The sequence below is a fragment of the Dendropsophus ebraccatus genome, chromosome 1, assembly GCF_027789765.1.
Source record: "Dendropsophus ebraccatus isolate aDenEbr1 chromosome 1, aDenEbr1.pat, whole genome shotgun sequence".
Classification (NCBI taxonomy): Eukaryota; Metazoa; Chordata; class Amphibia; order Anura; family Hylidae; genus Dendropsophus; species Dendropsophus ebraccatus.
In genome coordinates, this window is record NC_091454.1 from 160,186,148 (window position 1) to 160,330,326 (window position 144,179).

A 144,179-nucleotide genomic window follows, 5' to 3' on the forward strand; every position below is an offset into this window, starting at 1 on the left:
TAATCGGATGCAGCTGTCATGTTTGACAGCTGCATCTGACTACTGTATTAGCGGGCACAGCGATTGGACCGTGCCCGCTAATACCCGCGGTCCCGGGGCTACAAGCGCCACCCGGGACTGCGGCGGTTCAGAGCGGGGTCGCCGCCCGGCCCCGCCCTGAACACCTCTTATGGGCGCATGACGTACCGGTACGTCATGTGTCCTTAAGAGGTTAAGGGAGTTAAACAAGATTAGAAAATGTTTTTTTTTCCCAAATGAATGGGTCTGGGCTGCAATCAGGGCCGCTTTAATGAGAGGGCACATGGTGCACGTGCACCGGGCCCACTGGTTAAAGGGGCCCACCCTGAGCAGGCCGGCCATTGCTATGTGCGACCAATGCGGTCGCACAGGGCTCCGGCCACCAGCCTGTCAGGGTGGAGCGCCATGGATGGGTAATCTACTTACCCATCCATGGCGCCCCCTGCAGGCCCCCCCAGTCCGCCGCTGCCCCCGCTGCTGCGCTTCAGCAGGAGCAGCGGTACTGACAGAGAGAGAGCCATTGGCTCCCTCCCTGTCAGTCACTCTTGTGGCCGCACTTCCTGTGGTCACAAGAGGCCGCACTCTCCCTCTGGTGCCCAACGTCACTGGAGCATCGGCGCGAGGATAAGGGGAGTGCAGCCTCTTGTGACTGCTGCAAGTGCGGCCACAAGAGGGAAGAGAAGAGGAACGCGTGGACCCGGGTGAGTATAACTGATTTTTTTTTGTTATATGGGAGGGGGAGCAGGAGCAAACGGAGGGGGGGGGAGGGGGAGCAGGAGCAAACGGAGGGGGAGGGGGAGCAGGAGCAAACGGAGGGGGGGGGAGCAGGAGCAAACGGAGGGGCGGGGGAGGGGGAGCAGGAGCAAATGGAGGGGGGGAGGGGAAGCAGGAGCAAACGGAGGGGGGAGGGGGAGCAGGAGCAAATGGAGGGGGGGGAGCAGGAGCAAACGGGGGGGGTTTGCACACAGCAAGGGGGCTATATACTATTGGGGAGGGCACAGGGGGGCTATATAATGTTGGGGAGAGCCCTTGGGGGTATATACTGTTGGGGAGAGCACAGGGGGGGGGCTATATACTATTGGGGAGAGCACAGGGGGGCTATATACTGTTAAGAAGAGAGCACATGGGGGCTATATACTATTGGGGAGAGCACAGGGGGGCCATATACTGTTGGGGAGAGCACATGGGGGCTATATACTGTTGGTGAGAGCACAGGGGGGGCTATATACTATTAAGGAGAGCACGGGGGGGCTATATACTATTGGGGAGAGCACAGTGGGGCTATATAATGTTGGGGAGAGCACATGGGGGCTATATACTGTTGGGGAGAGCACCGGGGGGGGTTATATACTGTTGGGGAGAGCACATGGGGGCTATATACTATTGGGGAGAGCACAGGGGGGCTATATACTGTTGGGGAGAGCACATGGGGGCTATATACTATTGGGGAGAGCACAGGGGGGGTTATATACTGTTGGGGAGAGCACATGGGGGCTATGTACTGTTGGGGAGAGCACAGGGGGGCTATTTACTACTGGGGAGCGCACAGGGGGGCTTTATACTACTGGGGAGTGCACGGGGGGCTATATACTACTGGGGATAGCACACAGGGGGGCTATATACTACTGGGGCGAGCGCACAGGGGGGCTATATACTACTGGGGAGAGCGGACAGGGGGGCTGTATACTACTGGGGAGAGCACACAGGGGGCTGTATACTTCTTGGGGAGTGCATAGAGGGGCTATAGACTACTGGGGAGCGCACAGGGGGCTATATACTACTGGGGAGTGCACGGGGGGCTATATACTACTGGGGAGCGCACAGGGGGCTATATACTACTGGGGAGTGCACGGGGGGCTATATACTACTGGGGAGAGCACACAGGGGGCTATAATCTACTGGGGCGAGCACACGGGGGTCTATATACTAATGGGGGGGCAGACAGGAGGGCTGTATATAACTGGAGGAGCACACAAGGGTCTATATACTACAGGGAAACCTTAAAACTATGGAGGCCAGAGGGGTGTAACTATGTAGGGGCACGGAGGGGTGTAACTACTATATAGGGGTACAGGGGACCTAACTACTGTATGTGTTGGAGCCTAAAATATTTCTCTGGCAGATTCTGGAGAGAAGATTCACAGCCAGGAGAAGACTTCAAGGTGGCCCAGGCTGGATGGAGAGAAAAAGAAAAGGTGACAGACTCTGATAGGAGAAGACGCCCCCGGTGAGTCACTGGATGTAACTGCACTCTGTTATAGGGTCTGTAGTGATAGGGGTCATGGTGTGACGGTATTATGTAATGGTATCATTGGCGATATCTTTGTTTTGTTCAGTGCAGTTTTCATGTAATATGTAATCACTGTATGGTGGAAATAGTGTTATAAGGTAACTACTGTATGTATTGGGGCTCTTAATACAGTGTGGGGGCAAATTCAGTACATTATACCATGTGCCGAAAGGGAAGAGGGGGGCCTACTCTTGAGGGCTGTGCACCGGGCCCACCAATGTATTAAAACGGCCCTGGCTGCAATACTAGACACCGCTCACTAACATAAGCAGCACTATTTCTTGAAAAAAGCACACATGGTCCCTTTAATTATAAGAAGAAAAAAAAAACACAATCTAGTCAGTGAGGTGGTTTTGCTAGACACACATTTCTTACTTAGCCTTAACATTTATACTTCTGACTTCTTTGACATAATTCAGTTTGGGAATGACAGCTGAGCAATAGATATATTTTAGCACCATCTGGCCAACCCGTCTCGAAGTTCTACCCTGACTGTGTACCTAGCTACCAATTTAAGAAAGCAGTCAGATAGTCTCAAGAGCAAACAAGCTTTATTGGTGAGAAACAGCAGCAAACACGTTTAGCAGACTTGACGTCCATGTCCTCTCTATAATTCTTGTATTCTGGGCCAACTCAAATCCAGGTCATCTTTCACCTAGCAACAAGATCTATTGAATTCTGCTTCTTTAGTGTCAGAACAAACACAGGGAGAGCAATCACAAAGTCAACGAGATACTTTACTTCTATATCAGGTTTAAATAGAACTAACAGAGGGGATGGAAAGTTGAGGCTGTTCAGAAGTATTATTAAAAGAATTCTCAATGTAATTATTATTTTTTTTTTTTACAAAACAGGTTTTGTTTCTTCTTATATTAACAAATCCCGGTTGCCCCTTTAATAATTGATATAATAATTTAGACAATGTAAATGGAGATGAAAGCATTAGAAATAATTTGGAAAAAGATTTGTTTCTTTTTTTTTTACAGAAGCCAACATGTACAAGTCTCATATTTGCATGATATATTTAAAAGGTTAGTCTACAAACAACAATTATCATAAGAACGGGGATTATTATGGTCACTCATTGAACGGAGAGGCTGTTAATCAGTGGAGTCTCCAGAGATCATATATTTATTACCCATCCTGCTGTTAAAAATCCACTTTAGGGTACGTTCACACGTAACGGATCCGCAGTGGATCCCTGCCCTCTACACTCTATGGGCAGGCAAACTCACAGAGTGATGCACAACCAGCTGTATGTCAGCAGCCCGCCCTGCTAACCCCCCCCCCCCCCCGGCCACCGGTGCGTATACATCACCTTCTCCATGCTCCGACTTGCTTCAGGGGTTCCTGGCACGTCCTGCTCGGCTGAGCAGGACATGAAAGACGTCGGAAGCCCTGAAGCAAGCTGGAGCGGTGGAGCAGGCGAAGTATACGCTCTGGTGGTGGGGGTGCGGGTAACGGGGCGGACTGCTGACATACTCACAGCGGGATGTGCATCCCACTGCGAATTTGTCTGCCCATAGAGTGTACAGGGCAGGGATACGCAGTGGATCACGCAGCAAGATATTATATTGACAAGGGGAGCTTGTTTCTCTATTTGAAAGATCTACTTCTTGGCATGCTACACATTTACATATCCCATTTGGAGAGCGATATATATGGCTTATATGGGTCAAATAATAAAAAATTAGTTTTCATTAAGACAGATATACGGCAGCAATGATCAACCATAACATTACTTGCAAAAAAAAAAGCAAGGGTTGCTATGGTATCTTGAACACAAGATACATTATGAAGCAAATATAAGATGACTGTCCACGTATCGTATATTTCAAGATCTGAAGAGGGCAAGGTAATTCATAGTTCTTGAATGGATCTTTATTATTGCATCTGTCTGGTAGTTGTACAAGACCAGGCAGATGTGTGCACAGATGTGTAATGTAAATGTATTATTCCACCAGCAGCTGGGATGATGCTTTGTTATTCTGTACAAGAAATGAAATAATGGTAGATTGTTCTCTGAATCACTCTTTAAGGCGTCTTTTCTGCTGTAGAGGATGGTGTAGGGGTAGACAGTGAAAATGTCAAAATACTTGAATAGTGAAACAATAACTGGCACTGTCATTCTAAGCGAGAGGTGTATTTTTCACTGTCACTGTGACGACAATTGGATCTGTATCAGTGGATTCAGGGAAGACATGACTGAGCATTTACAATAATAACATCTGATGTGAATACTGAGCAGCTCTGTTGTGAATATCATTTCTGAGGAATGTCATTACTTGTTATGCGTCACATATATTAAAGGAGGCGGACAATTACCGCCCAAGAGATGCTTTTTTTATAAAATATGTAAAATTGTACATTAAATATGAAAAATGTATAAGATCATACCTGGCACAATAGTTTACTGTAAATGTAATAAGACTCTCTCAGTACTGCAGTACCTTTAAGACAAAGGGTAGTATTACATGGGCTGATGAAGGCCCAAAAATAACTAAACGAGCGCCGATCGCTGCTTGTTTACTGGGCCCATTACACAGCCCAATTATCATTTAACAAGGGCTGCAGGGACATCGTTGCCGATGTCCTTGCAGCCCTTGCTTTTACTTAATACATTACCTGTCCAGGCTGCAGGGCTCCTCTTGCGGTCTTCCCCCTGGGTCTCGTGGGCTCCAGCTTCAGAGCGGCCTGTCTATGGCAGTCCCGGCCAGTGATTGGCTGAGCGGCCTGTCAGCTCAGACAGGCCACTCTGAAGCTGGAGCGCATGGGACCCGGGGAGAAGACGACCGCAAGAGAAGCCCTGCAGCCTGGATAGGTAATGTAAATCGTCAGTCGCTGGCTGCGCACCGCTATTACATGTAGCGATGTGCGGTCGGCGCCCAACAATTATAGGTTCAAACCTATATCAATGATCAGCCGATGATCATTGTCATCGTCTGATCGTTATTTATTACACGGAGCGATAATCGTTTTGTGTGATGGAACCCTAAGGCCTCAAAACACTTTCATCCATTGCCCCCCATGAAGCACTCCTTTACCTCTGTATAACTGTATTTTACACAGTAATATGGAAGTTTTGGATTCCACATGAATCTAACAGAAAAATAAATAAATTAACAAATATTATACTACAAATAATAATGTAATCCGATGCTGTAAAGAACTCCATACAGTAAAACAACATGTGCTTTTATACAGCTGCAAGCATGGGACTTATGACTTTATTTTAAGATTATCTATTGTAATAGTCATTTGATGATACATAAACATTTCCATTTCGTCCCATCGGCAGCGCACAAATGGTTATCAGTTTCCTCTTTTCCTACTAGGACAGAAGAAAAAAAAAAAAACACCTGATTGAATAATCAGCAAAAACCAATCCACCACAAGCACCTCCCCTAGAGGTCCACTATAATACAGAGGAGAGACCACATAACACTGTGTTTTACATCAACAAGCAGGGAGGGACGAGGTCCCCACACTTGGAGGAAGAGTGTCGCCTCTTGATGACCTGGGTGGAAGATCATCTGCAAGAGTTACGTGCAGTTCACATCAGAGGCAGTCTGAACTCCAGAGCAGATTGGTTGAGCAGGAATCAGGTGAATCCAGCGGAATGGAGTTTGAATCCAGAAGTCTTCATGCAGATTACATCTTTTCTGGGACACTCAGATATAGATGTCATGGCGACCAGGCAGAACAGACAAGTAGAGAGGTTTTGCTCAATCTACAGGCAGGATCAGGCGGATAGGCTGGACGGCCTCTCAATCTCTTAAAAGGAGATGCTAATATATATCTTTCCCCCGTTTCCCCTGATTCCGAGAGTCCTCAGCAAGATCCTGGAGGATCAGGCTACTGTCATCGCGATTCTTCCCTTTTGGCCGAGAAGGGCCTGGTTTCCGCTCGCGTGCAAGCTCTCGAGCGGTCGCTGTTGGGAAATCCCTCTACGCCCGGATCTCCTCCTGCAGAACGGTCTGTGCCATCCGGCTCCAGGCAGTCTCCAGCTTGCGGTCTGGAGTCTGAAAGGGACAATCTGAAGAGTCTTGGTTTAGCGGATGAAGTTGTGGAAGTATTGATGGCATCTAGGAAACCTTCGACCATCAAGGTGTATAATAGAATACTGCGAAAATTCCATGCCTGGTGTTCAGTCAAAGATGTTTCTTCATCCTCCATCTCGAGTGTGTTGAAGTTTCTTCAGGAAGGATTTCAGAAAGGGCTTAAAACAAATACACTGAAAGTGCATTTTTCGGCCATTAATGCCTCGCTTCAGGGTGCCTTCTCTAACAATGCACTAGTGAAGAGATTTTTCAAGGCCACCAGATTGTTGCGTCCTCAAATTCGAGAACCAGTTCCTTCGTGGGATCTTCCCTTAGTACTGGACTCTATGACTAAACCCCCTTTTGAGCCATTGGCGGAAGTGGCAAAAAAATTTTTGTCATGGAAAACCTTGTTCCTGGTGGCTATCACCACTGCGAAAAGGGTGGGAGAGATTCAATCCTTTTCGGCCAAAGAACCTTACCTCTGTGTCTCCCAAGATCACCTCATTCTAAGAACTCGCACGGGTTTTCTGCCCAAGATTCCTTCTACGGAGAATGTTAATCAGGAAGTATACCTACCTTCTTTCTTCCCTGATCCAGTTCCCTAAAACGTGCAGTATTGGTGTACCTGGACAGAAGCAGTGCCTTTAGAAGCTCGGATGCATTGTTTGTTCAATTTCAGGGCCCAAATAAGGGTAAACCTGCTACAAAAGCTTTATTGGCAAGATGGATACGCAGTGCAGTAGCTTCAAGTTACTCCTCAGCTGGCCTTCTTCCTCCAGGTTTCAGGCCTCATTCTACCAGATCCACCTCAACATCGTGGGCGGAATTGGCTCAGATATCCTTGGATGAGATAGGTCGTGCGGCGACGTGGTCAAGCCCATGCACCTTTATGAAACACTACTGTGTGGATGCGCTAGCTTCCCAGGCGGCGACCTTCAGCAGAAGGGTGCTTGAATTGGCGACTGGGTGATGTCTTCCCGAGGCAGCACAATATACCCTCCCATTAAATATCTTATTGCTGCATACAAACACAGTGTTATGTGGTCTCTCTCTCTGTATGATAGTGGACCTCTAGGGGAGGTGCTTGTGGTGGATTGGTCTCTGCTGATTATTCAATCAGGTGTTTGTTTTTTCTTCTTCTGTCCTAGTAGGAAAAGAGGAAACTGATAACCCTTTGTGTGCTGCCTCGGGACTCATTGAAAGAAGAAATTTCGGTGAGAAAATTTGAACTATTTCAGTGATGGTCACTTTCCTTTAAACAGAAAGCACTAACTACGGGTACCTGTCATACAATGAAATTGCTAATCCTATTTCAGTTAAAGCTATCATTTTTTTTTTTACACCAATGAACATTTTTTAGGTTTTAATAATTATATACATCTTTTTATTTATATAGTGCCAACATATTCCGCAGCACTCTACAGAGACTGGTCCCTGTCACCGCTGGAGTTCAGAATCTAAAATTAACCCCTCAGTATGCTTTAGTAAAGGCCCTATTACATGGAGCGTTTTTCTGCTGAATCAGTACAATTCAGGCAGATATACTCCATGTAATAGACAAAGATCAGCCAAGAAACTGATTATTAGCCAATCATTGTCTTTCAACGCGTTTAAAAATCATCGTCCACCGACTGTGCATCGCTCTATGTAATAGCTCATGTGCTGAAAACGGATGATGAGCGAGATAAGAAAATAATAAAGACATGTACCTCCCTGCCCACGTTCCCCCTTTGTTCTCCTGTCCTGTTTCTATGATTCCCCACTCACCACAGCCGCCTCCAGCACTTCCACACCAGTCTCTGAAGTGACAGGCCGCTCAGCCAATCACTAGCTGTGGTGCTGTCCTGCCTTAGTCAGTGATTGGCTGAGTTTGTCTTGGAAGTGAAAGCTCTGCAGAGACAACACAACAGCACACTGGGGTAAGGATAAGCTCTTTTTTTTTTTTTTTAATTCTACCAGCAGCAATATATTAAAAGATACCCAACACTGGAAAAACCCTTTAACCTGTTCTATTGACATAATTTCCAAGATAGGGTTGAACTGTCACCATTATATTTTGTACCAGGGCTGTGGGGATTTGTGTCCTCTCTCTACTTAGTCAGTTGTACATTTTATGCTATGAAAGTAATTTTTTTTAAAAGGAAACAGTTAACGAAAAAGTCCCTAATTACGACTCCTCCTTAAAGGGGTTATCCAGTGCTACAAAAACATGGTCACTTTCTTCCAGAGACAGCACCACTCTTGTTGTGTTGTCTCTGAAAGAAAGTGGCAATGTTTTTGTAGCGTGGATAACCCCTTCAACTAAGCTTTAATACATTCTGCATGTAGAAGAAAGTGTCTGTTGCAAATGGAGCACATGTCCACTATTCTGGGGGGTTAGAGCAAGATGCTTTACAGTAACACAACAAACAGTTTGTAAACTTATAACAGAGACTTTATTAAGACTTCACAGCTACAAAAGCTAAATCAAAATAAACACTTATTTTGTTCACATTGACTCCAGGTACTGCAACCAAAGTCAGAAAATAGAACTTCAACACTACGCAGCGGTGTTCTCTCAGCTTAAGGCTGGGTTCACACTACATAAATTTCAGTCAGTATTGTGGTCCTCATATTGCAACCAAAACCAGGAGTGGATTTAAAAAACACAGAAAGGATCTGTTCACACAATGGTGAAATTGAGTGGATGGCCGCCATATAACAGTAAATAACTGCCATTATTTCAATACAACAGCCGTTGTTTTAAAATACCAGCAAATATTTGCCATTAAATGACGGCCATCCACTCAATTTCAACATTGTGTGAACATAGCCTTTCTGTGTATTCAATACACTCCTGGTTTTGGTTGCAATATCAGGACCACAATACTGACTGAAATTGTTAACCCAGCCTTAAGGGTATTTATTAAAGACTCATTGGATGTATTATACGTATGCATTTCCTTTGAGAAGTTTCAATAAAACCCATGGCTAAAATGCATAAATCCACAAATTCCTGCACATATTTTTGATCAAGTATTGTATCTATATCTGCATACTGGACTAAGGATATCAATTTTAATACAATATCTGTAAGTGTAATGTATTAAGTTCCTACACTGAAGTTGTTCTGTCCAAATAGAGTCACAAGTAGGAGTATGGCACCCAAGAATTAACCACTTTAAAGAATTTGTGACAGGCGAGACTGTGTCAGTCTGTAGATGAGTAGATGAAATTCCACCTCCATCTTATCAGAAATGGAAGCATTCAATTTGTGAAGAATGAAAACCGTTTTCTTGGCTGCTCCCCCTAAATATTCAAAGTGCAAAATGTCAACCTTTTCCCAGGCTAGCATTTCCCTCAACACAAACATAAAAATGTCTGTGGCTGAGCAGAATAATGTTGGTGTTATTGTCTGGTGAATGTACTTGCTCATCTGAAATACATTATTCTAATCATCAAGAAGCTGGACAAGACCTCCTTTCACTTGTGCCCTTGGTAGCAGCAAGAAAGGGGTTAATTATTGAGAACACCCTTGCTTTAATAACATTAGACTTGTGCCAAAAGCTTGATGTGTGGGAAATCTCTGCAAATCAAATACGGTCAGAAGACGCCTGAGCTGTTGTATACCAGCCTCTTTATGCAAAGAATTTTTTGGAACTTTATATAATACAACGACAATAGTTTTCATTGTTGGTCACTTGAAAAATGTAATCTGAAAAATGTTTAACGCCCAAGTAGCAGCTTAGTAAATCAACAAAGTTCTTCTTTATCCCCAGAAATCAAATAATTCATGGCTGACGTACATGAATACTTTGAGTGATGGATATCTCTTTGCATTTACAAATGAAAATTTCTGCCGGTAATTCAGCACATCACAACCACATACTATTGTGTACTGGGTATGTGATACTAATACATGGAAAATATGGCCATACTATTATTTCACAATGGCTTAAAAGGGAAGGAGTTTTCTAATTTCTAAATCTTTTGATTGTTGAGCTCCACTTTTCCCTTCATTTTGAAGTTGTCAGCCTATTATTTCCCGAGGTAAGAAAAACTTTTAAACAGAACTATGGAGGGATGTAAGATGTTGAAGGATACAAACTAAATAGTAAGATTGGTCAGCTTCTACTTTATCTATTGTGCTCTGGGGTTTTACTTTTCCGAATAAAGTGGAGGTCTGCTTTTATTCTACAATAATATCTTATTTGGTAAACTGGTTCTGTTTATAATATCAATGGCGGAAGCCACTACCTATTTTTTTTGCATTAAATACATATTTGCTGGAATTTTCATATTATATCATGACAGATAAACTTTAAGGCTATGTTCACTCAGCGTAAAAGTACGGCCGTTGTTGCCGTCGGCAGTGGTGTGGAACACTGCCTATTCTTCTATGGGATCCCGGCCAGAGCGTATACACATCTTACACGCTCCGGCCGGGATGCCATGCGGCGCCGTAAAGAACTGACATGTCAGTTTTCTGCAGCTGCAATTCAGGGAATTGCGGCCGCAGACAGACCTGTCAGTTCACACAATGAAGTGAGCGGCTCCGGCCGCTTGCTTCATTGTGTGCTATGAGAGTTCTGATGTGGGCACGCGCTGATCCGCCACGATCTGGCAAAGACTACCCACTCAGTCAGTCAATGACTGCAGAGGTGTCCCATCTCAGGCACTGACTGGCTAAGCAGGCATTTATGAGCCGCGTTGAGACTTTACAGCACTCAGCAGACTGGCGGGAGTCCATGAGGGGTGGCGATGCAGGGGCATAAGAATGGGTAAGTATCCATTGAAGGTTGGGTTCCCACCAAACCCTGCCCTTCGTGATTTTTTTACATTTGCCCAAAGTTTTCCTTAACTGCAAATATTGAATACAAAGTCAGGAACAGATCATAAATGGAGGACACATATAAAGGAAAGACCAAGAATTCTCTTTTTTTAAATCCATTCCTGGCTTTGTATTTATAAAGCCTGAACATGTTAAAAATAGGATTATTAGTAGATCACAGAATATGAATGTCAATGAAAAGTGACTTGTGTTACAGTGTCCATGAAATTGTGTTCCTGTTCACCAAGCATGCAAAAGTAGATTTGCCTCTACAGCTTTAGGTTTAGCCTGGCTTGTTGCAGGACATGAAACTGCAACTACAACAATTTTTTTTTAATATTGCACACTGACATTAGTGCAGACACACTAGAGGCCAAACAGCTAGATATAGATGAGATTGCAGCAATGAAGCAACTGGTCTATATTTATTATTTGTTCCCCAACTTTATTGATTGCAATAAATCACTGACCAAGTTTCCATGAAATAAAAGGGGTTTATTTAACTTACAAAGGTAGACTTACAATGACTCTTTCCTTTCTATACATACTTTATACCTTTAAGATTTCTTCAAGGAAGGCAAAGTTATAAGAGAAAGGTGCATGAAATGCCATTATATTTTAAAGTACAACACACACAAAACTGCATTAAAAATAATAGGACAACCTGGAGGATGACAGGTAAATACACAGACAGTTAGTAGTCCTGGGGTAGCTTATTAACAATGTGTTTACAACAGATAAAGAACATCAAAATAAGACAACACTGCTTAGTATTTTACAAGCCAACAATATTCAACTCTGCATAGTTAAACATATGCTGTGTAATAATTTAGTTTATATCGCTTTCCACTATTCACTATCTGGCCACAGGAAGCCTGACATTCATTTTAAAATGTGTTGCTGTGAAATCTATCAGAGCAGCACTCACAAGATCCAACAGGGTCCTGCTCGCTGTCAGATAGATGAGCATCCAGCAGAGTCTAATCATTTATGTGCATAAAAAAATAATAAAGACTAAGCATGAATGCAGAGAACTATGATCACGTTCACTACAACCAACATATAGGTTTCCATGAATGAAAATGACTTAAAGCCAACGTTTTATATGGACAAGTGGTAATGTGAAAAGTAACATATATGGTAAAAACAGCAGTTAAATTATGTGCAAATTACAATGTTTCATAACAAAAAAAATAAATAAAACAATACAAAATAATAAAAAGATCTCCAACCAAGGACAATAATGATCCCCTGCTCATAAATAGGGAAGGGTCTCTCTGGCCCTAGACTGCTACAAATGAGTTTTAGTTAAAGTGTCATTACTACTGCTCTTGGTTGCCGTATCTGAAAGTGACTGTAAACACATACATTACCTTCATTCAAAATGGAAATCTGAGGAAAACATAGACATGCTTTCTGAAAAGTACAAGTGTCTGGAAGCAAATATCTAAAATATGTGTAAACAGTTTAAAAAGTTAAAATAAAAAAGGAAAAAAAAAAAAAATTTTTTACTTCCTAAAGTGACCATAGGTGACTTCCTTTTTGGTGGACATTGTTCCATCTACTGACTGAGTGTACCTGGCTCTAGTAATTCTCCTGCAGTGTAGGAGTAGCTTTATGCCTGCAGACATTTATGACTAAAACCATGTAAACAATAAAGAGCACTGCATCCCTTTTGGTCCATCCCTCTTACAGTTAATCTAAAACCCATAAAGATTAGAGCAATTTATGGTGTCCTGATCTATCTCAAAATGAAATGATAGCATCTCAACGAGAAGTGTGAATGATGCTAAAATGTTCAGCGATACTTGCACGCGTGCTCTAGGCTTACCAGGAAAACCTTCATGTACTCAAGTGTTACAGATCTATATGGCAGACATGCATATCCTTTTTGTTCAGCAGCAAAAACCTGGCTATAGTATGAATAACCTTTTATGTCTCTTTCCTAAGCAGCTTCTAACTCCTCAGTTTCTAAATCTTCCTACGAGTTTTGCATCAGTGGATCAGCATCTGGAGGTGGAGACAGGTCTAAAAGTTAAAGTGTCTAGAGAATATCAAAAATGCAAGACTGGGTCCTCAAGGCAGTAGGCAGCATCCTCATCTTCAGAGTGCCATCTGCTCCACAGGAGAAGATTCGCTTCTTCTCTCCCACTTCAATCTGCATCACACCTGCACCAATATTCCGGAATATGGACTGCTTTGCATGCTCATTCTTAAAAGAATGAAGAAGACCATGGCCTGTTAACTTCCATACCTAAATAAGACAAGAACAGCCATGTTTTCAGTTATGAAATGATATGACATAATGTGACATGTAATTGGGGGGAGGAGGGGGGCAATGATATGCTTTACCTTCATATTTCCTTCTGCTGAGCCAGTGACAAAGCATTCTTCAGAACAATCCAGGGCGAGAGCTTTCACGGCAGAGTCATGGGCCTGGAAAGTATGAAGAAGTTGCCTTTGTCTAATGTCAAAGATACAGATGTATCCTTTCCTGCCACCAGTGATCAAGAGCTGTTGTTTCGGTGCATACTGAAGGACGGTGGCACCATTATCATGGCAATTGAAAGCTAAGAAGAAAAGCAAAAACGAAAAAAAAAAAAAAAAAAAAAAGGATTCAGGATTAGACAGATACCACACCTACACACATCTTTTTACAATAATAATGATAATAATAATAATTATTTGTATAGCGCCAACAGGTTCTGCAGCGCTTTACTACCTTATAACTATACTTTAGAGATGAATGCAACTTGCTCAAGTCTGATTATGCAGCATTTAATTACTAATCGCTAGAATAGCCACTGGTATGATGAACCATACAGCAGGCTAATAAAACTAGGTCTATACATTATGTAAAATTAAAGGGGTAGTGCGGCGCTAATAAATTATTCACAGAATAACACACATTACAAAGTTATACAACTTTGTAATGTATGTTATGTCTGTGAATCGCCCCCTTCCCGTGTCCCACCACCCCCGCCTGTGTACCCGGAAGGGTGATGTGCATTATACATTACCTGATCCATGTCGAGGGCCGTCCGCCATTTTGTGCCAAACGTCATCTTCGGACGCACGGCCGAATCCCTGCCGCCGCGTCACAACTGTGCTCAGCCGGGATTGGCTAAGCCCAGTTATGCTCAGCCAATCGCGGCTGAGCAGCTGATGACGCGGCAGAAGGGGGACGGCGGCAGGGATTCGGCCGTCCGTCCGAAGATGACATTTGGCACAAAATGGCGGACGGCCCTCGACACTGATCAGGTAATGTATAATGCACATCACACTTCCGGGTACACGGGTGGGGGGACACTGGAAGGGGGGGGATTCACAGACATAACATACATTACAAAGTTGTATAACTTTGTAATGTGTGTTATTCTGTGAATAATTTTTAAGCGCCGCACTACCCCTTTAAACAAGTTTCAAATGTACAAGCATTTCTGAAAATGTACTGTTTCAGAGATATAGACTTCATAATCACCCATATGTCTTCTATGTTTTAATAACCTATGGCCCTTGGTTTCCACCCACTAAGGTCGGCCGGGCATGCTTAGTTCAACCAACCCTGTACTACCTCTATGCCCTAGCTGGCAGCAACTTTAGCAACTAACAAATCTGAAATAATATACACATTACAGACTTGAAACTGGCATATAGAAACTCTGTAGTATGGTTATAGCTTACCATGTACAAGACTGTTACTTGGCGATATTAATGTGTCCCACAGACATACATTTCTAAAATTAAAAAAATATATATTAAAGAGTTAAATCTAAGTATCCATTATTTAAATAGCAAAAACATACAGGAAAGATATAGGAGCTTATGTAAAAAACAAAGAAACTTTTTAAAAATAATTTTCCTATTTTCCATGGTAGAAAAAACAAAAGGTTTGCAAGCTTAACTTTACCTACTGTACAATACTCAATAAATGAGCAGGTACATCCATTGTGGCAGAAAATGTGAATATTGATAAAATCAAACCAAACAAAAAAAATCAAACAAAACAATATTCTATCTTTTTGTATGGTGCCATGCTATAGACCAGTGATTTTCAACCTTTTTTGAGCCGCGGCACACTTTTTATACTTAAAAAATCCCAGGACACACCACCAACCAAAATGGCACAAAATGACCATAAAACAGTACATATTATACATATAGTTAATAATATACATTCTAAATGTATTTATACTCACTCAGTGTGAAACCTGGCCTGTTTTCTTCTCCCCCTGTGCTTCTCTCCTGTGCTTCTCTCCCCTGCTTCTCTCCTGTGCTTCTCTCCACCATACTTCTCCCCCCTGCTTCTCTCCTGTGCTTCTCCCCCCTGCTTCTCTTCACCAAACTTCTCTCCCCCCTGCTTCTCTCCGCTGTTTCTCTCCCCCCTGCTTCTCTCCCCTGTTTCTCCCCCATCCCCAGGTTTCTCTCCCCCATTGTTTTCTCCTGTTTCACAGGGGCACCATAGTTTGGGGAACTTTCCCCGCGGCACACTAGTGTGCCACGGAACACTGGTTGAAAATCACTGCTATAGACAATATATAGCTGTTTAAGCTCTAGCTAGCTCTACAGTCTAAAAAGTGTCTCTATGGACATTCAGTGAGAACTTCTATACACAGATATCAAAAAAGCACAGCTGTAGGTCTGTCTCTAACCTCCTGTGCATGACCTGCAGATATAGATAGATATATACAAGATACATCTATATCTGTATAAGTTCTCACTGAATGCTTTACTTTATCATCATAATATGTCCATAGAGACATTTACAGACAGTGGAGGTAGCTAGAGATATAAAAGCTATATATTGCTTATGCCATGGCCCCATACAAAGAGAAGAATTATGAAGCTGCAAAGGGAGAACTCTAATCTTGACTGTCTTTTGAATTTACCCATGAACTCAATTTAACATTTTTCAAGTATTAAGAACATGGCCTAAGTACAGTACATTAGGAAAATTGTTAATTACCTTTTTGAGAACTTATAAAAAGTGTAAATGCATCTAATACACAAGTGTACAATATGGAGACCGCATTCAAAAAGACTTATTGTTTAAATAATGTTTTTATGTTTATATTTAAAAAAAATTTTGGGTGACATTTTTTCTAATTTTCCACTTTTCTCTAAATATTATGAAATAATCCTGAGATATTGCAGTTTTCATTCTCACCACTGGGGCTAAAACTAAGCTAAAACTACCTGTTGCGTCTTCGGTCATAAAAAGGAGACTATTGTTGTCTATGAGGCTTGCTGTAAAGCATGTCACTAAATGCTGTTAAGAACAGCCATAGGCAATATGGCAGCCCCCATAAAAATGTACAAAAAGTAAAATAAAATAAAAATTTAAGTCAGAAAAAGATTAGAATAAAAGAACAAGTTTTAGTATCTGACTGTAATCAGTGAAAGAAAATTTAGGTGACATTCCCTTTACTTTGTAAACAGTAAGGCTTTTTATGGGTGATACAAGCAACATGAGCACAACATACCTATTATCATTGGATTGTCCTGATGTAGCAACCAAGCTTGATGAGGTAATAAATGCAAAGTCACTTGTGGTTTTAGAATGACACTGCCAACTCTGGGGGGGGAAAAAGTTAAAAAAGATAAATGAAAGGAGATGTCTGAATAAATTCTAACATTCTAGGTTACATAGATAACTCAATTATCAAATAGTATGTAACCTAAATGTAAAAGTATTTAATAAGAGCTCAGAATGGAGAAGGAAGCTAGATATGAGGATTACTGCTGACATAGGATCATATGTTTCTTAAAGGGGCGCTCCTATTTATATAAAAACTAAACTGCAACCTGATAGATGACGCACTTCCCCTTCCCCTGATGAACATGTCAAACATGCTACAGTCTCAGTAACTAACTGGCTCCAGTGTTTTCTATCAGTAAGTCCACTTATTTTTCATTTACCAACCTTTTATGGAGCACAGTATCAAATGCTTTGAAATGATTTATTCCAGTCCAGTCTAAAATTCACCTCCTTTTTTTTTTTGGAGATACTACAGGTCAGTATCTCTTAGAACACCCCCTCCAATATTTTACCCACAGCAGATGTTTAACTCTCACTTTCTTAACTACTAGGTTACACAGCTTCCTTACAGCACAGAGCTGTATGGATCCTGTGATTTGTCTATCGTAATCTTTTTAAGGTAGCACTGCACATCTTCCTGGACATGGAGGATTTTATGGAGAATTTATTTTACACCTTGCAAATATTAGCAGACGCTTCCTCTACACATACAATGGAGAAATAAATGTAAAAATATACAACTTTTTTTTAATATATATTAGAACATTAATACTGTTTCCTAGGATTAGGATGTGTTCATTTCTGTTCTTACTCCTTTTTTGTAGGCTTCATCACTGATATAATGGATCTTTTTTTTTACCTGATCCAAACAGATCTATATGATATAGAATAGGTCTATCAGGTTTAAATTTTTTAATAAATATGAAGCATCATGCCGTTATTGCAGAAGAGCTCACAATGGTACTGTATTTTCTATACATGCCACCTAATCCACAATGTAAAAGCAAGGCCCATGATGCATATCCCTCCAGAGGTTTCTTTGCACACTCTGGATAAATCAAGTCCGTTAACAAGATGTAACAGTCTGCAATCAAGAAGCTTTAAAAAAAACATAATTCCATAGAATATAGAGATGCAGACACAAAAATAGCAACAGAATAATTTTAAGGTTTGCTGGAAGCACATGATTATGACTGAATATTACATCTTCTGCATGAATACATATTCCAACCCATTATAATGAAAAAGTTTAATCCAGTTATCATCCAGCTAGCAGCTGTAAACATGGAGATTACCTACAAGGGAAAAACCTTTCTTTTCTGACTATACCTAAGCAATTTCTAGCTACAAGGCTATGGATGTAAACAGCATTAGCTTCTGGATTCTGCCTGAGATGAAAGTTCACATTGGTGCTGAAAGCCATGAAGAGAATAAGAGACACGTGTTTCTTACATCATATTATTTATATCAGCATAAAGAAAAAAAAAAAAAGCAGATTTGGCAAGTAGTGTTTTCATCGTCAAGTGTAGCCTTGACGTTGTCTTGATGACAGACAGACTGATAAAATAGATAGAAATAATTATTATAAAATACAAGTATGTCCCATTTGTCATACATTTGTAGACTACACAGACTCAGTCATAAGCGCAATCACAATCATGGTGCTTTAGTTCATAAAGTGCACCGGTCTGTTAGAAACCTTCTGACATGTCAGAGGTTTAGATTATTGGGGTCCAGATGCTTAAAGACCCCCGATTACTACAATGAGTACAGTTTCTATTGACTCTCTCTAAATATTTATACACTGCTGCTATACACTAATGCTCATACTGTCTGTAGTACAGGCGAGTTTAAGAAAACTTTGTAATTGGGTTTATTAGTAGAGATGAGCGAGCCGGGTTCAGGTTCGAGTGGATCCGAACCCAAACGTTCGGTATTTGATTAGCAGGGGCTGCAGAACTTGGATAAAGCTGTAAGGTTGTCTGGAAAACATGGATACAGCCAATGACTATATCCATGTTTTCCACATAGCCTTAGGGCTTTATCCAAGTTCAGCAGCCACCGCTAATCAAATGCCGAAAGTTCGGGTTCGGATCGACTCGAGCATGCTCCAGGTTCGCTCATCTCTAGCTGTAACATTTTGAGGGTTTGAAGCTCTCTGAAGGAGAGGGGAGGGGTGGGGGGAGATGAGGCACCAAAACAGGACAACAAAAAGTTAATTTACAGCTACATAACTGGGCTCTCTCCTCTGAAGTCAGCACTGACCTCTCTGACCTCCGAATAGCAACTTTCACACAGGTCCCACTGTGTAATCCTTTGTTCTCTGCTGGCGACTAATCTCCCTCCTCCCTTCTCCATAGATTACACAGGGCTCGACTGATGTAAAAGAGTCGAGATTTCCTGATAATGAGCAGTGAATGAAAGAGAGGAGAGGGGGGGAACTGAGGAAAGTCTTTTTAAGTGCAGATAATGGTATATTTGCCTAATAAACCCAATTACAAAGTACAGTTGTTGCCTGTACGATTGATTTCTGCAAAAAATAAAAATAAATACGACAGTGACATTTTAAATTCTAGTTTTCAGGGTGATAAGCTGCCACCAGAGGTGTCATTCTCTTTCTCCCCTCTACCAGTTTGAAATACACACACGCTTATGTAGAAGAGATAGCTTTTACCAATTAAGTGTTAAGGCAATGACTATGTAAAAGGTGTGGTTAGCTTAAACCGAAGCCTCTAAAGAAATACATTAATACCCAATAGACCTTCATACAGTGATATAAAATAGCTGTTTTATTTCAGATAATATATTGATACATTAAACAATTATTTCCTTTCTCAGAAACTTACCAAATAAGGTTTTGGATTGGAGACTGTTTGATTAACTTGCCAAATGCTCAGGTATCCTTCTCCATCAGCAACACCACACTGCAAATTACAAAGTGGCATTATATTAAAGGTCACAGAATTGGGGGCTTTTAAAATATAGTACGTAGCTGATCTACATAACTGTGGCCCCACCAGTTCAACTGGATCAATAACTGAAGCAAAATTACGACATACCTTATTGCCTTGGGAATTAAAGTACAATCTTGTAACCCGGGCATTTCCTGCTTGACGAAAACAAATAAGCTGCTGGGGCCGACTCCACTCAAACATGCGGACACTACCATCTTGAGCTCCAGTAAGATCTAGTGTGAAACAATGAAAAAGAAAGGATTACACTTGTGTAATAATGTAATTTCTTGGTGCACTCGATTTTTACTCTGGATACTTACAGTACTGGTGGACTGGGTGTGATGCCATTCTTTTAACATTGTTTAGATTCCTTTTTATCAGCTTTCAAAAGAGTGACAAAAAAAAAAAGAGTGCACATTAAATATAATGACAAAATATGAACATCCCTTTATGAATCACTCTATGTATACTGTAGCTGTCATTTGTTTTGACATTAAAGAACATAAAAAAACATATTAAAGGATATATGTACAGTGGAAGACAAATATAAACAAATATTTAACCCCTTACCATCCTCCATAAATTTTCTTTGCTCACCTTTTACTCCTCACCATATAGGGGCATATCTTTTACTCTTTTTGTGCCCCCCCATCCCATATATTATGTTATGTTATGAAACAAGGAGAATTAGATGTTGGGTAAAATACAAAAAAAAATTTAATCAAATTTGTGTAAGCGCGTTTTGGTTTCAAACTTTGTGTGTGTGTGGGGGGGGGGGGGGCTGGTGTGTTTTGATTTTTACTATGAAGATTATTTTTTTTTTTTTTCTCAAGCTGGCACTCTTCTAGTACAGCCTTCCATAAGACATGTTACAACTGTCACAGAGGCCTCTGGCTGGCATGGCAACTAGTCAGCACCCTGCAATTGCATTGAAGAGGTGCGAGTCAGACCCTTTGAATCACCAATGGTGCACTATAATACTATGCACCTAAATTGTAAAATGGGCAGCATGGCCAGTCATGAAGAATGGGTGTCAGCTGATAGCAGCAGGCACCCTCCATGTTTAGTGTGGACACGGCTTCCAAGCCTGCTTCATTCTTCCCAACATGACACATGATGTAACTGTATATAGTGTGTTGGGAAGGGGGTTATGGACCTGCCTATTCTGGCATAAAACCAAGCAATTTTTAGACTAACTTATCGCATTGTGAATGCAATAATTTTTTTCTGATGTAAGTAACTGTATGACAGCTTGTTTTTTTTCTAAATAGTTACTTCTTTCTTTGTTTAAATTTATCAGTTCGGTTTTACAATTTATTTTTAAAGAAATTGCAAAAAATTTATAAAAAAAAAGGTTAAACTTATTTTAAAAGCGTGCAAGATTTTAACAATATGAAGGGCAGTTTTGGCATAGGACCACACTATCTTTTTTTATTACATATTCACATCATTCTGTAACGTATTTGAATGAAGGCTTGCTTTTTTTCTTTGGAGAATTTAATTGATCAGCATTTAGCTTTTATTAAATTTGACACTCTTTTAGGGTGGCTGTGAAAAAAAGTTTCTTTCTTGGGATGGGGAGACTTTTAAAAAATTTACTACTCCAAAGCATTACTGTCAAATACTAAAAACACAACAATCTATTGGGGCAGAACAGCAAGTTGTGTATGGCCTGGGAGCCTCTGTAGGGGTCACTGGCTACCATAGTGACAGGATCAAGACTGAGGGTTCTGGTGGGCAGCTCTTCAGATGATATGCTTCTTTTGGGTATGTGCACACTGAGGAAAAGGCGAGGAATTCAGCTTGAAATTCCTCCCGTAAAAAATGTACAGAGCAAAGTCCCATTGTGTTTAATGGGTTTTCTGCTCTGTTGTTCACACTGCAGAATTTCCTGCTGTAGATCTGCTAGAGGAATCCTATAGTAGTCAATGGGGGGCTTAAATTCTGCCTGAAAACTTTCTGCTTCAATTCCTCGAGAATTGCTCAGTGTGCACATAGCCTTTGACTGGCTGTCACTTGCAGGATTCTGCTGCAGACTTCATTAGTACAGCATACATTTAAGGTATAGAGCCAAAATTCTAAATACAAGACAATCTATGATGTCAGAGGGGTAACTTTTTTATATTATTAGCAGCCCTTGAAGAAAGCAATTTAACAACTATAGGTACCCATCAGTGGGAGACTGCAGTATTATATAACATTTTACGATAAAATACAAAAAATGTACATACAATGCCAGCTCCAGTGCTTGTCTGGCCACTCCCCAGCCAGGGCATGGATGAAGAGGATTGCATCTGTCCCATGTGGAAGGGAGCCACACCTGCCTGATGAATGGTTGTAGTGGAGCCTCTGAAGTCTGGGTCATCAGAACTAGGAACAAAACAATGCAAAAACTTAAATTTCTCCCTCACTCTAAAATGGTGAATTACTTACCAGAGATGAGTGAACCTCGAGCATGCTTGGGTTAATCTGAACCTGAACATGCAGCATTTGAATACTGGTGGCTGAATTAGTTGGTCGCTTTGCTGGAAGCCCTGGGGCTGCATCCAACTTCTTCAGCCACCAGTAATCAAATGCAGAGTGTTCAGGTTCTGCCGAAACCAAGGGTGCTTGAGGTTTGCTCACCTCTAATGCTTACCTTTTAGATTCTCTGTCATATTCCTCTCCAATCCATATATAAGGTTGAGCAGCCAAAAGAATTGATACATCAAGCTCTTGCACATCATGTGTGGAAGCCAGAACAATTTCATTGTTGTTAGCCTGCAAAAATAAAATTCTTTATTCTTCCATACCATAGTAAATATATTGATCTATTTTCACTATTTTTGTTTCTCATACAACAGGACAAATATTTATTAAATATGAAGCATAAGTAAACTAAGAAAATGGTATGGTCAAACATCGGTGACCATAACCCAGAATTCTATAATACAGCAACGCATCTAATAACTGCAGTCCAGTACTTTACATTGCTCTGAGTTTTCTATACTTGACTATATGGCCCATTTTAGAGCTGCTTTCTCACAAGGGTGAGTTTTGCCTCTTTCCACTGATACTCAGATAAAGCCACCTAAAAATTGTTAAAGGGGTCCAGGGAGTGGTTATAAACGGCGCAGGTGACTTACCTCCTCGGTTCCAGCGCTGGGCCCTGGATCGCGGCACCCTTACCCCAGTCCCGCGGCCGCTTCCTGTTGTGAGCTGCCGCATGAGACGTGTCGTTTCAAGGCAGCTCAGCCATTCAGCCATGCCTAAACATGGTTGAATGTTTATCATCCATTCTAGCACAGTTTGAAGATATAGAACGTAGTTTAGTAACAATAGGCAGTACACTTCTGTCCAGAATGCATTCATTGTGTTCTGTGTATAATTTAGACATTAGGCAGCAGAGCAGCCCCAAGAAATTGGTGAGCCACCTCCTGGTCTGACAGCAGAGTGCTTCTTCTAAAAATGAAAATGTCTTTCCTAAAAGAGGTTCTCACTAAAGTACTGTTTTCAAACAAGCAGTAAAACTTTTCTATGTTTCTCAGAACTTCCTTTATCTTCTACCATGCAGCCTGTATTTACTGCCAGCAACCAGTCTTGTGACTTGAAACTTCCGCATCTTCTAAGCTTCTCATGGTGAAGTCTTTGGCTCTTTGGCATTAATCTTGAGGCAATTTTCTTCTTAGTTTAGAAGATGTGGAAGCTTGTCTCTTTGTTGATGACATAAAAGTGTGCAATAGGGTTGATATTCCTGGATGTGTCAGTAATATGGTAAATGATTTAGCTTTGCTGGATAAGTGGTCCGGACAATGTAAACTGCAGTTCCATGTTTCCAATTGTAAAAATCAGAAACAATGTGAGAAAATAATATTTTACTGAAAGAGTAGTAGATGCTTGGAACAAATTTCCAGGAAATGTGGTAGATAAATCCAAAATAACAGAATTTAAACCTGCCTGGGATAAACATATATCTATCCTAAGATAATAGGAAGGTAAATACTAAAAGGGCAGACTAGATGGACCCAGTGGTTTTTTTCTGCCAACAATTTTTTCTGTTTCTTGCAACCATAATTAAAGACACTGGCTTTAACTGCAAGCGCTTTACATTTAATGGAGACAGTGGTCAAGGAGACACTACACCTCTTACGATATGGTGTTTTAATGTACACAGTTGGCAACCAGTTGATTTAATCCCTCAACCCGCCCACACCTACCCTACCCACCCTCAGCTACAAGTTGCTGGAACACTGACCAACCACCCCACTGCTCAAACAACACTTGCACCCATTTGTATGGCATTCTTCGTGTTTGTGTATACACACACACACACACACACATATTTATTATAATTTTTTTTTGCACTGGAAAATTTCCAGTATTATTCACAGATGAATCTGCAGCGGCAAATTCACATCAAATGATTTGGGTGTGGATTTGGCACTGTGCTTTTTGAAACTTAAACTGAGGATTTTAATTTAAGTTTCAGATTGCAGATCAATTTCTGTGTATTTTCTACAGTGGACACCACTACAAAATAAACTGCACATGTTGTGGACTATGCAGCTGTCCCGAACAGTTGATTGGTGATGGGTGCCAGCTGTTGTCGCCCTGCTGTTCATCAGTTGATAGCCTATCCTAAGTGTAAGCCTTCAATCATTTAAGCCCGGAAAACGCTTAACAGCGTTCTCCTTTAAATTTTCTGAAGTGACTCAGTTTTAAAGAATTAATTCAATAGTTTTCTTGAATAATCAAGAAATATATATCAATATATACTTGATTAAAGTGATTCATATACATTCATTTTGCATTTAAAAGTTTCCTATCCTTACCTTATTAATTGCAAAAGCCATTATTATATCAGACTCTTTGTGAATTATTTTTGCTTTTCCACCTGGGTAGCCAAGATCTGCTTCAACCTGGCAAAAAAAAAGAAAAAAAATCTGAGCATCACAGTGACTCTTGGAACAAACTTTGTTACAGACACAGATATATATAACAATATTAAAGTAAGTGCAGCTGAAGTTCACTTTTTTCAGCATTTTAGGGATATTAAAGTTTTGTCAAAGTCTCTACTTGCAAGCCAAACGTAGAACTACTCCCAAAACCATTTTGAAAGAAGGCACCAAAAAGTTATTAGTATGAAACATAGAAAGTTAAAAAGAAGACCACGGTTAGTCAGGTGCTGTAAGGTTTTGCTGAGGGTAGGCACACTGCTGTTGTTCACAATGAGCACATACTATTACTATGCCAATGTACAGACGATGCTATATAATTTAATAAAAATCTGCAAGTACCTTTCAACTAAAGCCCTGCATACCATCAGCAAGTAATGTGAATAAAGCAACAGACTAGGAGAAGCCAGGAGAAAATAAACATAAAATGCTGGTACCAGTGAACATGTAGGTAAGTGTGAGAGGAGTAGGAGCCTTTGTAGGACATACTACCTGGTTTTTCTGAAGATCTGCTATGGAGGCTACTCTGAAACGCTCCGTACTGGATTCTACAGACTACATGACACCACACAGTCACAAACACAAAAAACACATGCACAAAGAAACACACATAAAAAAGAAAATGTATGAGACATTCCAAATCACTATTAAGGAACAATCATATTAGCATGACAAATACTTTGTGTGATGCTTTGTCATGCACAGTAAATGCATGTCTACAGCAACCACACAATGATCAGACAACACATGAAATAACAAATAATAATAATAAATAATATATTTAATTGGTAAAATTAGAAGAGACAGGAATGCTAAATAACACAGAGAACAGCAGTTTGGAAAAGTCATACTTACATGGACATTTCTGTAACTGTGTTCTGCTAGCAGTATTTGCCATTCACATTATTTGTCTCTTACAGGTAGCCATGCCTAGGAACGCCAGCTACTTTTTAAGATGCTTTTTAGTGATATCAGTTTTTTAGTGTCCAAGTAATAGCTACATAATATAAACTGTTCAATTCAACAATATGATATATAAATCGAAAAAAATGGAGGACAACACAACAATACCAAGGACTGAAGACATACTTCATAGTATGGTGTCAAAATACCTCACTCTGCTTCCTTTTCTTGGTAAAGATATATCTAATAAAAGTTTCCTGGAGAAGTTCTTGCTTCACTAGGTAATGCCAGAGACGCTTAACAGGAAGCGCAGTGTAATCCTTTGATCTGAATTAAAATAACACAGATGCTTAAAACATTTTTATACAGCCAAAAATTAAAAAAAATAAATTAAAATAAAATAATATGATAAATATATAAAATATAAATTAAATAGTCCCATTTGCTGGCGACATATTTCTTTTAAGTACTTTTATCCTACATGGAACAACAATAAAGAATTACCTTATAACTAGTGTTGAGAGAACTTGTCCTGGAAAACATGGATACAGCCATAGGGAGCCAGGACTCCCTATGGCACTGGGAGTCAAACGCCAGGAGTTTGGGTTTGGAGAACATTTCCAAACCTGAACAGTTAATTTAACACTACTTATAACATTGTGCTCTCTCTGTTTAATCTAGTAATATAGGAATAACTTGACAACTGGGTGTTACAATTCTCCTCTACTTGAGAGAAGGAAATGCCATGGACACAAATATCCTTAGAGTACATAAAGATATAGGCTTTACATGGAACATCCACTTGTTTACATTAGGAAAATCAGAAGACCACCACCAGAAAAAAAAAAAACACTACAGGATTGCTATATGTATAATTGAGTTATCTAGTAATTCATACATTCCAATAATAAGAGCCAATAATTTGTGCCAAGGAATTTAAGACACAGGACATCATGTAATTACAGTAAATTATCAGTAACAGGTCATGTTTTGAGCCTTGCATAAATAGTTTATAAGCAACTGTTCCATACCTGAAAGGTGTATTTTCAGGATCCAGCATTGCCTTGTGACGTAGAATGGCAGGTCCAGTCCCTACGGTCAGTTCACTAGGAATAGTGTTAATATAATTTGGTGGTGGGCCTCCAAACTGGTCCATTTTGTCATGGAGAATTTGCTCCCAGTTTTCTAGGTTTTTGACCACCCCAATGCCAAGTGGGGATGTTACTGGAAGATCTAGTAAAACATTAAAAAAGGTCATCAATGTTATGGTACTAATCCAGATGTAAAAGATTGTTGCTTTAATCTAACTGCTTCTAGATTCTGATTGTTCTCCCAGTAAGCTGGATGTGAGGTCCGTGTTTTTCTTAGTCTAGAGTGTTCTGTGGGTGCTCTGCTTTTTCTCTAAAATTGTACAAAACCCATGATATCCTTCCCACAGCAAGCTGCCTTGGGTGTGACTTCCTCCCTTCCCACAGACTATGCACTTTCTAAGCTCCCCCACCAATCTAAACTCTGGGTTGCTGTGTACAATTCCCTGCCGCTACCTCTACAGAGCCTTGAATAGGCTGCTTACTGCCTCATGTGAATTCAGGTTACAAACTGCTAATACTCTTACACAGTTGTTGGGTCTGGGTGACATGTTACATATGATATATCTATCTGTGCTTCCATAATGTAGAAAATGCTTTTATTTTCCTGTGTAAAGTGTTACAGCGGCTTTCCCAAGCTTCTGAAATGCAGCAAGCTGGAACACCTGCTCACTCCACCCCCTTCCTTATTTCTACTTGACAGTAAGCTGGAAGCCAAGCCTCAAGCCGGGTCAGGGATGCAGGGGAGAGACCTTCAACCTGGCAGGACTTCAGGGGCTTGGGAAAGTTTCTCTGACATTTTGCACTGGAGAATAAAAGCATTTTTCAACATAATGGATGCACAGCTGGATATATGAAAGATATCACGTGTCTCCTTGAGCTAACAGCAATAGCATAGTGTCGGCAGCTTGGAGAAATTCACTGCTTCAATAGTGCTTCATAACGTTAATTGATAACTCAAAGTATAAAAAAGTTTTTATTCTGGTCAAGACTTTAACAAACCTGTGAGTTCTAGTCCAGCAATCGGGAAGAAATTCTTAAGATTCTGTATTGCAAGTTTCACCAGTGCCAAACGGATAAGTGTCCAGCTGAAAACAGATAGAATCATAGATTGATGCTGCATTCTGGAATCAGTTTAGAAAACATTAAAGTAAAAACAAATATTCGAAGGAATTGCATTAAGATTAAATTGCACTGATTAATAGACGGAGAACGAGTTTGAGGCTAACAAAATTTTATCGCTGTATGATGAATGTTATGCAGATTTTCTATATACTGTACATTTTATTTTCTTCAACTGAATACGGAAAATAGCACAACCGTACTGTATGCCTTAGGCAATACTACTCACTACAGGATCTACTCACTACAGGATCTCCACAAATCCTATAAGTCCAATGTAATATACAAAGCAGTGAGAAAAAAACGTGTTAAATACACTTGTACCTGAGTACTTCAAGGCGGTAGTCCTCTGTATCTGGATCACCAAAAAGAAAGGATTCCACGAACTTGACTGTTAGTCCATATGGATTTTATTTCTTAGTACTTGGAACAACAACTTTGCTCACAGGCTGTTCCATACACTCAAGCGTCCACCTGGCGTCAAGCCTTTGTACCAAGTACTAAGAAATAAAACCCATATGGACTAATGGTGCGTTTACACAGGCAGATTTATCTGACAGATCTTTGAAGCCAAAACCAGGAACAGACTATAAACAGGGAACAGGTCATAAAGCAAAGACTGAGATTTCTCCTCTTTTCAAATCCATTCCTGGCTTTGGCTTCCAAAATCTGTCCGATAAATCTGCTTGTGTAAACGCACCATAACAGTCAAGTTTGTGGAATCTTTTCTTTTTGGTGATCCAAATACAGAGGACTACCACCTTGAAGTACTCAGGTACAGGTGTATTTAACAAGTTTTTTTCTCTCACTACTTTGTATTTTACATTTTATTTTCATTCCACATCATTTTCAATTTCTCTCAGTATGAACTGGGACATTCTTATTTGCAGCCAGACTCCAACTTTAACAGATAGCTCTCTTTAAAAGAACAGTCAGGTGTATTTCTCCATGCATACAATACATTTAGAAATAAAAACATGATGTGAAAAGCCCTTGAAGGGATTATCCAGTAATATAAAAAAACAGCTACTTTCCTGCAAAACTGCACCACTAGAAATGAGTGATAAGCGAGCATGCTTGAGTCCATCCGAACCCGAGCATTCGACATGTGATTAGCGGTGGCTGCTGAGGTTGGATAATGCCCTAAGGCTATGTGGAAAACATGGATATAGTCATTGGCTGTATCCATGTTTCCCAGACAACCTTAGAGCTTTATCCAACTTCAGCAGCCCCAGCTAATCAAATGCCGAACGATTGGGTTCGGATGGACTCAAGCATGCTCGAGGTTCGCTTATCTCTATGCACCACCCCTGCCCTCTGGTTACAATTCAGCTCCATTCAACTTCACTAAAACTGCAAAAACACACCCAAAGTGAGGACAGGAGAGGTGCAGGTTTGGAAGGAAAGCAGTCATATTTTTCTAAGCCTGAATAACCACTTCAAATATGGTAAACAAATACCAGGGCATGAAATGAAAAGCAAAAGATTTTCAAGTTACATACTGTACCATTAAACTGATGCTTGAAATGGGAGCAATACTGTGTCACAGCTCTTCTCCTATTTATTATACTATACATTGTATTAGTAAGTTTATAGAAATCAAACACATGATCATTTTACGCATTAATCCTTGTCTGTTTATCTATCTCTTCAATAACGTTATCATGTCAGGTAACAATGTGTTCAGGGGACTACATTTTGTTTTTACCTGTAAGAACTAGAATTAGTATGCTCTTGTATTTGTGTATCAGAAAGGAATGCATCATCCTCGTCATCATCATCATCACTTGGAATACTTTCATCCGAGTCATAAATTACACCGCTGTCCGATAGCGGAAGAAAAGGCTGCAATACACAGTAGACAGACAACTTAGAAAATGCCTCCACTATAGAAGTACTTTGTGTAAAGCTTCTGCAAGCTTATCAAGTTATTAGACCTTATGCCTCTCTCCCTTCCCAATGCAGGCTCAGTTAACTAACCCCTTGTGGTAAGGCCCTTTTATCAATTGTTGCTTACGAGGGTCCCTAGGAACATTAATTCACCCCATAATCTGCCCATTCAGCAAATGCTACTTGACGGCTGATTAGATTTTTTGTACTACTGGTAAAAACTGCTTCTATGCTTCCATCAGAGAAGTGAGCAATGCTTCTATTCTTTATTATATTTGCTACACATTTCTAGTAAACACAACTGAAATGTGCATATTTTGTACTTTTCATAAGAGGAAACTCAGAAACATTTCTTAAATCTGCTTCAAGACTGTAAAGAAAAAAAAACTCTGATGTAAAGAATAAGACTCCAATATTGTGTCTGGTGGCAAAATTAAACGGTGGCAAAGGGATCACAGAAGATTCATGACCTTTAAATATTTTGTCTGCTGAATAGGAGGAGGATGAGGCACAATGCAGCTCCGTCATTAACAATTAGCAGTCATGCCTACTCAATTGCCTTATCATAATATTACCAATGTACAAGTAGGAAAACCTCTCAAGCCCCCATTGCTGTGTAAGAATTCTGACATCAAAGATTTGCTGAAACCAGATGCTAAACTATAAATATTTTACCAACACAAGTTCATCTTTTTTTTATACCACAACTCTTTTAGTTATATTTCCCACACACCGTACTCTATGTGCAATTCTCTTTACCAGCCACAAGCTTAAATGCTGCACAATCCATACATACATTGATCAAACTTTTCCTTGTCTTCTTTATGCTCTAAAATAGCCTAAGTTCATTGGAGTTCATTGAGGAGTGGCTGGACCAATAACGAAAATAGAGATAGAAGCTGAGCGCTGTGCCCCTGCTTTTCTGCTCATCACTCCTCCAAAGGGCAGAGCAAGGGGTGAACAGATTCCCAGAAAGTCTATAAAGCGACAGGATACCCAATAGGCATCTTTAATATTATCTATCATTATCACTGTAACTGGCCCACTTAGAAGAACCACCGCAACAAAACAGACTAACAATCCAACATACCTTGGCCACAAAATAGTCCCACATGCTTAGTTCTGGGGGAATAAACTTTTCTTTGTAGGTGGGTCTCTCAGCAGGGACTGGGGGTGGGGTAGCAACATCCTTTATTGGTCTTCCAGGCACCAGCATTCTCATATTAAAGCGGCGGCGATGCTTGTCTATTTCTTCAGTCAGGGCAGGGATTGCTGGAAGGAAAGAACAAGATAAACCTCTTCAAAGATGCAATACACAGCATCCAATTATGACCGACTCACTGAGCATGTAGAAAGAGGAAACCATTGCAATAGTGAGGTAGGAAAGATTTTAGCAGTGAGACTGTACTACTACACAAGTCACTGGGCTCATTTTGTTACATGCAATAATTACAAGGTGCGGAGATGGAAGAAAGGCGCTCAGAGCACAGCAGTAGTCACACTGGTTTCTCACCACATACTGGAGGCCCCTGTCCATTATCAGTAAGAGAAGCAATGTTTTTAGTGTTTAAAAAAACACTTTCTGATTCTGGTTGCTCCTCATTTGGCAATAGCAGAGCACATTGTGGATTTTGCACATCCAAGCTGTTGCTTCTACCTGGATGAGATACACCAGCATTGGACATATCAAGTCTTTCAGTTATAAACCTCATATATGCATTTGTTAAATTCAGTGAAACCTAGGAAGGTTAGTTGGCATAAACTGTTTCAGGATAGAAAATGCCCATCAGTACCATGAAGTGTTAACTGTACCTGGAATACTCTCTGGTGGTTTTCTTGGCTTCACTACAAGCTTAACGCCACCTCCAAAAACCGCTGCCCACATCCGATTGTTCAGAGGATGAGCAGCAAGACGAAACATTTCAGTGCTGGAGTCAGTAGCAAGGGCGTGAATCAGAAGGCTGACGTAGACAGCTACAACCGCTTCACATAACAGCACATTGAGTTTAGGCTGGTCCTCATCTTGAGCTGTACTTAGTAGATTTATTAGAGAGCTAACACCTGAGAAATTAAGTGCAAATTGAAACTAAACACCACAAAAAACAAAAAAACAAAACAGCATTAAAGCAACTCTGTACCCACAATCTGACCCCCCAAAACCCCACTTGTACCCTCAGATAGCTGCTTTTAATTGAAGATCTGTCCTGCGGTTCATTTGGCAGGTGATGCAGTTATTGTCCTAAAAAACAACTTTTAAACTGGCAGCCCCGTGCCCAACAGCCGTGGCCTAGATTGTGTGTGCATTAGGCTGGCACAACCTCTCTGTCCCTCCTCCCCACCCTCCTCATTATTAGGAATGCTCCAGGCAGATTTTCTACTATTCATCACCTGTGTCAGCACGGTACATGGGCTGGATCGTTAAGGGACCTGAGCAATGTTCAGACAGGAGAAAATGTTCTAGGAGCATTCCTAATGATGAAGAGGGTGGCGAGGAGGGACGGAGGGGTGGTGCAAAGTTAGTGCACGGATACTCCAAGCCATGGCAGTTGGGCACGGGGCTGCAAGTTTAAAAGTTGTTTTTTAGGACAATAACTGCATCACCTGCTGAACGGACCCCAGGACAGATCTTGGATTAAAAGCAGCTATCTGAAGGTACAAGTAGTTTGGGGTGGGCAGATTGTGGGTACAGAGTCGCTTTAAAACCCAAATAACAGACAGCATGACACAGAGAGAGGCCCACTTACGACAACAAACTAGGATTTACTCTAAAACGAAGTTAAAAGAAAAAAAAAACAAAACATATGGACGACAAGATTTCCTTGATTTCCTTTAGTTAGTGTCCCCAATGCCAGTTACTGTTCTTACCTGGCCACGAGGCAGGCGCTGAATTGGGAGTAGCATGTTCTTCAATACTCTCTGTCCGCAGTCTCCTACGTTCACTTAGGAGGAGGCCTTGGTAAACCATTCCTGTAAACTGATTTGCATCTGTCTGACTGCTGCATAAAATAAGTGTGAAAAGAACATGACAGATAAGTAAGCTGCAGGTCCTCCCTTCATGTGACTGCGTAGAGCTGTCAGTCCTGTGCAGTCGGTTTTGTGTCAGACACTGCATTTCATTACGGACTTAGAACACAGTTGTGTGCATGCAGCCTGTTTGTTAGGGCCTGTTCACACAAAGTGTGAACTCAATGTGAACATACCCTAATCCATGATCTGTGAGATGGTCACATTTCATAGATTGAACACATCTCTGCAAATGGGATTCACAGCATCATGCTGAATGACCAGAGCACTATCCTATCATAATTCACTATGATGCAGAGTCTGAGTGACAAGGTGTTCAAGTCCGTGGAATGTGGCCAGCATACGGATCATGGTTCATGGACGGAATATGGCCTTAACATTTTGGCAGATTTTTTGTAATCTACAAGTTGACAGGAGAGAAGTAATGGTGGTTTTACACAGAACGATTTATCGTTCGAATTTGCACGATAACAGTCGAATTCGAACGATAATCGTACGTGTAAACGCAGTGAGCGATCAAGCGACGAGCGAGAAATCGTTCATTTTGATCTTTCAACAACTTCTCAAATCGTCGATCGTTCGCAAAAAATTTGCAGATCGTTCAATGTAAATAGTCTTTCAACGATTTTACCTATGTATGAGATAGGCTTAAGAGATCGCAAAATGATTTTTCCGTACGATGTATCGTTCCGTCTAAACGCTGATCGTTATTAAAAAAATTCGTTCATTCAAAATCGTTAATCGTGCAATCGGGCGAATTATCGCTCCGTGTAAAACCACCATAAGCCGCAGTGTCACTTAGAGCATGAACGTACTGAAAAATGTTGAATAAAACATTTCCGGCTAATCTTACAAATTAAAAACTACGAGTAATTGGCTATTCCCATAGCTGTATGTTTGTTCTATTTTGATTTTTCTTTTGCAAAAAAAATCGGAATAAATTCCACTGCTAGGGGGCAGCACAGAGGCTTAGTGGTTGGAGTTTGTGTATTCTCCCTGCGTACTGTACAGGACCCTGGAAAAGCTCCAGCCCGCAACATAGAAAGTGATTTCTAGCCTACAGAAATTCGTTTCTTACGACACGTAAATACTTGCTTCATCTGTATTGGCTGTCTGGTCATTTTTAAGTCACAATAGACTAGCTTACAGTGAGCATTGTAGAACCAAACTATATTATATACAAGATAAAGCTGTACACAAAAGATGTTTTATACATTTAGGAGGCTTCAGAACCAAATAGCACTTTCCCATAGAGTTATATCCTGAAGTTACAACAGATTCAGCTTAGAACAGTCATCCTGAAACAAGAATTATATTATACATTATATGCACAAAAGATGTTTTATACTGCAAAATAAGCTGGTTAGATAACATTTCAGTCAACTTAGCAAAAATGCAAATGCACACAGGAAAAAGATGAAAGCCAGAGCATCCCATGTAAATCCTTTTATCAAGGCCAACCCTTCATAGGCCGGAAAGTAGTTTGAATTCTGCTCTTTGTCTTTTAATCTTATAGATTGCTTCATGCAGGTAAACAAATTATCTGGAAAGTAAGATAAATATAGGTGATGTTCCTGCAGTGGTAGTAGAGGATGTCAGTCCGGAGATGTCAGCACCTCTTAATCATCAGCTACCAGAAGAGAATGGTGAGAAAAGTCCTTTATATTTACAGATCACTTGTGTGCAGGTGTCTACTTTCCCCAGCGCAGCTGTACAGTGTAGAGATAAAGGGAATATTATGCTGACTGCAAGAATTTGTCAGAGATATTGAGACACCACCACAGGTGATCAGGACTGGGCTCCCACATAGTGCAGGTTTTCCTGATATGTACAAGGAAATACAGCTGTGTGTGACTAAATGAGATTTTCACACACAGTCCCTGTGAAAGACGTGTATCTGGGAATGTTATGCTGGGTTTACATAGAGCGATAATGCACCCGATCGTACGATTACGAAGTAACAATTTTTTTTTTTTTTTTTTAACGATCAGTGTTTAGACGGAACGATATATCGTACGGAAAAATCATTTTGCGATTGTTTTGCGATCGCTTAAGCCTATCTCGCACATAGGTTAAATCGGTGAACGACTGTTTACACGGAACAAATTTTTTGCGAACGACCTACGACCATTTGAGAACATGTTCAAAAATCAAAATGAACGATTTCTCGCTCGTCGCTTGATCGTTCGCTGCGTTTACACATGCGATTATTGTTCGTGCAAATTTTTTTAAAGTTTCCCTGTCATCAGGGCCACTGCCGGATCAGTGGTAAACTCCACTCTACAGGCGGAAGCCCGGCTACGACCAGGCACAAGACCACAACGCATGTGAACCCCTATTGGATCAGAATTCCGTCCTCAGAGTTGAACCAACCGCTGATCCAGGTATACTTTAGAATAACAAATTTATACATTTTTCCTGTAAAGTCTTTCCTTTGTAAATAAAACTAGATTTAAAATGTAAAACCAGTGTGAAAGGAAACCATATAAAATCACCCCGGGGACCTTGGGTTACCTGTAGCTGTGACTGTCACAAAGTGCTTGGTAAATTGATGCCGAAAGTGACGCTGCCAGCAAATGAAGTGTGTATACCTTGGGGGGAAAAATAATGAGAGAACTATAGTGAGTATTATACACCATGAGTAGTGACTTATCAAAAAAAAGAAGAGGATCTGACAGCTCTCCCGACATCTTTCTCCATAAATATCTCTATTTTCTAGAGAAGAATGCTGGAGCTTCTTCTCTTAGAGTTCAGCATTGTCTCATTCCTCTGTTGTTCCTCCTGGAAATGTGACACTAAACTGACAGCAGGGCATTCATCTTGTCAAATACTTTCAAGAGGAATAAAAAGGGAAGTGTAGAATCTATATTAAATACAAGTTTCTGATAATACAGACATGTCAGGAGCGGTGACAGGCTCTCTTTCTGTAAGTTTACATATTTACAGCAGTAACATCATTGTCTAGACTGCTGTACAAGGAGTGAAACCTACAACAATCAGCAGAATAGAGTCTTGCCCATATCTACATTTCTTAACTTTCTTTTGGTTTGTGCAGGTTTGTGAAAAAACAAAACAAACTGAAAATTCACCAAAATTCATGCTGAGGTAAGTGCTAAGTAATATTTCTTGAAGAGAACTGTGTGCTATACTTATATAGTTTCCTGGGTGGTCCATAACAATTGCTGTCTGGGACCTGTTGATAAAATTTGGGAGCAGCTACCTTATACTACTAAACACAATACATAATACACAAATAACTGGCACTGCACAATGAAAACTGCAATGGTGTCACGTCAGGGAGGTACAGTGAGCCCTATCTGAGCCCAGCTCTGTCTACTAGACAAACTACCCAAAGGCGGCAGACCCCAACTGGGTGACGGTTCCCACATTGCCAAGTGCTGGAGCCATCAGGGACAGAATAGTCCACAGTCCAAATCAGTAACCACTACGCCAGGCTACAAATCAGAACCAATGAGAGTAAACCGTAAATATGACAAAGGGTCAGAAGAGACAGCAAAAACAAAGTCGAACAAGAACCAAAGGGACTGATTTGACCCACTCCCAGCTGCTGGTTTGCTGCACAACCTCTGCGTAAGCAGGCTGGGGGGGTCCAGGACTGCTACCCTGTTCCCGAAGTTACGGCAAGTACGACATGGCCTTTGCAGGAACATGGACAGGTAAGTCTCTGACAAATGGTTAGAATTGGTGTCACTTACGGTCCCCTTAAACTTTAGACTTACATCGGTAGTTAAGTCTGTCACTATAAAAGTGTAAGGGGGTCTCCTTAGACTCCACCAATGGGGTAGGGCTTGATGGAACTTCACTGCCCAACCCCTTTTGTTCTTAAGGAAATAAGCCGATGCGGCTTGCCCCTTAGCTCTTCTTAAATAATATAAGACGGTTAGGCCCTGCCGAACGTTCACATATAAATATCAAATCTCAACCATTTCCGGGGTTTTCTTACCTTAGGATCCTGGTTTTCTGGGTGTGGAGGATTCTTCATTTGAACAATGGTATAGAGAATGTCATGGATATGGTTATTAAGGTAAAGCACGGGGTTGGCAATCACAGTCTTTGTTACAGCAATGCTTGCTGACAGTAAGGGAAGTGTTGTCGGCAGGGGAAGCGGAGACTGAAGCTGCTTTACTGTTGTTTCCTAAGGGTGAAATTAAAAGAAATATTGAGTTATACTTGTGTCTAATAGCCTCACCCTGAATATATTTCATGGTACAAACTTAAAAATAGCATCTGGAAAAAGTTTCTCTCTCTAGTGGACAGCAACACCACTGCCTAGCTTTATCACTTGTTTATTGTGCATTTACAAGTCATATCACAAGAGTTCCATTATGGTTATTCTTTTGCCCTCTCTGTATATTTAATGGTAAAATTAAGGGGTCATTAAAAATTGGTCCCTAAATTGGTACTTTTAGTCCCTAAAAAAGCCAAAAACAAATCACCCATAACTGCTCTTTGAAAAAGATGAGAAAAAATACAAACACAAAAACCTACACTAGACTGATCATAAGGCGATGCAAATATAAATCAGAATGTGATAAAATATAAATGTATGAATATTGTTTTCTGGCTTCAGACCATTATCCTAGATGATACCCATACAAAATATATTGTATTTGGTTGACCTAATTTTATTTTTTCCACTACTGTAAAGGACAGAAGATATCTAGGTCAGTCATGGATTAGATAGGGTTGTACACAGCCCGGCAGGTGAGGTAATAGAATGTTCTAGGACATTACAACTTATTTTGTCAGTATGATCTGATCATCAAAATACAGGGAAACCTGAGGGAACTATAGGAGCAGGTATAATACTCAAAAAACCAATACATGTCCTCCGTGACCCTGCAAAACATTGCTAAAATGTGTCACTTAATAGAAAGAATAGAATTTGCCATGCTAAGTTCTCCACATACCCAGAAGATAAATATGTTTAACATAAAGACATGATTCAAATAATAGTTCTGCAGGGGTGACCCCCTCTGTACATGGTTATAGGTAATGCAGGAAGCACTTGGCAACATGAAAATTAAAGTACAAGCACAAAAATAAATAAAAAATTGAAATTAATGTGCCAGAAATAAAATTTCTGATTGGATCTGACTTAAAGATGATGTCTGGAGAAAACTTTTATTAAAGTTACCCTTTTTTTTCCCAAAAGTTACAAAAATCCCCAATATACACTTATTACGGGAAATGCTTATAAAGTGGGGTTTTTTTTCCCTGCACTTACTACTGCTTTAAGGCTTCACTTCCTGGATAATATGGTGATGTCACGACCCGACTCCCAGAGCTTTGCGGACTGTGGCTGCTGGAGAGAATGATGGCAAGGGGACACGGAGCATCCCTCTGCCATCATCCTCTCCAGCAGCCACAGTCCGCAAAGCTCTGGGAGTCGGGTCGTAACATCACCATGTTATCCAGGAAGTGACATCACCATTTTATCCAGGAAGTGAAGCCTTGATGCAGTAGTAAGTGTGGGGAAAAAAAGGACTACCTGTAATAAGTGTATATTGGTGATTTGTATAACTTTTGAGGGGCAATACAATACTTAAATAAAAATTTTCGCCAGACTTCTCCTTTACTATGCAATCACACATGTTTTTTTTAATACTTCAATGCATACACATAAACCCAGAGGTATGTTATTACCTGCTGAGACTCTTGTAATAAGAACTTCAGCTCCATCCTTACAGAGGCCAGGCCACCGCCCTGTGCACCATGTAAACTGCAGTAGCTCAGGAAGACTCGAAGTAGTGCCTGGTTCTTTTGCAGCCACCATTTCCGTTTTTCAGCATGCTCCCGCTTAGCTTGTAACCTGCGACGTTCAATTTGATGTCGTTCATAGGATCCTATATCAGTTTTATCTGGAAATTCCTGACTCTCCAACATATCCATGGGTGGAGGAGTTTCAATTGTGAAGTCTTTGCTATCGGTTTCATGGTTGAATATTTTGTGCATGGCAGCTATCTCTTTTTCCAGCCAGTTGTACAACTGGAACCTCAGTTTTCCGCCATCTACTTCATGTCCTGTAGCCAACGTCCTAAGTTCTGTCATAAGGATCTTTAAGCAAGCTCTAAATTTAAGCTGTTCTGCAATGACATCAACTTCACTTCCAGTTGGTATGGAGTTGTCTAAGGTTGGTGTTTCAGAACTGATATCTTTTGGGCTTTGATCCAGATTTAAGCTTTTTAACACCAAACCCTCATCCTCCTCCTTGTCACTCTCTTTATCCTCTCCCCAGTCCAGCTGAAGTGGCTCATCCTCAATTTTAATAAGTGGAGAACCCCAGTCAAAATCATTGACCGGTTCGTCAAAATTCGACTGCTTTGCGGATGCTGCTGCTGGGGTTGACCAGACTGAATCACTCCCATCCTCAAAGAGATTTTTTCCTATAAATGGCATAATATCTGGCCCAACAGACCCCACACTTAAGAGATCTTCATTATTAACCATTGATTTACTTAGCTTTGGAATCTTTGACAAAACTTCCAAAGCAAGAACTGGACATCCCACTTTGAAATGGGCATTTGCTGTAGTAAAAAATAATTTCCTTTCTATAAGATTTATTTCATCCACATGGTTTTTGTCTGTTTTTAAGCCAACAGTAGCAAGAGTGGCTTCTGGGGTAGCAAAACGACGGCGGAGTAGAAGAGGGTGAGTACGAAGGTAGTTGTAAAAACTGAACACCACAGGATTGCATGACTTGACTAGAACTAAAAATAAATAAATAAAATTTAATCACACCAATATCTTTCACTCTATATACACATACATAGGAAAATACACACAATAAAGACATATAAAGTTATGTTCCTAGTTAGTCACGTTGTCTACATATAAAGATGATATTTTGTCCCCCAAAATACAAAAAAAATTCAGGAAGGCAGAAGGGTGCGGGAACATAATAAAGAAAGTTTCCTTACCCATCCCCGTGCCCCATAGTCCTGGGTCCCCTTGACAGCCGACAGCCACCTGTTTGCATAGCCAATCAGTGACTGAGTCACTGATTGCCCGCTCAGCCAATCACTCAACTGGGCCGTGCCGTTGCAGCTGGAGGAGGGGGTATGCAACGTCAGTGGAACCCGAAAACTGCGCAACAGAGGCACGGGGACCGGTAACTATACATTGTTTATTCAATATCCCGCACCCCCCTGCCTGTCTTTTTATTTCATAGGACTTTCAATGTGTTACCATTGTAGTCCACAAAATAAAACTGGTATATACTTACCAGGGATTTCATCATCTTCCTTTGGGGTTTGCTCTAATAAAGTATCTAGTGCCTTAGTGTAGTCTTTCATTATCCAGTAAGCGATACTCCGAAGAAAAGGGTCAGGATGCAGCTTTGTACAGCAGAACCCTGTGCCATCTTTCTGACATCCCAGTACTCTTTCATAGAGGAGAGACTCGTATGTAGAAGAAGTGTCAAATTCTGACTCATACAACCGAGCTATAACCAATGCCAGCTGAATGTCCTCCATTTTTTCCAGACAGACCTACAAAACAAAAAAGTAGTTTGCTTAGGATAATGAGCCACAAATGTAACCGCTGGATAAATGAAAACAATAAAGATCACCCATAACAATGAAAAAACAATAATAGCTCTGTATACCTCAATAGCATCCTTTAGTGAACCAGCTAGTAAAAAGAAAGCTGCAGACTGCTCAAAGCGCTGCTTTCCAAGCAAGGAAAATGCATTCTTTAGGGCTGCTTTTCGCCATCGATCCTCCTTAAAATTATGGCTAAAGAATTGTGTCATTTTCTCATCGTGTTGTGACCTGTAAGAAGAGTTTCAGAATGAAATTTGTAACTATATGCTCTGACCATTACAGTATTTAACAAAAAATGGGAACAAAAATATATTTTTACACATCAGTAGTTATCCTGAATTAGTGACGTTGCACTAAATTTTAGTCCACAATCTTCACTTCTACATTTATTTTCACATCTCCAGTTTGCAACCTGATCCTAGTTTATGTGGCCATGTCCCTCCTAGTAATACATATAGGAGTGGAAAGACTTAATTTCAGTATTAAATTCCATTACTACATGAGGGATCTACTCTTCCCTAAGCTAACAGACACTGATATTTAGGAGCATGATTTCTCATTCTCTCCCTGGCTACTGCTAATCTACCTAAACCTCTCAATCTACAGTAATACAGTTGACCCTGTAATCAGCCATCTCTGATGGTTTAGATGCTTTCCTTGCACACCACAGTCTGAATAGGAGGGGAGAGCTGACACAGCTAGGATTAGTGCGCTATTCGATCTAAGTCACAAGTAACAGGACAGACAGCTTTGTGAAGGAAACTGCTCAGACTATTAAAAAGTACTTGTCACTAGGGTAAAAAAAATAAATTAGACACGTCAAAGACATGTTAATTTTTTTTTATCGATTAGGGTCTGAGTGTTCAGGCCCTGACAGATTAGTAGAACGAGCTTCCACTCACTTCTTTCACTGCTCTGAGACAAATTCCATAGACTTTCTATGGTAGGTATGATCTCACTGCTTACATAGCTATGTAGACATGTAAGCAGTTTGAGATGTCTTTTGTAGCCGACAGTTCCTTTAATAATTTACTGACATGAACTGCTAAGTCTGTAAGGAGATACGTCTGAAGTTTTTCTAACATGTCAATGAGCTTCAAGTGCCAACTGGGCAGATCTGACTGCCGGAAGTGCCACAAACACTACCCCAGCTCTGCACCACCCCCTAGACTTGATTGACAGCTATACTGAAGGTGATAGCAAACAGCACAAGAGATGATAATCAAGTCTCTTACAAGTAATATTTCACTTATAAATGCCTTGAACCAAATAAATATCAAATAGAAGATGGCGATGTTCTGGACAAAAAACAAAACAATGATTTTAGATTTTATGTACTACTTGCCTGAATAAACCCCAGAGAACAGCCTTCTTCTTCATTGCTAGGTAGAAAACAGCAGCATCTAATGGATCATTGTTTCTCTGGAATGATGCTTTAGCAACCTGTTAAAAAAGGTACATTCAGATACAAATACATGTGAATATCAAGCGAAGCATAAGTGAACCCACAATTCCCCTATTATGATTGTTGTGCACTGATGTATCAGCAAGAATTTTCAATCCCTTAAAACTTTTACATGTAATAATGACCTCTTAAAATATTCAGTATGGAAAAAAAGTATCAAAAAGGTAACCTCAAGGTGCCCAGGGGTTTCCTACAAAATCAATGCATTTAAAATAACTTTCACAGAATCTCTGCTTACAGTGCTTAGCACCAGCTTTATCTGCAAGGTTTACAACACATACCACCAGCCCTTCACTTATTTAGCAATTGACACCCCTGATCCCCATATAAAGGTGTCGAGACACATTGGGCTCACCCACATTCAGCAGTGTCTGTTATTATGTAACACCACAAACCTTCAGAGTGTGCAAAGCAAATCGTGGGAGTGAATCCACAATGTACAATAGGAAACGCCAGCTTTTGTCACAGGTTTCCCTTAAGACCATACAATTAGAGGAAATATAGCAAATTGCTGCTACGTTTAATTTTAAAAGGGCCAATTTTCCTGGGTTAAGTGCATAACTTCAGGGCATAGACTGGGAGCGGCTGCTGTCACATACGGATACAGCTAATAAATGGGAAATCTTCAAATCCACATTAAATAACTGTACTGCCAAATATATTCCTATGGGTAACAAATATAAACGGTTAAAATCAAATCCCACATGGCTTACAACCGAGGTTAGAAGGGCTATAAATGAGAAAAAAGGGGCATTCAAAAAATACAAATCAGAGGGATCAGCTGTAGCCTTTAAACATTACAAAGAAGTCAACAAAACCTGCAAAAATGTAATAAAAGCAGCAAAAATTCACAATGAAAGACAGGTAGCTATAGAAAGCAAAAGAAACCCCCAAAAATTATTCAAATATATTAATGCAAAAAAACCAAGGTCAGAGCATGTAGGACCCCTAAATAATGGTGACGGGGAGTAAATAACTGGGGATCAGGAGAAAGCTGAGTTACTTAATGGGTTCTTCAGCTCTGTATATACAAAAGAAGAGGATGGAGCTGTGGTGGGTGGGGCCAGTACTGAGGTGGGTGGGGCCAGTACTGCTAACACATGTAATGTACTGAACTGGTTTACTATAGATATGGTCCAAGATAAATTAAATAAACTCAATGTAACCAAAGCTCCAGGGCCTGATGGATTACACCCCAGAGTTCTTACGGAACTCAGTTCTGTAATTTCTCTACCCTTGTATGAAATATTCAGTGATTCTTTGCTTACTGGTATTGTGCCGAGGGACTGGCGTAAGGCAAATGTAGTGCTGATCTTCAAAAAGGGCTCTCGAGCTTCCCCAGGTAACTATAGACCTGTAAGCTTAACGTCCAATGTGGGGAAACTATTTGAGGAGCTTATAAGGGACTACATCCAGGAATATGTAGTGGCTAATAGTATTATAAGTGATAACCAGCCTGGTTTTACTAAGGACAGAAGCTATGGGTATAGGTATGTGCAACTTCTACGCACAAAGAACACACAAGACAAGCGTTTATTGTTATTAAAACACTTTCTATTTAGTTAATAGGCACCTACCTTTTCTATGCATCTGCGGAGCGTGTTTATATTCCTCACCCACCAACCAATTCCCATTGCTCTGAGTTCAGACCACTGGGGATCACCCCTCTGAATTGCTGGGATCATGTTGATTAATTCTTCCTCAGCCTCTGAGTGAAAGGCCCATGCAAAATGACATGTGGATAATCCTATAGAACAAGAGAATCACTGAAAGGTCACTGTAAAACCCACACAGAAGGCAATAAGACATTAATGTGTAAAAGAGGCATAATCACTGGGTTTCAAATTATAATGTGAAACTGAGGGTTCTAGCACTGTGAATTCTGCAGCTAGTACAGATACATCTGTCTTTGGTTTTCATCTAAAGCATGCACTAGTTGTAGGTAGAGATAAGGATAAGCATAACCCAAGCATACTAAGGTCCTTCCGAACCAGAGTGTGCAACTTTTAGGTAACTGTGGCTAAAGAAGTCGGATGCAGCCCTAGGGAGTCCTGGAAAACATGGCTACAGCCTATGGCTATGTTCCCACACAGTATCTTTGCTCAGTATTTTTCAACCATAACCAGGAGTGGATAGAAAACACAGAAAGGCTATGTTAACACTCTGTTTAAATTGAGTGGATGGCCATCATTTAATGGCAAATAATTGCAGTTATTTTAAAACGATGGCCGTTATCTGCCATCAAATGACGGCCATCCACTAAATTTTAACAGTGTGTCAACATAGCCTTTCTGTGTTTTCTGTCTATGCTCACGTTGTGCTCACCCCCAGCTGTAGGAAGACTGAAATAAATGGTTCTAGCCTATCTGTGCTATACAACAGTGGTTCTGGATGTATACTTTTCTATATGGGCATATACCATACTCTTGAAAAAGAAGAATAAAAGCTTTACCTTGGTGGAGCAGCTGAAGACGATACAAAGGGGGAAGAGACGTTAATAGACATGTGTGCAACCTCATAGCCAACAAGTACCGCAAGCCACATTCATCAAGGTTGTCTCCTCCTAGAAACACAAGATGTATAAAGGGTAACTACAACATCCTATACTGTGAGACTGGAATGGTATGTTTTGGTGCGGATTTATTTTTCTGTGCAGTATTTTTTTTTTTGTTAAAGGGGTATTCCCTTCTGGACATTCATGGCATAAACCATAATTTAATAGATCCATATTTAACCAAAAAGTGAGGTCTCGTGGGGGATGAGGGGCCCTTGATCTCGAAACAGGTCCAGGTCCCAGAGGTGGAACACACATCTTTCAGGCATTAATGGCACATCCATTACCTATTGGGAATATCCCTTAATTATTGTGCAAGTTACTTTTGGAAGCACTGTACAAAAACACCAAGTAACTACTATTTTTTCATGCCCAATACTAGGCTATATATGTGAAATATCCTTCTGTTATACTTCTGTTGATCGGCCATCAATGTAAAATGCAGAGAAAGCCATATTAAGAAGGCATTACTTATCTCGATTTTGGTAAATTTCTAAATAGATTTTGTAACACTAAAGCTTATCTGACAGATTATCTGCCAAAGATTTGAAGCCAAAGCCCGGAATGGATTTGAAAAGAGGAGAAAACTCAGGCTTTCCTTTATGACCTGATCTCTGTTCATAGTCTGTTACTGGCTTTGGCTTTAAATTTTTGGCAGATACTCTTTCTGTGTAAATGGACCCTTACTAAGGATGCTGTTGAGGGATATTACCTGTGTAGCTGTTATCTCTGCTCTCCCCGAGCTCTGTGCTGGTTGTTGCCACTGTGTCTGCTAGAGCCACCAGAAACATTTGTTCTAACCGGGTCAGGCCAGGCAAACTGGAATGCATGAGATGGCTTGAAAGTACACTGGCATGTTCACGGCCAAAGTAAGTGGGCCCATACTGGGACAAGTTGATGACTTTTGATCTGCTTTCTCTTTTTTCAGTGTCAAAGCCTATAAAGTCATCAGTAGTCACATTCTGTACCTGAAATAAATCGGAATACTGGTCATCTGTTTTACTGTCAAAGCTAAGCTTGGAAGTTTGGGATTTTTTTGTCGATTCCTCAGGAGCAGTGTAAGCTGCATCTTGATCAGCAGATAGCAGCGCATAAAGTGGTAGAGGAGGAATAGAGTCAATCTCTGTGTATTCTCGAGTCCCATCCTTTCCGGTGATGATCATGTCCTTGGCTGTGCTGCCACTTACACTGATAGTCCGTGAAAGGTGACGTTTTGGAGCGGCTTCATCCCCAGTATCTAAGTCCTTTACAATTGCCACCTCACCTGCAATGCACTTAACTAGGTGTGAAAGGATGGCTTTTGCACGTCTAACTTTTCCCAAGTCCATGAGTTCAAGCAGCTGAGTTGGGTGATACTGAGGAAGAGTTGGAGAAAGTACATGAGCAGCTTCAAAAAGACCTCCATCTTGAATAACAGTTGGGCTGCCAAAGACATCATCGACAATAGCGGCTCCATCTATTACACTAGTTTTCTTAGAAATCACATGAGTTTGTTCTGACTGTCCTGTATTACCTTCAGAGGATGAGTAGTCAGCATCACCTAACTTTAAATTGTGTTTCCATTGAGCATAGACATGCATTTCACAATCCATCCCAACTACTAATATGCCATCTCTTACCCAAGACAAAGACACAGGTAATGAGGGTGTCCCATCCACTGAAGACACTAAATCTATAGACCTCAGCAGGACCCATTTAGATTTTATGCCCTGTTTTATACTACCACCTAGTGGTAAAGTGATGACAGCAATCCCATCCTTGCTATTGGTCTGATCAGTAACAATGCCCGACAGTCGTCCATACATGAAAATATTGGATCCAACCCCAACAGTAAGTATATGTGAGCCATCTTCTTTGGATACCCAGTCCAAGTGTACCAGATGTTTAATGTTCGGCATGAGGTGCTTGTCTCTATTTAGAAACACGTCCTGTTTAGAGTATACAAATAAATTACTATCTACGCTCACGTGAGCGTCAAGCATGGTGCCCACTCTTATTAAGTCATCAAGATGTATAGTTTGTTCTAAAACCCATTCAGATCCGCCAGTGGATTCACATTCAAAGAGACAAACATGCATAGAAAATTCTTTGGAGACAAAGCCATTATGTTGAATGGGCTGCTTATATGCCACAGCAAGTCTTCCAGTGTAAGAGCAACTCACTGCAACTGGTTTTCCTGCTACACACACTGAACTGCTGCTCTCATCACGTCCTTCATTCATTAAAGACCATTCCTTCCAGCAGTAGCTATACTGTTCTTCACTTTCATCAAAGTCTTGGAGTTTCTGCACACTGCATCTCCAGAATCGCACTTTGTTGTCTGAGCATGTAGTAACCACTAGGTATGGTGCAAGGCACACTGGGTAAATTGATGAAGAACTAAGATGGCCTGTTAAAAGAAAACATAAGACCAAAGTTATCGCATAGAATTATATATAAACTATTAGTTGGTTGATGCTCCAATACTGTAACATGCTTCACTCTATTGGCCTTAAAATGACATTCTGGAGAGTGATAGTAGATACCTCTGATCTTCCTAACTGGTACCAGTGCAACTGCTTTTGGCTTCCAGTTGGTATTTTCTATGTGTTGGAATGGAAAATAGGAAGCCTGTAGGAGTAGGACTGGCAGTGTTAGAAGGGAATCAGTTATCAGGAAGTGAGAATTTTTTTTTTTTTACATGTTTAAAAGGGAACCAATCACGTAAAAAATGGATATTCAGCTCAGAGAGTGTGCTGATAAATCATTCAGCACACTTCCCATACATGTCCTTATATCCCCGTCCCTGCAAATGAAAACGTATAATCTTACATTTAAACATTGGGGCGCTGTATGGTAAACCGCCCTAAGTAGTCATCTGGGTGGTGGGCTGTGAGAAGGTAGTCAGGGTACCCTGTGCGGGAGGGGCGTGATTCAAATTCCAGTAAAGCTCTGACGTCCTCCGGAGGCGTGCTGTAGCATCCGGCAGCGCGCCGACATTCTCATTACGTCGCACATGCGCAGAACAGCAAGTCCCATTCTGTGCTGTAAGCGGCGTGATGAGAACGTCGGTGCACCGCCGGACCCTACAGCACGCCTCCGGAGGACATCACAACTTCACTGGAGTTTGAATCACGCCCCTCCCGTCCAGAGGGGCGTGATTACATCACCGAACCACCCAGGGGACCGTGACTACCTGCCCACAGCCCACCACCCAGATGACTACTTGGGGCGGATTACCATACAGCATGCCAATGTTTAAAAGTAAGATTATACGTTTTCGTTTGCAGGGATGGGGGATAGAAGAATATGTATGGGAAGTGTGCTAAAAGATTTATCAGCACACTTCCTGAGCTGAATAGCCATTTTTTACGTGATTGGTTCCCTTTAAAGGGGTTGTCCGGCGATAAAAAATTATTCACAGAATAACACACATTACAAAGTTATACAACTTTGTAATGTATGTTATGTCTGTGAATGGCCCCCTTTCCCGTGTTTCCCCCCACCCACGCTAGACCCGGAAGTGTGGTGCATTATACTCATCGCATCTCGTGTCGTCCAAGGTCTCCGATCGTCAGCAGTGACGTCTTCTTCGGGAGGCCGGCGGATCTTCCCGAGTGCCGGCCGCCCTCTGCAGCGTCATCCGAAGCTCAGCCGCGATTGGCTGAGCATAACTGTGCTCAGCCAATCGCGGCTGAGCAGCTGATGACGTGGCCGCGTCATCAGCCGCTCAGCCGCGATTGGCTGAGCACAGTTATGCTCAGCCAATCGCGGCTGAGCTTCGGATGACGCTGCAGAGGGCGGCCGGCACTCGGGAAGATCCGCTGGCCTCCCGAAGAAGACGTCACTGCTGACAATCGGAGACCGTGGTCGGCACGTGACAGTTAATGTATAGCGCACCACACTTCCGGGTATACAGGTGGGGGTGGTGGGACACGGGGAAGGGGGCCATTCACAGACATAACATACATTACAAAGTTGTATAACTTTGTAATGTGTGTTATTCTGTGAATAATTTTTTATCGCCGGACAACCCCTTTAAGTAAAATGTATTCCCGGAAATACCTGTTAATGGCTACTACTCTCTAGGTTTTCTTCCTACCTCACCAAACACTCATTCGATGTATATTTTGCTGACTCTACTTATTTTCCCTCCATAGCAACTATCAGACAAAAAAAAAAACCCACACCAGTGGTTATCCGTCCACTGTCTACCATCATGTCCTCTCAATATTCGAAATCCAACTTGCGTTTCCACCATCTAAAACCCTACCAAAATGATACATTTCCATCTCAGTGTGTGGCTCTACCATTAAAGTGTCACTGTCATGAAAAGTTTTTTTGCAGAAATCGATAGTCCAGGCGATTTTAAGAAACTTTGTAATTGGGTTTATTAGCCGAAAAATGCATTTTTATTATGAAAAAGCAGTTTGAAGCTCTCCACCCTGTCTTCATGGTTCTCCTATGGAGAGAGCTAAATAAAACACCAAAACAGGACAACAAAGAGTTAATCTACAACTACCTCACCCTGTATCTCCTCTGACAGTCACCACTGACCTCTCTAAGTTCTGATTACAGCTGTCACCCAGCTTTGTGCCTCTAATCCTCTGTTATCTGCTTTCTACTGTCGGCTAACTCCCTCCTTCCTCCTCCCTCCCCTCTCTATAGAACAGACTGGGTACGGCTGATGCAACAAGTCACAATTTCCTGAGAAAAGGCTTTTTAAACGTTTGCGTGGGTTTCCTCCGGGTACTCCGGTTTCCTCCCACACCCAAAAACAAACATTATTTATATAATTATATATATATATATATATATATATATATATATATATATATATATATATATACATACACATATATATATATATATATATATATATATATATATATATATATATATATATACACATATACACTCACCGGCCACTTTATTAGGTACACCTGTCCAACTGCACGTTACCACTTAATTTCTAATCAGCCAATCACATGGCGGCAACTTAGTGCATTTAGGCATGTAGACATGGTCAAGACAATCTCCTGCAGTTCAAACCGAGCATCAGTATGGGGAAGAAAGGTGATTTGAGTGCCTTTGAACGTGGCATGGTTGTTGGTGCCAGAAGGGCTGGTCTGAGTATTTCAGAAACTGCTGATCTACTGGGATTTTCACGCACAACCATCTCTAGGGTTTACAGAGAATGGTCCGAAAAAGAAAAAACATCCAGTGAGCGGCAGTTCTGTGGGCGGAAATGCCTTGTTGATGCCAGAGGTCAGAGGAGAATGGGCAGACTGGTTCGAGCTGATAGAAAGGCAACAGTGACTCAAATAGCCAACCGTTGCAACCAAGGTAGGCAGAAGAGCATCTCTGAACGCACAGTACGTTGAACTTTGAGGCAGATGGGCTACAGCAGCAGAAAACCACCCGTTACTAGCATGGTGTACCAAATAAAGTGGCCGGTGAGTGAGTGTATATATATATCTCCCATTAAATGCAGATATAGTTTCTTAAAATCGCCTGGACTATTGATTTCTGAAAAAAAAAATAAAAAAAAAATACTACAGTGACTCTTTAACTCCTAGGCAGCAGGCACATTATCTAGGGGGTCATGCTTCTCAGATCTGTCCTTCACTCCCTATATTCAGTTGTGTACCCTTATGTCTCCAGCACCTCAAAAACTTCTTCAGAACCCATCTTTATATGCGAATGGCTGAATCATTACAGATCAAGCACTTTTTACCTTGTGTCACCCCTATATCCCACAGACAGTATGTTCTAGAAAGCAGAGCCACCAACCCTTTTGTTTGGATTGTTCATTAGTATGTTCATCTGTAATCTCTGGTTTCATCAGTACAATTTTTTGTTGCTATATAAATAAAGATTTTAAAAAGTTCTTATTATCCAACAGACTACTATAGTCTTTACTGGCCTTAAAGAGACACTGTCAGAAATCAATAGTACAGACGATTTTAAGAAACCTAATGTAATTGTGTTTATTAGGCAAATATGCCATTATCTGCATTCAAAAAGACTTTCCTCAGGTCCCCCCTCTCTTCTCTCTCTCATTCAATGATCATTATTAGAAAATATCGAATCTTTTACATCAGTAGAGCCCTGTTTTGTCTTAAAATCCACTGAACTATTGATTTCTGCAAAAACATAAATAAATAAAATTAAATTAAACGACAGTGACACTTTATATAAGAAACAAACTATGTCAAAAAGTTTTGAATAGAAGCTAGATTATTTTTTCTTACATACTAAAAAAAGGCCACGTAGACTTACCTGCTGAAGGCGTTGCTCTTATTACTTCCACACCATCAGGGATCTCCAGTGGATGGCTATATACTAGCTTGGAGCTCAGAATCAATTTACTGGCTGTCTGAAGGTTAGCAATTGATGCAGAGCGGGTCATGGGGCTTGTGCCAGGAGACGCTTCTGGAGAAGACTCAACAGTGACTTGCCCCGGAATTGTAAGAAAGTTTTCTGATGGAGTAGGGTCTGCAGGCTTTGCTGTAAAATAAGAATAAATGTGTGATGTTACAAGGCAGCATATTCTACTTGACAGTATATAAGAAAACAAAGTGTGAAACTTGATCAGTCTTTGGAGAATACTAGGATTAATAATGCTTGGAGTGGCTGTCCTTATACACTTTCACCGCGTGTTGGACGTGTCAAAAGTTTCTTTTTGTGACTAAATGGTACTCTTTAACCATTTCGATGCCTGTGTCAAAATTTACAGTGTCATTTAAATGGCCTAAATATTAATATTAAATAGATTGATGTTCAGGGGGATCAAACTACCCCTAGTGAGATTGTGGGAAGCCGATCTGTTGTCAGTGCAGTCCGAGGCCTCCCAGGTTGCCTAACACAGGTGATTGCTACAGGCTGCTTTCCGCAGCCTGTACTAATCAAGCGCAGAACAATGGATCAATGCAGAACATTTGTACATACAATGTATTGTTCATAGAAGTCCCACAAAAATGTGTAAAAAATAAAATGTTTAAAAAAAAAATAATATTTATATATATATATATATATATATATATATATATATATATATATACCCATCCCACAATGAAAGTTTAACTCACATCCCCTTTTACTATTTTTTTTAAATAGGAAAAGGAAAAAAAAAAAAACATATTTGGTATTCTCCCATGCTGAATTGCTAGAACTATCAAAATATCACATTCCTGATCTGGCATGGGAAATGGCGTTAAGTGCAAAATTGTTAATTTAAAAAAAATGTTTTTCCAAATTTCAGCACCCAATTTATTTGTTTTGCGGCATATTTTATGGAAAAATTAAGTGTGTCATTTCAAATTACAATCTGCATAAAAAAAAAAAAAACACCTCTTGGGGGTGGGGAATAAAGAGGAAAAAAATCAAGACCTTTCATGGTTCTGTAGGTGGAAAAATGAAAGTGCTAAGGACTTTTTAACACGATGAGAAAACAAGACTGCAAAAACGAAAATGTATGTGGTCCTTGTGCGTGGGGTAAACAGTTCTACCTAAGAATTAGACAAACTTAGTAAACCTTCTCCATGGTAACTTACTAACACACGCTTGCACAGACTTCAAATGAAGATGCCACATATTTAGGATTGAACGGTTTTTGCCATCTTTTTCTATCACAACTAGGAAAAATTTTTCTGAGAAGGGAGGAGGTCGGTAACCTGAAAACAATAAAACACACTGGATTAACACAAAACAAACAATCTGATGGCTGAAAACAGCATCAAACCATTTTTATTCTAAACATCAACTGCGCTTTATAACCCCTTAGCCTAAATTAATTTACAAGTATGTGACTGTGCTGTTAAGGATGTATGGGGGTAAGCTTGGGACTTTGTACACCTTGCAAGTTACAGCTAAATTGCTGTTTTCTTTATCCCACTTTCACCCCACATATATTTTGTCCTCAGATATCTCTGTATATAGAAAAATAAAAACGTTAAATGTTTTAAAAGATGAGGATGAAAAAATGGAAAAAGGCAAAACTCAAAACTGAAAGTAAACCCAGGCACGATGTTTAATAACAAAGAAAAATGCTGGTAAATTATTACTTTATTTCAAGCTCATACCTTGGGATGGTTGAAAGAAAACCTCGGGTTCCTTTTCTTTTACTTCTTCTTTGTGCAGCTTGTATCCCAAAATGAAGTCTTCTTGGAACACATGAAGCAGCTGAGTTCGTGATCCACACTGAAAATTTTATTAAGATGAACAAGTGCTTCATTTTTATTAGAGGACTATACATTGGTAACTTTACAGCCAATGAATCAGTCATTGCAAGAAGTACCCAAGCAAGAAGAGCATGCAAATAGTTATTTCCGATTCGGAGCGGCTTAAACTACCATAAATATATTTTAACACAATACAACTCAATACAATAGTAAAAAAAAAAAAAAAAATACAGAGCATGTTTTCTGTCTATACTGGGCACATATTCATGCTAAGGCTGTGTTTTGTGTTTCCATTTCATTCCTTTTCTCTGTATACATAATAGTAGACTATGCTATATTGTAAAAAGCACAAAAAAAAAAAATTAAGTCAACTTATCCTAATACATTACACTGTACGGAATATACAGTATACTCCAGTTTGAAACTATTTAAAAGAAAGTCAAACTGCAGAGGAAAAGAAATGCTGGAGATATAGGTTTGCAGGCTATGTCCACATACAGTAAAATAATGCCAAAATCTGGCCAGTAATTCTAAGTGAAAATAAAAATAAAATAAAATGTGTGAATGGGAAAAAAACAGCAGTTTCTTCAAAAACAGAAGGTAAATAATGACCATGTTCATTATTATGACAGTCATAATCAATTACGGCAGTTATCTAATACTGTGTGTGCACTGATGGTTAATTTCCCATTGACTTTAATGGAGCACATTATTATATTGAAAATATGGACAGATTTTTACCTCAAAGTTAATGCCATTGTGCAGTTATTTTTACTGTGTGAACAAAGCCTCAAGGTTTTATTCTCACTTTCCTTTGATTAATTTTTAACTAAGAACCCCCCCCCCCCCCAAAAAAAAAAAAAAAAAAAAAGTCTAACACTGCCATGGACCACATTCAAACCATGCGTAGTGAAAGAATAAATGTACAGGGTGACATACCTTACTAGTGATTGCATCAAGCTCAAAGATGCAACCAGGGCGGGCTGTAGACTGCTGGCTGACAATGTTAAACACTTCACCGATTAGTTTCTAAAATAAACAATACAAAATAAAGAGCCTGTAATATTTCAATTATACCAGGAAAATAACACAACATGTCCCTGACTACTGCTGAAATCACGACCTCTGTACCCCCCTCCGATCTCCGTATCAGGCACTGCCATCTCTGTTATGAATAGAGCCGCTGGTACGGCATGCGACCTGCTGCTCTATTTATTCCTATGAAGCGACGGAAAGAGCCAAGTACACCGGAAGAGCGCTGTACTCTGTTCTTTCCATCAGCTCCATAGGAATAAATAAATCTGCGGGTCGCGTGACATACCAGTGGCTCTATTTATAACAGAGATGGCGGTGCCTGATACGGCATCCCGCCGCCCACAGCCCCGGCCTGCCTGCAGCATACGTTACCTGCTCAGCGCTGCGGCTGTGTAAGGCTCCCCTCACTCCCAGTGCTGCCGTGCACGGATTGGCTGATGGGGGCCGATGGGAGCCAGGAGCCTCACACACAAAGTAGAGCAGTGATTTTTTTTTTTTTTTTTTAAATATCACGTCTGACCCCTTCACATACACGAGCAGCAGGTATAGCTGACAAAAGCATAAAGTGTAGACGGACCTTAAGATTTAACATTTCACCAAACAACTGTACTATTTCTTTTCACAGTAACATTGACAGAATGTACCATTGTAGACAAAGTTCAGAATATTCAATATAAAACTTACAGAGGACTCAGGGTCTGAGAGTTCATCAAGTAACTTTCGGGCGTCCACCACTGCCTGATACAGCCTCAGGTTTGTCCCATCAGAGGCTACAAAGCAGGCACTGGCGGAATTACAATATGTGCCTGAAAGCAAAAAAAGCAATGGTGTTATAAAACAATGGGTGCAGACACACTATTATGCCATTATAAACCACTGAGGTTTGATAGAAAGACTTCTCATAAAAGCAATTCTCAATAAAGATGCTTTACCACCACACACTGCAGAAGAAAATGCAATCTTAACGTTAGCATTTGTTTATTTATTTTTTCTTATCGCCTTAAAAGGAATGTATTATCATTGCTGTGCCCCCTCCTAAAGGCCAGGTTTGATTGAAAACTTGAGTGCAAGACTTCTCCCTGTACTGGGGGAAGGGGGGTAAAACAAGCATGACTGGAAGCCGAAGCGATTGCAAAACAGTCACAGCCAGCAGCGATTAAGGTTACTTTTCAGATCAGATCATATAGGGTTGAGGAGAACAGTGTCGGAACGCTGCTCTCCTGACCTGTCAGGTCCCGGGGCTGGTATGTGAGGACCATGACTAGAAGCTGTAGCGTTGTGACTGGCGAACTGGGTCTACTCCCCTGTGACTGGCAAACACAGCCAGCAGCGATTAAAGTTACATTTCAGCTCTGTTCAGGATTACAAAGAGCTGAGGAGAACAAAGTCAGAACACGGTTCTCCTGACTGGTCAGGTACTAAGGCCGGTATGTGAGGAGCTTTGTACAACAGGATACTATGAACAGTACATTTCTTCTGACAGATTCATATTCATTGATATACATACAAAAGTCATTGTATTTAGCTATTGAGCCACATGGATTTAAAGAAGTCCCCTGAAAGTTAAAAAAAAAAAAGGATGGAAGAGGGGTTAGGGAACATAATAAAGTTTACTTACCTTGAGCCCCTTAGCGCCGCTCCTGGGTCAAGCCGACAGCAGGCAGCCAGTCACTGACTGCCTAAGCGGGCAATAGCTCAGCCAAGCTGTGGCGTTGCAGCTGAAGAAGCCGGGTATGCGGCGTACCCGGTTTCTAGTCGAGAATGACAGGCAGCGTCCGTCAGTGGGATCTAGGAACGGCGATCTGGAGGCACAGGGACTGGTAAAGCGATCACTCTGGCAGCTCCCCATGCACCCCCCCCCCCCCGCACTCACTGCCGCCACGTAGAATAGCAACGCCGCTAATAGCGCTATGTTTGTTTTTGTTTTACTTTCGTGGGACTTCTCCTTTAATAGCACAGAGTAAATCTCAAAATATATTACAAGACACTCACCTAAACAGTAACTTGGTATAAGTGTTGGAAGCCATGCCACATTACAAAAGGCAGCAGTACGAAGAGAGTTAATGCGGGCTAGTTCAGATACTCCTCCACTGTATGATAAAGGTCCAATTGGATCAACCCGCCATAATATAAGTTCACTGTAAATTGCATTTGGGTCGTGAAAAGTTTGAGTAGCTGCATTTCTAAAATGTTGCTTTGGGAAACCTTTTAAATTCTTTACAGGATCCCCTACTTTACCACCACTATAGTCTATATCCCATGGATTAACATCAGAGTCTGGAGTCACCAGCACATTATGGTGAGATGAAGTCAACAGCAAGGGAAGTACAGAATGACACGCCAAATCATTCAAGTGGAATCTGTGGCCACAATACCGAAATTTGTGTGACACCGTGAGCACTGAGGAAAAGGCAGACTTATTTGCAAAGGTCACAGCCCATTGATTCAAGGACCCATCAATATGCTTGGAAACCATCATGACAGTCGGCGCCATACTGGCTGCATTTGGAAGCGCATTCAAAGTACTTGCAGGTACATCACTTGCCATCATCGTTTTCTGCAGAAGAGCAGAAGCAGCTTCCTTGGCAGAGGTAGTACAAGCATACATCATTATGTTTTTGCTTAATGAGCTGGCATCTCCTGATGGAAAAGCAACAGGTATCCGAGAAGAGAAGGAAACCTGGAAACAAAACACATAAATGATCAGCTAGGCATAAACTCATACTGTAGGCTCCAGCTATACAAATATTACATTTTATTTTCAAACAAACCTGTCACTACTCCTGACCTGCCTGATTTACGAATATAATTCTCTATAAAATAATATGGTAGAACATCTTTCCTAGTAAAGCTAGGTTTCCACTGTGTTTTTTTTTCTGTCCATTTAGCATATCCTTTTTATGGGAAAAAATGGATGCAAATGCAGATGCAGTTGTATGCCATCTGTCAGGACCTGTTTTCCACTGTCTTACATTGAAGCGAATCAGTTTTTTTAAAACATTTTTTAATTTACACAAAAACGTGGTTGGTCTGGCGAAATTTAATATTAAAGTATTGTAGTGCCCCCAAAAGTTATACAAATCACCAATATAAACTTATTATGGGAAATACTTATAAAGTGCTTTTTTTCCCTGCATCAAGGCTTCACTTCCTGGATAAAATGGTGATGTCACGCCCCGACTCCCAGAGCTGTGCAGGCTGTGGCTGCTGGAGAGGATGATGGCAGAGGGATGCTCAGTGTCCCTCCAGTGCCCTGTGTCCCTCAGTGTCCCCTGCCATCATCCTCTCCAGCAGCCACAGCACGCACAGCTCTGGGAGTCGGGTCGTGACATCACCATTTTATCCAGGAAGTGAAGCCTTGATGCAGTAGTAAGAGGAAAAAGCAATTTATGTGCATTTTCCATAATAAGTGTATATTGGTGATTTGTAAAACTTTTCAGGGGTTATACAATACTTTAATAAATATTTTCACCAGACTTCTCCTTTAAGCGTCCAAAAACAAAATAGGTGAACCTAACCTATATGCAAGCCCGAAGAAACGCACAGGCTTGAAACCGCTATTGCTCTTACTTGTGGAACCCACCTGCTATGCCATCTTAAGCCCTGGAATAAATCTTAAGCCCTGGTTAAATAAAGCCTGGTTAACTAACTGTGCTCTTAAAGGGAATCTATTGTCAAAAAATTACCTACTGTTTAAACAACATTTTTTGTTAATAAGGTAAACATGTTTTAAGAATTTTTAGAGATTTTTTAAAATATTTTTTAATGTCTATGTTTAAAAATAATCCTGAAGTCTTGGAGTTTTCGTTTTAACCACTAAGCCTAAAACTAAAAATGAACTGTTCTGTGTTGGGTTCTGGAAAGTGATCTATACAGAATTATGAAGTGTCATACAGTAAATATAATATATACTATGTAATATATGCTGTTCACAGCTAAGGGCCATATTACATGGCAGATCAGCCCTCGCTTCCTCCTCGTCCCCTGCTTGCTGCCTGTGCTATTACATGCACAGACAGCAAGTGGGAGCAGAGTGAGAAGCAGCAGACTGTCACAGTCATCATTTGTCAACCTAAAATACCACAATTAGCCAACATTATGGTGCATTTACAGAGGCAAATTAATCTGACCAATTTTGGAAGCCAAAGTCAGGAATGGACTTGAAAAGACAGGAAATCTCATTCTTTCCTTTATGACCTGCACCCTGTTTATAGTCTGTTCCTGGCTTTGGCTTAAAAAATTTGTCGGATAAATCTCTCTGTGTAAACGCATGCATGTTGGTTGATTGTGGTCTTTTAACAGGTGCTATCATACCAAACGATTATAGGCTGGAACGGCCGGTAATTGGCCAAATACGGCTGGTAATCATTTGGTGTAATAGGGTTCTAAGACTCACCTTTCCTGTGGAATGACCTCTTCAAAGGTCATAGAGCGTGCCCAGAGCACTATCCCATTCATGTCAATGGAAGAGCTCTGCATTATTGTTGCTTTGTCCACAGGGCTTGCTGTAGAGCATTTCTCTAAATACTGTTTAAAGCAGTGCAGGCCCCCCCATAATTACGTGCAAAAAAAAAAAAAAATTACACAAAAATTTCAAAATCAGAAAATAGAAGTAGATTAGAAAAAATAGAATGTTACAGTATCTGGCTGTAATCAGAGATGAGTGAATTTACCGCATTAATAAAACGATGCACTTGGTAAGTTCAGCATTCGGCTTAATGCTTTGTTAGGGTACAAACACACACACCGTATACGCAGCAGATTTGGTGGTTCAGATTTGATGCTGTGTTCAGTTATTTAGATCTAATCTGCTGCGTATCGCAGCAGTAAATAAGCTGCGTATACGGTGTGTGTTTGTACCCTTAGGGTGCGTTCACACGTACAGGATCTGTAGCCGATTTGATGGCGCAGATTTGAAGCTGCAGATTCAAAGCAAATGAAGTCGCTCATCTCTAGCTGTAAGCTCCTTTTACAAAGAGCAAATAGTAGCCAAACAGGTTAATTATTGCTCCATGTAAAAGACCTATTGATCAGCCAATGATTGGGCAATCACTTATATATTTGCTAATTGTTGAGACTGCACAGCCCTAAAAATCAAGTAAGTGAAGGGCCCATGAACGATTCATCAGTAATTTGTCTGGCCCTGGCCATAAAGTTATTGGGCCATGTAAAATGCTCATTAAATGAACCCAGAATTGCTACATCAGCTCTGGTATTGGGAAATGGGTCTCACCCTATAAATGGATAGGAATAAAGTGATAACAAGGATATCATTCCCCTTGGCACAGGAGTGTATCCCTACATATGGGTAATACAATTAGTTACTAAAACAGACATGTCAGGACAGATGATGGTCTAAAGGACAGATCGAATGGTCACAAATAGGTACATTTTACAAAAATAAAGTTATTTGCCTTTAGTGCTTTACCACTGAAGTATGTAAGTGTAAGGGGGGGCCCTCAAGAAAGTTATGTTTCACTTTTTTTTTACTCTGAAGCCATTACTCAACCCCTGATAGAGCCTAAAACATTGAAAAATGCTCTGGAGGTAGTGCCGGCGGTTATTTTGTTTAGATGAGTTAGAGATACAAAATGGAAAAAGAAAGACACATTATATACTGGCAGAAAAGCCTCAGGATAGAAGAATGGGAGAACTGCAAGCATACAATGTGTCCACTTATTACAGGGAGATTCAAAGGCACTGATGGTTGGGGAAATCATCAGAGCTTCCAAAAAAGCTAAAGAAAATAAAGTATGTGACTATCTGATCCTATAAATCTGCTACTAAATGAAAAGAAAACTATATAGGCAACAAACATAAATGAAAGGACAATCAAAAATACATTTCACAATAAAACAAACCAATTAACATCACTATACACTGCTCCTTAAATTGCTCTTGATGAATGTTCCTAGCAGGAAACGCGTTGAGTGATGGAGAGCTGACAGATGGAGAGTGGTAAAACAACCAGGAAACGTCTGAACCACGGTAACCCCTCTGCTTTAGCCTTGCACAGTACATATCCTGGCATCAGAGGCACTGTGATCCTCACTGAGGGGCCGTAAGTTTTTCATTATGGACATGGGTTTACCACTTATGTATCTGGACTGAGTGTTGCACTACTAGATTGGTACATCATCGCACCATACAGTGAATATAATTGTTACACTGTAAATAGAAAAGGCATGATTTTTGCATTTACATTTTCATTTACCACAGTCCTTTTTTGCTATGAAATATATGAAAACCAATGATTGGTACAAAGTTAACTACTGATTAACTATAGATACACCTTTGGTGCCAGCTTGTCTCCCCATAAACAAATGAATAGATAGATTAATAGACAGAGACTGAGAGACAGCATATCTATAATACAACAGACGATGTTGGGGCGGGGGGGATGAATTTTTAGCTATTCCTCTAGGCTGTGCAGTTGCCATAGTGGTCTATAAATAGGCCTACAGGTCTAATATTAACCCACACAGACAAGCCATTAACAAGTATATACCTAAGTAGCTTCCAGATCTGTGGTCAAAACAATGCATACGGTATGTAAGCACAATCCCTGTAGCTATGTTGCTAAAGGCTTGGGGAGATAAACTAGCTCAATGCCTTTTTATCCAAGAGGGGGTGGCAAGGGTCAGCATGTCCTGGTCAGTAATCCACAGTTCTTCTATTACATATTTCTATAGGATAGATATTTCTAAAGGAGAGACAGACATTAGTAAATGTGCATCTACCTTCCCATAATGTATTCTCTGCGGACCATATATTAAACATCATATCCTGTGAATATACCATAAATGTCCAAGATGGGAAAGCCCCTTAAAGGGTGTGTTCATGTACTTTTCCGCTGTGGACTTGATACTACTGATTTTAGCTAATTAGTTAGACTGATTAAATCTGCAGTGGCAAATCCATATCAGCTTAAGTACGTAACAAGTAGTACATCAGAAAATAATACCTGAACTTGTCTGAAGATTCCATGATTATATTCATCCAAATAGTTAACATGCCATAGTAAAAAAGTACCATCCACAGGGTGAATAGTGAAGAGCATGTCTGCATTCTTGTTCCACTCTGTGAGGAGAGATTCAATTTTCCGGTCTAATAAAACGGTGGGTAGAGGAAGAGTAGCACCAGGTGAAGATGCTTTCGTACTTGTATCTTTGTCTGATTCTTCATGCTCAGGAGATCCAGTCAAAGACCTTTCCCCCTCTGGCTCACCTACAACAGAGATTGAGAAGTCTGTAGATATGAAGTGATGAACACTGAGCCTCTCTACATGATGAGAACAGAAAATATAACCATAACTCACAGATGAATAAAGACAGAATATAAAAAGGGCACTAAAGGTAATGGAGGTAATGTATGTAACTTCTGCAAAGAATGCAGATCCCATAGACTTCTATTGGTGTGTCTGTGCCGCAATTACAGTCTGTGCTAGGACAGGTCCTTTTTTTTTTTACCTGGCAAAAATTGTGGACGTGTTAAAAAGGCACCAACCCCCCCCCCCCCCCCCAAATGGGATATACATTTGTCTCCGATTACAGACAAATATTGCAGACGTGTGAATGCAGCCTAAGGTTATTTTACACAGGCCGACTGGGGCAGGATAAAAAGCACATATATAAGTAAATCAGGGGGGAATAAAAAGATGTTTCCCATGATTTAAAAGCAGGACTGTATCTGTAAGAAGGGGACATCCTCTATGCCTAGATGAATAACATCATCTACACCATCAGAAGGAGATTCTTTATTGTGTAAATGCCCTTTGACACAGGCTGATTATCATCAACAAGGGTTCCTAGAAATGCTCATTTGGCCGATTATTGGCGCAAGTAAACGCGACACCTATCACCGAGAAAACTATCGCTCATTGGCTGATCACATCTTTTAAGTGGTGCTAAAAGTGTATTGCCATTTTTTGCACATCACCCTGTTTAAACTGGGAATATAAGCAATAAAGTTTATATATAAATTTGGGATACATATTAAATGCCTACAGGTTGTCAATAGGGAAACTGGAGGAAAGAAAAAAAACCCATCAACATGTGGGGACAAAAAATCCTCAGCATATCGGCCTTCAGCACAAAAATGTAAGCTGAAAACTACTGTTATGGCTCTCCTCTAAGGCCAAATTATACTAACCATTATCAAGGTTCATTAATAAGCCACTTTCCTCCTCCTCCTCATCTTCAGCGGTGTCTGACTGCTGCTCCACAATGGTTTTCAGATGCTGTATGAATATTTCAATGGAAGATGTAAAGTGCAATTCCTTGTTGTTAAGCCAGTGGACTACGAAACCTCCTGAACCTTCTTCCAGATTAAAAGCTGGTCCAGCCAAGACAGAAGGAATATCTGAAAAAATTACAATGATCATTAACTTTAGGCAAAAAGAGATCATTATTTTTAACAATACTATTATTTATTTTTACACACAAAGTACAGAACATTTTCATAACTATATAACACAAAGAGAGAGAAATAGAGACACACAGACACGAATCTAAAGCTATGTTCACATGTAGAAAAATGGACTTGTTCTCTGTTCTTCGGTCAAACAACTGGACCTATCGGCACCAAGTTTGGAACATAGGTAAATCAGGTGCTGGAAAAGGTTTCAGTCCAGGTTACAGCTGAGTGGTGCCACGGGCGAGATGTCAAATTTCTGGACACAACAACACGGGGAATGTGGCGGTGATTTAAACTGGATGTCCTGCTCAGCCAATCTGTGTGCTGCCCCACTGACTGGCCGGGAGCCCCCAAAGCAAACCGGATCCCTGCAGCAAACCGGATCCCTGCACACAGGCGATCTAGTCCATCCTACCGCGTCTGTTTACTTCCCTGTGTAAAGCGCTCTCTCTGCTCTCCTGACAATGTTCTGAATAGTTCTGAATTATTACACACTACTAGTCAGCTGTCATCTATTTTTTATTCAATTCTGACATTTTTTATTGACTATTTTCCCGCTAACTGGGGGTCATATTTTGTTGGAAATGTGTCAATATAAATTTTTATTAAAAATAAGTAAATAAATCCAAATCATCATAAAACCCTCTTACACAAACCAATCCGCAGCTTCTATCTTAGTAATAAGGAGACAATTTTGAAAAATAAAAAAATAAAATGCTTACTTTCAATACTAAAATAACTAATATACAAATGACATCAAAATAAAGCCCTATGCATCATATAAATTATTTTAATAACTGAACAAGGAAACAAACAAAGTTCTACAGCTTTTGAACATGTTTGGGGGAAAAAAAAGAAAATGTGTATGGTCTTGAACTGGTTAAAATACTACACACAGACAAGAGGCATATATAACATAAAACTACAGAAAGATGAATGACATAAATAAGCTTCCACTTTACCAGTGTTTGGATTTATGCTTGCTGCTATGTGAAAATGACACAAAGAATTAGCATGATGCGAGATGTGCCTGTGGGCTTCCTGCTGGCTTGGCTGACTTGGTAGCAATTCTGTGTGAGCAGCCAGAACAGAAGACCGTCTTCTGCCCCTTCTCAAGTGTTTCAAGTGATGAATTGTCTGAATAAGATAGAAAACAATAAACATTTTAACATTTTATAAGTGGTAAAGATATCTGCCTTAGAAAATACACAGAACAATTCAAGTTCAATCATCACATAAGATGTGCTACCATCTGGGTTAAGCTTCCTATGAAGAACAAACAATAGATGGGAAAAAAATCTTTCATCCTCTGTAAAATTGGATTGAATTTTTTGTCCTAGACCCACTTAAGTTTGCGTTTATGTCAGAAGTAATATACCTGGAGCAGCAAGAGCATCTATGCCGAACTATCACACAAGCCACACTGCATGTTTCTGCTGTGTAGCTAAGAAACTAAGTCAAGCTTTGCATATCAGAAAAAGACACCACTACCATCAATGGAGGAAATGGAGCCCAGCAATCCGCAAGTGTGCAGGAAATCTAGATACTTAACCATGTGACTATGACATTTTTGTGTTTAAAGAAGCACTCCACCCGATTTGTTTTATTGGCTCTCCCGCTGGAGGCTGACAAGTATACCTACCCATGATGATCGCTTTCCTGTGGCCCAGTGTTATTCCGGTGCTCCGAACTCGTACAGATTCCACTGGTGTTGACATCACATCTCTTCAGACCCTCTTCATTCTCCTGTGCTTTTGAAGACTGGAAATCAATGTCTTCAATGCGTCTCTATAAAAGCTCTGTTTTCCGGATTGTCAACATGCAGGACAGCCGGAGAAAACGTTTGAACAGCACTGGAGCACCAAAATAACACGTGGAAAAGCAATCATCATGGGTCAGTATACTTGTCAGTCAGTCTTCAGCTAATAAAAGAAATTGGAGGGAGTGCTTCTTTAAGGGACATAGCCTCACATTTCCCACTCCAGGGCTATGCCACATGTGATATATTACTTATCTAATCGATAGGGTAACCTGCTGGAATCATTTAATTTACATTTTCATGTTTCACCAGGAGAGATAAGCCGCAGTCAAGGATTTCTGGCTTACCCCTTCCCTTTCCATAGAGAACACAAGAGCACTAGGTTGTGCTGAACATTCCTGTGCATGGGGAGGACGTTGAGAGGATGAGAGAGATAAATAACGGCCATCAGTTATTGAAGGTGTATGGCTAACTTAAAGGGAATCTGTCACGTTTTTAGTGCCTTAAATGAGGGCAGCAAAAACTAGTGACAGAAATGCTGTGTATTTCTTATATTATTCTGTTCACCCATTCTCCTAATATGCAGGAGAATAGGATTCTTGCCACACCCCTCCCCCCACCCCCCAGCTGCTCATTGACACCCCCCAGCTGCTGACTGCCTATACACAGCATGGATAGATAACTGCTAATTAGCTGGTGGGTGGGGTTTTCTGCTTCTCATGAATATCCAGGACTATTGTGATCATGCACATAATGGAGAGGACTACTTATTGTCCAAGAGGATCTCTCTGAATAAGCTGCAAAGAACAAGTGATACATCATCTTCTCTGTCAATAGTTTATGTTACCGTCAGATAGCACAGCAAAAACCTACTGACAGTCTCTCTTTAACTAAATGTGCTGTCAGAATGCAATTAACTTCCAGATGTGGTAAACAATAAAACATTGGTCAACAGTAGCTTGCTTAAAGTTTACAAACAGCTGCAGAATTTTAGCTGAAAGCTCATGAACGCATATCATAAACATAAAAATGAAACTTACCTCAAGAGCATGTTCAATCTTGTCCTTCTGCTTCCCTACATTTGACAAACTGCTGCTGGAGCTGCCATAATCAACTATTTGGCCTCCAAGAAGACTATCCTCTGGCAGAAGGGTCTCCGCCCACAGGCGACAAATGCCATCCTGACAGGATGTAAGTAGCACATTGCACACAGATCCCCTGGAATAGAATTAAATGCTCAATTAAAGAAGTCTAGCAAATGTGATGAAGGTTATATGGTAGTTAACTGAAGTATAAGCAGATTCTAGGAAAAGCAGATTATGTGCCTTCAAATCTGGGCCATTACTGAAAGTAGAGAGACGTGCCTAATAATATTCTTGTTCAGTTCCCTTCAAGTCACTATGGCTCAGCCACTATGAACACTATGTAGCAGAGTATTGCTAGCAGTGAAGGGGACCTGTAAACTGGGTTCACACAAAGTGTACTGTGGCAGTATTTCAGTTCTTTTAGCCATAATCAGAAGTGGGTTCATAAGGAAAAAGAAACATGAAGGAAAGGCGTATACTTCAGCTGTATCTACTTCTGGCTTTAGCTCACAACTGTTTTACCTTGGCATAAACCTGCTTGTGTTCCTCCATGAGAAACCGATCACTGATCGAGGGTGGGCCAGGTACACAAACGAAAAGTTGACATCAACTGAGCTTCCCTTTTTCTCTTGAACTTCTTGAGGTAAAAAAGAAGATTTCCATCCAGTCAGAGGGTACCAGACCTTCAGAAGACAGTCGTCCTGTGTGGAAAATTGTGTTTATTGTGTGGCCAACAGTCCAACTTCAGCAATGTATATACAGATCAGCTAGGAGCTCTTTACATAGATCCCTTTCCTCAACAGTTTACTTGTAGATAGATGTTCTAAAAAACATACACATCCTTTTTTCACTAAACGGTCTTACACTGCAACCCTATGGGAGCATCCAGAATTCCAGACAGCTTCAGATTGACATCCAGAAGCTGTCTGAAATTCCGGATTGTATGGCCACCAGGGCGAGTGTCAGCACCCAGGCAAGTGCCACTGGGTGCTGGCACTGGCCCTTTAACTGTGTGCGCTCCTAATCAGGAGTGTATACAGTTAAATGTAGCGCTGTGATTGACCAGGCCACTGGTTAGCCCTGTCAACCACTCTTGTGGCTGGAGACAGCATTATACCTCCAGCCACTACCTCCCTCCCAGCGTTGCGGCGCATAAATGATATCACTTACAGAGCCAGAAGAATGAAGAAAAGGCTGGTGTAAGACACCAGTTCCATTCACCTGAATAAGGATGTCTCAGAAGGACAGAAGTGTAGAAACTTTGAAACAACCCTAAGGGGCCAATCACGAGAACAGGATCTGCAGCAGATCCGATGATGTAGATATCAATGTAACCAAATGGAGGAACACAGCATAAAATCTGCTGCAGATCCTGCACGTGTGAATGGACCCGGAGGACAACCTATGCAACAAAGCTGTTTTGAAAACTTAAAAAAAAATTGCTAGATGCAAAAATAAGCCTCTGAATACCAGTTTAAGGGTGCCTTCACACCTACCGTATCGCAGCAGAAAATCCTCTGCGGATCCGCAGCAGATTTAACTAAATGAATGAACACAGCATCAAATACGCACTGTCAAATCCGCTGCGGATCCGCAGCGGATTTGACAGTGCGGATTTGACAGTGCGTATTTGATGCTGTGTACATTCATTTAGTTAAATCTGCTGCGGATCCGCAGCGGATTTTCTGCTGCGATACGGTAGGTGTGAAGGCACCCTAAACATATCTTGGGCAGAACAAAATGACAGTTTCTGCTAGAACCATTGACAAGTTCTAGGCTTCTTTTGCACAATTAGGAGGATTGCTGCAAAGGGGTGATCCCTTAGGTCAGGATATTTAAGGGCGCAAGGCCCGCATAGATGAGTCACACCCATGATGGAACTGGAAACAATCTGCCATCTGAAGCGGAGGCAGTAAACGCCTTCTAGCTGGAAGTGTAACGTTGCCATCTGTCACAGAATCATATGCCTGGATAATCATGGATACTGCAGCATGACTTTAGAGGATAGAAGACAACAACCAAATCTGGCATCGCTAAAGCTGCTAAGATATATATGACAGAAAATCTAACTCCTTATCATTATGTGGTTTTATTTATATTTTCTCCCCGTTTTCCCTGCCCAATATAGAAAAAAACAATAATGTGAGTATTACATTCAAATAAGGTCAATATCACTTCAAGATACAGCCAAGCAAAAACACTTGTAAAAGAAGGTTCCCTATTGAAGCTGTACAACAAATCAGCAATAGCCAAGGGTTTCTACTATAAAATGGAGGGTCACTCTTTCGTTATTGATTTTAACTATTACTATTACCACATGCTGCACATATAGTCACCTACTTTCTGACCAGTGACCTTTAACAAACAGCAGACATATCTTACCTTCCCTGCAGTTGCAAAGTATTCACCGTCTGGGGACCATTTCATCAAAAGCACAGGCACTGCAGTTCTGTGAGCAGAGAGACATGAAATATTCATTGCCATGGTCTGCCGTTTTGCAACATATGTAAATTAGATCAATAAATAAAGAGAACTTGCCTGTAATAGTAGGTTATTAATCATTTATGCTACAGCCTAAATGATAGATGGCAAATTATTTTAGCCTGGTGCATACCAGCAATAAAATATAGTGGATTATATACAGGCTTGTAATTATTTGCCCCAATAAACAGCTGTAACAAAACTGGCCCCATTTTTCACAATGCACAATATTCATCCTACGCGTTGGGTAGGTTTTTTTCTGAGTTACACTAGTTTAAAGTATTCATGAAGGAAAGCTCAACAGGATGTCACATGACGCAAGCATCAGTTCTTCATGAAGCACATATATGTTCCATATTCACAGCACTTAGATTCATGACTTATGTTAATGTGAATAGAGCCTAAACTGCCAGCTGGGTGACATATAACACACTTGAGGCAGTAACACTAGAAAGAAAATGCATATAAAGCTCAGTAGAGATTGAATGATTCACTAAAACAAAGAAAAAAGCCATACATTTTTTTAAGGGGTAGTTTGGCCAGAACCCTTTTTCTCAGATTGACGGGGGAACGAGGTGGGTGAAAAAAAAAAAAAAGTAATATTCACTTACCTCCTTGACTCCTGTCCACATTCCGGCACTCTGGCTATTTGAGATGTGACATGATGGGCTCTCTCAGCCATTCGTAACACCACTACTGCCGCTAAATGGCTAAGTGGGCCAGCCACATCACGTCTCTAATCCTGTCTCAATACCAGGAAGTGGCCACAATACAGACACCAGAAGAGTGGAATGCGGATGGCAGTGCAGGAGCCAGGGAGGTAAGTGGATGTTAATTTTTTTTCACCAACTCTTTGCCCAGGCTTTCTGAAAAAAAGGGGTCCTGGCTGGACTACCCCTTTGAAAACAGAGATTCTTGGATTGAATATTTACCATTTTTTACATTTACCAGAAATTGCCAACAGTGTTTAAAATATTCGTATGCTTTATTTTTCTATAAACTTTTTTTAATCCTGTAAAAATGAGTTCTCAATTTAAAATATGCATAAGTATTACTGTCATTTATATAAACTATTGGACATGCTGCCCAGACATCCCAAAAGTTTGGATTGCACCAGGTCTCAATCTGGACCTCTGTTGTGATCATTAAGCATGCTCCACTTCCCATTTGGCTGGCCAATCCGACAGATTACAGGAGTGAGGCTACACAGACTAAAGGGCCTTTTACACGGGCCAATTAACATGTAACAAACTGTTAAATTGTTTGAATTTAAGAGAATCTTCTGGGGTAAATGCAGCAAGAATCAAAAAATTTGTTCATACGTCATTGGTCGCATCTTTTGAGCTGACCTCAAAAGCCTTGTTAACTGTTCGTAAATCTTCCAGCATCAACAGTCGTTGTTCACAGTATATAGATACGAACGCAATTATGTGCTCCTGGCGCTCAGCTAATCAAATCAGTGCACTGCCCCGCCGCAGCGCACTGATTGGCTGAGTGCTGGAAGACACCGGGAGCACCCAAAGCAATGCGGAATAGTATCTTCCCAGGCTGCAGGGGTTAAGGGCGCTGACTTCTACATACTCGCAGCGGGATGTCAATCCCGCTGCGAGTATGTCATCCCATTAAAGTGAATGGACAGGTAAACAGCGGATTTTGCTGAGAACTTGCAGCATATAATCCGCTGTGGGTACAGTACCTGTGAACGTACCCTAAAGGGAACTATTTTACTACTACTTAATGTTTAAGAAAAAAGCTCAGTTTCTCTCCTGCAAGTATATCTGTACTTTTAAAAGGTTTCCAAAAACTATCATGATTTATTTATTACACTAACTCTTGTTAATTGAGTGGTGACAAAGCACTTTCATTGCTCCTATTGCTGTTGAGAGCCCCTGAGAGTGTCTCTATATTGCATTTCTCATTCTGTACATTGAGGAGGTGGGACCAGAGCTGGGCTGTTTGCCAGCAGTACTCATACTGTGACTATTTTTTCCCTTAAGGTTCATTCGCATTATGATTCTGCCCTTCACTGTGGCAATTTATCTAAATCGTCTGCTGACGTATATGTGCATTGAGATCCACGCCCCTATGTTTACTTCAATGGCTCAAACGTTTAGTCAGATAGGAATAGATAGTAGAAGCAACAGTGACTCTGTGCACTCTCCCCATTGAGAACTTACACACACTGCACCCATTACCATGCACACTCCATTTCTGAGTAAACTCATGATGGAGATCTACAGCTGTGCTCAAAAGTGTACATACCCCAGCAGAATTTTTGATTTCTAGTCCTTTTTTCCCAGATATTATGAATGATAACACAAAAACATTTCATTGATAGTGACTGGGTGAAGCCATTTATTGTCAAACTACTGAGTTTTCTCTTTCTAAATCATAATGACAACTAAATACATCCAAATGACCCTAATCAAAAGTTTACATACCCCAGTTCCTAAAGCTTGATGTATTTTGTGATAATTGTGGATGAGGCTCTTTATTTCCTTAGATGGTAAAGCGGATTATTCTTCTTGGTGAAAAGCCTCCAGTTCCTGTAAATTCCTGGGCTGTCTTGCATTAACCGTGCTTGTGATTTCCCCAGAGTGGCTCAATGATATTGAGGTCAGGAGACTGAGATGGCCACACCAGAACCTTCACTTTGTTCTGCTCTAGCCAATGACAGGTCAACTTGGCCTTGCGTTTTCGATCGTTGTAAGCTGGAACGTCCAAGTACATCCCATGTGCAGCTTCCGGGCTGATGAGCGCAAATTTACCTGCAGTATTTGCTGATAAATGTGCTGCATTCATCTTTCCTTCAACTTTGACCAAGTTTCCTATGCCTTTGTAGCTCACACATCCCCAAAACATCAATGATCCACCCCTGTGCTTTACAGTAGGAATGGTGTTCATTTCATCATAATCCTTGTTGACACCTCTCCAAATGTAACGTTTATGGTTGTGGCCAAACAGTTCGATTTTGGTCTCATTACTTCAAATCACCTTGTTCCAGAAGTTTTGAGGCTTATTTCTGTGCTGTTTGGTGTATTGTAGGTGAGATACTTTGTGGCATTTGCACAGTAATGGCTTTCTTCTGCGGACTTGACCATACAGCCCATTTTACTACAAATGCCTCCTTATTGTGCATCTTCAAAAAGCCACACCATTTTTCCTGTATTTCAGCTGATGTTACAGCATTTGTGGGTTTTCCTTCGCACCCGAAACAATATATGGCCGAAAATTTTGTCAATTTGTGTCAACTTCTGTGCATGTTATCAGGCCAAAACCACCAGGGTATGTGAACTTTTGATCAGGTTCATTTGGATGTCTTTGGTTGTCATTCGATTTAAAAAGAGAAACCATAAATGTTACATTTGCAGAGGTTTCAACAAGGCCTATGCTGAAAGGAACAACCATAAATGTTACATTTGCAGAGGTTTCAACAAGGCCTATGATGAAAGGAACACCATTCCTACTGTAAAGAGGTTGAACGCTAATGTTTTGGGGGATAAGTGAGCTACAAAGGCACAGGAAACTTGTTTTGAAGATCAAGGAGAAATGAATGCAACATGTTATCAACAAATACTCGAGGTAAGTTTGCACTCATTAGCCCGAAAGCTGCACATGGAACGTACTTCGACGTTCCAGCACGACAACGAACTAAAATGCAAGGCCAAGTTGACCTGTCACCGGCTATAGCAGAACAAAGTGAAGGTTCTGGAGTGGCCATCTCAGTCCCCTGACAATATATCAATATTATTCAGCCACTCTGGAGAAATCTCAAACGTGCAGTTCATGCAAGACAGCCAAGGAATTTACAGGAATGGGAGACTTTTTGCCAAAAAGAATGGGCAGCTTTACCATCAGAAAAAATAAAGAGCCTCATCCACAACTACCACAAAAGACTTCAAGACTTCACCCAACCACTAACCATGAGTGGGGAAAAAATGTTTGTGTGTTCTCATTCATATTCTCTGAAAAAAGGACAGGAAAGCAAAAATTCTGCCAGGGTATGTAAACATTTGAGCACAACTGTATATTGATTACTTTATGTGCCTACAGATGCTAATAAACACCTTATTTCTAAAGGACTTATAGAATAAGGACAAGAATATTATGATATGTAACACAACAAATGACATTTGTAATTTTAGAACATGTTCACGACTACTGCAGCATGACCAAACCCTCATCTCAACTTACTTGCATTGCCAGATACAGTTCCAGTCGTTCAGGGCAGGTTGAACTTTATCCTCTATGACGTCTCCGTCAAGATCATCCTCATCCTCTTCTAGAATATCACTGGAAGGTGGTGCCCATAATTGCAAGTAATCAGTGGCTGTCAGCAGTCGGTTACCTACAGATTATGTAACAAAATACATCTTTATAAGTCTTGGTTTTGCTAAATAACAAATACAAAAAAGCTATGTAACTGAATTAAATCTGTAAAACATTGGGGTTTATTATGACTCCTTTATTATTTGTGCCAATATTGGTATGTACCTCTCTTCAATAAGGAATGCATCACATAGATTTTATTTTACCAATAATAGCAATGCATTTAAACTTTTTTTTTTTTAAATTGGTTTTCTGACGGCATTTTTCCCTTTTATCTGTTTTTGTACATTAGGCAGACACATGGGTCATATGAACATGCAGACACAGTAAAATAAAAGCTAAGTGCTGTAGTTTTAAGGGAAAATAAAACAATGTGTCAACAGATTAGGAAAGTGGCCATAAATTACAAAAGCAGGTGGTAAATAATAAACATGTTCATTCTTGGACAATCGTAATCCATTACACTATATGGTGTGTGCACTGCTGGCAAAACTTCGGATTATTTTAGTATACAGATAACGAATTAGACAAAAAAAAAAAAATCTTAAAAAGGGAACCAATCAGCCCAATCAGGCTGATATGGTTCCCTGAACTGCTGTATATAGCTCCTGCAGCAGCCATTGTACGTACCGGCCGCAGCTGCAGTAAGAGCTGTATACCTAGAAAAACAGAGGTTTTACTACCAGGGTGCGTGGCAGAGAGGTAGTCATCTGGGCGGCAACCTGCCCGTGTCTAGTCACCGCTCTCTGCCTGTCAGCGCACTCAGAAGGGATGAATGACAGGCAGAGAGGACCATTACTGGCGCCTCTGCCTGTCAATCATCCCTCTGAGCGCGCTGAGAGACAGAGCGCGGTGACTAGATATGGGCGGGGAGCCGCCCAGATGACTAACTGCCCGTCTCTGCCTGTCACACGCCCGGGTGATTAAACTGTTTTTTTTTAAGGGTATACAGTTCCTGCTGCAGCCATGGCCAGTAAGTGCCGCGGCTGCTGCAGGAGCTGTATACAGCGGTTCAGGGAACCATATCAGCCCGATTGGTTTCCTTTAAGGGTGTGTTTACACGTACAGGATCCGCAGCAGATTTGAGGGTGCAGATTTGATGCTGTGTTCAGTTATTTAGATCAAATTTGCTTCGGATCTGCACCATCAAATCTGCTGCGATACGGTGATTCGGTACATGTGAAGCTATCCTAAAGTAGGAAAACAACCAATACTGCTGTTTTGCATCAAAAAGTTATAATACAATATATACACCCCAGTGACATTTTCAGGAAGGTTATTCCAATGTAACTGTTTGGGGGCTAAACAATAAGTACTTCAATGATCCCATGTTTCCTTTACCACTGTGCATCTGCCAAACTATGTGCTCCTGTAGATCACATACGTAGCAAGCTATATCACAGCATCAATAATAGAGTGCAATATGATAGTCTACAATGCAAAGCTTGGCTACCTAGAACATGTTTTCTAAATGAATAAGTAAAGACATAAACAAATGGTAAAGAAAATCCCTGGATAAGGATAATCTTACTAAAAATCGATGACCATCTCCCCATATTCTCAATGAACTGCACGCAGAAAAACAGCAGTGAGCTTCCATCAGTTTGTACTGACAATACAGGCAATGTCACGGACGTGTCCACTAGGTCACAGTGCAACACAAACTGACATCCAAAGCTGCACTCCACTTTGGACTATACCAGGTCACTGAAGTCTAATAACCATTAAACTGGGTTTGTTCCTCAAAGTAAACAAGAGGGGAAGGGGTAGGAGGTACAAGAGAAATGAACAGCAATAAATGCAATGCTGAAAAACAGCTACTAAACTAGATAAACATGATGACTCACTTACCTTGAGGGTCCCAAGACAAATTGTAGGTCACTGAATTGAGGAAAAACTGTCCCATCCTAATCCACTGATATTTGAGTTGCTAAACAAAAAATAAGATTCTGCATTAAAATTCCTAGTAATGTTTTCATTTATGTTCTCGTCAAAATAGGATAAGTAGCCGTGCTGGGCAATGTATAGATGTCCCATTGATAATGCATAGTCCATGGAAGGACAATTACCCTGCAGGAATCCATGGCATGCTAGTGGTCAGACCTAACCTGATCAGCTATGTATATGCCCTATCCTATAGATTGGGTACAACTTTGGGTTTTGGCATGAGCCTTAAAGGGAATCAGCTGCTGACACTGTTAGATAGCTGTTTTGACGCTACATTTTAGAAGCACAGACATTTATATGAAAGGTACCATGTGTCTTATTGAATTAACATCAATCCAAGCTCTGCTTTCCCTATGGCTCAGAAAAATTAAGAGGTCTCTCCCTATACATAAGCCTTAGCAGAGTGGTAGGGAAGGCTAGGAGAACTGTTCCTGGACACTACCTCTGTGCAATATCTGTTTTTAAAGAGGTACTCTGGGCTGGGGTAATTTTCAGTGTACGGCCAGGGTGGGGGTGGATTTAGCAGCAGCCAGTCACTTACCTCACCGGTTCCAGCGCCGGGTACTGGATCGCGCCACCCCGTTCTCCCGTCCGGCTGCCGCTTCCTGGTCTGAGCTGCGGCTTGAGATGTGACGTCTCAAGGCAGCTCAGTCATTCTGCGGTCAGGCGGGACTCCACTATGACCGCTGAATGGCTGAGCTGCCTTGAGATATCACATCTCAAGCCGCAGCTCAGACCAGGAAGCGGCAGCCGTATGAGAGAACTGGGTGGCACGATCCAGGATCCGGGGCTGGAACCGGTGAGGTAAATGACCGGCGGCTTCTATATCCACCCCCTCCCCGGCCATACACTGAAAATGACCCCAGCCCGGAGTACCGCTTTAAACCTGTGCAAACACAAAGTAAAGAGAAAAAAAAAAAAAGAAAATGGGGAATAAGTACAGCCGTTTTACTTACAATAATGTTCTACATTAAAGACTATAGCAAAATGTCCATCTGTGCGCACATGGTGTTAAAAAAAATATACTATTTTGATTACAATGTGGGCACAGATGGTTTTTCTTCTATAGACTTTAATGCAGATTACAAATGTAACAGTAGTTAAATATAGTTAAAATATAGTTGTCTGTGATGGAGGAAGCTTGTCGATACTTGATGCTATTCGTGGTTTAGACTGTAACAACCTATAGGTAGACCCCTCCCCCTTCCCCCCCCCTCTTAAAGGGTTGCTTCAGGATGAGCACTAGGGGATATGGACAGAGCAGACCAAGGGCAGTAAAAGCATCATCCTTTCAGTCTGACTAGGCCCATCTGTACATGATGAAATTAATCAGCAACGAAAATTTTAATTTTATTAAAAGGTGGACATTTATTTTAAAGCCTTTCCCTGGCATACAGGATATTCTGAGCTTTAAAGAGGCACTACCTCAAATAGTTTTTTTTTTAAAAAAATGCAAGAGGGGCTGTGACCTCAACATCTGAAGAATCGTTTTTCACAGGAAAACGTAATTGGTACTAATAAAGGAACACGTGACTTTTTGATTAATTTCTTTTTCAACTTCTAGTTGGCGAAGCAGCAATAACAAAACAGCAATCTTTGCTTTTTTTCTGTACTAGTCTCATAAGGGGATTTTAACAGCAATCTGCAGACTGCTGCTATGATACACTGCACTAGTACTCTAAAGCAGAGTATACTGCCTGTCAGCATGAAGCAGAGAGCCAGCTACTCAGACACCTATGGCAGGCCTGGGACCTTCACACGGCCGCTGGAGGTTAGGGAAACTGATAATGTCACCCAAAAGCAAATGGGTTGAACTGCGGCCAAAGATTGCCTTATGTTGCATTCATGATCTAACTACAGCATGTGGGAGGTTAATCCACTAGCACTAGAGGTTTCTCCACTCTTGCCAAACTGCTCCAATTGCTGCACAGGACACCCATGCTGCCTTATACCCGCCATAAAAACATGTCATGCTGGAATAAGTACCCTCAAGGACCACAGTAAACGGTGAATTGACAGCAATTAAGAAGTTAAACCTATTTTTATCCTTGTCCCCTGCTTGATTGACAGTGAGCTTCCAGCATTGAGGCCTACGTCCAAATATCCTTACAGTGCTGTGCATACAAACTGTGCGCAAGTACAAGATGTGAAAGCAGTGTTCAGCTTCCAGATGACTGACAAGCAAGCAGGGATAGAGATGGGAGGGGGAGTGAGGAGGCCACACAGCCCTCAGGAGCTTGATAAAGGCCTCAGAAACTTTGCACCAGAAAATAAAACCATTTGTGTGTTATGGAAGCAGAGACATATATATGAATGGTACCATGTGTCTCCTTGACCTAACAGCCATCTAACAATGTCAGCAGTTTGGAACGTGAATTGAAGAAGACTGATTCAAATTAAACTTATTTTAGGTGGTATTTTTATGTGAATTATGACAAAACTCTGTTACTTGAGCAAATCTGTCAGCCAAAGTGTCTAACGTATGATTAATAATAAACAGTCAATAAATACTTTAAGTCAGGTAAACTTCGTGGGGAAGATTTATGAAAGGGTGTAAATATACGCCTGGTGTAAACTGACCACAGCAGCCAATCACAGCTCCTCTTGTATTCTTCCAGAGCTGAAAGCTAAGCTGTGATTGGTTGCTGTGGGCAATTTACACCAGGTGTATATTCACACCCTTTTTCATAAATCTCCCCCAGTGTCTCTACACAAACCAATAATCCCAAATAAATAATTAATGCAAAAAGCCAGAAGATGCTATTGATAACTATAGATCTGGCATAGGTCCTACTGCATAACGGACTAAGAATGTATTTAAGAAAAACATATAAAATAAAGTATTATTCAGATAGAAATCATTATCAGTAGCTTTAGGGTGCGTTCACATGTACAGGATCTGCAGCAGATTTCATGGCCCAGATTAGATTCAAAGCAAATCAGCAACTTCAAATCTGCTGCGGATCCCGTACGTATGAATGCACCCTTAGGCTGGGTTCACACACAGTATATTTCAGGCAGTATTTGGTCCTTATGTCAGGTCCTCATAACAACCAAAACCAGGAGTGGATTGAAAACACAGAAAGGCTCTGTCCACACAATGATGTAATTGAGTGGATGGCCGCCATTTAATGGCAAATATTTGCTGTTATCTTAAAACAACGGCTGTTATATTGAAATAATAGCCGTTATTTACCGTTATATGGCGGCCATCCACTCAATTTCAACGTTGTGTGATCATAGCCTTTCTGTGTTTTCAATCCACTCCTGGTTTTGGTTGCTATGAGGACCTGACACGAGGACCAAATACTGCCTGAAATATACTGTGTGTGAACCCAGCCTTAGGCTGGGTTCACACTACGTATATTTCAGTCAGTATTGTGGTCCTCATATTGCAACCAAAACCAGGAGTAGATTAAAAACACAGAAAGGATCTGTTCACACAATGTTGAAATTGAGTACATGGCTGCCATATAACTGTAAATAACGGCCATTATTTCAATATAACAGCCGTTGTTTTAAAATACCAGCAAATATTTGCCATTATATGGCGGCCATCCACTCAATTTCAACATTGTGTGAACAGATCCTTTCTGTGTATTCAATCCACTCCTGGTTTTGGTTGCAATATGAGGACCACAATACTGACTGAAATATACGTAGTGTGAACCCGGCCTCAAAGGGAATCTTGCACCAGGTTAAGTGATCCTAACAGATTCTAAAAGGGCAGGAAGGCTGCACATACCTTTATTATGTTGTAAAAGTAAATTAGAGTGCATGGTGCACTCTAATTTACTCTTTAGCCCCCAAAGCACTGATCATTTTTAGTATATGCATTTTTACAGGAAATCTCATTATGTACTGCACATTTAATGGATCACTAAACATGTAAATGAATGACAATTCTAAGGCCTGTTTCCATCTGAACTTACACCTCTGATTACTCTGAAATGACTCAGCCTCTCATGATTTATTATGTGTCACTGTAATATCAGCCTTTCATGCTGCCTGAGATTCAGGCAGCATGAAAGTAGTGACAGGTTCTTTTTAAAAATGTACATGCTATCTAGAACACAAAAAAGATATTACTACTTACACTGTTTCTTTTGTAGGAGTTAGTTGTAGCAAAAGGTTCAAAAATGCAAACAGTGTTTCCATAAGAGGCAGCGATCTGAGAGAGGAGAACAGATTTATCATAAATCATGTTTATTATATGTATACATTTTATACTTCCTAAGGTTATTCTTTTACTGTTATTGACATCCGAGGAATGCATCTTTTAAAGTATACCTATCATATCGCTGGCATGGCAGGATATGTTATCAAAATGCTGGCAGGTACACTGTCCTCTTTAGAGTCAAGCGGTCACTAGAACACCTGGAAGCGCCATAGACTGCATTGTATCTGTATTACAATGGCAGTCTATGGCGCTTCCAACAGTCCTATATCTTGCTGCGCCAGCGAAATGATAGTGTGTTTATCTGATCCGTACTTCGCATGAAACTGCCGCATTTTGGTGCCAAAATGTCGGTTGTCCAAAAAGCCACGAAACGGCCAAAAAGAGAAGATTGTGGGAACATAGCTTTAAAGTGATACTGTCACCCCCCCTTACTCTATGTGCAATTCTCCGCACTCTCCATAAGCTTAGATGCTGCACATACAATATATACATGTAGAACATCTTCTCTGTGTCTTTCTGCTTCATTTCAACGGCGGACAGTATCCCTTAGATGGGGCTTCACAGCAGTTGTTGCCTGGGGAGATGGGTCCCAACTGCTGTGAAGCCCCAGCTAGGTGACGCTGTCCGCCACACAGAACTGTACAGGGGAGTGACAATATGACTAAGTGCCTGCAGTAATACTGCCAGCATTAACCTGCTTATCTTCTATACGACCCATCATAAATCACATAATATTCACAGGTAAAAAGAAAAACAGGATATTACCCGGCCTTGCTGTTGTGAACTCTCAACACAGCTGACTTGGATATTTCCATGTTTAGCACCAGGAATGATCTGAACACACTCAAAGTCATGTGCTAATATAACAATATCACAGCCAGATCCATAGGCCTGCAGAGAGAGAGGGGAAAAGGTTGCTCAGCACAAATATATGAATAATTTGACTACATTAAAGCACAAGAAATACTCTGATACCAATAAAAGTAAACTATGAAATGTTTAAATAAGTTTACAACATTTTGGTCATTATAGCTTGTAAAACCATATTCTAATATGAATAGATCTACTTTCATTGATGGTGTGTACTGGCTATGCTGGGTTCACCACAGACACTACACAATGTATCTGCTGTGGCATGTGCAATGCAAACAGATGATCAGTGGGTATGCCAGTGTCACACTACCACCAATATTTATAACCTATATGTGAGAAAGTCCCAAAAATCCCACTTAGATAAGGACACTGCCAATTTGCAATTTAACTTTATTTTTTCATCTAAAAGCCATACTTTTTTTTTTTTTACCAATAAAACATACGGCAAAACAAAAATAAAAAATGTTATTTGTATGGTGAAACTGAAGAAAAGAAAGGGCAACTTTGGTAAGGTTTCATTTGTATGTTTTTAAGCAGTGTATTCTGCGTTAAAACGGTTATCCTTATTATATGGGTCCACACCATTAAAACAGAACCCAATTTATCTTGTTTTATTTTACACCTTCTAAAAAAAAAAAAAAAAAATCAAAACTTAAAAAAATAAAATTGCTAACCCCTTCACGTGCTTGTACAGCCTAATATAACATAGAAGACATGAAGACCTTCAGAAGACTTTTGCTTATGGTAACCAACTGGCACCCCATGACTGCTGCAGGATAGGCCTTCAATGTCTAATCGTCAGGATGCCAACACCCGGCACCCCCACCAATGTTAGTTTTTCACACGATAATCTCTGTGTAATAGGGCCGTAAGGTATGCTGTAAAACCAATTGACACACAGTCCCTAGAGAGACTGTGGTCAGTGATTCATTCTATAAATCCACTGTTGTAAACAGTATACCTCAGGTTACAAATGTTGGATCATTGTTATATAGTGTATTTATATGCGGGTTAACACCACTATTTATTTCTTTGTAGATTAGACTAAGCTCAGCCATGTAATCCAATCACAAGCTTCAGCATGACGTTTACTAGGTTTTAAAAAAGGCCATTTAGGAGAGTAGTGTTAGAGCAAATGCTGACTGCCTCCTCCAGAATATGCAGAGGAGTCCACCCTGCGGTAATGCAGGCATGCCACGTGTACATTGGCTCCCCATCAAACAAGGGATGCAGACTAAACAGCGGCCGACTGCAGCAGGTTCACTCATATTAATGTCCCAAATGTAATAAGCTGGTGACGGACCTCAGACCGATTCCTGCACATGTACATTTATTAACAGGACATAAGTGCGCTCTGTTGTGCTACTGAGTCCAGCTAAATAAATGTATATGTGCAGAAAAAGGCTGCAATCCATTGGCTAACCACGTTCGGGCCATTAACCTAATATGAGAGCTTGCGGCTACGGAATCTAATTATAAGAGTAAATACTCTGGGGTATTGAGATGGGTAAATCACCATCTTGGTGTTGGGAGCATAACCTTACCCTTAAGGTTACACAGTGTTGGGACTTTGCCCATGTGGGTAAAACCCAGTGGGCCATTTACTCATACATTTCTAATAGGAGCAGAATAATGTCCTCTGGTTCTTTTTAAAAAGTGTCAATCTACCTTCAATAGCTGTTGGCCGAACGACGGCTATCTCTCCTGTTTACCCCAAACTCAAAACAATCAGCTCAGCAAAGTGTTAAGGTATTTAGAATGGGATAAGCTGCTGCCTGACACCAAGAAGCTGATACACAACATGCTCGATCGTTCCACACAATAGATCAGTGACCGGTCAGGAAGGAATTTGCTGATTTTCCATGAATCCTCAAAATTCCTCCTATGTGTGTGCATTGTTTTGATAAGCTGTTGCCCCTGATAAGGACCCTATAGGGCGGGCCAGGCATGCTCTCCAGGAACTTTTGTCAGATGGTCACTAAAGCGGCATTCACACGTGTGTGATATACGGTTTGTAAGCTTACTATATCACACACTGAACTCTTATGGAACTCACATCATAAATTATTATGATGTCAGGAGCTCCGAAACAAATAAAGCTCCCTGCTACTGTACTGATACAGCTGTGTCAGCTCAGAAGCAAAGAACTTTAGCTGTTACGAAGCTCCCAGCAACATAATAATTTATGATGGGGGGAGTTCAGTAAGAGTTCAGTCTGTGATATAGTCAGCTTACAGACCGTATATCACGGACATTTGAATATCACTTTAGCCTGTAAGCAATGGGGATTATGGGTAATTGTGTGCACTGCTGCATGGCAAGATAACAGTTCATAAACAGTACATAAACTTCTACAAACTCATTCAACTGATCGGAAGGGGTTTCCATGTTAAAACCCCAGGAGAATAGGTTACCATTTTTTTTTATGACAGGGACACTTTAAAACCAGGATTCCTTTCTTTCTGGCATAACCTGACAGACAACCTCCCTTTAAAAACAATATGACATGATATTTGTGACATAAATAAGTTTTGTCATAATGGATTTCCATTTCCTTGTATACTATGTGTCAACATAATCCACAGTCCATTTGGCCAAGAACACTGCTAGAAACAGCAGACATTTTTTCAGCAAAGCAAGCAGCTATGTACTACTTATACACAGGGCTGTGGAGCACGAGTCAGTAGAAATGTACCAACTCCAGTTAGAAAAACAAAAAAGAAACTTCATAATATTGTGTAATTACTCTAAAGGGAACCAATCACCTTCCTGGTGGAGCGTGAACTGGCCCAGTACCTTACAGCTGCCAAGCATAGTCCTCTGATGCTGGGCTGAAAGTCTCCAGTGGGGCGCCAATTAAAAAAGAAAAATCTTAAACGTGTCACTGTTGAAACTTTCAAAATCAAAAATCAACAGATGTCATATAAAGCAGGTTTGCAATTTACATTCACACATTCTTACATACACAGCACTTCCTGGCCCAGATTTATCAAAGGGTGTAAAAAAGTTTAGACCTTTTTTTCTCCAGAGAGGAAAAACACAGGAAGTTCTATGTTTCCCAGGTCATTTGCACTCACAAGACAGTGACTTGATTAACGGATACAGTTAGCTGTGACTCTCTGTAGTGGCCGGACTTCATGTGTTTAGTCTCTTTTTTTCAACCAGCACATGACTAAAAAAAAAAAAAAAGCTGCCTTCAGGAGACTGGACCTGGATACAAGTTAGTATAGCTTTGTTTTAAAGCATGATAACTAAAAAAAAAAAAATTTGAATTGGAAACATGCTTTAATTCACATCTAATGTTGATTTAGAAAATTATAACGAGAGGTACGCTTTAATCCACAGACACAGCACAACAAACCTTTCCAGCGACAGCAAACAAATACCATAGTGCAGCTCAAACATCTCTAGCAGTGTTAAATGAATACAGAAGTGGAGAACAACAGCACCAAACATAACAATGCTGCACAAAATACAGTACCTCTCTAGCAGCACCAAGGCTACATAACAGTATAACACAATGGCATTAAACAGGTTTTCCAAGGACACATTTTTCGTTAAAGGGGAACTATCAGCAGGTTAGATGAAAGCTCCCTATAGTGTATGGGGTGCTGAGGAGGAAGGTATGTGTCCTACCTTCCTCCTTAGTGCCATTCTGGTGCAGTTAGTAGATTGCTGCTTGGTTCGGTAAGACAGTTAGGAGCACAGAGGTACCAGTTAGGAGCACTGCTCGCCCCCATAGCACCGATCAGACCCGCCCCCCCCCCCCCGGCCGGCCCACATCATCGATCATTGCAAGACTAATGTACCCAGCACTGCTGCTAGGGCAAAGTCAGTCACCGCACTCACCATGTACACCACTCACATAGTTTCTTTTAACAATAGTTATTCTACAGATAAGACTATAAAGTAATATTAAATTATAATTTTTAATACGTAATCCAATTTTGCAGCTATATGAATCATCATGGTGAGAAAGAATCTGGATTTCAAAGAGCACCAACCAATTTTCTAAGGAGATACTTCTCACTACAGCTGTAATGATGGCTATATGAAGTGTGGCAAATCCGTGTAACACTGCTAAGCACTTTGAGGTTTCCGAGCTAAAAATATCTTTCTGGCAAGAAACCTGAACTGTCAGCTCCACACATACAGATGAATAGAAGAAGCACGCTAATTTTGGGAAAATGCTTCCACTTGGCAGTATCCTTAATTCCTATTCATGTTAATAAAGAGAGACCGCCCATGCATAGCCCATCGTCCGCCAACAAGACTAAAACTGGCAGATACTTAGGCCAGCTTCACACAAGCTTATTATGGGCACACTTCTGCACCTATATTATTGCTAAGTATCAGGTTTAATGACCTGAAGTCACAGCATCGTCATAGATGCCCAAAATACCATTGGCAAAGCACCCGGACACCAAGCCCATTGTTGTTTTTAGGTTATCATGTACATACATCACACCATAAAACTGACAACATAGTTTTATTTGCTGTTTTATTTCTTTGCAGACAGAACAGATACAGGATGAATAGGAAACAAAGGAAGTACTTCCTGCGGGGATGCACTTTTAGCTTTGCATTGTTTAGGTGATTAAATTACCCCTTTAAAGTGGTACGGTCATCCCGCCCCCCTTACTCTTGCTACATTTCATCAGTGGTACACACACACACACACACACACACACACACACACACACATAACTAAGATTTTTAGACTATGGTGCAAAACTATGTACAAAGGGCAGGATAGTCAGAACAGAAGGATAACAGCATGCTCATGTCACTTTTGCATTCTGTTGAAATGTCTTTGTTCTGACTCTCACACCTGAAGTAAGGGCCCTATTCCCCCAGACGATTATCGGTTGCATAATTGTTAATGATAAACGATCCAAACGACAGCTATTACGAAAGACCTGAAATCACTCGCCCATTCACATGGAAAGATAATCGTTACTTATGATCGTTCTTACGGTCGTCTTGTTGTTGATATTGCGTTCGTCACTACTGCGAACGACCAAACGATTTCTTATTCAATGAGAACGATTTGCGAAGGAGCAACAATAAAAATAGGTCCGGGTCTTATTAAACGATCAACGATTTTTTGCTCGGTCGTTGTTCAAACGAACGTTTATCGTTTAGATTCGAACAATTTAACGATAATCTGAACGATAATCGTCCGGTGGAATAGGGCCCCAAGGGCCTTATTACACCAAACAATTATCAGCCATCCTTGGTCAATTACCGGCTATTGCAGTCAATAATAGGTCATGTTAATAGTGCGTTTACACAGACAGATTTCCTTTATGATCTGTTCTCTGTTTATAGTCTGTTCTTGGCTTTGGCTTCCAAAATCTGTCTGTGTAAACGCCCCATCATGCTGGGTTTACACGGAGCGATTATCGTGCGAATTTTCGCGATAATGATCGAATTCGAATGATAATCGTACGTGTAAATGCGGCGAACGTTCATAAATCGTTGTTCGCCGATCGTTCCGTTTAAACAGTCGTCGCGCGATAGTACGGACGCCCGAAGAGGGGAGCCGGGGATGTCGGAAGACCTGCTGCGCGAAGCAGGTAACGTATGCTCTGGGGGCGATCGAAGCGGCGGCGGGGGGCCGATCGGAGTGGCGGCTGGGGGGGCGATCGGAGCGGCGCAGGGGGCTGCGGTTGAGTGGGGGGGGCGCTCTGCGGGCGGGCCGGGCTGCAGGCGTACGATTTCCGTACGATATATCGTACAGTCTAAACGCTGATCGTTATTAAAAAAAAATAGTTACTTCGAAATCGGTAATCGGGCCAATAATCGCCTCGTGTAAACTTAGCATAAGTGGCAACAATCAGCCGACATGCACAATGTACAAAGATTAATCCGAGCAACCCCTCCCGCAGCTCATTGTGGCCCCCTGCGCACATAATAGCACAGACAGCGAATGGGGATTGAGGGGGAAGCAATCGCTGATCTTACAGGTCAGCGCTTGCTTGGCCCTCTTAATCGTGGTGTGTAATACGGCCCTAACTTTTTCAGCAATCTTTGCTATAGTATCTGTCCTGTATGAATGGACTAGATGTGCTAGGCTTTCCTACTCATGAACCTTGGGCACCAATGTCCCTGTTGCTGGTTTACTAGTTACAATCCTTGGACCACTTTTGTTAGCTGCTAACCACTGCATTCCAGGAACAACTTGCAAAACCTGCTGTACTGGAGATTCTCTCTTACCCGGTCATCTAGCCATCTTAATTTTGTCCTTTTCAAAGTTCCTCAGGTGCTCATTACGTTTGCACATTTTCCTGCTTCAAACACAACTCTTAGGGTGCCTTCACACCTACCGGATCCGCAGCGGATTTCACCTTTTCGGCGACGCGGCTGCATGTGAAGCTACCAGCTCCGGTCCTGCTCAGCCAATCAGTGCACGGCAGCACTGATCTGTCCTGCCGTGCACTGATTGGCTGAGCGGGACCGGAGCTGGGCGGCTCAAATGCAGCCGCATCTCCAAGCAGGTAATGTATGCTCTCAGCGGCAGGGGGTTAACGCACACTCACAGCGGGATGTCAATCCTGCTGCGAGTATGTGCTCTCATAGGCATGAATGGCACTGGATCCGCAGCAATCCCGTAGGTGTGAAGGCACCCTTAAAGAAATTTGTCAGCTCTATATCATGCCCACAGCTCAAGTGTCAAGCAGGTGTTACTGAGCCAAAACATGCATGCCTCTTCCCTCCCCCACTTCTTCAATTGTTTAATAATCACATCAGCAGGGTAGATTCCCACAAACAGTATTGCAGTGGATTTCACGCAGCAAAATTCTTTCAACTACAGGGCTGTATGGGGCATAATTTTTTGCGCCATGATCACTAGTTTTCATTAGTATCACATTTGTGTAGATCGGATGCATTGATCACTTGTTAATTTTTTCTTTATATATAAAATGCAATAAATAATCTGCAATCCTGCCATTTTTTACCCCTTTTTGTTCACGCCGTTCACAGTGTGGGAATAATATTGTTTTATTTTAATAGATCGGACGATTATACATGCTATCAAATATAATGTTTATTTATTATTTTTGTATGTTTTATTAACAAAATGGGAAGATGGGGCAATTTCAACTTTTATTGGTAGAGGGGCTTTGGTACATTTTTAAAAACATTTATTCCTTTTTTTTTACACTTTTGAAGTCCCCCTAGGGGACTTTTACATGCATGCATTGGATTGCATATACTGATCACTGCTATGCAATAGCATAGCAGGGATCAATGTTATCTGCAATCTTCTGATAGAGCCTGCCTGTTGCAGACTCTATTAGAAGAGCAAAGACCAGACTAAGGAAGGTAAAAGACCCTCGGCAACCAGACCATGCGATCGGGACCGCTACATACACGCTACGGGGGTCCCGATCGGTTAGTGGCAGAAGCTGCTCCTGTCACTTACACTTAAACGCTGCAGCGTAAATGTACGCCCACGGTCGTTAAGGGGTTAAGCATATTCTACAACTCTGTTGGCAAAATATATAGAAAAAAGCCAACTCACCAGGTTAGTGCAGGACCAAAAAAAAGGACTTCCCAGACCGTAGATTTGTACTTTTTCCCCCCCTCTATATTGACTTTCACATAGGAATTTTTAATACATCTCAAATAAATGTTTTTATGGTAGAAGTGCTGACCTACTTCCTAATTTTTCTGTGTTTGCTGCCTATAGTTGTAGAGAGACTATGCTTTACAATTAAAGAAGCCCCGCAAAAATTCTTATTAAAATATTGTATTGTCCCCCAAAAGTTATACAAATCACCAATATACACTTATTATGGGAAATGCACATAAGTGTTTTTTCCCTGCACTTACTACTGCATCAAGGCTTCACTTCCTGTATACCATGGTGATGTCACTTTGTGTATAACATTGTGATGTCACTTCATGGATAATATGGTGATGTGTTGCCCCGACTCCCAGAGCTGTGTGGGCTGTGGCTGCTGGAGAGGATGATGGCAGGGGGATGCTCAGTGTCCCTCCAGTGCCCTGTGGCCCTCGGTGTCCCCTGCCATCATCCTCTCCAGCAGCCACAGCCCGCACAGCTCTGGGAGTCGGATTGTCACCATTTTATCCAGGAAGTGAAGCCTTGATGCAGTAGTAAATGCAGGGAAAAAGCACTTTATAAGCATTTCCCGTAATAAGTGTATATTGGGGATTTGTGTAACTTTTGGGGGGCAATACAATACTTTAATAAACATTTTTGCTGGACTTCTCCTTTAAATATGGCCAAGCTGGAGGTAAAAACATAATGTGTACTCATCACCCCTGATCCTCCTGCATTACATTAGTTCCTGGCCCCATTGGGCAGCACTTTCTGGTATTGGTCTCAACACATGGAGGTGCCTTCTCAGACAAATAGTGGCTAAATATAGGAGGGTCAATGTTTCAGCCATTGAATGTCTTGAGATAAGGATTTGCTCCGCCCATTCAAACACCACAAGTGTTGCGTAGCAGGACCAGGGGAGGCGAGCACATGTTTACTGGCCACATCTAGTTGTAATAAGCTTTTCTTGACAAACCCTTTATTGAAATGACTATACAGGTTTTCGTTACTATCCATCGTCATGCCTGCAGTGCTATAGTACATTAAAAATAAAAAAACAGTGGACAAAACTCAGCAGACAAGCCAAGGCCACATTCTCATCACGATTGTGGCTCAGAGGCATGGATACGTCAAAGAAATCTCAAATGTCACTCCAACATATCATGCTCAGATGGGCAAGAGCCCCATTCATTTAAATGGCTTGAATGTAGTGAACTTGAGTAATATTGGGTCATTCCAGAGTGTATACTGTACAAGTTTGGACTCGGACAAAAAGTGCAGCAGACCACACTTTAAAGTACTAACAGAAACTTATATACGCCTAAAAAATGAGCTGAACGTAGTCACAACTAAGTTCATGCTATTAAAACGAATAGGTTCCATGCTGCAGCCAAAGTGACCGTGTATCCCTGGCCTTATAGATTAGCGCCAAGGTCTTTAAGTGTTATAGTGGCACCCTGCTTCTCCAGATGCTGACAATAGCTGATGATATGCGGGTAACTGCTTTATGCTAGAACTTGTGCCCGCCACTTCTGCACACTTACTTCCTATCTGCCATATTCGGAGTTAGGGCATCATTTGAGTAAATACTATAGTGCCCGACATTTATGTTCCTGCAATATATATAATCATTTCCGCAGAACCTAGATGGAGGGGACCCTCTATATGGGTACAGCTCTGGTAACATGTCACCTCCATCACAACCAAGAATGATGGAGCAAATCAGAGGTCACCAACCATGCTGTACCTCGGCTATACCCTGACTGGTGTCCACGCATGGCGGGTGATGGGGCACATCATCATGATTACCCCGGCTATACCCGGACCTGTGACCACAGATGGCGGTGCTTGGGCAGATCACTTTGTCTGTACCCTGCTACCCTGACTAGTGCCCACAGATGGCGGTGCTGGGGCACATCACCTAGTCTGTACCCTGAGCAGTGCCCACAGATGGTGGTGCTGGGGCAGATCACCGTGTCTGTGCCCTGACCAGTGCCCACAGATGGCGGTGCTGGGGCAGATGACCGTGTCTGTGCCCTGACCAGTGCCCACAGATGGCGGTGCTGGGGCAGATCACCGTGTCTGTACCCTGACCAGTGCCCACAGATGGCGGTGCTGGGGCAGATCACCGTGTCTGTACCCTGACTAGTGCCCACAGATGGCGGTGCTGGGGCAGATCACCGTGTCTGTACCCTGACCAGTGCCCACAGATGGCGGTGCTGGGGCAGATCACCGTGTCTGTACCCTGAGCAGTGCCCACAGAGGGCGGTGCTGGGGCAGATCACCGTGTCTGTACCCTGAGCAGTGCCCACAGATGGCGGTGCTAGGGCAGATCACCGTGTCTGTACCCTGAGCAGTGCCCACAGATGGTGGTGCTGGGGCAGATCTCCATGTCTGTACCCTGAGCAGTGCCCACAGATGGGGGTGCTGGGGCAGATCACCGTGTCTGTACCCTGAGCAGTGCGCACAGATGGCGGTGCTGGGGCAGATCACCGTGTCTGTACCCTGAGCAGTGCGCACAGATGGCGGTGCTGGGGGAGATCACCGTCTGTACCCTGAGCAGTGCGCACAGATGGCGGTGCTGGGGCAGATCACCGTGTCTGTACCCTGAGCAGTGCGCACAGATGGCGGTGCTGGGGGAGATCACCGTGTCTGTACCCTGAGCAGTGCGCACAGATGGCGGTGTTGGGGCAGATCACCGTGTCTGTACCCTGACCAGTGCCCACAGATGGCTGTGTTGGGGCAGATCACCGTGTCTGTACCCTGACCAGTGCCCACAGATGGCGGTGCTGGGGCAGATCACCGTGTCTGTACCCTGACCAGTGCCCACAGATGGCGGTGCTGGGGCAGATCACCGTGTCTGTACCCTGAGCAGTGCCCACAGATGGCGGTGCTGGGGGAGATCACCGTCTGTACCCAGAGCAGTGCCCACAGAGGGCGGTGTTGGGGCACATCACATTGTCTGTACCCTGACCAGTGCCCACAGATGGCGGTGCTGGGGCAGATCACCGTGTCTGTACCCTGAGCAGTGCCCACAGAGGGCAGTGCTGGGGCAGATCACCGTGTCTGTACCCTGAGCAGTGCCCACAGAAGGCGGTGCTGGGGCAGATCACCGTGTCTGTACCCTGAGCAGTGCCCACAGAAGGCGGTGCTGGGGCAGATCTCCGTGTCTGTACCCTGAGCAGTGCCCACAGAGGGCAGTGCTGGGGCAGATCACCGTGTCTGTACCCTGAGCAGTGCCCACAGATGGCGGTGCTGGGGGAGATCACCGTGTCTGTACCCTGAGCAGTGCGCACAGATGGCGGTGCTGGGGCAGATCACCGTGTCTGTACCCTGAGCAGTGCCCACAGATGGCGGTGCTGGGGCAGATCTCCGTGTCTGTACCCTGAGCAGTGCCCACAGAGGGCAGTGCTGGGGCAGATCACCGTGTCTGTACCCTGAGCAGTGCCCACAGATGGCGGTGCTGGGGGAGATCACCGTGTCTGTACCCTGAGCAGTGCGCACAGATGGCGGTGCTGGGGCAGATCTCCGTGTCTGTACCCTGAGCAGTGCGCACAGATGGCGGTGCTGGGGCAGATCACCGTGTCTGTACCCTGAGCAGTGCGCACAGATGGCGGTGCTGGGGCAGATCACCGTGTCTGTACCCTGAGCAGTGCGCACAGATGGCGGTGCTGGGGGAGATCACCGTCTGTACCCTGAGCAGTGCGCACAGATGGCGGTGCTGGGGCAGATCACCGTGTCTGTACCCTGAGCAGTGCCCACAGATGGCGGTGCTGGGGCAGATCACCGTGTCTGTACCCTGAGCAGTGCGCACAGATGGCGGTGCTGGGGCAGATCACCGTGTCTGTACCCTGAGCAGTGCGCACAGATGGCGGTGCTGGGGGAGATCACCGTGTCTGTACCCTGAGCAGTGCGCACAGATGGCGGTGCTGGGGCAGATCTCCGTGTCTGTACCCTGAGCAGTGCGCACAGATGGCGGTGCTGGGGCAGATCTCCGTGTCTGTACCCTGAGCAGTGCGCACAGATGGCGGTGCTGGGGCAGATCTCCGTGTCTGTACCCTGAGCAGTGCGCACAGATGGCGGTGCTGGGGGAGATCACCGTGTCTGTACCCTGAGCAGTGCCCACAGATGGCGGTGCTGGGGCAGATCACCGTGTCTGTACCCTGAGCAGTGCGCACAGATGGCGGTGCTGGGGCAGATCACCGTGTCTGTACCCTGAGCAGTGCGCACAGATGGCGGTGCTGGGGGAGATCACCGTGTCTGTACCCTGAGCAGTGCGCACAGATGGCGGTGCTGGGGGAGATCACCGTGTCTGTACCCTGAGCAGTGCGCACAGATGGCGGTGCTGGGGGAGATCACCGTGTCTGTACCCTGAGCAGTGCGCACAGATGGCGGTGCTGGGGCAGATCTCCGTGTCTGTACCCTGAGCAGTGCGCACAGATGGCGGTGCTGGGGCAGATCACCGTGTCTGTACCCTGAGCAGTGCGCACAGATGGCGGTGCTGGGGCAGATCTCCGTGTCTGTACCCTGAGCAGTGCGCACAGATGGCGGTGCTGGGGGAGATCACCGTGTCTGTACCCTGAGCAGTGCCCACAGATGGCGGTGCTGGGGCAGATCTCCGTGTCTGTACCCTGAGCAGTGCGCACAGATGGCGGTGCTGGGGCAGATCTCCGTGTCTGTACCCTGAGCAGTGCGCACAGATGGCGGTGCTGGGGGAGATCACCGTGTCTGTACCCTGAGCAGTGCGCACAGATGGCGGTGCTGGGGCAGATCACTGTGTCTGTACCCTGACCAGTGCCCACAGATGGCAGTGTTGGGGCAGATCACCGTGTCTGTACCCTGAGCAGTGCCCACAGAGGGCGGTGCTGCCTGTACCTGCTCCCGCAGCCCCTCCGCACACTGCAGATACGACCGGCCGCCCTCCCCCTCCTGATGACTGAGCACACCCGGCCTGCTCCGTGCCCCATACATTGCGGAGTCTCCCTATGAGGTGAGCAGGCGGCGGCGGGGGAATCCCAGGCGGGGAGGGGGAGGGCTGCATCCCGCATACACAATAACAACAAGCTGCAGGAAAGCCCCCGCTCCCGGAATCCCTTACCGTGAAGGGGACGTCATTGACGCTGCCCACCGAGTAGCAGTTGTCCCCTGGGTTGACGGCTCCGGTGAGCACCTGGTGCAGATGCATGGCGGCGGGGTACGGAGAGCGGCGCTGCCTTCAGTGATGGACGTGGGCTCCTTCTCCTCCTCCGCCCCGGTGCTCTCCCTCCATGTAACGCAGAGGCCCCGCTCTGCTCCCGGCCTCAGCTGCGTCTTATCCTGGCAGCTGCACACCGCCGCTCATGCTCAGGTGTTTGGCCACCGGCCTCCTGCCTCCATGACCCGGGAGGGTGAGCAGCGTCCTCTCCGTGCGCACGTCTGCTGCTCCAGGGATACTGCTGCCGTGTTTGCCCGGCTGTGTGAGGAGGAGAGCGGGGATCCCGGCTGATGGGCAGGGAGAAGGCGCGTCCACTGAAGGCGGGTTCACCGGGGAAGACGCGTGGGCGCGCACACGTGCCCGCCGCTCTCCTGGACGCCTGCTGCCTCTTGCGGCTCAGAGTGTGTCCCCTCCCGCTGTGTCCTCCTGATCCCCGAGCATCTCCTCCCCTCACTGCATGATCCCCGAGCATCTCCTCCCCTCACTGTGTGTGTCTGTACTGCCCCAGGACACGGTGTATCCTCTCCATATACCCCTGTACATAGCGTATCCTCTCCATATACCCCTGTACATAGCGTATCCTCTCCATATACCCCTGTACATAGTGTATCCTCTCCATATACCCCTGTACATAGTGTATCCTCTCCATATACCCCTGTACATAGTGTATCCTCTCCATATACCCCTGTACATAGTGTATCCTCTCCATATACCCCTGTACATAGCGTATCCTCTCCATATACCCCTGTACATAGTGCATCCTCTCCACATACCCCTGTACATAGTGTATCCTCTCCATATACCCCTGTACATAGTGTATCCTCTCCATATACCCCTGTACATAGCGTATCCTCTCCATATACCCCTGTACATAGTGCATCCTCTCCACATACCCCTGTACATAGTGTATCCTCTCCATATACCCCTGTACATAGTGTATCCTCTCCACATACCCCTGTACATAGTGTATCCTCTCCAGGGGTGATTCTAGCCTCTCTGCTGCCCGAGGCGAACTATAGGATGATGGGGGTAGTAGTGGGGTAGTATTGGGTGTAGTAGTAGAGCAGTATAAGAGTAGTATTGGGGGCAGTAGGAGAGCAGTATTGGGGGTAGTAGTGTGGTAGTATTGGGGGTAGTAGTAGAGCAGTATTGGGGGTAGTAGTAGAGCAGTATAAGAGTAATATTGGGGGCAGTAAGAGAGCAGTATTGGGGGTATTAGTGGGGTAGTATTGGGGGCAGTAGGAGAGCAGTATTAGGGGTAGTATTAGGGAGAGTAGTAAAGCAGTATTGGGGGTATTAGTAGTAGTATTGGGGGTAGTAGTACATCATGGAGACAAGCGCCCCCCCCCCATAAATGTTATCCCCTGTAAGGTCCCCACCATTAATAGATCCCCCAACCCCATTCATTCCAGAATTCAGATTGTAGTTACAAAACTAATTAAAATAAAAAAAAGGATCCCCTATATACTCACCTAGTGATCTGGCAGGCTTGTGTACAGCTCCTCTTCTCTCCGCTGCAGACGTGTGACGTCACCAGCGCGCGGGTGGCCGGAAACAGCGTGACGGTGATTGACAAGGCAGACAGCCAATGGGCTGTCTGCTATTAGTGCGCCTGGGCTGTCGGCATCTCCCTCCTTCTCCTCCGGCAAGACGCTGCATGCGCTGGAAGGAGGCTGGGGGCGGGGACAGAGCCAGACATCCTCCTCCGGCCTGTTACTGGGTGAGGGGGGGGGGGGGAATCACTGCAGCGGCTGTGTGTGCCCTGCTGTGTCAGTGTCAGTGTGCCGCCCCCATGATTACAGCTGGTGGCGCCGCCTGAGGCAGACATCTCAAGTCGCCTCATCATTGCGGCGCCCCTGATCCTCTCCATATACCCCTGTACATAGTTTATCCTCTCCATATACCCCTGTACATAATGTATCCTCTCCATATACCCCTGTACTGCCCTAGGACACGGTGTATCCTCTCCATATACCCCTGTACTGCCCCTGTGTATGATGTATCCTCTACATATACCCCTGTGTACGATGTATCCTCTCCATATACCCCTGTACAGCCCCTGTGTACGATGTATCCTCTCCATATACCCCTGTACAGCCCCTGTGTACGATGTATCCTCTCCATATACCCCTGTATACGGTGTATCCTCTCCATATACCCCTGTACTGCCCCTGTGTATGATGTATCCTCTCCATATACCCCTGTGTACGATGTATCCTCTCCATATACCCCTGTACAGCCCCTGTGTACGATGTATCCTCTCCATATACCCCTGTACAGCCCCTGTGTACGATGTATCCTCTCCATATACCCCTGTACTGCCCCTGTGTACGATGTATCCTCTCCATATACCCCTGTACAGCCCCTGTGTACGATGTATCCTCTCCATATACCCCTGTACTGCCCCTGTGTACGATGTATCCTCTCCATATATCCCTGTACTGCCCTCCCTGCTGGCCCCAATAAACATAATGTTTGTTCCCTTGCTACTACCCCCAGTAAGCATTGCCCACCCCACCTCCACTGCCCCCAATAAACATATTGCCACCTCACCTGGTCCCCTGATGTTGCCCCAAGGTCACAGCGGCACAGAGGATGTCAGGAGAGGAGGGTGCTGATCTTATAGGAGAGGTCACAGCAGCACACAGCATGTCAGGAGAGGAGGGTGCTGATCTTATAGGAGAGGTCCGAGCAGCACAGAGGATGTCAGGAGAAGAGGGTGCTGATCTATAGGGGAGGTCACAGCAGCACAGAGGATGTCAGGAGAAGAGGGTGCTGATCTATAGGGGAGGTTACAGCAGCACAGAGGATGTCAGGACAGGAGGGTGCTGATCTATAGGAGAGGTCCAAGCAGCACAGAGGATGTCAGGAGAGGAGGGTGCTGGTCTTATAGGGGAGGTTGCAGCGCCCAGCAGCACAGAGGATGTCAGGAGAGGAGGGTGCTGATCTATAGGGGAGGTTACAGCAGCACAGAGGATGTCAGGAGAGGAGGGTGCTGATCTATAGGGGAGGTCCCAGCAGCACAGAGGATGTCAGGAGAGGAGGGTGCTAATCCTATAGAAGATGGTCCCCCTTTATAGATGGTCTCCCTCTTTCCCCCTCTATAGATTGTCCCCCTCTTTCCCCCTTTATAGATGGTCCCCCTCTTTCCCCCTTTATAGATGGTCCCCCTCCTTCCCCCTTTATAGATGGTCCCCCTCTTTCCCCCTTTATACATGGTCCCTTCTTTCCCCCTTTATACATGGTCCCTTCTTTCCCCCTCTATAGATGGTCCCCCTCTTTCCCCTTCTATAGATGGTCCCCCTCTTTCCCCCCTAATAGATGGTCCCCCTCTTTCCCCCTCTATAGATGGTCCCCCTCTTTCCCCCTAATAGATGGTCCCCCTCTTTCCCCCTCTATAGATGGTCCCCCTCTTTCCCCCTAATAGATGGTCCCCCTCTTTTCCCCCTTATAGATGGTCCCCCTCTTTCCCCCTTTATAGATGGCCCCCCTCTTCCCCCCTTTATAGATGGTCCCCCTCTTTCCCCTTATAGATGGTCCCCCTCTTTCCCCCTCTATAGATGGTCCCCCTCTTTCCCCCTCTATAGATGGTCCCCCTCTCCCCCCTCCCTTATAGATGGTCCCCCTCTCCCCCCTCCCTTTATAGATGGTCCCCCTCCCCCCCCTTTATAGATGGTCCCCCTCTCCCCCCTCCCTTATAGATGGTCCCCCTCTCCCCCCTCCCTTTATAGATGGTCCCCCTCTCCCCCCTCCCTTTATAGATGGTCCCCCTCTCCCCCCTCCCTGTATAGATGGTCCCCCTCTCCCCCCTCCCTTATAGATGGTCCCCCTCTCCCCCCTCCCTTTATAGATGGTCCCCCTCTCCCCCCTCCCTTATAGATGATCCCCCTCTTCTCCCCCCCCCCCCGGTACGTGCGCTCCCAGTACCGGAAGTCATGGCCCCAGGTGGCACTAGGAGCTGTGTGATGCGCGCGCTGCCGGGGAGAGGACGGGACACCCCCGGCAGCCGCGCATCAGCCGGAGGCAGCCGGAGACTCTTGTGACTGCAAGCGAAGCAATGCTTGCGGTCACTAGAGTGCATTATAATGTGGGCGGCGCGGCATGGGCCCCCCCGGAGCCTCGGGCCCCGGGCGGCCGCCCAAACCACCCACATTATAATCCGCCACTGTGTATCCTCTCCACAAACCCCTGGACTTCGACAATGTCCGCGGAATTCCGTCAGCCGCCCGCACGGGCACGCGCTTTTCCGCCGGCTCCATAGACACCAGTCTATGGGCTGGCGTATTCCGCGATCCGCTGAAAGAAGTGACATGACACTTCTTTCAGCATATAGCGGAATACGCCGGCCTATAGAATGGTGTCTATGGGGCCGGCGGAAAGGCGCCCAGGTGTGCAGGCGGACAGCTGACGGAATTCCGATGACATTTTCCGCGAGAATTTCTCAGTCTGAACCCACCCTAAGGTTACAAACAAACACACCGTATACGCAGCAGATATGCAGCAGATCTGATGCTGTGTTCAGTTATTTAGATCTAACCTGCTGCGTATTTGCTGCGTATCGCAGCAGTAAATACGCTGCGCATACGGTGTGCGAGTTTATACCCTAAGAAATAATGTGTGACCCAACACAAGCTCTTTAGCCTGACCTCCACTGGCCACCATCTCATCACCTGCTACTTGAGGCATGTTCACATTAGCCACAGGAACAGCTTCTGGTGTCTGTTCTACTTCTGTGTGACCACCACTAACCCCACTGGATACTAATACTGTGTGACCACCACTAACCCCACTGGATACTAATACTGTGTGACCACCACTAACCCCACTGGATGCATCACTCAGGTCTATCTGGCTTTGCAGTGTAACACATTCATCCACACCAGGCTTCCTGTCATAGACAAAGGGGGCGCTCTCAGACAAGCCACGTGCATACAGCTTCCTACAGCCTCCCGCTCTGCTTCAAACTGCACAGGTTTATGACCCGTCTGTTTGGCTTTGTCTTCTTGACACTGTATATCCCATATGCGTCTGACATAGTCCTCTGCTAGACCCATAGCAATTATTTTTTTTTTAACAGCAGAAAAACCAGCAATACTGGCCTCAGTCTCTGTATGTCTCTCTCCACAGAGACACAACCTCTCATAAAGCTTCTGGCTCTTTAAATCCAGCAACAAACTTCATGTGCCATTTTCCTGCCCACAGCACTCCTCCACCTTATGTGACAATCTGGGGGTTACTCACTCGCTGGGATCACCATCTTCCGGGTCAGAGACGGTTGGCACATCACAAACTCTGAAGTCAGTGCTTTGCAAATAAAATAGAACCTATGCCGTCTAGCCACTGACTGTACAACACAGCTTCCCTAGCTGTCACTTCTGAGCCAACTCCTCAACTTTACCAGTTCCACTGGTCTAACCAAGACTTGGCTGCAGATCCCACCCTGGGAGTCTTCACCTGGGAAGCTCTCAAGTCTCTAATAGAGCTCCACCAGGACGGTTTCATAGCTTCATCAGCTCTTAGGTTAGAGTGGATTATATGGACCAGGAGCTCCTCCTGAACCCCAATTCCCACTCTAGAGGCCTCTTACAGCCACACCATGCCACAATTTATATATATATATATATATATATATATATATATATATATATATATATATATATATATATACTATATATATATATATATATATATATATACTGTATATCTCTATCTATCTATCTATTATCTATCTATCTATCTGTCTATGATAAGCAAAGCGAACAGCACAGAAAGTCCTATCTGGTGGTGCTAGCAGGGAGTCTTGACCGGAGACTTAAACAATATATAATAGGATACTCCACGGCACTCGTATTCAGTGATAACAAACGTAAATTACTTAAGCATGTGCATAGTACAGCAATCCAGCAAGACGCGTCGCGCCGCCATTTTCACATTTGTTTTCACTGAATACGAGTGCCGTGGAGTATCCTATCATCTATCTATCTATCTATCTATCTATCGTTAGGATATATAGTCTGTATATTCTGCATTAATAAATATCATAGATTTTAGTGAGCATGCCCAGACAGCCCATCGTCACACAAGCTATACTGCAAGGAAAGTAGCACTGTGCTGCTGACAAGGAGGATGTTAAGAGCTCATATGATGACATGACAGCTGGTGTGCTGTATAAGCCTTGGGTGTTGCAATGATAGCCTGCTCCACTCTGAAGTAGGGATGAAGACTGCATGAAATGGGTGACGTGCGCTGCAAGTGAGCGCTAATCTGCTAGATGGGCACTCACTTACTGAGCCTATTACATGGCTTGATAATTGGTATCGCTAGCAATGTCCATGCAGCCCTTGCTGTAATCAGCCATTTTGACATGTTGAAAGACTGCGCTCAGCCAACTATTGACCGCTAGTCCTACGTAAGTTATCCTTTAGTCCTTGGTAAGTTATCCTCTAAAGTCCCCTTCAAACAGGCCAAAAATTGAGTGGCTGGGCCACACAAACAAAGGCTGTATTATTTGTGTGCCCATTAACAAGAATTGTTATTAGTCATACATCTCCTGTTCACACAGAAGTTTGCGACCGATAATGATATATTTTACCACTGCACAAAAGATCAAGCTGATCTCTGACACTTTTACACAGGCCAATTATCGGCTAAATAAGTATACCTAGGAATTAGGGATGGTCCGAACCGAGTTCGGTTCGGGTTCGTACGAACCCGAACCCTCGGTAATGATTCCCGCTGTCTGCCCGCTCCGTGGAGCGGGTGGATCCAGCGGGAGGACAGCCTGGAAAACTGGGATACAGCCATAGCCATAGGCTGTATCCTAGTTTTCCAGGCGTTACTCCCACTGTATCCGCCCGCTCCACGGAGCGGGCAGACAGCGGGAATCTGATGCCGAGCGTTCGGGTTCATACGAACCCGAACCTCGGCAGGTTCGGACCATCCCTACTAGAAATGCTTGTGTAAAAGGGCCTTAAAGAGGGAGACTGAAAGGCTTTGAGGAGCTATTGCTTATTTTGGGTTGTGGATGCGCCAGTTGTGTTTCAGTATATCTGTCAGATGGTGATAGACTGCCCTGAGTCAGCTTGTGAACTGGGTGAGGAAAGTGAGAGACTGCCCCAAGGCTGGTCCTGCATACTTTTCCAAAGCTTACCTAGGTCTTGAAGTTTTGCAGCTTAACAGGACAAACAAGATAGTTGACATGAAGATAACCTCTTTGTCCACAGTATAAAGTACAGGTGCCCATTTATTAAAGTTGGGGGTGGTGTATTTTCAACATTGATGGTGTAGTCTGGCTGTCGTTTACTCCGCCCTGTAGGTAATATGAGGAGGAGTACTTAGGGAAATAAGATCATGGATAGTCCTTTATAGAACTCTGCTACTATAAGCCAGGGTACAAAACTTGATGGCATTAAGACATCAATAGAGATGTTTTATGGTGCGTTTACACGTAACGATTATCGTGCCAATTTGCGCGATAACGATCAAATTCGAACGATAATCGTACGTGTAAATGCAGCGAACGACGTTCATAAAAAGTTTGCAGATCGTTCCGTGTAAACAGTCGTTCGCCGATTTAACCAATGTGTGAGATAGGCTTAAGCGATCGCAAAACGATTTTCCGTACGATATAATGTACCATCTAAACGCTGATAGTTATGAAAAAAAATAATCGTTACTCTGACATCGTTAATCGTACGATCGGGCCAATTATCGTTTCGTGTAAACGCACCTTTAGGCACAACAGCAGAGGCTATGGAGAACATATGATTTGGTTTCCCAAAGGAAATGTTGCCAGGCTTGACGTCGGGAAAACACAATTCTATGCATATGGTTAACAATATGAAAGCATTTTTTAAAAAGGTGCTTTCACTGGACAAGGTTTTAAGATGTTCAAATAAAAGATGTTTTAAGACCTAGAGATGTCCAGTGCCGGACTGGGGTACCTTGGCCCACCAGGGAATTAAATTCTAAGGGCCCACCCTACATATACCAGATCTAACCAGCGCCAAACCTTTCACATTACAATAGCGACTTTGCAGAGAGCTGTGTGTGTGACCAGCAATGCTAGCTCACTGCTGGTAACTTGTCAGTCACTCTATGCAAACAGTATAAGGTGCCACATAAGTTTCTTGAAAGAAGTCCCATTAAACTGACAAATCTCAGGCAGGCGGGAACATAATAACAAAAGTATACTTATCCGTTCCGGTGCATTCGTAGCGCTTCCTTAAAGGGGTACTCCAGCGGGGGGGCACTTTTTTGCTGGGACCGGGGAGGAGGTTGCTGAGGGAAAAGACGTCCACTCACTTCCCCGGCTTCAGCGGCGGGTCCCGCATCGCGGCGCTCCGGTGCTCGGTTCCCGGCCGCTTCCTGGTGTCTGATGCGGGCCCGAGACGATACGTCTCAGGTCCGCTCAGCCAGTCAGTGAAGGAGGCGGGATCCGTTTCAAGTCCGCTCAGATCCCGCCTCTGTCACTGACTGGCTGAGACGTATCGTCTCGAGCCCGCGTCAGACAACAGGAAGCGGCCGGGAATGCGGGACCCGCCGCTGGAACCGGAGTGGGATGGTATCTGTCAGAGAGCGAAAAGAGTAAAACCATGGTGTGAACGAGACCTTAATATAGTGCATTTTTACACTGCCTAGTCTAAGTTTCCACTGTTAAGCTAATTGACTTTTTTATTTAATTTAAAGAGATACTCTGGCAAAAACTTTTTTTTCTGTTATATAAGTTATATAGATTTGTAAATTACTACTATTTAAAAGTCATCTAGTACTTATCAGCTGCTGTATGTCTTACAGGAAGTGGTGTATTCTTTCCAGGCTGACACAGTGCACAGTCTCTGCTGCCACCTCTGTCCATGACAGGAACAGTACCAAATCCCCATAGAAAACCTCTCCTGCTCTGGACAGTTCATGTCATGAAAAGAGGTGGCAGCAGAGAGCACTGTGTCAAACTGCAGAGAATACACCACTTCCTGCAGGGCATACAGCAGCTGACAAGTACTGTTTTTTTATTTGTTTTTTTTTTAAATAAAAGTGAAATACAATTCTTTATAACTTTTGGACACCAGTTGATTTGAAAGAAAAAAAGTAGAGTATCCATTTAATTCTACTGAATTCACTACAAATCTGAACCAAGATTAAGGGCCCTATTCCACAGTAACGATAATCGGCCGGATCGGCCCCATTTGGCACGATTCAGCCGATTATCGTTCGGTGAAAGAGAGAGAACGATCAGCCGATGATCGTGTCATCGGCTGATTGTTCATTTAGGGCCAGACCTAAAATCATCGTTCCCCCACCGTCAGGGCAGTTTCTAGGCCATTTTGGCAACAGGGCGACTCTGAAAAAAGCGCCCCCCCCCCTACACCTCCTCTGGAGCGGGCGCAGGTCCCACTGAATTTACTAAAGCTGGGTTTACGCTATGTTTTAGCACTTGTGTGCATTTATTTTGATTTGTTTTTCTATTGACTTCCATTATTTAAAAAAACGCATCTGCTTTTTTAATGTACACAAAAACGTGGTAGACTGAATTTTTGTGTAAGTTAAAAAAAGGATGTGTTCTGAGATGATTGACAGGAAAAGAGGCTTCTAAGCAACCTCTTTTCCTGTCAGTCATCCTGCAGAGCTCCCTGACAGGCAGAGAGCAGTGACTAGTCACAGCCCAGATGACTAGTTCCCTGCTCTTTGCTTGTTTCATGCGCCAAAATAATAGACTTCATTTCAGCAGCTAAATGTTCTACAGAAGACATAGAACACAAGGCAAGGGAGCGTTTTGGCATCTTCCGGGCACCGCTAGTAGCGTTACCGGGACAATCTAAGTTAATGGTTTGCTTTATCTTTTACAAGTCTATGGCACTATACATTCTTCCAGCAGATTGAAAATCCGCCTCAAGAATGGAGCGCCATACACTGTAATAGAAATCATTATCGCAGCAGATTTCACTGTGAAACTCGCAGCGTGACACCTACTGCACATGTGGTGTGTGTGGATGTTCCCTTATAAACCTATGGCGAGTTCCAGAACCAAAACCGGATGTTGCAGCTGTATCTTTTTTTTTTCCAGGCTGCCTTAATCAACAGCTGCACCATACGGGTCTGGTTCTGGTACTTACTGTAAAGGTAGCTGCACACTTACTGCATTCACAGTGGATTTCACGCTGTGAGTTTGCAGCGAAATCCGCTGCGAATCCTGGTAGTGTGATTTTCAATGGGGTTACATACCCGCAGCAGAATTTACATCCCGCTGCAAGTATGTAACCCGGCTACTTTAACCCCCGCCCGCCACTCAGCATACATTACCTGCTCAGTGCCGCGGCTGCATGTGAGGCTCCCATCAATCCTGCTCAGCCAATCAGTGACTGCAGCGCGGCCGTGCAATGATTGGCTCAGTGGGACCGACCGAGTTAATGTATGCTGCGGGCAGTATGGGTTAAAGGGGCCGAGTTACATATTCGCAGCGGAATGTAAATTCTGCTGTGGATATGTAACCCTATTGAAAATCACACTACCAAACTCACAGTGTGAAATCCGCTGCGAATCCGGTACATGTGATGCTACCCTAAGTTCTCTCATCTCTAGTATATATACAGACAGATCAATAGATATGTACTTACATACATATATATAATATATATATATATATATATATATATATATATATACACACACACACACACACACACACACTAGTATACTACACAGTATGGACATCACACATACATAGAATATTAGCATCACACTATACATACCATGGGACATCACACATACATAGAATATAAGCATCACACTATACATACCACAGGACATCACACATACATAGAATATAAGCATCACACTATACATACCACAGGACATCACACATACATAGAATATTAGCATCACACTATACATACCATAGGACATCACACATGCCTTTCACATTGAACTCTTAACTTTTTGTAGCTGGGTGCAGTCTAGGAAGGGTTAAATCATCAGGCTGAGGTCCTATGCCAATAACCCTCCCCCACCCCCTCCTCCCGACTGAAGCTGCAGAGGCTCTTGAGCTAAAGGGCCTATTACACGGGTCGTCAGAGGAGCAAACGAGCGCTCTCAGCGCTCGTTTGCTCCTCGTTCCCCGCTCGCTGCCGCCGCTATTCAACTCGGCTGCAGCGAGCGGGTGAGTGCGGGAGGGGGCGGTGGGGAGCTGCGGGGGGGCTGCCCGGGTGATCGCTAGATCGTCCGGGCAGCCCATAGGATATAGCAGCGTCTGCTACTGGCGCTCCTATTCAATGGAGCGACGGCAGCAGGTCGCTGCTATATCAGTCGCTTGTTTTTCAACATGTTGAAAAACAAGCGACTGCAACGATCAGCCGACATGAACCATGTCGGCTGATCGTTGCACTCTATTCCACGGGACGATTATCGGCCGAATACGGACGATAATCGTTCCGTGGAATAGGGCCTTTAGGTGGAATGGATGAGGAAGAAGAGAAAGTATAGACTGTGGGGTATAAAGCTGACCATCACCCTCCACCCCCACCCCACAATTACATACACCCCAACACTACACTGCTGATCCCCCACAGTGACCCCCCCCTCTCCCCCTCCCGACAGCAGCAGCAGCACTTACTTAAGGCCCTATTCCACGGAACTTTTTGGAACGATTATCCTTCATAAAATCGTTCAAACGACCGCTCGTTAACGATATTCGTTCTGTGGAATAGCTGTAAACGAGCGAACGACAACAGCGAAATTGTCGTTGAGTCGTTCACTATTTTTTTTCAACATGTCGAAAAAAAAATCGTTGGTCTTTCAACAGTAATTCGCTAATCTTTTCGTTGAATAAAAAAATCTTTCAGTCGTTCTTGAAATCTTCAGAATGGCCGGTCAGCTGACGGAGCGCTCAGCCAATCACAGGCTGGGACCCTCGCGGCCTGTGCTTGGCTGAGTGGCCTGTCAGCTGACCGGCCATTCTGAGGATAGAGCGCGCGGGACCCGGGGATGAAGACAGCGCGGAGAAGAAGCCTGGACAGGTAATGTATGCTGCTGCAAGGACATCGGTAACAATGTCCCTGCAGCCCTCGCTCAACGATCATCGGGCCGTGGAATAGGCCCAGTAAACGAGCGGCGATCTAGCAGATCGCTACTCGTTTACATAGTTGATCGGGCCCTCCTCGGCCCGTGGTATAGGACCCTAAGACTGTTGCACATTTTCCTGCTTTTGGGTGCATTCACATTACAGAGCCGCAGCAGATTTGATGGTGCAGATTTGATGCTGTGTTCAGTTTTTTAGATCAGATCTGCTGTGGATATCCGTTGCGATACGGTGTGTGTGAAACTACCCTTTTGGTCTTTTTTTTCTGGCACTTTTTCTGCCATGTTCTCATTTTAGTGTAAAGTACTATTAGCGTTTTATCCCCAGTGTTTTTTTTTTTTTTTACCAAATCTTTTTTTTATTGAAAAGGAAGCTATAGACAGTTACAATGAAAAGTGTACAATGTATAGCGTAGAACCCTAACATAGGGTTAGAGGAAAGACATCGTAAACAGTGATACACAGATGACAGGAACAAAGAACAGATTGTTGGTGCGTACATGAACAAGAGAGATGCTTTACCATGGGGCTGTTAAGCTGGGTGAGGGCATACCTAAGGTGGCGAGGTGTGAGCCAGAGTGCTAGAGAGAGAGAGAAGGGGGACATTGTAAAAGGCCTGTAGGTGGACCTTGGGAAGTGACGGGACGCGAAACTTGGGTTAAGGCCATAAAGACTGAGTAGTGGGAAGGGGGGGGGGGTGGATTCAGGTAGCTGTTGAGGAAGGGGTGGGCTGGACAGCAGGCGAAGACGGAGGCTTATATTTATAAGACAACCAGGGTGACCATATTTTCAGAAACATGTCATGTTTGCCTTCTGCCCAGCAAGTCAGTTCTTCCATCCTACAAATCTGGTTAGTTTTATCAATCCATTGGTACAGGGTTGGGGGGGTCTCACTAAGCCACTGAAGGGGGATAAGGAGCTTAGCTGCCGCTACCATGTGGGTAGCAAGAGACATTTTGGAGATCTTAAAATCAGCGGATGGTAAGGCTAATAAGATGGTTTGGGCGGTAAGCGTCAGAGAGGTAGAACATACCTCGTTTATGGTGGTCTCTATTTCATGCCAATAAGAGGTAAGAAGTTTGGTCACAGCTCTGGAGAGGCAGGCTTTCTCTATCCAATGTAATTCTCTGCTGGCTCTATGAGATTTCAAGAATGCAGTGCACACTTGCTTAATCTGGAGCAGTTGCAGAAAATTCAAATTATGTGGTGTCACCAGAGACTGGATGTGTTGGTCAGTAGGTACTTTGTTGTCACTCATTAGAGTGGAGAGCGGTATTCTGTCTAGTATAACCCACAGGGGGTCTTTAGGAGAGTGAGGAGACGTGATAAGGTGTGGCAAAAGGGAGGCAGGGGCCAGGGGAGAGGGGGTAGTGAGTGATGTTTGACGAAATTTGTTCCAGACCCGTAGAGTACCTTTTAGAAGGGGGCTAGTGATGGGAGTCTACCACACGGTTAGAAGGAGACCATAGGGTCGCATATTTATCGTCCCCCATCGTTGTTGTCTCCAAGTCTGGGCCTTGCAGGAGTCCCCCCACGGTCACCAGATCCACCCATCTTTGACACGGTGGTTTTTTTTTTTTTAAGTCATGTGATTCTTTATCATGTGATTTCAGGTTTGCTTTTGAAAAACTGGGGGAAAAAAACCACAAATTTTCACATAGACATGACAATATTCCCCTATAGGAAGTCTGTGGCAAAACACCAAACACATAGCCTGCTGATTTCACAAAACAAAAAAACATCAGCAGAAAAATGTCCTGTGGGTATTGTGTTTCACTTTTCCCCACTGACTATCAGCTAACATCTGATCTATGTGTTTTTGAACCCCACAAATGCCATATGCCATATTTCTGAAAAACACATAGTCCGGCCATATAGTACATGAGAACATACTCCTCTTCCAAAGTTATTCACAGGATAAGGGATAACAAGACCTATAGAGAATTAATGGAGCACTGTCCCCACTGTTTATTTGAGGGGGACACGTTCCCCACATTCCCCACAGCCTTAGCCACAGCAGTGGGGGCAGTAGAGGGGACTGCGGTAGTAGACGGGCCCGCTGTAGTGGAAGCTGCAGGAGTAGCGCTAGTTATAGCGGTGGCAGCTGTAGTGGCAGGCGATAGGGCAGCGAGGGCCTGCTGAATGTCCTCGATCAGCTGTATAATCTTAGGCCCCGGCCCGAGCATCCATTGCGGCAGGGGCGGCGAATCACGCCCTGGAGGTTGCCACAGACCCGGGGATATGAAGGCCTTAGCAGAGTTCTCCCCTTTAGGGCCAGGGACTGAGGACAACAGAGTCGGTCCACTTACAATCTGTTCGCTGTCCGGTGATGAGGACCCTCCACTACAAGAAGCAAAGTCAGCGGTGCTGGAGTGACCGGGTCCCGGAGAAATGCTGGTCTCAGGTATGGGCCCCTCATTCTGATCAGCAGAGGCCGGGATGAAGGCCCGGCGAAGACTTCAATCGTCCGACGGGGCAGCGGCCCAGCTGGTGTCACTGTAGGATGGGAGCGGTGCTAGCAGGCAGGCAGGATTGCTCTCTGGCAGCTCCGGCATCACTGGTGCTGCAGCTGCAGGCAAACGTTTCTCAGGGGCCGCCATCTTGTCACGCTCTGGCCGGAACTTGTAGCAGGAAGGGGAGGAGCGCCAGGCTGGAGGATCAGGTTCCAGAATCTGCCCAGCAACAGTGACGTCATCCGGCCCAGGCAGCCAATCAGGAGCAGCCAATGGAAAGTCTATGGTGCCGGACGATTCCCGCGCTTTGGCAGCATGGCTGTTAACCCCCTCCTCTCCGGGGTATGGCGCAGCCAGAAATTGAAGAAGACTGCGGCCATCTTGTGTACTGTTTAGGGCCCGAAACACCTCAATCACCCCCATAGTAATCGGCAAAGTCTCTGGGGGGTAGCAGTACAGTTCTGGGGACACTGACAGTTGGCACAACACAGTCTGTATCCTGTTCGTGACGCCAAAAATGCGATGCCCTGGCCCCTGGGGGCCACTTCCGCAGTGCTGGTGTTATGAGCGGGCAATGACCGGGGCAGCTGCAGGGGTTATACTTGTCACGGTATAGGCCTGAGGGCAGCACAGCTGTAGGGCCGGTCTGTGGAATCTGCGGGTGATGATGGGCATGCGATTCTTCGCTGCACCTAGTCAGGGCACCAGTTAGTGGACACCAATGCCAGGGTTCAGTAAGAGCGGTTTTATTATAGATGAGGTAACTAGTAGCAACAGTTCTGTCCGGATGCAACTGGGTATATAGCAGGCTTTGACAAATAAAGCAGGAGTGGTGCTGCATAGGCTGTGAGAATACGTGCCGGATGATGGGAGTAGGAGTATGAGAGAAATAGCGTTGCTGGGTAGTTTACTGGAGAAGAATACTTGCTGTGAATCCTTGTAGCGATGAGGAGAGATAACGGAATGACACCCAGATGAGAGAAGGAACTCCGGACACTTGAGCAGGCAGATACAGCCGAAGACTTGAATACAGCAGAGCACTCGATCCACACTTCTAGTGGTGAAGTGGGAGCTGCAAAGAAGAAGTCCAACTCCTCTGAGGCAGGAGAAGGACGACACACACCCTCCTTGCTTGGAAGCAGGGGGAAGACTAACTTGTTAGGAGGAAGTGGGAGGTCACATGGTTGTTCCTGGCCAGAGCTAGTCGGCCATTGGAGGAACCATAGTTACAGGGCACTGGCACGGTCACGTGATCAGCAGCCTTGCATACCACTGTACAATGTAATAATACACAGGAATACATGAGAATACACATGAGAATGCACATTACCAGAGAACACTAGGGGAAAACCAGCAGCAGTTGCAGTGCAAACAGTTACCAGAACAGGCATTGACACAGCAAGAGAAATGGCCATAATAGGAGTAGTAGTCTGCATGTTCTGGGACACTGCACTTACACCAGATATAACAAGCACCAAACCTTTTACATTACTATAGCACCTTTGCACATTGCTGTGTATGTGATCAGCGATGCTGGCTTACTACTAGTTACTTGTCAGTCACTTAATGCAAACGGCATTACGTGCCACTTAATTTTCTTGAAAGGAGAAGACCAATGAAACTAATAAATCTCAGGTAGGCAGATGGGTGCAGGAACATAATAAAGAAAGTATACTTACCCAGCCCTGTGCCCCCGAAGCTCTTCCTTAATGATATCCAATAGTCTCCTACAGCTCCTTCAGCTGCAAGACCACATACTTGGCTGATGGATTGCCCGCTCAGCCAGTCACTGACTGGGGATGGTCACTGCTGCAGTTATTGACTGGCTGAGCGGGCAATCCATCAGCTGAGTCTGTAACGTTGAGCTGGGGCCATGACATACACAGAACCTGGTAGAAAATGGCTGAAAATGACTTCCAGCAGCTGTGGGAGAGAGCAGTTCAGAGACATGGGGACTGGTGAGTATAGTTTCTTTATTATCTTTCCGCACTCCACTGCTTGCCTATCATTTGTTAAGAGACTTTTGTCAGTTGTAATTCATGTTCCAAATTGCTGACACCATTAGATGCTGTTAGGTCAAGAAGACACATGGTACCTTAATTATATTTGTCTGTGCTTCTATAGCATAGAAATTGTTTTTATTTTCTGGTAGAAAGAGTCAGACAGGGAGGCCCATCTCCTGCCAGGGGCCCACCAAGGGGTAGGGCCCACCAAGGGGTAGGGCCCACCGGGGGAAGTCCGAGCCTGGAGATGTCTTTAATTTTTATAAGGAAAAGGAAATCATACTGCAGACAGCCAAAGGCAAACAACACATTGGGTTTAAAGGGGAACTCCGGTTAAGAGAGATTTTGATTGCCACCCATAATTTACCCATAGGTTGTAATAGCTTTCTATTACATGAATAGAGACATTTGTATGCAGCACATCCTGACTCACACTCTGAAGCTGCTGAAAATCCTCACTTCCTGGTCCACTCTGTCTCCACTCCTCTGTCCTCCCTGTTACTTCTGAGACACATGTTGGTGAATACTTAAAACAGGCAGATTAAAAAAAAGTTGCATCTAAAAATATTCACCTGTCGAATACTGGTTCAAAAATAAAACTTAGACCAAAAATGGGTGAAAAATGCAATTATTCACCAAAAATTAGGGCAAACCCCTTGATAAATGTCCCCCATGATCTCCGTCTCTTATGTTGCCAGGCAAGCTGTAAAATCTGCTAACCACTGACATCCCACAGTGATCACCTGGCCAAGGGCAGGGAAACTACAGCCTCTTCTGAGTAGTATAGGGCAAAGAAGACACTGATTAAATTCTCTCTCTCTAATCTAGATATAGATAGATAGACGGACAGATAAATAGATAGATATATTGGAGAGAAATGATAGAATTCAAAGATTTGATCAAATCACTAGGGATTTGATCAAATCCCGGGAAATGATGGAAGAATGCGCTGTTCCATCATTTTCCTAGGGTTTTGATCAAACGTCTGGCCCCTTTCAGGGAAATGCCGGAATGAACGATCAAGGAGTTGCCCGCAGAGCAGCACACCTCACCGGCAGGCAGAATGGCGGTGGGGGCGGGCGTGAACTCTCGCCAGGCATGCGGAGGCGGACGGGGGAACAGAGCGGCACACCTCCCCAGCAGGCATATGGCGGCAGGGTCGGACGGGGGAGCAGTGCGGCATGCCTCCCCGGCAGGCATATGGTGGCGGGGCGGACGGGGAGCAGAGCAGCACACCTCCCGGCAGGCATACAGTGTTGGGGCGGACGGGGAGCAGAGCGGCACACCTCCCCAGCAGGCATATGGCGGCAGGGTCGGACGGGGGAACAGTGCGGCATGCCTCCCCGGCAGGCATATGGTGGCAGGGCGGACGGGGAGCAGAGCAGCACATCTCCCGGCAGGCATTTAGTGTTGGGGCGGACGGGGAGCAGAGCGGACAGGAGGCGTGTCGCAGGGCGGGGCAGACGGGACGAGAGGCGGACAGGGACCGGAGCGGCACACCTTCCAGCAGTCGAACCGCAGTGGGGGCGGATTGGGGAGCAGAGTGGACAGGCCAGGGGGAGTAGAGAGGCGATACGGTAAGTGAATTCTATGTCGCAGGGGGAAATGATAGAGTTTGTTCCATCATTTTCCTGAAAGGGGTCAGTGATTTTTATTAATTTCCTAGGGAAATGATGGAACGGCGCAGTAATTTTATCATTTCCCGGGATTTGATCAAATCCCTTAGTGATTTGATCAAATCCCTGATTCTATCATTTCACTGCAACAGATAGATACTGTGTTTACTGTGAAAAGCAGAAGCAGATACTATAAGACAGGGGTGAGTACCATCTTTTGGTTCTAAGGTGCAATGTATGCAAGATGTAGTTTCCTGGGTGGATGCCATGATGTAAAACTTGCATCCTTTGTAAAAGTATGAATCTGGGGCTAGGAGCAGTGAAGACAGGTGGGAAAGGTAGGTAAAGTCCAACAGCACCAAATGATCCCTAATAATCCCTTGCCTAAAACTGTTATATATTACCTCTCCATGCTCCCAGTCTTCTCCTGCCCTTTGCTTACACACACGGCGCCACAGTAGCAGCTTCAGAACGGCTTGTTTTTAGCTGACAGGCCGCTCAGCCAATCACTGGCCGGGAGTGAAAGCATAAGGCAGGAGAAGACTGGGAACGTGGAGACGTAATGTATAACAGTTTATTCAATCGTTAACCATTGACTGCGCATTGCTCTTACACGTAGTGATGTGTAGTTGGGGGGCAATGATTTTAGGTCCAAACCTAAAGACACGATCAGCCAAAGATCGTTGTCATTGGCTGATCGTTGTCTCTATTTACACAAAGTGAAAATCCTCGGCTTGATTCAGCCCGAATATCGCTCCATGTAATAGGGCCCTTAGGCTTCCTCCTTCCAAATTCTATACAGGTGCCTATTGAATTAGACATATTCCACATTGCAATACCTTATTTTCATACATTTGCGGTAGGTGGGGTGGTGGTGATGTTTAGGGATTTGGTTTACTGCCAGGTCAGCTGGTACGATGGTATGGTAGATGAGTAGGTCTAGGGTCACTTGGGCACTTGTCATGGTAGCTTGGAGTGGTATAGGACCCACCACGAACAGTTTGGAGCCCCACCCGCAGAGGAAGGTTTAACCCAAGTGTGGGTGTGTAAAGGTGTGGGTGCGCAAGAATATGTCAACACTTAAACAGCAGAACAGTTTACCTTCAGAAACTTAGTGCAATACAGGTGTACTTGGCAAAAAAATACATTTCAGTGCAATACAAAAAATTACTTAAGGTTATTCAGCTGCCTGTGGCTTAGGTAGAGATAAGGTGCTTCTAAGAAAAGGTTTCTTGTGGCGGAGAATGTAGAGGAGAGAGGGTGCCTGAAGGGCCTTGTCCAATTAGTACTGTAGTCTGCCTGGAACAGTTTGAGAAGAAGCTATAGAGAACACTCTTACACACGTATAGACTGTGTCTTACCGCTTCTGCCATACAGTCCTGTCCTGTAGGGTAGTAGGAGCCCCCAGGTCTAGTTATCTGGGCTAAGCAGACACCCAAGACTTCCCAGTCCTCTTGCAATGCGCAGTAGAATACCTAGACTCGAAGTAACTTTTTTCCACTGGGGTCAGTACCTGTGACTCAATGGTAACTGCCCTGCACAATTTAGAGAGGTTCTTGGTGTAAACAAGATGATCCTTCTGTGGCTGCTCTTCCCCTTTGTACTTTCTAGCACTGCATAGTTGCTGTGGCTATTATAAGAAGATTCTGTAACTTGCTTGTGTCCCTGACATGGGACCTGGCCTAAGCCAGGCTCTGGCTTAACTTCAGCAAATACTTGGTTCTTGTTGCTTCCTCACTCACTGGCTACACTGTAGACTGACTTCTCCCACCATTAACTAACTCCTGATTACAGGGGTCTATCCAAACCCTACTGTGATTAGTGGGGCTGTGTGTCACTACAGTTTATCATGGTTAGTTTTCTACCAATCTGTCTTTGCTATCCTCTCTCCCCATTTTACTGCCCCGAATTACCAAAGCTAAAGTTAGCTTTGGCTCCTTTAATGCAAGAGGTCTGACCATTGTGGAAAACATAGTAAGATCCTTTTACCATTTCCATAAAAAAAGTTCCAATGACAATGTTGCAAAACACCCATTTAAATCATCTTCCAAAATACTATAAGGTCACATTCACATGGCATAAGACAATGGCCGTTGTTTGACACGGCCATGTCAAACTACCCCTGTTGTCTTACATGTGTCACTTTAATTGGAATGCGGGTTTTTCGGGTGTGCCCGCAGTCTAACTAGCCATAGAACGGTACTTTTTATGCACATTTTTCTGGATATGATGTAACAAAAAATCTGCAATTCTGCTGTGTTATGACGCTTACCCTGCAAGACCAGGGATCTGATGAATTAATAGTTTGGACGATTCTTCACATGGCCATAGCAAATGTCTTTTTTATTTTTTAAATGGGGAGTGATTTAAGCTTTGTAAAATAGAAAGGGCCTTTTTATGTTACAAAAAACTTTTTTTTTTACATTAATTTTTTAGATGACTACTATGAACAATACGCTGATTGCTTATAGGGATATATTTACTGCATTGATCAATGCAGTCGGCGATCAACTGCTAAGGATTGCTAAAAGCTATAGTAAATAATTGCCAAGTCGAGATGAGCACCGTAGCGGCGCTGAGGCCCGGCAAGTATGACGGATTGCTTCCACCACTGGACCACCACAGTTTATGTTCTAACAGCATTTAAATGGTGAAATAGCTGTTATGAACAATTGTTTTGTGAAGGCTATTAGCCAAAGTCCCTGGCCGCTGATATCAGCTAGGAGTGGCATGGTACAGAGCGCACTCGTTTATCCTATTGGAGAAGAAAGATGGGATAGAATTTATAATAACGTAAGGAAAATATCCAGGCGATGGAGCCACCGCATGGTCCAGTTTAGCATTATCCACCGAATAACTTATAAAATATTATAAGTTTTTGCATACGATTAATAGAAGGGAAAATTACGACTATCCAAGATGTGGTCAAATGGGTGTAGATATTTTGCATATATTGTGGTCCTGTAATAGAGTGGAGAAATACTGGAGTGAGGTGTTAAAGTATATTGCAGAAAAGATGCAACATAGAATTGATTTAACCCCCACATCGCTATTTTAAGAGATGATACCTTTATAGGGATTTGAAAAAGGAGAAGAGAAATAATCTGTCATTTATTTTTCGCTAGATTATTGATTACTAGGAACTGGTTATCCAACTGAACCCCCAACCTTGGTGAATGGCAAGGTATCTATAGGTTTTATAAAAAGTATTATGGTACCAGGATCTGGGTTGTGTTTTTTATTTTGCAGCTCTCTTACTAAGCGACTCATCAGGGGTGGGTGAGCGATGTATGGGGGTTTTGGGGGTGGGTGGTTGGTTGGTTATTTATTGTGTTTTGTAAAGATGTACCTTTGGAAATAGTTGACATGAAATATGATGTTATGTGAAACATGTTTAAAAATAAAAAAATTGGCAAAAATGGTGCATGTACTATTTGCATCTTTACCCCAATAGAAGTTAGGATAAGAGACATAAAAGTAATGTAACATAAAGTAATAGGCTAACATAGACAATCAGATGTCGGGGGGGAGGGACTTAGAGTATTGTTTATAATTGTTTATGTGTTTGCTTCGTATCATGAGTATAAGGTATATACCTTATTATGGTGCGTTCACACCTACAGGATCTGCAGCTGATTTTCTGCAGCAGATTTCATTTAAATAACTGAACACAGCATCAAATCTGCTGCAGATCCTGTAGGTGTGAACGCACCCTAAATGTAAATTTTTGTAAAGTTTGAAAATTAATAAAAATGTAAATCACAAAATAAAACTCATTCTATTATTAACCCGTGAAAAATAAAGATTAAACCTGGAATTCAAAAATAAATAAATAAATAATAATAATAATAATAATAATAATAATAATAATAATAAAAATGATTCACAAAGTTAAAAAAAAACAAACAAACATTTTTTTCTGTGCAAACTGATGTTTCAGACACAGGGCTACAAACAATTAAAGGGAAAATGTTACATATGAGTCAAAAGTCAAAGCACGTATGCAGTCATTGAGAAAGAGGCTTTACCAAATAAGTGGTCACTTCTCTTAGATAGCATTTAAGAGAGTTTCTGTTATCACAGACCAAAAGTCTCTAGACTGAAATATAGTCAGCAGTCGCCTAAGGAAATGTGGATTGCCACATACTTATTGACTCATAAACCATAGTGCTCAACCCTAGTTTTACACAAAGCATGTGTGGGTGTGGGTGCTGTAGTATATTACATGGTGAAATCATTGATGAGGTTAATCTGTTAGCGCTTAAATCTTAAAGAAGCCATACACCTTTAATAACTGATGGCCAAACGATTTTCCATCACACCTGACCCCTATCTCCCCCATCATTAACTGTCTGTGGTCGGTCGGGAGAGCCCTATACACCTTAATAAACTGACGAGCCAGTATGGTGGACGAAGTATAAGATGCAAGGTTTACCACACTCATGTGGCACAAACCTGTTCATTTTGGTGATACAAAACATCTAATGTGTATAGATAAGAGAAGGATCAGCAAACAACTGCCCAATCTTGTTGTTCTCCAGGAGATACTGTCTGCCACCGCCAAAAGTGTTTGGCAAAAGCTTTCTCCTTTAACCCCATTCAGAACACACCAAGCATGCATGGTTGGTTCAGAGAGGTAAATGCGTTTAGCCAAGAGCTATGAATATGTATGGCCAGCGTTTTGATGAGGTATACTGGTCAATGTGCATGTTATAGTAAGTCTGTGCTGTTCTCTTGGTCTCTCAGCAAGGGAAGAGGGAAAAGCCAAGTTTCTCTCAGAGGACATTGTTGTGCAAGAAAACCACATGTATAGCAGATTCCTGTAAAGGCTGTTGTTTTTTTGATGGAACCGAAATAAGCTTAGTCTCAGCTTTTTATTTAGTTACTATTCCTTTCCTGGTGGAAAAAGATGCAAATTTTTTGCACTACACTTGGTCTAGGGTCCATTTACACAGAAAGATTATCTGACAGATTATCTGCCAAAGATTTGAAGCCAAAGCCAGAAACAGACTATAAACAGAGAACAGGTCATAAAGGAGAGGCCTGAGATTTCTTCTCTTTTCAAATCCATTCCTGGCTTTGGCTTCAAATCTTTGGAAGATTATCTGTGAGATCATCTTTCTGTGTAAATGGACCCTTACTTACCAATGTGTGATATACTACTCATAGTAAATTACCCCTTTTTGTGTTTATCATTTTATTTGTTTTATCATTTTTTTTTTAACTAAATTCCAGATTAATGCTAAGGAGTATGATGTAGCCCGCCATTGAGTCTCTCTTGCGGTTATACTCCTACACAGCCTATGTGATTTACCTATTTTCCATGCAGTCTATGTGTAGTTTTCTTACAGTACAGCTTATCTGTCACCAAAAGACTTGGATATTTTCTTTCACCTCACATATGTTCAGCCTTCTCACCCTCCTGGCTGTGAAGTCTAACAAGGAGAGGAGGAATGGTTAGAGAAGAGGATGCTGACAGAAGGATTGTGCTGTTGGATTCATTTAAAAGCAGAAGCACAACTAGCTATGTGAAGGTGTTACACAACTAATTAGTACAATATTTTTAACCCCTGAACACTCTGTGCTGTACATGTACCATGCAAAATTAGGACTGTAAGAAGAGAGCTCACAGGCTGTGCTTGCTGTATACCGGGTGAGTACTGGCTGCTATCAGCAGCTGGCACTAACGGCTAATGACCGACATCAGCAGTTACACTGATGTCAGTAATTTAACCACTTAAATGCGATAATTAATAGCAATAATGGCATTTTAATGGTTCTTTGACATGGCAGGCAGGGGTTCAATGCCCGATCAGCACTTCTGCAACATGATCACAGGGTGCTGATTGGTTACCATGGCAGCCAGAGATCTTTGTAAAGTAAGAGTCACTACAAAGTACAATTGGGCCCACAAAGAAAACTGTCAGATGGGTTATAGCTTTTAGAAGTTGTGGCTTTGAGGAGGCATAGATGAACAAACTAAAACACAACAATGAAAATTGGCTTCATCATTAAGGAGTTAAAGCAGATCTGTCTGTAAAATGAATGGGCATTATCCCAGAGCAGGTGTGCCACTGGTGGGTTTAGCATGTGTAGGTCAGTATCTCTATGTATGTGTATGCTCTGGGATGAAGCTAACAGTTTGCACTCCCAGCACTAGATGTCACAGTCTTCTATGCATTTCCTGGCACAGCTTAAGGAGGTATACTGAAGGGGTTATGTGGATGTTACTTTTCTCATGTACTTTCCTGTTTATGCCACTGTTTGTTCAACTGACTGAGAACCTATAAGAGAACTGAGAACTTATAAGAACGTCAGCTCACCCTTGCTGCCTTGCACTAGTTCACATTCAGGTCCAGACCTTCTGCGGCTTGAAGCTCGTGGGAATGTATTGTGGTCCGCTCACCCAATTAGTCCATAGAAACGAATGTGCATCCACAGCTTCTTTTAAAAATAGTCTGTACTTTATTGTAACATTACAAAACGCAAAAAAACAAACAAAAAAGGGCTAAATGTGTTGCAGGGTGTCAACCCCTTAATGATGGCCATGATTAAAGGGGTACTCCGGCCTGGGGGCTTTTTTTTATATGGCTGTAGAGGAGGAGGCTGAGGGCAACAACGTCCAATCACCTCCCCGGTTCCAGCGGCGGGTCCCTATTGCGGCGCTCCGGTCCCCGCTGCCCGGCCGCTTCCTGGTGTCTGACGCGGGCTTGAGACGTGATGTGTGTTTTTTTGTTTTGCGTTTTGTGATGCTACAATCAAGTACAATCTTTGGTGTCCTTTTTCTCCTATCTCCTGCCAGCTCCATGAGACACTTATATAGTGGGGAAGCAGGCCTTGTGACCAGTCTAGTAGTAGAGAGTGAGAGAAGTAGTTGGAAGATAGTACAGAGAGGTTCCAGTGAGTGAGGAAGTGAGTTTTTTATTCTAAAAGAGTTCCAGAACTAGCCACCCTAGGCTAGTAATGGGGGCATAACCGCCACAGTAGCAGCCATAGCAGCTGCTACTCGGCCCGTGGCGTCAGGGGGCCCAGCAAGGCTGGCCTCCTAGTTTAGAGCTCCCTGAGCCTAGCTACTCAGTATACTCCTCAGGCTCAGGCTTAACCACCAGCTCAGGGGTGTAACTACCACCATAGCAGTCATAGCATAGCAGCACTCGGTGGCTGAGTTGGCTTCCCGCATGGTGAACTGTCCCCTCAGCTGCAAGCACTAATGACGATTGCTTGCACTATGACTTGGTCCGCCCAATCAAAAGTTTGCTATGGGGCCCAACCAATTTTTTGTTTTCTCCTGGCTAGTAACACCCCATTGAGGCTACAGCAGGGAAATACTTATCCACTCTGAGAGCCAATCCTCATAGTGGATAAGCATCCAAGAGCACCCAGAAAACTTGACAGGAGTAAGCAGACAGCAGTTGGATAACCTCAGGTAAAGCTGAAAACTCTGCTGCAATGTGCTTCTCTCAAGTAGTCCACTGCCAAGTAGTCAAGTTTATATCAAGTAACCAGAGACTTTGTTCTAACATGCTCAAAGTATTCTCAAGTGTCCAAGTCTTCTAAACATTATACCTAAACTAAGCAGAGATTATCTAAAAGTATTCCAAGAACCCAGCTCACTACAAGGGATCTTAGTCAGTGTCTCCAAACTATTTGTATCACATCTTTATTCAAGAGAGACTGTTATAATATGTACTACACCTTCAAGAAGTCAAGTAAATATTTTTACCTGTTTACCTACACAGTACTTGCAGGACTGTGTAGTTCGTCTACACTAAATCTGCACTACACCAACCTTAATGGGCATGTGTCGCTATATCCAGGGGTGGGCACATACCACTCCTGGCCACCGTGACAAGTGCCTAAGCGGTACACTACCACCTTCCCTAGCTAAAAACACCTGGCTCCCCTGGGTTAATGCAAATGGAGCTACAGATCCCTAGCAGTCAGGGCACAGTAAAATAAAAAAAAAGGACTGTACCTTTGTTTACTGTGATTGATGCTTGTAAATTTACAACCCATCTCTTTTCAGATAAACAGTTGGAGAGGCAGGCTGAGCGGCAACATCACATGCCCTCCCCACCCTACTTTTCCTGATTGATGTGCAGGACTCTGTGCTGGGAGACAAGCCCTGTACATTAATTGTGCATGTCACCGTCAATCCACCCTGTCAATTGACTGTTCAACTGAATTGGAAAAGAGCTGGGTTTTAATTTTCTAAGTAGCGATCATAGTTAATAAGACAACAGTCTTTTCTTACCTTCCTTTGCTCTAACTGCTGGGCTCCTAAGATTCCTTTTAAGATTTCCTTTTTTAATTAAAAGCAGCCCCCCCCACTGCCCAAAAAATTCCCACAAAAATAATGAGTCTCTTGGTTACTATTTGCAAACAGCGTAAACTGCCTCACCACGATAAGGTGGACTCATATCGAGGCAGACCCTACACTGTATGTACACTATGGCCTCTCCATGGTGTATAATACGCCTATGGTCTGGGCATGCAAGATCCGTCTAATACCTGCAAAATAATTGCATCACCTGGGTGAGACAGGTGGAGTGTACGACCAAATAGAGGCAGCCACTCCCCCAACTGGAAAACAGAAAAAAAAAAAAGGAAAAAATTGGTCAGCTCTCCTAGAACACTGTTCACACTAGGCAGGAGCACGTTGCCACGTTGGGGGAGTGGCTGCCTCTATTTGGTCGTGCACTCCACCTGTCTCACCCAGGTGATGCAATTATTTTTGCAGGTATTAGACGGATCTTGCATGCCCAGACCATAGGCGTATTATACACCATGCAGAGGCCATAGTGTACATACAGTGTAGGGTCTGCCTCGATATGAGTCCACCTTATCGTGGTGAGGCAGTTTACGCTGTTTGCAAATAGTAACCAAGAGACTCATTATTTTTGTGGGAATTTTTTGGGCAGTTGGGGGGCTGCTTTTAATTATTTTCATGTCTATGGTGGGTCTGTATCTTGCTGTTGCGGTGAGCTGTTGCATTTTTCTGTGTTTTTGTGTGTTTGCAATTCCAGCCATGGCAACGTGCTCCTGCCTAGTGTGAACAGTGTTCTAGGAGAGCTGACCAATTTTTTCCTTTTTTTTTTTCTTTTTTAATTAAGACTGTTTAGAAAAATGCATAATTTTTTAATTTACGATACAAAAAATCAATACAAATACAAGATACAAATTAAAAGGTTACTCCAGTCAAAAGCAATATTTTATAGATACACTGTCCCCCAAAAGTTATACAAGTGCTAAATATACAGTTTTTACGGCATCTGGTGGAATAATGGCATATTATTAGCACGTATTGCAACCAAAAGTCTTGTAGTCTATGTGAAAGTTATATCTTCACGTCAGGTTGCATTGGATCAGGCACAATCTTGGGGCTGTGACGTGAACGGGTGACGTCCACTTGGTTGGCCTGGCTGATTCATTTGGGCATGTAACTGGCAAGGATGGCTTGTATTCCCCTTCCCACTTTACTTTTCTTGCAACACTTCTCTCCTGATCAGATACAGAAGCAGTGGATGTGATGTCATGGTCATGATGTCCACTCTCCAGTCACTGTGGCAGGCGTAAGAGCATTACAGCTCAATAATTTGCCAATAATCATAGTTGCTGTAGGATCAAACACTGTGGCTTCTTTATAAGGGTTTGCCTCAGTATCGTAATTTGGTGGGGGCAGTGGGGGCGGCCGCTCCTGGGCCCACACAGGCAGGGGGCCCAGTGAAGATTTTGCCAGTTAATGCTGTCTGCAAAAGCTATTGCTTTTGCAGACAGACTTCAAAAATGTCTACTTGCTGTAGGTGGCCCCTGGCCAGCAACAAGTTCTCCTGGGGGCCCCACACAGCTACTGAATGTTGTGTCTTTCCATTTAGCTGTATGCGCTTGTATGCGGAGAGAACATACAGTTGAATGCAGCAGGGTGATTGACAAGGTGAGGAGAGCATTTGCTCTCCACCCTGCCAATCACTGTTGTGGCCACAAGAGGCCGTTCCCTCCCTAAGAGCTGTGGGACATAAGTGATGTCACTCGTGCCCTTAGAGAGCAGGGAGAGAGTTGACATCAAAAGACTACAGTACTGCAACTGCACAGCAGGTAAGTATGGCTTTTTTCCCCCTTAGTAAGGTGGGGACCTATGTGGGTGGGGCTAACTCCTAGGAAGGATATTATCTACGGTGGATGGGATATGGGATGTGCTGGCTAATTGAAAATGGGGTACCTAATTTGGAATTACAGCTAGTGAAAGGGGTGACTGGGACAGGGGAATTACCTACATGAGATGGTGCTGGAGGGGACACCTACATGGAGGATACTACCTTTTTTTGGGGGGGGATTGTCTGCACAGAGAGGTCTAAATGCTAGATAGATGCACAGAGGGGAGTCTAACTTCTATATGAGGGCACAGAGGGCCCTAACTACTACTACATGAAAACAGAGGAAAATAATTACTATACTTGGGCACAGAAGACCTAACTACTATATGGATGCACAGAGAAGCTACAGAAGGTACAGAGGGGCCTGACTACTATATGAGGGTGCACAGGGAGAGTCTATCTTGGAGGAACAAGTAGGTATGTAGGTAATTTAGTATAGTGGCCTTGAACTGCATGGGACTATTTATTGTTATTACCAAGCATTTGTACTATACATTTACTCTATTGGTACTGCGGGTATCCCCTTTGGATGTTGCTAATTTGGTCATTGACCATCAGCTATGGTGTAGTCCTCATGCTGCCCAATAAATATAGGACAGATAGATATGAGATAAAGAGATAGAAGAATGGATGGATGGCTAATTAAAAAAAACTAAATCAGAGCCACAGCTTCCTGTGGTTTGTGGTATTACAACTTGGTTCCATTCTCTTTTAGTGGAACTGAGCTGCACTACCACATCCAAGCTTTGGAGCAGAGTGGCACCGTTTTTGGAAAAAAGTAGCTATGTTTTTACAATGCTGGATAACCCCTTTAATTTTAACATGGTTATTAGAGATGAGCGAACCTGGAGCATGCTCGAGTCGATCCGAACTTTCGGCATTTGATTAGCGGTGGCTGCTGAACTTGGATAAAGCTCTAAGGCTATGTGGAAAACATGGATATAGTCAGGGCGGTATTTACCACTAGGAACCCGTGGTCCGGTGCCTAGGGCAGCACCTTGCAGGGGGGCAGCACCAGGGAGCAGTGGGAAAAAAAATATCTTTTTTTTTTTTATTTTATTTTTTTAGTCTCCCACCTCCTGGTCAGACTTGCCAGTAAATCTGGTAATTTTTTTTTAGGTATGTTCAGATCTGCTATGGCTGTGAAGCCTGGAGCTATTACCTACCAATCTACCAATCCAATCAGACAACATGCAGACGGCTCTAATCATTGATTCAATATGGAAATTTATCTTATAAGCAGTTAAAAACCATGAAAATGTAATTCAATGATTCTACAAGTAAAGAAATGGATGTGGCAAAAACCACGCTCCCCCACGCTGGGGCGTCTTCAGGTTTTGTGCCTAGGTCATCAGCAGCTGTTAATACGGCCCTGGATATAGTCATTGGCTGTATCCATGTTTTCCAGAAAACCTTAGAGCTTTATCCAAGTTCCCCAGCCCCAGCTAATCAAATACCGAACGTTCGGTTTCGGATCGACTCAAACCCGAACCCGGTTCGCTCATCTCTAATGGTTATATATGTGAAATGTAGAAAGTCTTTTCCACTGTTATCAGTCCCTGTTCACTATAAATAATGTAGTAGAAAAATACCCTTTATTATTTGGAAATCATTGTTATCTACTGAGGTTCGCTATGGGTAACATAATCGGTTGGAGGCCCACTGAGACTCACTCGTTCCCCCTAAGCCTAACCCCTAGCTATGCCCCTAGTGTGCCTATTCCTCTCTGTTCCTTTTTTTACATAGTACAGTGTTGTGGAGGAGAGAGCTAGAAGGCAGCTTTATCTGGTAATATGAATTATGGGAAGTTTAGTTGTATATAGTAGACTGCCTTTTTCAGTGTCTGCTAGCAGAGCAGTGCATGCAGCTCTTGGTTACAACACACACTGTAACACACGATAAAAGAATTAAGGTAATTCAGCCTATTTACTTATTGGTACTTGTTGTAAATGAGTCTATATGACTATATAAGTCTATATTTTACTATTGAACAATACGTCTTAAGTTTTATACCTAGTACACATAAAAAGTATGCTGAGACATGCATAGTATGCTGAGACATATTCTCTGTTATATCTAATACATTTTCTATCTAAAAGAAAAAATACATTCACTTTGCATTTATGACAAAGAATATGTTTGTTCGTGGTAATCATTGAGGTTGACATTACCGATTCTTATGGTTTATGTAGTTTATCTGATCAGAATGAGCTTTTATGTCAATGTCATTCTTGATACTGTAGGATAATAGAAGTAAGAAGCAGCTGAAAGCATTAGACATGTAATCTTTCATATTTCAGGCACATATTAACTATCTCTCTGAGCTGTAGAAAGTATAATGCTCTCCTAAGTGAAGCTTTAGTACTGAGTTGTTTGGGAAAAAATCTACAAGATCTGCATATGAATAAACTTGACCAACAAAACACAGCAATCACTGAGCTCAAGGAGATCAGTGAAAAAGTTCCAATGAAGTCTCCACTGATACCCCCAAAAATTTAAATGTGCAAAAAAGTAGTCCGTGGAGCCTCGGTTGCGAGTCTCAAAACACAGGAATAGCCAGATATCCCTAGCCAGTTGCCATGGGGTGCCTCCAGATGGGGAGAACACCACACCACCCTGATAGGTAGCCCCTTAAGTCCCACTCGGTTGCAAGTATTGGAACATAAATAGGCAAACAACAGGGTGGCCCCTTTTCTGTCAAACGTCTAACTCAAGGTGCGAGTATTGTGACATAACAAGGGCTTGCCAAGGCAGGTATCCACCACAGACAGCTGTTTCGGGGTATTTGCCCATCATCAGTGTGGAGCAGGATTCTCTCCTTTCCCTCCCCCTTCCTCCCCCCTTCCCCCCCCCCCCCCCCCCCCTTTCTCCTTTCCCCTTCCCCCTCCCTTTCCCTCTCCCTCCCACCTTTGTGGGGGTGGAGTCAGTGGTATTTGGTACATCCTACACATTATATAAGGCTTATTTGTATAGTAGTTACATTGCCATGATTAAGGAGGGCTGCCTCCGCAACGCGTCGGCGTGATTTTAACCAGTTTTTAATTTCACCGTATATGTACCAATAAAGAATTCGCACTATCCTAAGGAGCTGTGGAAAATCTCTTTCTACGTTGGATTTGCCGATACGGGACACGGCCCGCATATATTTCCACGTGCTCCACTCCAAACCCGGAGACTCGTGTACCTGCATGCGCCATTAATTATCTGGGGTGAGCTGATCTACATATATAGTTTCTCTGAACTTTGCCGTTATTCGTGCACACCCCACAAGAGGAAATACAACACAACCCCTATAACAAGGACTGTATACTCAGCGTGCACACAAGTGTTCTCCAAACGTTATCCCAAGACATATCTTACTTATTATGGCTACGTCTCTACCACTCGACAATGAGGAACGACGTAGGAGGATAGCCGAAGTTTTTTCGGGGGCAGATCCCTCTAACTCCACGAACAACATGACCAAAGCCATATGGAATTATGAGAAAACAAAAAAGAAACAGTTAAAAATTTGGTGGCATGTTAACACTCTAAAAGAGTACGTGGAGAGAAACATGATCCCCCGGGGACTGAGAGTGAGAAAACCACCTAATCCTGCGGAAGGAGATGACTATGCCGTGGAATGGAATTCAGCTCTCACCACCTGCTCATTTACTCTAATGAACATAATTATCCAAAAGGGAGAGAGCAAACTGGTGAGCCTGAATGCTGACCTCCAAGATCTTGAGGAAAGCATGTTGATATACCAACACTTGCCTGATTATACAACGGAAATGGACTCGATAACTCAATCCCTAAAGGATTTTGAAAATGATATTATCACTACTAAAAAAACTAAGTTTTCCCGGGACCAAAAGGACTACTCCACTGACGCCGTCTATACCTGGTGGGAGCAAAGACGCAAAGTAAGAGATGCCCAGGAACCGCATGCTACGGCTCCGCCCAGGCACAGGAACGTCACTTTTGCTTCCACAGACGCAGAAACGTCAGACACCCAGACGGAGCTATCTGACTTGGAGGAGTTCCCCCATACACCTGCATCGCTTAGAGGACGCCCACACAGGAGGAATGGAAGGGGTCGCGGACGTAATCAGCAGATGCACAGTGACCCTCCCAACACCCGCTCACGTTCTACTGTACACCAGGAACAGCCAAAAAACGACCGAAGCCACGCAGAGCCGGCAGGAAACACCGCTCGGGGAAAACGCGGCAGACATCAGAGAAGGTAAAGAACTGTTTCATTTGCCGATGTACACAACCTCTCTGCCACTGTCCTTTCGAGTGACCACTTAAAAGTGTTGTCCCGGGGCCTTAACTTTGTCCCCAATAGACCTTTTGACTTATATACCACACTCCAGGACGTTAATAAATTCATGCGTCTTGTCACGGTCAAGAGACATTTCCTAACCCATGAAGACACAGTACCCATTGTTCCTTTGTTCCCCTACCCTTCCACCACAAAATCTGAATATGGTTGGGATAATGTTATACCTTTAAATCTGTTGTTCCAGGAACAAATGTCTGTGCAATGTTTATTGGATTTGGAAGGGGAGGGCTCCACCCACCTAGAAAGGTTACTTTACTGATAGAATGCCAGTACCGAACCCGGACTTTTACCCAGTCAGCTCCAGGGCACCCTGTATGGATGTTTTCCAAACTAAAATTGAACAGGAGCTGACTGCTTTGGCACACAGGTCCGGTGCCGACCTGGGAAGGACAATCTGTCTAGAGGTGAAAGATCTGCTCTTAAGGATTTGATGTCCAACCCCTACCATTGTCATACGCCCATCTGACAAGGGGGGGTCAGTGGTTGTCCTGGACAGGGACCTCTACGTACGTGAGGTTCTCACCATTCTTGGCGACACCTCCACGTATAGGCCCCTCTCCTCAGACCCCACGGACACAGTCAGGACAAAACTACAAGGCATCCTGGATACAGGCCAGAGGGGGGTTTTCTGACCACTAAACAATGTAAACACATGTTGCCCCCTTCCCTAAAATTCCTGTGTTTCATGCTCTACCCAAAACTCATAGGGAGTATTTCCTCCACCCTTTCGCCCTATAGTTTCGGGCATTGGCTCCCTTTTGGAACCCCTATGCACTTGGCTTGATACTTTGTTACAGCCTTTGGCCACACGCAGCATAGGCTTTATTCGTGACAGCAAGAGCCTCCTCTCTGCTTTGGATAAATTGCCACCCATACGGGATGCCACTTGGCTATCCTGTGATGTGGTGGCACTTTACCCCTCTTTGCCACATGACCTGTCCATTACAGCATTATCCTACCACCTGCACAAATATGGGAATTACAGCAATCCTTTTTGTATGTTTATTCTGGAAGTTACACATTTTTTATTATCCAACAACTTTTTTCAGTTTGGAGATGCTTTTTTCTTGCAGGTCAGGGGCTGCCCCATGGGGGCTGCTTTCTCACCGTCCCTTGCCAACATCTACATGGCATACTGGGAGGAGGTCGTCCTGTACAATACACACAACCCATACCGAGGTTTTATCCTTTGGTATGGGAGGTACATCGACGACCTCCTCCTGGTATGGGCGGGCGACGCTGAGAGAGCCAAGGATTTCGTTAATTACATTAATGGCACACATTGAACCTCAAATTTACTTTTCAATACGAGATCCACTCTATTCCTTTTTAGATGTTCTATTGTCCTGGGAGGGAGACAAAATCACAAGTACATTATACAGGAAACCTTCTGCTGGCAACGGCATACTCCACGCCCATAGTAGTCACCCGAAACATGTTACCAAAAATCTCCCCATCGGGGAATTCATAAGAACAATACGCAATTGCACCACTCAGCAAGCTTATTTGGCTAGTGCCATGCAACTCACTGAGAGACTACGTAACCGAGGCTATAATGACCATACCATCAATCGGGCACGCAACATCGCCGAGAGCCATGACCGCACATATCATCTCACGGATAGAAAAGATAACAAACACAAAATTGAACACACTACGAATGGCATAGTCCCACTCATTTTTTCCACCCCATTCAGTCCCCAGTTTAAGGACATACAGACTATCATAACTAAATATATTCCTATCTTGTATCAAGATACCCTGTGTGAACAAGCACTTACAGGGGGGGTTAAATGTGTGGCCAAGAAGGGTCAAACTCTGGGCAACATCCTGTCACCATCCACACTTAAAACTGAACATCTAGCAAGGACCAACAAGAACTGGCTCAACATGACTGGCTTTTTTAGATGTGCTGCCCCCAGATGTCCAATGTGCACATTTTCACTTAAAACCCATTCTTTCTTGTCACACATTACGGGAAACTCTTATACCATCAAGAGTTTCATCAATTGTTCTAGCACACACGTGATATACCTTGCGGAATGTTCATCTTGCCTCGTCCAATATGTAGGGTCCACTATCAGGAAACTGAAGGTCCGTTTCTCTGAGCACATGCGTGACATCCGTTCCACAACGGCACCATGGGGGACAAAATCTATGTCTGGTTTGTCCAGACATTTTCATCAATGCCACATGGGTGACACTAGCACGCTCAAAGTAATAGCTATAGAAAAAGTGAATAAACCCCCTAGAGGTGGAGACTGGGCCAAGCTCCTCAGAAAACGGGAAGCATATTGGATCCTAAACTTGGCCACACGTTTTCCCCAGGGCATGAACCTAAAAACGGATCTCTTCTACATTTTTTGATAATACTTTTTGATAATAATAATGAATATGTGTTTTTTTTTTTGAAAAAATTTTATTTTTTTTTTTGAAAAAAAAAAAAAAAAAAAAAGGAAGAGAAAAGAAAGAAAGAAAAGGGAAAAAGAAAAAAAAAAAAAAAAAAAAAAAAATTTTTTTTTTTTTTTTTTTAAATTTTTTTTTTTTTTTTTGCCATTTTCATTCTCTGTCATTTCGGTTATCTTCCAACAATGTATCACAACGGATTACCATATACCTGCTTTTGTTATCACACAGTATACCATATATATATCACTGAATATTGATTAATTATTATGCAGCTACTTTTCCGTTGTTGATCTGTGGGGACGTTCCTCCCCCCCCCCCCCCCTTCCACTCCTTTCTTCCCCTTCCCTCCCCCTCTCCTTTCCCTCCCCCTTCCTCCCCCCTTCCCCCCCCCCCTCCCCCCCCCCTTTCTCCTTTCCCCTTCCCCCTCCCTTTCCTCTCCCTCCCACCTTTGTGGGGGTGGAGTCAGTGGTATTTGGTACATCCTACACATTATATAAGGCTTATTTGTATAGTAGTTACATTGCCATGATTAAGGAGGGCTGCCTCCGCAACGCGTCGGCGTGATTTTAACCAGTTTTTAATTTCACCGTATATGTACCAATAAAGAATTCGCACTATCCTAAGGAGCTGTGGAAAATCTCTTTCTACGTAGGATTCTGACTAGTTGGGGCTATGATAAATCAACCAACAAAACACAGCAGTCACTGAGCTCAAGGAGACCAGTGAAAAAGTTCCAATGAAGTACTCAGTCAAGAGTCTCCACTGATGCCCCCAAAAATTTAAATATGCAAAAAAGTCAGTGGAGCCTCGGTTGCGAGTCTCAAAACATGGGAATAGCCAGATATCCCTAGCCTGTTACCAAACTTAAACAGAACAGCACTCATTATAATAATGCTCATACGGACATTGTTGGCAAAGTTGGCAGAATTTCCATGTGTGTAGTGAGGGTGAAAGGAATATCTAGCTGTTTATACACCAGCTTTTATATATCTCAGTGGTCATGGGGCTGCGTTTTAAACCCTGCAATCTCCAGAAACAGGGATGTAGAGGGTATTGGCAAATATTTGGAATTGACCCCTGTATCACCATGACCACATTAATCAGCAAGTGGGTTTAGCACATGAAAACCTGATTATTTTAATCTTCACTGTGTCCCCAAACTGACATGTGTATTTGGCAATCGAGATAGCTGTTGGCTTTGCCACATAGCCAATAGGTGTGTCTTTACCACATCCAGTGCCATATGTAAGGAACTAAGATGCTTTGGTCACATGATATTTTTCAATCAATGAGAGCGGTCCCTAGTTCAGCTCGTTGCAAACCTAGAAAAGGGTGGACCTTAACCAGTCTGAGCCTGTTTTTTTCCCAGTGAGAACCTAGGTATTATGTAGTTATAAAGGCAGTTATTAAGTAACAAAATGTACCATATTCCACTTTAGCACTGAACAACGCAATGTCTTGAAATACAAAATCATATTTAGGCTGGGTTCACACTATGTATATTTGAGGCTGTATTTGGTCCTCATGTCAGGTCCTCATAGCAACCAAAAGCAGGAGTGGATTGAAAACACAGAAAGGCTCTGTCCACACAATGTTGAAATTGAGTGGATGGCCGCCATATAACGGTAAATAACTTCCATTATTTCAATACAACAGCTGTTGTTTTAAAATAACAGCACATATTTGCCATTAAATGGCGGCCATCCACTCAATTACAACATTATGTGAACAGAGCCTTTCTGTGTTTTCAATCCACTTCTTGTTTTGGTTGCTATACAGCCTCAAATATACATAGTGTGAACCCAGCCTTAAGGAGTATCTGTCATTAAAAACTTTTGACATGTAATCAGTGATGTCAAAATTTATTGACCACAGCACATCTCACTATTATGACCTGCTGTGATATATAGCCGGGGAGAGGGCACGGCGGCGGTGCGACCCATTCCTCAGCTTTATCTCTTTATCGTCTAATTCCAACAATGCCAGTCTTTGAAGCTACATTGTTGGAATTAGCAAGTGGCCAGGTAGTGGACTGCGCTGCTGCCGTGTTCTTTACCCAGCTTTAGCTTCTGATTGCAGTGGGTCTCAGCAGTAGGTCCTGCTGCAATCTATAACTTTTGACATGTCAACAAAGTTATTTTTAGGGTAGCTTCACACATACCGGATCCACAGTGGATTTCACGCTGCGGCTCCTGTACTATGAAGCTGAATGGGTCCCATACACGCAGTGGAGCCGCTGCGTGTATGGGACTCGTCCCCTTTTAAACCCCTCCAACGCCGGTTGCCGCCCGCAGCCCCGGCCCTGAGCATACATTACCTGCTCCGCGCCGCGGCTGTGTGTGACGCTCCTGGCTCCCCTTGCTCCTGATCAGCCAATCAGTGCTGTGGTAGAGATCAGCACACGTGTACTGACAACCATTCATAGCATCTTCTCTAAGTGGCTGACGCTAACACCCCTGGGCAGCATTTTTCCTATTCATCACTCATCTGAACCCTGCACAGGTGCCTTAACGATCCAACACATGTGAAGTGTTCACACAGGTGAGGAATACTCCTGCCTGGGGCATTCCTAATGATGAGGAGGGCAGGGAGGAGGGATGGAGAGGCAGTGCAAGGCTGGGCACACACACTCTAGGCCACACCAATTTGACAAAGGGCTGCAAGTTTAAAAGTTGTTTTTAGGACAATAACTGCATCACCTGCTGAACAACCCAGGACAGATGTTGGATTAAAAGCAGCTATCCGAAGGTACAAGTGGTTTGGGGGGATCAGATTGTGGGTACAAAGTCACTTTAAATGACTTTTATTTTATCTGACAGCTTTTAAAATATTAAAACCTTTTTAAAAAAACGAAACTGTTTAAATCAATCGTAGAGTGAAAACAGGTGGGTGTGTACTCGAGCACTGTCTGTGTGAACTAGCTGCGTACTAAGGACAGATGGGATCACCTCAATATCCCAATAGTAGTACAAAAACAAAGTAGTTGTACCTGTTCCACGCATATGATAAATAGAATGTGAAATAGACTGTTGAAAAAGCCCTACACTATGGCTGTATAACCAGTACTAACCTCCAGATACACGTTCTATCCAGGTTGAGGTTTGTCAGGTAATCCACTCCCCTCTGGGATAGTGTGAAAAGAAGCTAGCAATCCTCACTCTAGGTGGTGGTGCAGTGATTGTTGAAGAGTTGCAGTCTGTTTGCTCAAATTGAAATATCCTCTTCACAAGGGACGTGCTCCGGCCGGTAGCACGTGCAACACTTGCAATGTAAAAGTCTTTTGCTGGGTAGTGTGACGTCACAAACTGCTGAAGCTGATGGGAGACAAAACACCTCGACATGTTTCGGAGGATCTGCCCTCCTTTCTCACTGGGCCGGGACCCGTGGATAGAACGGCGACGTACACGGGAACCGGGCCGCGGTTCCAAAAATGGACCGGGGCACCGGCTTCCCCGTGACGGCGCTGTTCGATCCATGGTTCAGATTAAAGAGGATGTACCTGATAGGACATCCTCTTTAATACAGCAATGATCAATCAGATCATTGCTGTATTACTCTGGTCTGCAGCAGACCAGATAGGGGGATTGCCAAGCTGGGATCAGCGTCAGTGCAAAACTGAGTTCCGGCTTGGTAACGAGAAGGGATCTCCCCTCCGTGATCACATCACGGGGGGAGATCCCCCCACTAGACACCAGGGAAAGGGGCAAACAATACATTTAAATGCAGCTGTCAGTTTTGACAGCTGCATTTAAATGTATAATTAGCGGGCGAGGCGATCGGACCACGCCTGCTAATAGACCCGGGATCGCAGCGGTTCAGAGCGGGGTTGCCGTGCAACCACTCTCCTAACGTCCCCACCCGCATCAGGACGTACAGTTACATGCTGATGTGGCAAGAGGTTAAGGCGGCCCTGACTGCAATCCACCCATTACCTAGGTCACCCTAACCTGTACCTGCTTCAGTTCAGCTATGTCTTTCTTATATTTAGGCGCCCAAGATGTAGGCGTGAACCTAGCTTGCTACCTATATATTGACTACCCCTGTGGTACTATGCTACCAAATGACTCAGTTGAAGCATGTTCCATCAATAGCTACCATCTTTGCTATTACTAAGCCAATTGCTAATCCATTTACAGATATTTTTCACGAGGCTCAGAATCCATTTTTATATACGATTACCTTCATGTGGCACAGCGTCAAATGCCTTTAAGGAGTCTAGATACACAACTTTCACAGACAGATGTATCGAGATCTTAAAAAACATAAAGAAATACTACAGAAATATTACTTTAAACAGAGCCAAAGATCACTAAAAATGTTGGCAATAATTGCTTTAAACGTTTAGTTATTAATTAACAAAAATCTATGTAATTTACTGATTGTGGGGATTATTTTTATAGTTATAAATGTGCTATGTTGTAGGTTGCATTCTTTTTTTTTTTTTTTTTTTCTTTAGAGGTTTGCTCATTTGAAGTGCATGGGCACCACCCAGTGGCCAACATTGGTATTTTTCTCTGTTTAATTTTATTGTAAGTCTAGATCTACACTGTGTTTTTGCAGTGTGTTTAACAGATCCACTTTTAACGGATCCGGTACCTCCTGGAAGTCTGTGCCCAGACGACCCTGGACGTACCGGTATGTCCTGAGCTATGAAGCGTGCTCCAGAGCGGAGCGCGCTTCATAACAGGTGGGGGCCGGCTGCAATCAGCAGCCGGCACCTCACTGTTAATGACACTCTGCAGCGATTGCTCTGCAGCGTGACATTAACTCCTTAAACGCCGCGGCCGCGGCGTTTAAGTGTAAGTGGCAGGGGGAGTCTCCTGTCACTTACCGATCACACTGCGGGGGTCCCGATTGTTAAAACTCTCACCTTACTCATTGCGGTCCGATCGGCGATCTGTTCACTAAGCCTGCACAGGCAGGCTGAATGAGCAGATCGCCGATAACACTGATCAATGCTATGCCTATGGCATAGCAATGATCAGTGTATAAAATGAAAGTAATGTATGTACAAGTCCCCCAAAGGGACTTAAAATGTATAAAACACACCAACACACTACCCCAAAACCCCTCCCCCAATAAAAGTTTAAATCACCCCCTTTCCCATTATATAAATAAAACATATAAAAATAAATAAATAAACATATAATATACCGTAGTGTGCATAATTGTCCAATCTATTAAAATATAACAAGCGTCATTGCGAACGGCGTACACGGAAAGAGGGAAAAAAGTGCGCTGATTTTATGTTACATTATATATTAAAAAATAAAAAATAAAAAGTGATCAAAACGTCCGATCTTCACATATATGGTATTAATAAAAACTAGAGATCATGGCAGAAAAAATTAAACACCATACAGCCCCGTAGGTGAAAGAATAAAACCGTTATAAGTGTCACAAAATAGGCCCATTTTATTAATAATTAATTGCTAAAAAAAAGGATTTCATTAAAAAAATATGTTTAACAGAGAATCTATGCAAACCTGCATATGGTTGTGTTCGGGCTGACCTATAGAATAATGGTATCATGTCGCTTTTACCACATAGTGCATTACGGAGACACAGGAACCCCCCAAACGTTACCATATTGCATTCTTTTTTACGATTTCACCAATTTATATCTTCATAAATAATATATTTGGGATTCTGTCATACATGTTAGGGTAAAATGAAAGACGCCATTACAAAGTACAACTATTCCTGTAACAAAAAAGCCCTTACATGACCTTGTAGATAGAAAACTGAAAGTGCTAGAGCTCTTAGAAGGGGAGGAAGGAAAAACAAAAGCGAAAAGATCAAAATTTGCGCGGTCCACTGGGTCATTTTGGGCCTGGTCCTCAAAGGGTTAATATACAGACAAAACGTGGTCTGGTACGCTAAAAAATAAATAAAAAAACATCCATTTTGATCCTTAAAAAAAACAAACAAAAAAACGTATTTTCCGGCGTATAAGATGACTTTTTAACCCCGAAAAATCTTGTCAGAAGTCGGGGGTCATCTTATACACCGGGTATGGCCCTCATCCCCACCGTATGGCGCGACCATTTAAAAAAAAAGGAACAGTTAACTCACCTGGGCCCGTTCCTGGCCTCCGCGCGTCTTCTTCGCCACTCCCGTCGCAGCTAGTGTGACGTACACTGACTGCCCCGGGGATGCCTGAAGCTCTTCTGAGCAGCCGAGCGTCTAATCGGAGACGCTCGGCTGCTCGGGAGAGCTTCGGAAGAATAACAGAGGCTTTGGGAGGCTCCAGAAGTACCCAAAGCCTCTGTCATTTTTCCGGGCCCAGGTGAGTTAAAACTGTTGTTTTATTAATTTAGCTGCAGGGCTGCGGTCAGGCAGGGGTTAACATTTTCCAGCGTATAAGGCGAACCCCTGACAATCTCTTTAAAAGTCAGGGGTCGTCTTATACGCCTAGTCTCCTTATATGCCGGAAAATAAGATAATGTAAGTCAATGGAAAAATTGATTGAAACAGAAGGCACACAATTGTGTCCGTTTTTGAATCTGTTTTATTTCCATGAGAGGGATATGTTAAAAAGATTGCAAAAACATTTATTTTACTAGAGCCCTTCCATTTATACCGTATACAAATAGTTTGTACTGTATTTAGTCACTCATAAAAAATATTTTACTTTGAAGACTTTGAATTAGGCTTTGCTTAAATCTATTAAATGAGGTACAAACATAGCATAAGGGTATGTTCACACACCGGAGTTTCATTGCGTTAACGAGCAATTAAATGATTAGTTACTGCAGTGAAGTGATGCAGCATTGCAATGAAATGATGCGGCACTGCAATTAAATGATCATTTACTACAATTAAATGACACATTTTCATTGCATTACTGCATGTGTGAACACTGCCTCAGTACACTAGCATTGTATTGACCTGTGTGGATGATGCATATTTTACATACACTTCTATTTTTAATTTAGAGCGCTTACTGTGTTCTCAGGCTCAGTCACATGACCACTCTGCCTGTGTTTGCTTTACTTCCTGTGATGTCATGTTCCCTTTTTGTTTCCTGTTCTTCACAGTAAGGGAACAGTGAGTCATCAGGTGGGCGAGGTTATGCATCCACATTTCTATAGCCCCCCCCCCCCGTAGGAGGAGCTAACATCTGAGCCCAGTAGTAACTGCAGCAGTAAGAGCAGCATGACATGGAGGAGACAAGGAACTGATAGCTATGTTGTTGGGGGCACAGAGGATAGCCATGCTGCTTTGTACTGTTGGAGCCCTGGCATCAAATGCCCCCAAGTATAAAAGCTGCATGTTTGTGCGCCAATCCAATCCTGGCTCATGGAAACCCCACCCACCTGTAGGATGGCTACTGTAGAGTATATGTAATCCAGGACTGCAACTCCTAACATGTACATGTGTGCTGGGGTTTGTAGTCCTACAACAGATAAAAGATTTTAAAATTTGTCTGTTTGATAATATAAGTAACTGGCAGACACTGAGCCAACATGCTGCTCAAAAGACACTTGTAGAAGAACAGACATTTCCCTGCCTATGGGTAGAGTAGGTGGAGATAGATTCAAAGAGGAGGGGGTGGAGCTACAGGCTTGCAGAGCTGTGATGTCACTGCTGACCCCTGTGATTGGGAAGTTCTTTATGTAAACAAACACAAATCCACAAAGTAGCAACAGAGGAGGCGGCCCAGGGACACAGGGATGAGAAAAGGTTACAGAAAACCACTAAGGGAAAGGCACAGATTACAAATTATTCCCATTTGCAATAAGAAAAAAATGTTGGAGAGCCCCTTTCTTCCACAGGACGTACCAGCACGTCCTGTAGCGGGTTAGGAGGTTCAGAGAGGGGCCACGCCGCGACCCCGCTTTGAACCGCCGCGATCCCGGCTGCTTTCTGTAGCCCAGGACCGTGGCTCTTAGCCGCCAATTGCCACACCCGCTAATTAGGACCGTTAAATGCAGCTGTCAAACATGACAGCTGCATTTAAAAGTCCTTTGCAGCCTTATCGCTGGTGTCTAGTGGCCAGCTCCCCTCCCCCGGATGCGATCACGGGGGGTAGAGCGATTACACTGGCCGGGCTGGGGCTCAGCGTCAGAATGAAGCTGATCCCGGCTCAGCAATCCATGTATCTGGTCTGCTGCAGACCAGAATAATAGAGCACTGATCTGAATCACCCCCCTTTTCCCATTTTCTAAATAAAAACAAATAAATAAAAATATTTGGTATTGCCGTGTGCGTAATCACCCGAACTATTAAATGATCACATTTCTGATCTAGCACAGTAAACGGTGTAAGTGCCAAAAAATTCCAAAGTTCAAAATTGTGCATTTTTTGGTTGCATCAAATCCAGAAAAATTGTGATAAAAAGCGATCAAAAAGTCGCATATACGCAAATAAGGTACCGATAGAAAGTACACATCATGTACACATCAAAAATGACACCTCACACAGCCCCATAGACCAAGGGATAAAAGCGTTATAAGGAGGGAATAGAGCGATTTTAAGGAACATTTAGTATTTATAAAAGGTTTCAATTTTTTAAAAGCTGTCAAATAAGATAAAAGTTATATAAGTTGCATATCGCTGTAATCGTATTGAGTTCAGGAATATAGATAACATGTCATTTACCATTGGGCAAATGGTGTAAACACAAAACTCCCCCAAATAAAAAATATTGCATTTTATTTTCGATTTAACCATGCATATAATTTTTTTCTGCTTTTGCAGCATATTTTATGTAAAAATTAAGTCAGTCATTGCAAAGTACAATTAGTAATGCAAAAAATAAGGGCTTATGTGGGTCTGTAGGTGAAAAAATGCAAGCGCTATTGCGTTTTAAACCTGAGGAGGAAAAAACAAAAATAAAAAAAATAAAAATTGACACGGGAGGGAAGACGTTAAGGACGAAGCCTTTTCATTACTCTTATTTTTCAGCTACAGGGCCATGTAAGGGCTTCTTTTTTCAGGAACAGGTGTACTTTGTAATGGTGCCTTTCAAATTACCATAACATGTATGATGAAACCCCAATAAGTTAACATTTATTATGTTAAATTGTTTTCCCTTAGTCCTATTGGCATCACAATAGCTGGGGTGTTCTCACCCCTGTGGGCCACTAGGACGAGTGGAATTTTAATGATTTAAACTTGTAGCTCCTCCCACCCCTGTATATAGTGCCCCTCTACCTTCCACCTGTCAGTTTATTAACAAGTCAACTTTATTCAAAGGGAGGGACTCTTGTGATGCCAATAGGACTAAGGGAAAACAATTTAACATAATAAATGTTAACTTCCCTGTCGTCCTATTGGCCTCACAATAGCTGGGGAATTAGCAAGCAAACAACAAATCCCCTAGGGTGGGACATCAGACACAGAACTGAGAACCGATTTTGCAAATCCGGTATTAGCTGAAAGCAAGGAATCAATCCGATAATGTTTTAGAAATGTGATGGGGGTAGACCATGTAGCAGCCATGCAGATGTTCTCCATGGGAATAGAACTTCTTTCTGCCCATGAGGTAGAGACAGACCTGGTAGAATGTGCCCTCAGAAATTCCGGAACTGGGGTTTCCGACATGTTATAACCGATTTTTATACAATCACATATCCATCTAGAGATGGAGGGTTTGGAAGCCTTCTTACCTCTGTATCTTCTCTGGAAAAGGACTAGGAGGTTTTCGTCCTTGCGAAACTGGGCTGTTCTCTGCAGATAGATTTTCAGACATCGCACTACATCCAGGGAAGAAAAATCCATACCTTCTTCACTAGGCGCAGGAGAATATACTGGAAGAGATATGGACTGGTTAAGGTTAGAAAAGGAAGCAACTTTCGGCCTGAAGGAAGGCAACAGTTTGAGCACCACTCTGTTGTTGAGAAATAGGACATATGGTTCTTTAGAGCCCAAGGCTTGAAGTTCTCCAACGCGTTTGGCTGAAGAAATAGCTAGAAGAAAAACAGTTTTCAAAGTTAAGTATTTTAAGTCCACTTCCTCAAGAGGCTCAAACGGAGCTGCACATAAACTTTTGAGGACTAAAACTAGGTTCCAGGGTGAAACTGATTTTACCACTGGAGGTCTTAATCTGCCGCTCTGCAAAAGTCTCTTACTTCCTGTATTTGCAACAGTTTTCTGTTCAAAAAGACTGACATGGCTGCTACCTGAACTCTTAAAGAGTTAGGTCTTAACCCCCTATCGAATCCATCTTGAAGAAATTCCATAATCTGTGGGATTGATGGATTTTGAGCATCCACCTGTCTAGAGGTTGCCCAAGTTTGAAAAATTTTTTGAATTCTTGTATATGATTTGTTGGTCGCCTCACTCCTTGAGTGAGAAAGCGTAGCCAACACCCTTTCTGAGAGACCCTCGGTTCTCAATAGGGACCTACCAGAAGCCAGGCAGTTAGGTTGAAGGATTTCAGATTCTTGCATAGATGAGACCCCTGTAGAAGAAGGTCTGGTCTCAGCGGGAGTCTCCAAAATTTCCCCTGACTCATCTGCAGAAGGAGAGGAAACCACGATCTCTTTGGCCAGAATGGAATCACCGTGATGACAGCTGCTTGATCCTGCCTGACTTTCAACAATACACGCGGTATCATTGAGACTGGTGGAAAAATGTAGGCCAGGTCGTATGTCCAGGGTATGGTCATGGCAGCTATCACCACTGGTTTGTCTGCGGGGTAAAGGGAGCAGAATTTCTGGAGTTTTGTATTTTGTCTTGTTGCCATCAGATCTATCTGGGGAATTCCGAACCTTTTCACAATCTCTGAGAATATCTCCTGATTGAGGCTCCATTCTCCCGGCACTGTCAAACCCCTGCTGAGACGATCTGCTAGTACATTCTGCTCTCCTTTGATGTGGGATGCTGATAACCTGGTTATCCTTCCTTCCGCCCAGTTGAAGATCCTTCCCACTTCTTCCAGAAGGGACTGGGATCTCGTGCCTCCCTGTTTGTTGATGTAACAAACCGACGCCATGTTGTCCGTCCGTATACGAATCGCTTTCTGTCCGATCTGTGAAGAGAAATGTCTGAGGGAATAAAATATTGCCTTCAGTTCCCTGGTATTGGAGGAAAGCTGTGCCTCCTCCCTGGTCCAGACTCCTGATACCTGTTGTTCTTGTAGGTGTGCTCCCCAACCGGTGCCTGAAGCATCTGTGGTAATTATGGTCCAACAGGGCTCCTCTAGACTCTTCCCTTCCTTTAGATTTTTCCACCACGACAGGGACTGTCTGCTTCGAGAAGATAATACTATCTTCCTGTCCAGCGTAGTCTGATCTCTGTCCCACGCCTGGAGGACTTCCATCTGAAGAACTCGAATATGCCACAAGGCCCAGGGAACTGCATCTGCCGAGGAGGTCAGTAGACCTAGAAATCTCATTAGTGTCCTCAACGATACCTGTCTTGGCACTGCAAGGAAAGCACACCCCTGAAGGATTCTCATTCTCCTCTGTGGTGAAAGAAATACCTTCATCTGTAGAGTGTCTACGATAAATCCCAGAAAGATTTTTGATGTTGCTGGGAGAAAGTCCGACTTGTCTTCGTTGATAATCCAACCTAATTCCTGTAGGAATTGGAGAATTATACGAACCTGGGCGTCTAGGAGGTCTGCAGACTGTGCTATAATTAGCCAGTCGTCCAAATAAGGGATGACTCTCATTCCCTGAAGCCTGAGTTCCGCTACCACCGCGGAAACCACCTTGGTGAAAACAAAGGGTGCTGTGGTTATGCCAAATGGAAGTACCTTGAATTGTAGATGCTTGAGCTGACCCTCGAGATACACCGCAATCCTCAGGAACCGTCTGAACTGTGAATGAATCGGGATATGGAAATACGCGTCTTGCAGATCCAGAGACGCTAGAAAGTCCCCCTGTGAAAGGATAAATGGAACAGACCTTATCGTTTCCATTCTGAATTTTTTCTTTATTATGAACTGATTTAGGAATCTGAGATCTATGATAACTCTCCACTTTCCAGAAGGCTTTGGCACAAGAAAAATTGGCGAATATATTCCCTGTCGCCTCTCTAAAGGGGGGACCTCTTCCAAGGCTGCTTTGGAGAGCAGTAGCCTTATTTCCTTCTCCAAAATTTCTTTCCTTGGGGAAGGAGGAGGATTTGAAATTAAGAATTTCTCTGGAGGGGGAGACTCCAGAGGAAGGGAGTAACCCTCCCGAATGATCTTGAGAACCCATGGATCCTTTATTCTGGATTCCCAAATTTTTACAAAGAAACTTAAACGTCCCCCTACTTGCTGGGGATAGTCAGAAATCTGGCTTTTTGTTTCCTTTGGACTGCTGTCCACCTCTTTTACTGGCATAGCCACCTCTACCCTTTGTGGAATATCGCCACTGTTGCATTCTTTGGGGAGTTCTCTCTCTACGAAACTGACGGCGATTTTTCCTCTGCTCATAAGGGAGACTCTTCCCTTTTTTATCAGAGAGATCAAGCATTAATTGGTCCAATTCAGTGCCAAATAGCCTCCCGGGACTATATTCCAAGTTGCACAGATAGTACTTGGAGGAACAGTCGCTTGACCAGGGCCTCAACCACAGAGCCCTACGGCTCGCAGTGGAGAGAGACATAGATCTGGCGGCGAGCCTGACCTGTTGGGAGGCCGCATCACAAAGATAATCTATTCCAAGATTAATCTTTTTAAAGGCAGTAAGTATCTCATCTCTCCCTACTCCTGATTCTATGTCATCCTGTGTCTTCATAAGCCACTTCCTCAAGGCCTTCCCTACCTCGAAGGCTGAAATAGACACAGCCCCCTGAGCAGAGGCCGCAGAGTAGGCTCTTTTAAGAGATACCTCTAGGCGTCTGTCCATGGGGTCCTTTAAACTGGACCCATCCTCAGCTGGAACCATGGTACGTCTAGATAATTTAGCTACGGCTACATCAACCTTAGGAGGTGAGAGCCAATCTTTAGCTTTGTCTTCCATCAGTGGAAACATAGCCTTAAATCTACGGCTTATAACCGCAGCCTTTTCAGGCTTGCGCCATTCGTTTTTTAACATGAGCATAGACGTATCATCCACATCAAAGGCTCTTCTAGATGTGGATGGTCTATCCTCATCATCATACTGTGGCTCGTTCTGTTGTTTGACCACTCTAATGAATTTTTGCATTTTCTCAACAGGAAAATATGTTCTTATAGTCTCAATATCGTCATCATCATCAGAGGATGAGCCAATTTCATCCACAATCTTATACTCCCGTCCAGATGGCGAGACACACTTAGGGCGTTCATCCCTTCTTGACTTCTTAGAACTCTGGAAGGATTCCTTCAATTCAGACACAGAGTCCTGGATACCCGTCAGAGACTGCTTTACCCACACCACCTGTGGGAATAGGTATATATATATATATAAGTACCACTTATGGACTTAAATGGATAGACAGAATGTTAGGAAGGGGTTAACCTACCACATCATGTATGGTAGGTTCGTCACTTGAGGCTGTAACACGACACTCATGGCATTTCAAATATTCCCATCCATCAGGAAGGTCTCTATCACAGTCGGCACATGAGAAATGTTTTCTCTTAGACAGTGTTTTTCGACCATCAGAGACTCTCCTCTCAGAATCCTCCTTAGAAGACATCTATCATACATTAAAATGAGTAACAAGTATTCATAGAAAACCCTAAATGAGCTAAGCGCAACACTTACTTTAGACTGTGAAGACTATAGGCGACACCGCTCTCTAAGCACATCCACCAGCTAGAGAGATCCAGACACACTGGTAAAGCTTTGAGTGCAGGTGGGGTTTAAAAACGCCAAACTGGCGCCAAAGGTTACAAGCCCCGCCCCCTTACGCCCTTTTGGGGCGGAGCTGAAGAATAGGCCAGAACACAGACCTCAGATCAGAAAAGGTAATGAGCCTGTACCTTAGGAAGGCGCCGCCGGCCTCCCGACCATCCTAACCGCGTCTTTCGCCGATCTGTGGAGCTCCGAAGCTTAACGGGCGCATCGCGCTCCGAAACCGGAAGTGCGTCAGAGACACTTCCGGATCCCGGGCTCCGCAAAGATGGCGGCCTCCAGGTATGGAGACCGCTCCGATATACAGCGGCCCAGGACACCACAAGATGCCGGACCGCCGCCGAAAGCCCGAAGGCAAAAAGCGGAGCTACCTCCGGCCCCGGACATCCAGGACCAGAGCTAACCACTCGCCCCCCGTACCCAAAGGGACGAAAAATAAAAACTAACAGGTGGAAGGTAGAGGGGCACTATATACAGGGGTGGGAGGAGCTACAAGTTTAAATCATTAAAATTCCACTCGTCCTAGTGGCCCACAGGGGTGAGAACACCCCAGCTATTGTGAGGCCAATAGGACGACAGGGAATATCATTTATGGGGTGAAATTGGGAAAAAAATACATTTCTGCAAATTTGTGTGTGTACTACAGTACAACTGACATGATTTGTTTATTCTATAGGTATTCTATAGGTACAGTGATATGCAGGTTATATAGCTTTTATAATGTTTTACTGTTTTTATTAACAGTAAAAACTTTTTTTTTTGCAAATAGGTGTGATTACAATGGCTCTTTTTTGACTCTTATAACGCTTTTATATTTTCACATATGGGGCTGTATGGGGTGAACTTTTTTGCACCACGATCTCTAGTGTTTATCATTATCACATCTGTGTAGATCGGATGTATTGATGACTTTTACATCACTATTGTTTTATTTTAATAGATCAGACAATTACGCACGTTACGACTAGGGATGAGCGAACCGGACGAGTTTCGGTTTCGTATGAACCCTATACTCTCGGCTTCTGATTCCCGCTGTCTGCCCGCTCCGTGGAGAGGGTGGATACAGCCTGAGGACCGCCTGGAAAACTGCGATACAGCCTATGGCTATGACTGTATCCCAGTTTTCCAGGCGGTCCTCAGGCTGTATCCACCCTCTCCATGGAGTGGGCAGACAGGTGAAATCAGAAGCCGAGAGTTCAGGTTCATATGAACCCGAAACTCGGCTGGTTCGCTCATCTGTAGTTACGACATATAAGGTAAGCTGTTTACCTACGGCAGTCAGGTAAGCTGTATACCTACCTATGGCAGTCTGGCAATGCAATCGAGACACCCGCAGAAATGCTGCGGCAGTCCTGATCGGTAAGTGACAGAAGCTGCTCCTGTCACTTACACTTAAACACTGCAGTGCGATCGCAGCGTTAAAGGGGTTAAAGGCAGGCTGCCGCGCGATTGGGTAAAGGTCCGGCTGCTGATACGTGTACGCCCGCTGTTATTAAGGGGTTAAATACTCGGTGGACAGTGAGCTCTAATGAAAAAGAAGATATATCTATCTTAAATAAGCAAAGGTCTGTAAATGGCTCTTTTGTTTGTAGAACAATAAAACATTGGTATCAGTGTAGAAGACGAAAACCTCAGTAAATCCTTCAAATTCTTCCACCTCCTCTAAGTGTCAGAAACGATTTACAGCAACCTTCTAATTAGGCCCCATGGAACAATACAGGATTAGGTTCTAGAGGCTGAAAAGAGTTTTCCCATCGTTTTTTGTTTAGCAAAGTTCTTTAAGTGTAATGTTCTTAAAAAGTTTTCTTTTTTTTTTTTAAGCAGTGACTTTTGATCAGCCCTACATTTTAGCTTCTATAACTCAAAATATTCAATTGGTAAAACAATAAAAAAAAACTAACCTGTTTTCTGCGATTTCATACACCCACCAAAAATATTCTCTCATTCTAATCTATGATGCAGTGCGGCAGGCTGGCTCACTCTGTCCCTTTCAATCTGAAAGTGTTGGTGGTCCATACTAATGTGTGCCATCATTCTGCAAAGGTGTTTTACATTACTTCACTTCCCACAAGAGGGGCCACTGGTCCAATAAATTGTCACTGTCATTAAACAACTTCCCTCCATTTGATAACCTATGTGTTCTCTAATATATTTTTTAAATAATGAAATTTACATAAGATGACTCCTTACCTCAGAAAAAGCCCTAAAGTCATGACTTTTAGGCGTCTCACTTCCCTTCAATATTCTGTTCACTGCCTGTTGTTATGCTTAGTCTGTCTCTAGTAATACAGGAAGGAACACAGAAAGGGCTGGGGCTTAGCTACTGCTTTGTGTAGGAGAAAGAGAGAGTAAGTCTCGGCTGTGTACCCACAATCTGTGAGCCTGTCTCTATCATTCATATGATCCACACTATGTCTGGAAAGTATATAAAGCCTTCCCTCTCATCTTAGCAATTGTTTAGTGCCTAGTGTAACCCTGTAACCCTTTCATTGATGGGTCGCTGCTGTTTCTTTGATTTCTACTCATATAGCAGCTAGTGTATCATAAATTATCCCCCAGCTCATTGAAGGCCCATTCATTCATGGTAGTAAGCAGTAGGTGCTGTGATTGACACTACAGCTAAAGGAAAGGAAGTAACGTTATGCATAAACAGTGGTAAGAAATGCAACCTCAGCACCACTTGCTCACAACACAATATACTGAACCCAGTCCTTTTCATTTGGACATCTGAAGTTTTCCACTGCTCATCAATGAGTCAATGAATCGATGGTGCTCAACATAAAAAAACTGAACATAATACAAAGCAGGGATGCAAAAGATGTTGCACTCACCAGTATTAGTAAATAGAAAAGTAAACTTTATTCCATCTGGATAGAATAAACCAATTTTGGTTTTTATTAGGCTAAAGAGTCTTGTGTCTTACAGTCTAGGTAGTCCTTTAAGTGATTTATGCAAGCAGACAGGGTTTTACATGTTTCCCCGAAAATAAGACGCCCTCTTAAAATAAGACACCCCTACTACCCTACGCTCTAGCGTAAAGTAAGGCATCCTCCCCAAAATAAGGCACCCCCTACCCTAAACTAGGGCATCCCCCAAAAGTAAAGCTGCTCGTTACCACCCGCTGCCACCCACGAGTCACCTAATCTCCTTGTGGAGCTCCACTGCCGGCGCCGCGAGCGCTGAGTCTCTGAGCTCTACAGGTAGTTCTTCCCCCCTCATGGCTTAGTTTTTGCTCTGATCTGCAGCAAATAAAAGCTGTTGAAGTAGTAGATTGCATTCATAAATGCATACAGCAACGTACTCCGCGCGTCCCGCCGTACAATGCTGCCCCACGTTCCAACGCACAACGATGCACACTGCCGCCCTTTCCGAGGCACACCGCCCGTCGTGCTGGCACATACCACTGCATGCCGCCAGCTGTCCTACAAGCGTGAGTATTCTGGGAAGGTTTGAGGGGATGTCTTATTTCTCTTCCCCCGGCCAGGGGGAGAGAAGTAAGACATACCCCGAAAATCTTTTTGAGTAAAAATTTATGTAAGGCACTGTTTTATTTTTGGAGAAATGTGGTAAGAAGAGGCTTCTCTCTGGCCATTTCACACATTCCTGTCTCTGAGCTCTACAGGTAGTTCTTCCTCCCTCACGGCTTAGTTTTTGCTCTGATTTGCATTGTCAGCGGTGAGCTCTTATATAGACAGGGTTGTGTATTTCTAAATCCGATAAAGGTGTAGAAACATCTAAAAAAAAGAGAAAATGGAAGGCCCCCAATGCTACGTCATAGCAAAGGGTCTGAAGATAAAAATACTGGGAGAACTTATAAACTCCCTACAGACTCCACTGCTAAAAGACAATGGGGAAGATTTATCAAACATGGTGTAAAGTGAAATTGGCTCAGTTGCCCCTAGCAACCAGTCAGATTCCACCTTTCATTTCTCACAGACTCTTTGGAAAATGAAAGGTGGGATCTGATTGGTTGCTAGGGGCAACTGAGCCAGTTTCACTTTACACCATGTTTGATAAATTTCCCCCAATGGCTTTAACTATATAAACAGCCTACTGCAAAAGCATGCAATGAAATGAGGAGGAGGAGGAGGAGGGGGGGGGGGGGGGGGGAAGCAGCACGCAGACACCTCTGGCAGCAGATTATCTTTCCAAGAATTTTTTTTTTAAATCTCCTTGAGAACAGAAGGATAGGGGA

General features: G+C 43.1%; 1 protein-coding gene across 4 annotated transcripts; it reads right to left on the reverse strand.

The window, feature by feature from the left end:
* Positions 1–11,635: 11,635 nt before the first annotated feature.
* DMXL2 (Dmx like 2) lies at positions 11,636–91,569 on the reverse strand. Of its 4 annotated transcripts, XM_069982950.1 has the most exons (45): positions 91,134–91,569; positions 78,358–78,483; positions 77,509–77,583; positions 73,317–73,395; positions 71,331–71,484; positions 67,038–67,104; positions 65,178–65,356; positions 64,611–64,788; positions 62,774–62,948; positions 61,548–61,757; positions 60,361–60,623; positions 55,389–56,076; positions 54,081–54,202; positions 53,301–53,390; positions 52,263–52,380; positions 51,735–51,854; positions 50,461–50,688; positions 44,912–46,588; positions 44,098–44,208; positions 43,223–43,392; positions 41,526–41,623; positions 40,243–40,408; positions 39,862–40,126; positions 38,283–39,346; positions 36,580–36,771; positions 35,130–35,206; positions 32,457–32,587; positions 31,404–31,652; positions 31,105–31,248; positions 30,682–30,863; positions 29,410–29,546; positions 27,582–27,667; positions 26,523–26,724; positions 25,701–25,818; positions 25,081–25,143; positions 24,466–24,552; positions 22,293–22,414; positions 21,886–22,024; positions 19,975–20,035; positions 19,760–19,887; positions 19,547–19,624; positions 16,645–16,736; positions 14,846–14,898; positions 13,514–13,731; positions 11,636–13,415 (listed from the first exon to the last, which is right to left on the reverse strand). In XM_069982950.1, exons 1-45 carry the CDS (start codon positions 91,218–91,220, stop codon positions 13,206–13,208), a joined length of 9,279 nt encoding a protein of 3,092 aa, XP_069839051.1. In that variant the 5' UTR covers positions 91,221–91,569; the 3' UTR covers positions 11,636–13,205. The 4 variants fall into 4 exon arrangements, with proteins under 4 accessions (XP_069839051.1, XP_069839072.1, XP_069839062.1 ...); XM_069982971.1 differs by lacking the exon at positions 31,105–31,248; XM_069982961.1 differs by lacking the exon at positions 25,081–25,143.
* Between the last annotated feature and the right edge of the window lie 52,610 nt (positions 91,570–144,179).

Bases quoted from the DNA above. Each gene is read 5' to 3' on its own strand.
- DMXL2 (XM_069982950.1), bottom strand. From the start codon at position 91,220: ATGCATCTGCACCAGGTGCTCACCGGAGCCGTCAACCCAGGGGACAAC. The intron at 52,381-53,300 runs GTATGTCACCCT...TAAAATTTTCAG, and splicing joins TTGATGCAATCACTAGTAAG to TGTGGATCACGAACTCAGCT. The intron at 19,888-19,974 runs GTAAGTATCCAG...GTTTCACACTAG, and splicing joins ACACCCAGTCCACCAGTACT to ATCTTACTGGAGCTCAAGAT.